General features: G+C 39.9%; 3 protein-coding genes, 1 non-coding gene and 3 pseudogenes across 4 annotated transcripts; 6 read left to right on the forward strand and 1 right to left on the reverse strand.

Moving 5' to 3' along the window:
• Positions 1–2,264: 2,264 nt before the first annotated feature.
• Positions 2,265–42,354, forward strand: FCRL3 (Fc receptor like 3). Its single transcript, XM_044004623.1, is given in 15 exon segments — positions 2,265–2,300; positions 2,302–2,386; positions 9,431–9,451; positions 10,364–10,603; positions 12,403–12,672; positions 13,004–13,288; positions 15,219–15,506; positions 16,390–16,668; positions 27,131–27,409; positions 30,002–30,118; positions 36,162–36,189; positions 37,228–37,292; positions 38,469–38,573; positions 41,837–41,868; positions 42,131–42,354. Coding segments are annotated over 15 exon segments (2,262 nt in total). The 3' UTR covers positions 42,263–42,354.
• LOC122726945 lies at positions 27,869–27,975 on the forward strand. Its single transcript, XR_006352936.1, has one exon. It is a non-coding gene; the product is annotated as a U6 spliceosomal RNA (small nuclear RNA).
• On the reverse strand, positions 28,128–28,526 carry LOC122755795 (annotated as a pseudogene).
• Positions 42,355–61,920: 19,566 nt separating the features above from the next.
• LOC122755793 lies at positions 61,921–62,712 on the forward strand (annotated as a pseudogene).
• A 237-nt stretch (positions 62,713–62,949) lies between these two features.
• On the forward strand, positions 62,950–70,906 carry LOC122754747 (SLAM family member 5-like). The gene is made up of 4 exons (XM_044003214.1): positions 62,950–63,091; positions 68,016–68,354; positions 69,767–70,096; positions 70,701–70,906. Exons 1-4 carry the CDS (start codon positions 62,950–62,952, stop codon positions 70,904–70,906), a joined length of 1,017 nt encoding a protein of 338 aa, XP_043859149.1.
• A 16,240-nt stretch (positions 70,907–87,146) lies between these two features.
• LOC122727149 lies at positions 87,147–87,265 on the forward strand (annotated as a pseudogene).
• Positions 87,266–87,959: 694 nt separating this feature from the next.
• LOC122755794 lies at positions 87,960–100,721 on the forward strand. Its single transcript, XM_044004630.1, has 7 exons — positions 87,960–88,256; positions 94,993–95,051; positions 95,545–95,762; positions 97,319–97,648; positions 98,685–98,810; positions 98,984–99,119; positions 100,144–100,721. Exons 3-7 carry the CDS (start codon positions 95,684–95,686, stop codon positions 100,151–100,153), a joined length of 681 nt encoding a protein of 226 aa, XP_043860565.1. The 5' UTR covers positions 87,960–88,256; positions 94,993–95,051; positions 95,545–95,683; the 3' UTR covers positions 100,154–100,721.
• Positions 100,722–144,179: the final 43,458 nt, after the last annotated feature.

A 144,179-nucleotide genomic window follows, 5' to 3' on the forward strand; every position in this document is an offset into this window, starting at 1 on the left:
CCACTGGAGATCATCTACTTTAGTTTCATCTAATCTATATTTCTCTATTCACAAGAATAATGTAAGATACTTTAATTAATGCTTTGCTCAAATTTTGGTAAATCATACCTAGATGTACTCCAAAGAGGTTTTAAAATGGAAAAGAATATATTTATACAAAAATATTTATAGCAGCTCTTTTTGTGGTAACTAAGAATCCAAAATCAATTAGGGAATGGCTGAACAAATTGTGGTGTATATGATTGTAGTGGAATATTATTGTGCTATAAAAAATGACAAGCATGATGATTTCAGAAAAACCTGGAAAGACTTTCATGAACTGATACAAAGTGAAGTTAGCAGAACCAGTAGAAGATTGAATACAGTAACAACAATATTGCACAATGATGAACTGTGAATAACTTAGCAGTTCTCAACAATACAATGAAATAAGACAATCCCAAAAGATTCATGATGAAAAATGCTCTCCTCCTCCAGAGAAAGAACTGAAATCTGAATACAAACTGAAGCATACTATTTTTTACTTTTTCATTCTTTCTCTCTTTCTTTCTGATCATCTTGTACAAAATTATTAATATGAAAATATTTTACATGATTGCACATGCATAGCCTATATCAGATTGCTTACCATCTATCTTAGGAGAGGGAAGGGACAGAGGGATAGAATTTGGAAATCAAAACTTAAGAAAAACCAAATGTTAAAAATTATTTTTACATGTAATTGGAAAAAATATTCTTTAAAAAATAATAAATTATATAGAGAGCATTCCATCTACCAATTTCGTGAGGCTAAGGGTATAATTAGATATATGGTTATGGGTAGAGTCTAGGGCTTCTTTCCTTTGAATCAATGTTTCTGTTCCCCTATATTGTCTGTTTCTCTGGAGAAATATTGATACTTTCAGTTTTCAAACTTCTTTTTTGTTTGTTTGTTTGTTTGTTTTTGTTTTTGCAGGCAATGTGGGTTAAGTGACTTTCCCAGAGTCGCACAGCTAGTAAGTGTCAAGTGTTTGAGGCCAGATTTGAACTCAGGTCCTCCTGAATTCAGGGCTTGTGCTTTATCCACTGCACCACCTAGCTGCCCCCAAGTTTTCAGACTTCTTAGGTCTTTTGCATAAAATAATCCTATGGGACTCTGCATCCCAAGGTCAGTGGCAGCTACTTTCTTGACAACACTGTGTGAGACCTTCCCTGTTCTCAAGTGTGCCTATGTCAGATATAGCAGGAACAGAACAGAAGGAACAGAACTCTTGCAGAAAGTAAAGGCTTAATAAAGGTTTGTTGAATTAAATCAGGCACCTGCTCTGAATTCCAACTTATTTTTTCTGCTTTCTATATCTTTTCCTCCTTAGTTGTCTCCTTGGAAGGAGACATCTTTTATCTCTGCCTTGCCCTTCCCTGCTCCCAAATTTACTGCATCTCTCTTACTTCTGATACAGCTTCTGGTTCTCCATAAAGTTGCAGATGCCTTAAAGCAGAAGTTTTCAAACTGTGAGGCACCTAAGTGGTAGAAAGGAAACTCCAACCCAGGTCTCTTGGGAGTCAATGATCTTTCCACTACTACACCCTGGGCTGGGTTTACTGTTCTCTGTGGTACCTTTAGGGTCTAATAATTCTTGACCTCATGAAGATGAAGACATGAGACAAGCAAAGATTTCTGACTAGGGATCTTTATTCAATGGAAGAAAACTTTCTGCCTTTTGGACTCCCCAACCCTCTATCCTTGACGTTAAATTGACCAGGTAATGTCTAAGCTATCCTTACCCCTTTGTTTTCATTACAACTAGAAGGCTTAATTTGTCTGGAGGTACATAAATGATTTTCCTATATCAGGACAGATGAGTTGTTTTAAGGGGAGGTGGGGTGAGAAGGAGTATTATACACTAAAGGCATCAAGTATTTGCATATGTGGAAATGAAGATCCCTTTAGTAATATAAAGCAAATTATATTAAATTTAACTGGACCCCAGTCCTGGTCTCAATTCTGGTATCAGAGAGAGTTGGAATAATGTTTTTTGAGAGACAACCCAAAGCTAGGAGAATATAACAAATAATGAGATGAAGAGATTATGGAAATCAAACTGTTTTCTTTTAGAAAAAGAAAAAGTAAAGAAGTGAAAGGTCAATCAAAAGAGGGGAAATGCTAATTAGCACCAAAGGAAATTTCCTTTACTTCCCCTTTTTTTTTCTTTTTTTACCGACTTTACTTTCCCTTTTTTAACTAAGGTTAACTTCTGAGAAGCTGCTTCCAAATCCTTGTCCTAATGTGCACATTTCTGTTTCAAGGACCAAAGCTGGACTTTGTTTGCTACTGAAAGAACATTCCCATCCCAATCTCCCATGGAATTTTTCCTCATACTCCTATGGGTGTCACTGCTGGTAATTGGTAAGTAGGATTTTCAGAGTGGGAAGGGTGGTATGACAAAAAACAAAGCCCTCTTCAAATTAAGACCTCTCAGTCAGTCTCAGAGAAGACAATTTGCTCTGGGCAGCCTGGGATAGTAACAATAATAGTTCATATTTCTTTTTATTTTTTATTAAAACAATTTTAACGACTATTGACTTTACATTAGAGGGATTTTTAGGAGAACTTTCCATTCCACACTCACCCTGCCACCTACAGATTGAACTCTCCTTTATTTAAAAAAAAATTAAGCAATAAATGATAAAAGACCAAATCTGACAATATATTCAACATTTTGCCCTTGTCCCCTGTATCTTGCCATAAGAAGAGTGATATGTTTTATGATCCATTTCTAGAACAATTATTGGATTTTTTTATTACTCCGGCTTCAGTTTCCTACTAGTAATATTTTCAACACACTGTATATCATTCTTTGGGCTCAATTTATTTCCCTCTGCATAAATTCATGCAAATCTTCCTGTTTCAATAGTTAACATTTATATAGCACCTACTGTATGCCAGATATAAGGCATATAGTAAGCATATATAGGCCAGGTATTATAGGGCAGCTATGTGGCACAAGGGATAGAGTGTTGGAACTGGCATCAGGATGACTCATCTTGGGGCAGCTAGATGGTGAAGTGGTAAAGCACCAGCCCTGGATTCAGGAGTACCTGAGTTCAAATACGGCCTCAGACACTTGATACTTACTAGCTGTGTGACCCTGGGCAAGTCACTTAACCCTCATTGCCCTGCAAAAAAAAAAAAAAAAAAAGGATGACTCATCTTCATGAGTTTAAAAGTGGCCTCCAATACTTCCTAGTTGTGCAACCCTGGGCAAGTTACTTAATCCTGTTTCTCTCAGTTTCCTCATCTGCAAAATGAGCTAGAGAAGGAAATGGAAAACCACTCCAGTATCTTTGCCAAGAAAACCCCAAATGGGGTAACGAAGAGTCAGACATAACTGAAATGACTGAACAATAACACTATATTCCAAGCACTCTGTTAAGCATTTTACAGTTACCTCATTTGACTTTCACTACAACCCTTGGAAGAAGGTGCTGCTATTATCCTTATTTTACAGTAGAGGAAACTGAAGCAAACAATGTTAAGTGATTGCTTAGGGTCACATAACTAGTAAGTGTCTGAGGTCACATTTGTACCCAAGTCTTCCTGACTCCAGGCCTAGTGTTCTATCCATTGCACCATCTTGTTCTAAACTCATATTCATCATTTCTTTTTTTTGTTACATTTTAATTTCCAAACTGTCTCCTTCACTCCCTACCCACCCTACACTAGAGAAGACAACCATTTAACACAGATATATAAATATATTTAAAATCATTCTATGCATACTTCTATTTATCATTTTTCCCCTAGATGTAGATAGCACCTTCCTTCATAAGTCCTTTGTAGAAGAAATTCATCATTTCTTAATGAATCATAATATTCCTTTACATTCATATCTCTGACCATAAACTGGAAGGGACTCTCAGGGGCCACCTAATCCCACCTCCTCATTTTATATATGCAGAAATTGAGACCCATTGAAGTGACTAGCCCAAAGTCACACAGATAATAAGTATCAGATATAGGCTTGGGATAGGATTCGAACCCAAGACCTCTGACTCCAGAGCCTGTGCTCTTTCCACTATACCTTGTTTCCTTATGGCATAATTTATTCCCTCCTTCCTTAATCAGTGGGCATTCACTTTGTTTCCTGTTCTTGGCCATTAATATTTTGGAATATATTTAGGGTATGTTTCTGTTTTTTTCCATCTTTAGAAAATATGCTCATAGTGAGATTTCTAGGTAAAAAAATATAAACAATGTAGTAACTTTTGGTGTATAATTTCCAAACCAATGTCCAGAATGGTTAGACAAAGTCACAGCTCCATCCACAGGCATGTGATCTTTTCTTCCCATAGAACCTCCAAAATTAATTTATTCATTTTTGTTACCTCTGCTACTCTGATGGGTGAAATGAAACCTCAGATAATTTCTTGATCTTCTTACTGTTAGAGATTTAAAGAATGTTTTGCTTTGTAATTTTTATCGTTTATTGTTTGCAATTCTTCTTTTGAGACCTTTTGGCCACTTATATATTGGGGAGTGACTTGATTTAATATACTTCTACCAATTCCCTATATAACTTTGAAGCGAAACTATTATGAGTGATATTTGATGCACGTATTTTCCCATTTGACAGTTCCTCTTCTTAATATATTTGTATTTTATTTGTGTAAAAACTTTAAAATTTTGTGTAATCAAAATTCTCTTTTTCGTCTTTTGTGATCACCTCCATCCCTTTTTTGGGGGGAGAAATCTGTCTTTAACAATTGATATGAAAAGAACCTCATCCTGTTAGCCACTATAACTTATGATATTACATTTCATATTAAGGCCACCTGTTCGTTTGGACCTTATTATGGTTTGTGACAAAAGATGATAATCTCTCTCTCTCTCTCTCTCTCTCTCTCTCTCTCTCTTTTTCTGGTGACCCCATTTGGTTTGTTTTTTTGGCAAAAATCCTAGAATGGCTTGCCATTTCCTTCTCTAGCTCATTTTACAGATAAAGAAACCAAGGCAAACAGAGTTAAATGCCTTGCCCAGGGTCACACAGCTAGCAAATGTCTGGAACTGGATTTTTTTTTTTTGCAAGGTAATCAGGGTTAAGTGACTTGCCAGGGTCACACACTAGCTGTGTCAGGTGCCTGAGGGTAGATTTGAACTCGGGTTCTCCTGACACCAGGCCAATGCTCTATCCATTGTGCTACCTAGTTGCCCTAGTCTAAATCTAATTTCTACCAAATTGTTTCAGTTTCTCAAATAGTTCAAATAAGGAATCCTTCCACCAGTAATTTTTATACTTGTGTATATAAAACACCAGCTATTGTTATCAATTGTTTCTGGTTTTTATCAAATCTATCCCATTGATATTGTTCTCTATTTTTTTAAAAATTTAGGATTAGTTTTAATGATTATTATCTTATAATATAGCTTGAAGTCTGATAAGTGACATCTTCCTTCATACTTTTTTCATCATTTCCCTTGAAATTCTAGACGCTTTTGTTCCTCCAAAGAATGTTGTTATTATTTTGTTTAGTTCAACAAAGTATATTCTCAGTACTTTGAAGAGTATAAATATTAAAACTGTAAATTCATTTAGGTATATTATAATTTCCATTATGTTAACCCTAATTTGGAAAAACTGTTCTCCCGAGTATTTAAATATCCTGTATCCTCAGCAGAGTACATCGGAAGACTTTCTGTCTCAGTCCCTTCCCAATTCTATGGCACCACTTCTTTATGCCATTCTTTTTTGTCAATGGGATGAAACACCCACTCCTCCTATGACATTCCTTTCCCTTCCCCAAAATTCTATCCCTACCTCTTCAAAGGCAGGAAGAAAAATCTAAAACTTCCCATTTACCTATCCATTAAAATGGGATAAGTCTTTTCCTAAAGGCCTCTGTCCCACCTTCCTCTCTCCTGCCCAAGAAAAATCTCTCCCATATTCAAACACCACTAATGAGAAGTGAGAAATTTTTGTCCCTGAAATATTGATCTACCTTTTTCCTACTCTCTTACTCATTTTTAACTATTCTCCTTCTCCTCCTAAGATTCTTTGATCTATTCATACTTTTTGCTTTCTCAATATCTCTCAAATATTGTAAAAGGTTTGTTCATTTTTTTTAAGGAAATCAAAAGATAACCACAAAAATTCTTCCATTCTACACCCATCACCTTAATTGGACCTAGTCTCATGAAAATAGGCATTTCTTTGTTAGGAGTCTTTAATCACTATCTAATTTGCTTAAGCTTTAGTTTCACTTTGGTCAGTTTGCATATAAAATACCTTGCTCACCTCTGGGGGTTTTTTTGTTTGTTTTTGTTTTTGTTTTTTGGTGAGGCAATTGGAGTTAAGTGACTTGCCCAGGATGTCTGAGGTTGGATTTGAACTCAAGTCCTCCTGAATCCAGGGCCAGTGGTTTTTATCCACTGTGCCACCTAGCTGCCCCTGTTTTGTTGTTGTTGTTGTTGGGGTTTTTTTAATAATGACTCAAATTGGGGGAGTGTGTGACCCTGGGCAAGTCACTTAGTCCTCATTGCCCCGCAAAAAAAAAAAAGAGAGAGAGAAAAAAAATGACTCAAAATTTTTCTTTTTGCTAAAAGATAGATATAGCTTAGCTTTTAAAGATGTTTTATTATTTTGAGAGTATTAACAAATCTTATTTGCTTTTGTAATATCATATTTCAAAATGTCCTTAAGATCAACTATGTGCTATTCTGATTCATTGGCCTTGGACATAAAAACGATTTTTTTTTCTTTCTCTGGAAGCCTGTAAAATTTATTGCTTAGTGTTGTATTTCTAAAAGTTGACTACAAAGTTTCTTGGTAAATTAAAATTGACATTTCTTTCTATTGGTATTCTGGAAATGCTCTCAATTGATACTTTCCCATTTGCTTTCAAAATTTCTGGGAAATCTTTCTATATGAATTTCTTGATTAGGGTATTAAGGTTTTCTTTTTTATCATTTCCCCCAAAAGATTTACAATCTTTTTATTAGTTGTTTACATTGTGTCTTCAAATTCAGTATTCTTATTTTGTATAATTCTTACATATTCTTCCAATCTAGAATCTTTTAGGGGGTTTTCAACTCATTTTCTTTACACCTCTGAATTTTTGCATTCCCATTCTGTCATTTCCTTTTTAAGACAATCCAATAATTTAGAGAGTCATCTCTGTCTTTTATTCTAAATTCTCTATTTTCTTGTTAAACTTTGATTTCTCCCTTGAGAACTCTAATCTCTTTCCTTATTTATTTTATTTTTTTATTTGATTCTTTGCTCTTCTGAACCATTTTGAAGGTTACTTACTGAATTAAAGAGCAGGTAATTAATGGCCACTGAGATGGTCTTCAGTTATTTCTTGTATGTGACTAAAACAGTGGAAGGATCTTAGTTTTCCCTCTTCCCATCATTGCTTGTTTGTTGTTGTTGTTGTTATATCATTGGGAATTTTTCTTGTGTATTTGAGGTAGTGAGGTGGGAGCTGAGCCCAAGATTATCTCTCACTCCACCTTCTACACAAGATTTTTCAATAATTAACATTTCTATATAGTTAATATTTGAATTAGATATAATTTAATAATTCATTTGGTTAAATATTACTTTAAATTTAATTAAATAACAATCATTTATATATAGTTAATATGTAGGCAGACTCTGTAAATATTATTATCATCCTCAGGGTGCAGATCAGGAAACTGAGCCTTAGACAAGTAAAGTGATTTGCCCCAAGTCACACAGCTAGTACATATCAGAGGCAGGAAATGTACCTAGATGTTGATTCCATAAGTCAGAACTTTCACTCTACTACATGACCCTGAGGGAGGTAGAATATTTGATTCAGGGGTATATTAGAGCCAGCTTGAACTGGCTTTCTAGAACCAACTATTTCATGTTTCTTTGAATAAAAATGAGCCTAAATTTTTAGTGTGAGTGAGCATTTACACCTCAGAATTTGACAAATATTACAAATCAGAGATTGACCCTTTTTTGGTTTTATTGCTTGTGTACACTTAGGAAAATGATGGGGGAAATGTTAATGATTCAAATTAAATTCAAAAGTTTGTGGGTGAGCATTTTTCCCCAGAGAGACAGTTGTTAAACATTTATCAGAACACTCCTGCTTTACATTTAAACCTCTCCTTTAAATTCAGGACCCATATGTGAATACACTATTGGTGAAGTTATCAATTGGTCCAACAATTCTATAAAATAATTTGGAATTATGCTAGAAAAATTACTAAACTGTTTATACCCTTTAATCCCACAATACTACTACTGTGCACATATTCCAAGGTGATCAAAGACACAAATGTCATATGTATCAAAATAGTTACAATAAAATATTTTTGTGATAGCTAAAATAAAAGCAAACACAAAAACAACCTAGAAACAGCTTGGAAAATGTCTATACCTTCAAAATTATAGTATATAATGCAATAGAATATTATTCTGTGTTGTGGAAATGGTATTTTGTTTATGTTGACTCTGTTGGTTTCCTCTTTTGGTGTGTGTGTGTGGGGGGGGGAATGTTCTAAGGATTTGATTGGTCCAGAAGACAAAGGCTTAAATGAATAGTGGGACTTCATTGCCACCTGAAGCAAAAAGAACAGTTAAGTAAAAACAATCCTGTGTGATTATATCTGCCTTCTCTAAGAATTTCATACTAGAAATCAATTGAAGTAAAAGAATTTTGGCCACCTACCAAGGATAAGGGGTTGTGCTCCCTTCATGCCATAGGGAGTAAGAGGCTGAATGAAGGAAACCCAAACACAGAAGTGATACAAGAGTCAGCCCAAGGATGTTTAAGCTAAGTGTCAAACTCCTGGTACAGGTAATAAATGCAAATAAAAATGGAGGTAAGCTATGTTCCATTTGGTTTGCAATAGTCAGAGAAGACTTTCTGGGTAAGGCAGGACTTGAACAGTGGATTGTGGAATGAGTAGGAATGTTTTAGATAGGCAAGAGGGTGAGAAGCATTCTAGGAATGTCACCTGGAGGTAGCCAGGTGGCACAATATACAGACTCCTGAACTGGAAGTCAAGAGTCCTGCCTCAGGTACCTCCTAGCTCAGTAAAATAGAGTTAATAAAATTTGCTACCTCCAAGGGTGGTGGTGAGAATCAAACAAGCTGACATATGGAAAGTGCTTTGCCAACCATAAAGTGTCATAAAATGTTAGCTACAGCAATGATGATGATAATGAAGACAATGATGACGAAGAGGAAACAGTGTGAACAATGGTCTCATAATTGAATTGTGCAAGGAAGAACATCTTTCTTTTCCCCCTCCTGGTGTTTCTGATCATTTTTGTCTTCCTTCTCTTCCTTTTCTTCTTCTACCTCCTCTTTTTCTTCTTCCTCTTCTTTTTCTTTGCCAGAACATGAGGCTTATTAATTGAAAAGTTGTAAGAATTCTACCCTGGATAATGTTTGTCTCTTGCCTCTCTTGCAGCTCCAGTATGTGGACAATCTGGTGAGTTACATTTTATTTTTCATGGTCTCCAAAGAACTCTTCATTGGCAAGTTCAGAATCACAGAGCCAGAAACCATAACATTAATTATTTTCCTCAGATCAACATTTCCCAGGATGTTACAAATATCCACTTTCTCTTTGCTTTCCTGAAAGAGATGTACATGGAAAAATACATTGGGCATGAGTGTATTAAACATGGGTTCTAAGCCCAACTCTGCCACTAACAACATACCAAGGATAGATGTTCTCTGATATCTCTTTTTTTCTGGAAATGGTGATGTTTGAGTCCCTTTCCTAGCAAGGTGACCATACACTTCTAATTGTGGAGTCAGAGAACCTTCATTCAAATCTGATACTTATCACCTATATGACCTTTGCCAAGTCACTTAACCTCTCTGTGCCTCAGTTCCCTCATCTGTAAAGTGAAGGGTTAGATTAACTTCTAAGGTCACTTCCTGCTCAGAACCTATGATGCTATGATACTACGTGGGAAGAATCTATCATTGTGAAGCAGGTGGGACAGAGGTGAGAGAAAACATAGTTCCTAACATCCTTCATGACAAGCCAGTTCCACTAACTCAGTCCTTTCACTTCCTTAATATTTTGTTCTTAGTTGGTCCTGTAGAGGGTACTTTCTTAAATGATCTTTCCTTGTTTGAAATACATTGACAGACTTCTACCAGTTGGTGAGCTGGTGTCTGCAGAGTGGGGGGGGCAACCTTTGAAAAGCAAGGACATCTGGTGGGGGTGGAGGGTGCTGGGTTTGGTGGAAGGAATACCCTGGGGATTCCTTTTATGAACCCCAAATGCATTGAAATACAGAGACAATCATCCTTCTGTATATCATATGCTAACAACCATACCTGTGGTTGTGAGTTCTTTCAACTGTCCTTTTTTTCTTCTTCACATCAGCTCCACTGAAACCAGTGATTTTCCTTGAGCCTCGATGGACCACTCACTTCAAAGGGGAATCAGTGCGTCTAAAATGCAATGGATTTCACTCCTATGTAACAGGGAAAACACAGTGGTACTTCAACATGGAACTACTTGAAGCAACTTTTAATGACATTAGGGTTGAAAATTCTGGACATTACGCATGCAGGACCCAGGATTCCCCCCTCAGCAACCCAGTATTCTTGTCTTTTTCAAATGGTAAGGGAGCAAGTTTGAGGACCCAAAAAGAGATAGTAAGAAGGTGCTTTCCTCTACTTCTTCGTGGAAATTGGAGTTTGTAGGTGTGAAATATTACTTGTAACATCAAGCTTTTTCAACATGTTGATTAGTTTTGCTAAATTAGTTTGTTCTTCCTCTTTAAATTTATAAATATAGGTAATGTAGAAATGACAAGTGCCAATAGAAATCTATTAAAAATCAGTTTCAGTTCATCTAGGGACTCAGTTTGCTCATCTCAGTCTTATTGAAGACTGGGGCTAAATCTCCATAACCTCCAGGTTTAGATTTTATATGTTAATATTTCCTGGACTAGGGACCGGTGATCAGTTAGAAGTCTTATAAGACAATAATGGAATATACCCATTTTCAGCACCTTCATTCCCCATACCTGTTCAGTCAAGCATCTGTCTTCTTCACTCCTTGCTTTGGTCTTCAGGGTGTTAATATGCTCTTCCAGTCGGTTGTAGGGTAACATTTTGGTACTCCACTATGAACAGTCACGCATAGAGAAAATCAGAACCTCTGTGTGTTAAAAAGACATTCCTCTAAGTAACATCATGGCAGGGGATGGGAATCATTTCTTGATTAAGAGTATGAGAGGGGGCAGCTAGGTGGCACAGTGGTTAGAGCACCAGCCCTGGATTCAGGAGGACCTGAGTTTAAATCCGGCCTCAGACACTTAACACTTACTAGCTGTGTGACTCTGGGCAAGTCACTTGACCCCAATTGCCTCGCTTAAATTTGGGGCAGCTAGATGGTGCAGTGGATAAAGCACTGGCCCTGGATTCAGGAGTACCTGAGTTCAAATCCGGCCTCAGACATTTGACACTGACTAGCTGTGTGACTCTGGGCAAGTCACTTAACCCTCATTGCCCTTCAAAAATACAAAAAACAAAAACACCCCCCCAAAAAAAAGAGTATGAGAAGGGGCAGCTAGGTGGCACGGTGGATAAAGCACCAGCCTTAACACTCATTGCCCTGTGCAGAGAGAGAGAGAGAGAGAGAAGAAAAGAAAGAGTATGAGAAATACCACAGTTATATACTGTACCGGACCTTCAATTCCCTGGCAAGGTCATTAAGTGATACTTTTAGAGAAGGATGGTTTTTCCTCCATAATCACAAGTTCAAATGATCACAGATCTATCCTGAAAACATCCTAGTTTTTCTTGGAAATAAAATTATGAATCCACTGCTCTAAACCTTCTTGAAACACTTAACAACCAGAGGAACTTTTCAGTCTGGGGGTAAACTGTTGAACTAGAGAGTCATAAGATAATCCATTTGAACCTGAAAGGTTAAAGGTCAGCAAATTCAACCTCTTATTTTTACAATCAGGAAAATAGACACTGAGAAGAGTGACTTACCCAAGTGGAAGGGCTAGGATTTCAACCCAGTTTCATCATGCAGACAAGCTGATCCTATGGACCCCACATCCTATGTTTGAAGGAGACTCCCTGGTTCTAAAGTGCCTGGAGAGGGAGGGAACAGAATTTATTGAAGTGATATATCATAAGGATGGAGGATTAGGAAAGATACACACTGCTTAACATGGTGCCTGACATAGTAGGCACTTAATGAGAGCTATTTGACTTAGCAACAAACCAACATGTATTCCCAGTATTTAGAATAGAATAATAAAAGACCATTGGACTTGGAATCAGAGAACCTGCATTCATATTCCAGGTCTGTAATTCTTTCCAGTAGATGAAAAACCAAAAGACCCAGGGGAGAGGTGTCAGAGGTAGGCTAAGTGACTGATGCCCCCTTCTCTCCCACAGATGAGCTCATTCTACAGACCTCATATCCTGTGTTTGAAGGAGACTCATTGGTTCTAAAATGCGTGGAAAAGAAGAAAACAAAATTAACTCAAGTCACATACTATAAGAATGGAGAAATTCTTGCCAGTTTTAATGAATACTCAGAAATGTTTCTTTCAAAAATAAATAAAAGTAATAGTGGTCAGTATCACTGCAGTGCAAAGAAGAAGTCAATTTGGAAATTTCTAATAGGCCCAGAAGAAGCAAAACCAGTAACTATCCAAGTCCAAGGTAAAGACTTTCAGCCCCACAGGGGATGGGTTGGAACAGAGTCTATGAGGGTGTGAGAGGAAGGGACTGGCAGAAGGGTAAGATGGGTAACCCTTAGATCTTGTGGGCTGACTGAGGATTGGAATTCTGGGGCATCACAGGTTTGACCCAATGAGGATACAGTTAAGTGTTACTTGGATGGAAGAAACTAAGAAGGAAAAATGTGACAAAAGATTATGTCCTTTGGTCTAACAATGGATTTGCCATTTGCTGTGCTGAAAATACAAGGCTTGCCTTCCCAGGATCTCTGAAGCTCACTCCCCTGGGAACTGTCTTTATCTTTTCTCTCTAGAGTTGTTTTCAACTCCCATACTGAGAAGCACAACTTTAGAGCCTTCGGAGGGGACCCCTGTAACTCTGAGCTGTGAGACCCAGCTCCCTCCAGAGAAAACAGATACCCAGTTGTATTTCTCCTTCTTCAGAAATAACAGAATCATCTCATCAAGCCAGGAAAGAAGCCCAAAACTTCAGCTCATCAAAGTCTGGAAGGATGACTCTGGGTCTTATCACTGTGAGGCAAAAACAGTGACATCCAGAGTCCAGAAAAAGAGTCAGCCAATTCAGATTAAAGTGAAGAGTAGGTGTCAGAGAGAGATCTAAAAGGTCTAGGGTTAAGAAGAGGGAGGCTGGGTGAATAACATCATGCATTTTGAGAATTCTTCTATACTACTCCATTAATAATAATAACAATAATAGCTAACATTTATATTGTACCTACTACATGCCAGGCATTGTGCTAAGCACTTACAAATATCATCTCATTTGATCCATCCAACAACCATGGGAGGTAGGTACTATTCTTATCCCTGTTTTACAGATGAGGAAACTGAGGCAAACAGAAGTCAAATGATTTGCCCAGAGTCACACAGCTAGTAAGTTTCTAAGACCAGATTTGAACTCAAATCTTCTAACTCCAAGCCCTGCACTCTACCCACCAGACCATTTTGCTGCTCCTACATTGCTGCACATTATCCCTGTGGTAATGGGTAATGACAGTATACCTGGGGGTTAGAGTGCAAGGAGTGAAGTCAGAATAAAAAAAAATGTTTAGGGGGCAGCTAGATGGTGCAGTGGATAAAGCACTGACCCTGGATGCAGGAGGACCTGAGTTCAAATCCAGCCTCAGACACATGACAGACACTAACTGTGTGACCTTGGGCAAGTCACTTAGCCCTCATTGCCCCACCAAAAAAAAAAAAGAGAGAATAAAGAAAAGCTGCAAGAAGCATTTCCCTTCCTACGACAAGGTCTCCAAGGCTTATGTTGTCCCATAGGCTTATCCTTCCCTGGCACATTATTACCTTGGCTAGGGCAGGGTATGAGGACATGAGGCTGAAGGAAGAAGAAAGTGGGAACTTGGCTAGAAAATTAGGTGATGACTTCTACTCAGAAGTATAGTCAAATTCCTAAGGTACAAGGTCACTGACCCCTTACAGTAAGACATCTAGAGATTCTGACATCTGGAAATGCAGAGATTTATCCATATAGTCTGTCACGAGGAGATGGAGCTCTGAGAACAGATGAACTTTGTTTGCATTTACTTTTTGTTCTTCCATATCCCTTTAAAACAGAATGAGCTGGGGCAGCTAGGTGGTGCAGTGGATAGAGCACTGGCCCTGGAGTCAGGAGGACCTGAATTCAAATTCGGCCTCAGATACTTGACAACTTACTAGCTGTGTGACCCTGGGCAAGTCACTTAACCCCAATTGCCTCACGAAAAACAAAAACAAAAACAAAACAGAATGAGCTGCTCATCAGGACTTCCAGAGAAATGTCCCAACGCTGCCCAAGAAGTAGTCTGCTCCTCTATTCCTGATGGTTGGGAAAAAGGTCAAGAAGAGCTGAGCCAGGGGCAGCTAGGTGGCGCAGTGGATAGAGCACCAGCCCTGGAGTCAGGAGTACCTGAGTTCAAATCCGGCCTCAGACACTTAATACTTACTAGCTGTGTGACCCTGGGCAAGTCACTTAACCCCAATTGCCTCACTTAAAAAAAAAAAAAAAAAGAAGAGCTGAGCCCCTGAAATGGGACACTGTTAGACTAGATAAAATTTGAAAGTTCATAGGTCAGAAATATATATTCTCCTAGGTCAGCAAAAAGTCAGTGTCTCAGGATTTAGAATTTTTAAGGGGCCCTAGAGATTATCCAGTCTAACCCCCTTAATTTAAAGATAAGGAAACTGAGGCCCAGATTAGAGACATGATTTGCCCTAAATATATATAAATAGCAAGTTGCAAAGCTACGGTTCCCATTCAGATACTTTGATTTCAAATTCAATGCTATTATATCCAGACCAGACTGTTTTTTCCCTTCAGTTTTTTAACTATTTACCTACATCCTAAGATCAAAGCTTGCAATGATCTATTTTCACTCAGTTGAATTCAAACATCATTTATTCTATAATCTCACAATAAGTAGCTACCTAATGGTGGCCTCATCTTCCACAGCCTCTCCAAATGGGTAGTCTCAGAGGTTCAGGCTCTTCATATGTTACTTCATTTTCACCCAGGAATCCCTGTCTCTGGAATCCATTTGGAGATCTATCCCCCTGGGGGGCAAGTGGCAGAAGGGCAAACGTTGGTCCTGGTCTGTTCAGTAGCTGGGGGCACAGGTGACATCACATTCTCTTGGAGCAAGCAGGGCACTGGAGCAATCTTGAAGAAGAAAACTCAGAGATTACTAGTGGCAGAGTTTAAAATATTGGCCATGAGAGAGAGTGAAGCTGGAGAATATTACTGTACGGCCAACAATACGAACAATCTGCTACATAGCAAACCAGTGAGCATCTCTGTGAAAAGTAAGTGTTTCATCCCTTTCTTCTGCTCCTTAGTAATAATACACGTTTACCTCATGGTCCAAGGTTTGCTTTCCTCACTATAGCCCTGTGACACAAGTAGAATTGTTACTATCCTTATTTTATAGATTGTTTATAAACCTAATTTTACAGATTAGGAAATCGAGATGTTAGAAGAGCAGGGTAAATTGCTGATGGTCATACAAGAGAATAAATATTGGCACTGAAATTTGAACCTAGGTCCCATGATGCCAAGAATAGGGCTCTTTATGTCAATTATATACCATGCTATTCATTCCCAATTAATGCTTTTTAATTGGTTTCTAGGACTGGTGTCCAAAGAGTTCACAGAAATCAGAGTTTTGGAGGGGGGAAAAAACTTTATTTAATGGTGTTATTGCCTCCTAAGAAATTGCAGTTTGTTGTAGAAGGATAGGAGATATGGGATAAAGAGGGAACATGGGAGACAAGTGTGGTAAAAAGGATAGTGGGAAAAATAGTAGGATAGGGGCAGCTAGGTGACACAGTGGATAGCTCTGGAGTCAGGAGGATATAAGTTCAAATCCAGTCTCAGACATTTGACACTTACTATCTGTGTGACCCTGGGCAAGTCACTTAACCCCAATTGCCTCACACACACACACCCCCAAAAAAATAGTAGGATGAAGATTGAGAAGGGCTCAGGCTGATGTCTGGATGATTGATGTTTGGAAATTGTCTTCTTAAATTTTGGAGAGAAGCCTCTGAGAGAGCTAGATGCAGAGCAAAGGAGATAGAAATCAGAACTGATGAGAGGACTCCTTCCCTGCCTCTGATGCCTGGGGTGAGAGGGTCATGTGTCACAGCAGCAGACACTCACCTTGACTCTTTCCTGTCTCTTTCTCAGTTCCAGTGTCTCCTCCTCTCCTCACCTTCAGCATCCCTGAGACACAGATGTTTGTGGGGAAGGTTGTGGAGCTTAAATGTAAAGTCCAGAGAGGATCAGCCCCAATCCTATATCGGTTTTATCATGAGGGTAAAATAATGAAGAACAGCTCAGCTCCTTTGGGAGATACAGCATCCTTCAACCTATCCCTGACCGAACAGCATGCTGGGAATTACATCTGCGAGGCTGATAATGGCATAGCTGCACAATTCAGTAAGACGCTAACACTCTCAGTCAGAGGTATGTTGTTCCTTCCTGGTGGGAAGCCACATCAAGGACAGATGGCACATTCCCCACTATTGAACATCACACCTATGGGGATCCAGGCTGTCCTCTGATGGGTGGTATGGTATTATAATAGGCTCCCTGATATCTCTGCCCCTCCCTAAGGATCTGAGGTCTCAGAAACTCAGATCCTGCTCCTAATTCTTTACTGGTCTGCTCATAGTAAGTCAGTGTAACAACAACTCAACAAAGCCAGGGTTTTGTTGTTATTATTATTGCTGTTCAGTTGTTTTCAGTCATGTCTGACTCTTTGTGACCCCATTTGGGGTTTTCTTGGCATAAATATTGAAGTGGCTTGCCATTTCTTTATCCAGTTAACTTTACAGATAAGGAAATTGAAGTAATATTCTGGAGTGCAATAAGAATTGCTTTATACCACAAATATGAACATTCCTCAGAATACAAATAGATGCAGTTGGGCAATTGTAGATTTATAGGTCCATAATTAGATTAAAAATTATAGCAATCATTCATTTCTATGACACTTTGAGGTTTAAAAAAAAGGTTTCATTTCTTCCCAACAATCCAGTAAAGTACAAAAGATATGTTTCATTTGCTCCATGTAATAGGTGAGGAAACTGAGGCTTATAAAATTATGTGATTTATCTGAGGTCATATAATTAATGTGCTGGAGGTATAAATCTGGCCCACATGTGGAAAGTAGCTAGTAGGGGGAAGGAAAAGCATGGGATTAAGAATCAAGAACCTTGGGAGCAGCTAGATGGTGCAGTGGATAAAGTACTGGCCCTGGATTCAGGAGGACCTGAGTTCAAATCCAGCCTCAGACACTTGACACTTACTAGCTATGTGACCCTGGGCAAGTCACTTAACCCTCATTGCCCCACAAAAATAATAATAATAATAAAGAATCAAGGACCTTGGTTCAAAACCTGGCTCTGACATTTACTACCTGTATCACTTTGGATAAGTCACTTAACTTTTCTATGTCTCAGTTTTTTCATTTGTAAAATGAAGAGATTGAACTAGATGACCTCAAAAGTACCTTATAGAATTAAATCTGATCCTGACTCCAAATATAGGGTTCTTTCCACTAGGTATCTTTGCTCAGAGACCCAGGTTGGAAAGTTCTGGTGATTTTATAATGTTGGTTCCCCCAGGAAACTTAACTTAGTTTTTCTTCCATTGTTTCAGTTGTATCCAAATCTTTGTGACCCCATTTGGGGTTTTCTTCACAAAGATGCCAGAGTGGTTTTCTATTTCCTCCTCCAGCTCATTTTACAGATGAGAAAACTGAGACAAATAGGGTTAAATGACTTGCCCAAGGTGACAGACACAGCTAGTAACTCTCTGAGGTTCACTTAGTAGGCATATTCAAAATGATGATTAGAAACCATGTTGCTTCTAAAGTATGCTAATGGGAGGTGGAGCCAAGATAGTAGAGAGAAGCCAGGAAGTTGTCTGAGTTCTTCCCAGTTTCTCACAGAAACAACATTAAATCAAGTCCCTAAAGAGATTCTGGAGCTACGGAACCTACAAAAAGATGGAGTGAAACAATCTTCCAGCTTAAGATAACTAGAAGACCTTCAGTAAATGTCTGTCTCACTTGGATAAAAAGGGAGTGCAGCCCAGTACAGAGGGTGTCTGGGCAAGCCAGTGTGAGGCTCTTACCCATAGCACAGATCAGCAACCAATGCTTCTCCATCCTGGCTCAACAAGCTAGTGGCACAGCAGGCCAGCTGTAAGGCCTCCAACCCCAGGGCAGCAGTTAAACTGACAGCCCAGGAACCCCACACATAACCAGCATGACTAGTCAGGACCATCCCAGCACAGTGAGCAAGTTGCAAGCTCCTGAAGGTTCAGGGCAGAAAACCAGTGATCAGACTCCTGTTCCCCAGATAAAAAGCTTGGGAAAGTGCCTCCTGTGCCCCAGGAGCACAGTTCAATTTTAAAAGTCACAGAATGGGATAAAATATGAGTAATAAACAGAAAAGAATCCTCACCATAGAAAGCTACTATGGCAACAGGGAAACCCAAAAAAGAAACTCAGAATAAAACAACACTGTCAAAATGCCTACATGTGAAGCCTCAAAGGGGAAAATGAATTGATCTCAAGACCAAAAAGCCTATTTGGAAAAGCTCAAAAAGGATTTAAAAATCAAATAGAAAAATTGTGAAAAGAAATGAGAGTTATGCAACAGAGAGTCAACAGCCTGGAAAAGGAAGGACAAAAATTTCCTGAAGAAAACAATTACTTAAAAGTACAACTGGCCAAATGGGAAAAATCTACTGATGGAAACAACTCCTTAAAAAAGTAGAACTGGCCAAAGAGAAAAGGAAATAGAAAAGCTAACTAAAGAAAATAAATTCTTACAAATTATAATTAGACAAGTAGAAGCTAATTGTTCTATAAGACATCAAGAGTCAGTCAAACAAAATCAGAAGAATGAAAAGATAGAAGAAAATGTAAAATAACCCATCAGAAAAACAACTGACCTGGAAAATAAATCCAGGAGAGATAATTTAAGAATTATTGGACTGGGGGCAGCTAGGTGGCGCAGTGGATAGAGCACCAGCCCTGGAGTCAGGAGTACCTGAGTTCAAATCCAGCCTCATACACTTAACACTTACTAGCTGTGTGACCCTGGGCAAGTCACTTAACCCCAATTGCCTCACTAAAAAAAAAAAAAAAATTTATTGGACTGCCTGAAAACTATGATAAAAAAAATAGAGCCTGGACAACATCTTTCAAGAAATTATCAAGAAAAACTACTTGGATATCCAGAACCAGAGGGGAAAATAGGTATTGAAAGAATCCACCAAGGGTGCAGCTAGGTGGCACAGTAGATAAAGTACCGACCGTGGATTCAGAAGGACCTGAGTTCAAATCCAGCCTCAGACATTTGACACTAGCTGTGTGACCCTGGGCAAGTCATTTAACCCTCATTGCCCTGAAAGAAACCCCCCCAAAAAAGCCAAAAAACAAAAAAAACTAAAGAATCCTCCAATCACCTCCTGAAAGAGATTCCAAAATGAAAACTCCAAGGAATATTGTAGCCAAATTCCAGAATTATCTGGTGAAGGAGAGTATACAGCAAGCAGCCAGATAGAAGCAATTCAAATATCAAAGAGTCACAGGCAGGATTACACAAGATTCAGCAACTTCAACATTAAAGGATCATGAGGCTTGGGATATGATATTCTAGAAGGCAAAGGAGCTTGGATTATAACCAAGAATTAACTACCCAGGAAAATTGAGTATTATCTTTCTGGAGAAAAGATGGACATCCAATGAAATTGGGAACTTTAAATTTTCCTGATGAAAAGACCAGAACTGAACAGAAAATGTGACCTTTGAATATAAGACTCAAGAGAAGCATAAAAAGGTAAACAGGATTAAAAAGAACATGGTATGCAATAAAGTTAAACTGTTTACATTCCTACACAGGAAGATGATACTTGTACTTTTTGATAACTGTATCTCTATTGGGCCAAATAGAAGGAGTATACATAGACAGATGATGTGGGTATAAATTGATTTTGAAGTGATGATATAAAAACATTAAGGGGTGGAAAAAAGGATTATATGGGGATAATAGCAAAGAGGTGGAATGGGGTAAATTACATCACATGAAGGGGCACTAAAGACCTATTACAATAGAGGGAAAGAAGGGAGGAGTGAGCATTGTTTCAACCTTACCCTCTTCAGATTTGGCTCAAAGAGGGAATAACATACACACTCATTTGGATAAAGAAATTCATCTTATGATATAAGGAAATAAAAGGGTAAGGGGAAAGGGGGAGCTCTGATAGAAGGGAGGACAGAAATAGAAGAGGAAAGGGGAAAGAAAAGGAGGGGCTCATGAAAGGGAGGACAGATTGAGGGAGGCAGTGGTCAGAAGCAAAACACTGGTGAGGAGGAACAGGGTGAAAGGAAAGAGAAAAGTATAAAAAAGGGGAAAAATAGGTTGTAGGGAAATGCAGTTAGTAATCATAAATGTGAGTGTGAATGGGATGAACTCTCCCATAAAACAGAAGTGAATAGCAGAGCGGATTAAAAACCAGAATCCTATAATATGTTATTCACATGAAACACAATTGAAGCAGAAAGATACATACAGAGTAAAGGTAAAAGGCAGGAATGGAATATACAGGGTGGGCCAAAGTCACAAATATTTATTAACTCCTTTATTTTTGTATTTAATTTATAACACCATCATATCATATACAGGGTACATAGGAATTGAATTTACATTATGTGTGAAAAATCAAAACTAATAGATAAAGAAAAATAATTTTTAAAAGTTAAAACATCAGATGCCTTTGTGGCTTTTGGCCCAACCTATAATATGCTTCGGCTGAAGTAAAAGAAAAAAAAAAGCAGGAATGGCAATGCTGGTCTCAGACAAAACAAAAGCAAAAAAAGATCTAATTAAAAGAGATAAAGAAGGAAAATACATTTTGCTTTTTAAAAAAGTATCATAGACAATAAAGTAATATCAATACTAAACATATGTGCACCAAGTGGTATAGCATCCAAATTCTTAGAGGAAAAGTTAAGTGAGTTATAGTAAGAAATAGACAGAAAAACTATGCTAGTGAATGACCTTGACCTTCTCTTCTCAGAAATAGATAAATCTAACCACAAAATAAATAAGAAAGAAGCTACGGAGGTGAATAAAATTTTAGAAAAGTTTGATATGATAGACCTCTGGAGAAAATTGAATGGGGATAGAAAGGAATATGCCTTTTCCTCAGTGGTACATGGTATCTACACAAAAATTCACCATGTATTAGGGCATTAAAAATCTCAAATCAAATGCAAAAAGACAGAAATGGTAAATGCATCCTTTTCAGATCATGATGTAATAAGAATTAAGTGTAATAAAAGGCCATGGAAAGATAGACTAAAAAATGAAAAATAAATAATCTTCTAAAGAATGAGTGGCTCAGGGGGCAGCTAGGTGACGCAGTGGGTAGAGCACTGGCCCTGGAGTCAGGAGTACCTGAGTTCAAATCCAGCCTCAGACACTTAACACTTACTAGCTGTGTGACCCTGGGCAAGTCACTTAACCCCAATTGCCTCACTAAAAAAAAAAAAAAAGAATGAGTGGCTCAAACAACAAATCACAGAAACATCAAAGAGAATGACAATAATGAGACAACATACCAAAACTTATGGGAAGCAGGAAAAGTAGTTCTTAGGGAAAATTTTATACCTCTAAATGCCTACATGAATAAAATAGAGGGAGCAACTATATGGCACAGTGGATAAAGCATTGGCCCTGGATTCAGGAGGACCTGAGATCAAATCTGACCTCAGACACTTAACACTTACTAGCTGTGTGACCCTGGACAAGTCACTTAACCCTTATTGCCCCACCAAACAAACAAACAAAAAAACTTTAGTGGAATAAAATAGAGAAAGAGGAGATCAATGAATTAGGCACATAACCAAAAAAGCTAGGAAAAGGACAAATTAAAAATCCCTAATTAAATACCAATTTAGAAATTCTGAAAATCAAAGCAGAGATTAATAAAGTTTAAAGTAAGAAAACTAATTAATAAATAAAATTAAGAGTTGGTGTGATGAAAGAAAATAAAATAAATAAACCTTTGATTCATTTGATTTAAAAAAGAAAGAAGAAAATAACCACATGCGGGTGGGGGTGGGAAGAGAAGTTGGAACAATTTTTTTTTTAATTGATGTTAAAATTTGTTTTTACATATATTTTGGAAAATAAAATTCTATTCAAAAAAAAAAGAAAGAAGAAAACCAAATTATCAGTATCAAAATGAAAAAACTGAATGAACCACCAATAAAGAGGAAATTAAAGCAATAGTTAGGAGCTTTTTTGCCCAAAAGTATGCCAATAAATCTAACAATCTAAGTGAAATGGATGCATATTTATAAAAATATAAATTTCCCAGATTAACAGAAGAAGAAATAAAATATTTATATATGCCCATTTTATTTTTTAAAATGAACAAGCTATTAATGAACTCCCTAAGAAAAAATCTCCAGGGACAGATGAATTTACAAATGAATTCTACCAAACATTTAAAGAACAATTAATTACAATACTATGTAAACTATTTGAAAAAAATAGGCAAAGAAGGAGTCCTGCCAAATTCCTTTTATGACACAAATATGGTGCTAATACCTAAACCAGGAAGAGCCAAAACAGAGAAAGAAAATTATAGACCAATTTCCCTAATGAATATTGATGCAAAAATTCTAAATAAAATATTGGCAAAGAGATTACAGCAATTTATCACCAGGATAATACATTATGATCAGGTGGGGTTTATAACAGGAATGCAGGGATGGTTCAATATTAGGGAAACTATCAGCATAATTTACAATAGCAGCAATAAAACTAACTGAAATCATGATTATCTCAATATATGCAAAGAAAGTTTTTGACAAAATATAGCACCCATTCCTATTTAAAAAAACACTGTAAAACATAGAAATAAGTGGAGTTTCCCTTAAAATAATAAGCAGTATCTCTATAAAACCATCAGCAAGCATTATATATAATGGGGATAAGTTAGAAGCATTCCCAAAAAGATCAGAGGTGAAACAAGGATGTCCATAATCACTATTATTATTCAATATTGTACTAGAAATGTTAGCTTTGGCAATAAGAAAAGGAAATTAAATAAATTAGCATAGGCAAGGAGGGAACAAAACTATCACCCTTTGCAGATAATATGAGGAAATACTGAAAGAATCCTAGAGAATCAACTGGAAAACTACTTCAAACAATTAACAACTTTGGCAAAGTTGCAGGGTATAAAATAAACCTACATAAATCATCAACATTTCTATATATTTTCAATAAAGCCCAGCAGCAAGAAGTAGAAAGAGAAATTCCATGTAAAACAGCTATAGATAATATAAAATAGTTGGGAGTCAAACTGGCAAGACAACCCCTGGAACTATATGAACACAAATAAAGTCAGATCTAAACAATTGGAAAGATATCAGTTGCTCATGGGTAGACCAATCTAATAAAAATGACAATTGTACCTAAATTAATTTACTTATTCAGTGACATACAAAACTACCAAAAATTATTTTATAGAGCTAGAAAAAATAATAACAAAATTCATCTGGAAGAACAAAAGGTCAAGAATATCAAGAGAATAAAAAATTTAAAATTAATGTTTTAAAAAAATATCAAGGGAATTAATGAAAAATGCAAAGGAAGGTGACCTAGTTGTTCTAGATGTCAAATTATATTGTAAGGCAACAATCATCAAAACTACTTGGTACTGGCTAAGAAATAGAGTTGTGGATCAGTGGAATAGATTAAGTACACAAGACACAGTAGTAAATTACTATAGTGATCTACTGTTTGATAAATCACTTCTCTCCCTGGCTTCCCAAGAAATTTCTGTTTTCTCCTTTTTTGCAAATTTTTCAACCTGTAGTCCAGGCTGAGGCTCTCTTATCTCTCCACCCAAACAGTAGTCTCTCTCTTCCAGGCCTCTATTTCTGCTCCTAGCAAAATTGTAACCCCTAACTCTTTATAGAACAAGAAATAAATTGATTTGTTTTTTTGACTTGATTTTGTTCCTTCCTCTGACCATTCAATGATGCCTTGAATAACTGAACTTTCTTCCCATTGATGCACTTTATCCCCATCATTCTGTTCATATACCTCTCCTAGAATATCTGCAGGGTGGTCCAAAAGTTACAAAGGGGTCTGATGTTTTAATAACCTTTCAAAAATTATTTTTTCTTTATTTTTTGCCATTTACAACATTTGATTATTCACACATAATGTAAATTCATTTCCTATATGTACTGTATATGATGCTATGGTATTATAAATTTAAAACAAAAAATAAAGGAGTTATTAAATATTTGTGACTTTTGACCCACCCTGTAGTTACATAATGAGGACTAGCACAGCATCACTGAGAGAATGCTAGACTGATAGAGAGGGAACATGGGCTCAGGTCCTGGTTCTATCACTTTTTCATCAAGGTGCCTTTCTCTGTCTATATCACCTCAATTTTAAAAGGGGTAGAAGGGTGGCCTCTAATAATAGATGACATTTCTGTGGTGTTTTACACAAATCACCCCCATTTAAACCTAAAAAAAACCCATGAGACAGATATTACTACCATAGCAGGTACAACCACACCACTACTACTACCACTACCACCACCATCATCACTACTATTACTACTACTTCTACTACACTACCACCACTTCTACCACCACTACTACTACCATACCACTACTACTATTGCTGCCATCACCATTACTATTATTACTACTACTGCTATACAACCACCATCACTACTACCACTACCACCACTACTACTACTACACTACCACCACCACCACCATTCCTACTATTACTTCTACTGCTACTACAGCACTACCACTACCACCACTGCTACTGCTACTGCTACTGCTATTATTTCAGAGATGAAAAACTTACTGGCAGGGGGCAGCTAGGTGGAGCAGTGGATAAAGCACCAGCCCTGAATTCAGAAGGACCTGAGTTCAAATTCAGCCTCAGACACTTGACACATACTAGCTGTGTGACCCTGGGAAAGTCACTTAACCCTCATTGCCCTGCAAAAAAAAAAAAAAATTTTTTTGATGAATTTAAAACTCATTGGCAGTGGTTTTATGTAGCACACAAAACTCCCTAGTGCAGCTATGATAGATTAAAATGAAATTGGGAGGGGCACCTAGGTGGCACACTGGATAAAGCACTGGCCCTGGATTCAGGATGACCTGAGTTCAAATCTGACCTCAGACACTTGACACTTACTAGCTGTGTGACCCTGGGTAAGTCATTTAACCCTCATTGCCCCACAAAAAAAATGTAATTGAGAAATGTTTAACAAAATAAATTGGTTTTCTAAATCAATGACTTGCCTGCAGAGATCTGTTTCTATTTGGGGTTAACACCTCTGCACTATATCATACTGTTGTGAGAGAAAGATCATTAAGTCCCTGCTATAATATTAATTTAGGGCAGCTAGGTGGTACAGTGGATAAAGCAACTGGGTCTGGAGACAAGAAGACATCTTCCTGAGTTCAAATCTGGCCTCAGATGCTTACTAGCTGTGTGACCCTAGGCAAGTCACTTAACCAAGTTTGCCTCAGTTTCCTCATCTATCAAATAAGCTCAAGAAGAAAATGGCAAATCATTGCAGTATCTTTGCCAAGAAAACCCCAAAAGGAGTCATGAAGAGTAGGACATGATTGAAACAACTAAACATTATTAATAATATAATAATAACAATAATGTGTAAGGGGCTAAAATTCTAGCTAGTCTGTCTACAATATGTAATGAGTGATCATCAATAAATTATAAGCTTTAGCAATAGTTTATACTTTTAAGCATTTATTAAGGAAAATAAGAATTTGGTGAAGAGAGAAAGACCTACATTCAGCTATCTATCAAAAGGAGAGCGCATTTTTAGCTCCACTATCCACTAGAGTCCTCACGAAAAAGAGCGAGAGCACCAGCCTCACCCCCTCCTCCTCCCACAAGCAAATGTCACTTCCTGATGCCAAAGAAAAGCCACATGTCTCAGGTGCCTTCTCCTCATGGTGGAGCTTTCCTACAGTAAATCTCCAGCAGGCAGTGTCATTCCAATCATTACAAATGGAATCATTGGAAAAAGAGAGATAATGGAGAAAAGCAGCTCAGGGGAGAGAGGAGCCCAGAGAATATGGGATGGCATTCTTACCATAGAACAATGGGATCTCAGAACTGGAAGGGATCTCAAAGGTCATCTAGTTTCCTGTATATTAGAAGGAAACATCGTCAACATATAGTCGTCTAGCCTCTGGCTTGAAGACCTCCTGAGTCAGAGACATCACAACTTTGAAAAACATAAAGAATCTTTGATATGATAGTCTCACCATTGTGATGGCTGGAAAATTTTTTCCCAGTTCTTTGTGGACAGGTTCTGAAATCTAGATCTGCATCCTAGAAGATATGGGAACTAAGAATGGTCTTGGAGGGTATCTCCATAGTTTTGTGGGGCAACTAGGTGGCACAGTGAATAGAATACTGGGCCTGGAGTCAGGAAGGCTTGAGTTAAAATCTAGCCTCAGATGCTTACTAGTTTATAACCCTGGGCAAATCACATAACCCTCTTTGTTTGCCTCAGTTTCCTCATCTGTAAAATGAGCTGGAGAAGGAAATGGCAAACCACACTAGTATCTTTGCCAACAAAATCCAAAATTGGGGTAATGAAGAGTCTGAAACAACTGAACAACAACCTTAGTTTTATTGATTGCATTTGCCCTTTCTCTACTTTTTTCTTTTTAAAAAAGAAAAAAGGGGGGAAATTTGGGTAATGTAGAAAGAAAAGATGGTTTTTTTAATTCAAGGGTATATGTCTGATAGAAGTTCTCAAAATAAAGGGCTCATGTTTCAGAAGCTGAGATGCTGATTTCCATTTTCTCCCTCAGTTCCAGTGTCCCGTCCTCACCTTACCATCAGTGTGCTCAAGCCTCATGCCACTGGAGGGGACATGGTGGAGTTTCGATGTGAAGCTGAAACAGGCACAACTCCCATCCTCTATCGGTTTTTTCGCCAGGGTACAATCCTGGGGAGTGGTTGGGCCCATTTAGGAGAAGCTGCATTTCTCAACCTCTCTCTGCCATCCGGGGATTCTGGGATCTACTCTTGTGAGGCTGACAATGGCTTCATTCCCCAGCTCAGTGAAGGGGTGAACCTCTCTGTCTCAGGTATATAAGGAAGACCAGATCTGATATCTCAAGGTTGAACATTTGACCAACCCCCAAAGAGGGTGGGCCATTTCTCATGATGCCATATCATGGTACAATGTTTCTGAGGATAGGTCATCTGAGGATGTGCAAGGTTGAGTCTTGGGTGATATCACTAGGTAGATGTTGGGGGAGAGATAGGTCAGCAGCTGACTGCATCTCTTTTCCCCAAGTCCCAAGGTCCCTTACCTCCATAATGTGATCACTTCCCTAAACATTGGACAGATATGCAAATACTGCTAGGAATGGTATAATCTTGGTCACATTCCATCCTGGCTTCACAATAAGTCATCATTTGTCAAACATAGTCTCAGGGCTCAGGTGCTCAAAGAAAGAAGGGATAGTTCCTGTATTCCTACATGTAAACTGAATCAGGTGTCCACCTTCCTAGCCTAAGCCCAATTCAAAAAGTCCTCCCATGTGCTTGTTTCAGTAGCACATATACTAAAACTAGAATGATAAAGAGAAGATTCGCATGTCCCCTGTGCAAGGATGATACACAAATTCATGAAGCATTCCATATTTTTTCTCCAAATACAAGACTCAAGGGAAATATAAAAAAGTAAACAGGAAAAAACACCCATGTTATTAAATAAGGTTAAACTGTTTGCATCCCAACATGGGAAGATAAAACTTGTAACTCTTTTTTTTTCCAAATCAGACCAAGGCTTTTATTTATTCATTTCTTGCATTTAAAATATTCTTCGATGACATCTTTGGCCTGAGATTCTTTGCCATAATGTTTAACAACAATGCAACTGCAGCCAACCACTTTTCAGGGTTTTCCCTCTCTGTCAATTTTACAAAGGCCTACCCATTCACCCAGCTTCTTGTTGTCATCAACCTTGATCAAGTTAATTTGGTGCTCAGCACACAAGGCTTCAACCAATTTTACATACATAGGTTCATCACAGTTGGAAGCAAGAACACAACAATGGGCTTGGCGTTTATCCAAGGCTTTAGGAGCTTCATGAATTCCATGAGCTAGGCCATTGTGGATGAGTGCAATCTTCAGCACTTCTTGTAGAGCAGTGTTAATGTCCATTACACCTCCAGAAGTAATGCCTTCCTTGGCCATGGCAGCAGTTCACAGTGAAGTTAAATCTTGAAAACACAAGGGAGCCTCTGCCTCCCACTCGATTCAGTGGTAACAGGGAAAGAGAAACCTTGTAACTCTTGAGAACAGTAATAACTCTATTTGGGCAGATAGAAGGTGTAGACATAGAGAGTATAGGTATATATTTACTTTGATGTGATGATATAAAAAAATTAAGGGGTGAAAAAAAGAATTATGCAGGGGCAGATATGGGAGGTGGAATATGGTAAATTACATCACATGAAAAGGCACAAAAGATGTATTACGACAGAGGGAAAGAAGGGAGGCGTGAGCATTGTTTCAACCTTACCCTCATCAGATTTGGCTCAAAGAGGGAATAACATACACACTCATTTGGATAAAGAAATTCATCTTATGATATAAGGAAATAAAAGGGTAAGGGGGAAAGGGTGGGACTCTGATAGAAGGGAGGACAGAAATAGAAGAGGAAAGGGGAAAGAAAGGGGAGGGGGCTTGATAAAAGGGAGGGCATATTGAGGAAGGCAGTGGTCAGAAGCAAAACACTGGTGAGGAGGAACAGGGTGAAAGGAGAGAGAAAAGTATAAAAAAGGGGGAAAATAAGATGGAGGGAAATACACAGTTAGTAATCATAACTGTGAATGTGAAAGGGATGAACTCCCCCATGAAAAGGAAGCAAATAGCAGAGTGGATTAAAAACCAAAATCCTGCAATATGTTGCTTACAAGAAACACATTTGAAGCATAGAGACACACAGAGTAAAGGTAAAAGGTTGGATCAGAATATATTATGCTTCAGCTGAAGGTAAAAAAGCAGGAGTAGCAATCCTGACCTCAGACAAAGCAAAAGCAAAAAGAGATCTAATTAAAAGAGATAAGGGGTCATCTATGTGGTGCAGTGGATAAAGCACCAGCCCTGGATTCAGGAGAACCTGAGTTCACATCTGGCCTCAGACACTTGACACTTACAAGTTGTGTGACCCTGGGCAACTCACTTAACCCTCATTGCCCCACAAAAGAAAAAAAGGTAAGCAACAAAACTACACCTTGCTAAAAGGTACTATAGACAATGAAGTAATATCAATACTAAACATATGCACCAAGTGGTATTGCATTCAAATTCTTAGAGGAGAAGTTGAGTTACAAGAAGAAATAGACAGAAAAAGTATTCTAGTGGGGGATCTCAAACTCCCCCTCTCAGAACTAGATAAATCTAACTGAAAAATGAATAAGAAAGAAGTTAAGGAGGTGAATAGAATGTTAGAAAAGTTAGCTATTATAGAACTCTGGAGAAAACTGAACGGGATAGAAAGGAATATACCATTTTCTCAGTGATACAGGACACCTACATAAAAATTTGCCATGTATTAGGGCACAAAAGTCCTCCCATGTTCCTAACCTTTAGGTCTATCTTCTCATGTTCTGAGCCATCATCCTGTTCTCCCCATCCTCACCTCATGCCAAACTTTCCTTTCTCAGTCCTTACAGGGAAGCAAAGGGGACGGCTTGCTGGAGAAGTCAGCTTGGGCTTGCTCGGGTTTCTGGGTCTCATTAGTGTTGGTCTTCTGTTGTATTTCAAGACCCAGAGGAGATCAGGTTTGTAGACCCTACTCATTAACCTTTACAGATCCCTGTCCCCAGTCTGCCTCCTGCCCAAAGTGACTATCAGCTTGAGGCTTCAGACTTTCACTGAAAAACTGGTGCAGTACCAAGTGAAGAACAGAACAGAGCAGAAGTATGCTGGTAAATGTTTAGCAACCAGACCTCTTGGTGTGCAGGGCACACTTTTAAATTTAATCTGTATTTTTAACATTTTCACCATCATTTTCTTGCTCGGACAATTAACGAAACAATAAATTGAGTCCTGATTTATGTTTGCAGATTTCTGAGGTATAAATATTCATACTAAAAATGTAATCATACTTCTCATTAAGAGCTGGCTCCAGCACATCAGCAGAAATGACATTTATTGAGCTTTTTTGTTTATTTCTTTGGAGGCCATTGGGGTTAAGTGACTTGCCCAGGATCAGACAGCTAATAAGTGTCTGATGTTACATTTGAACTCACCCTGACATCAGGGCCCATGTTCTATCCACTGCATCACTTAGATGCCCCCTGGTTTTCTAATATATGAAGACAGCTGAACCTTCTCATCCAGGCCTTTAATTCACTAGAAATCTAGGTATGTTTTTAAAGCATACAGGCCACCCTACAGGTTTATGAGTATCATAGGGACTTAAATCAGCCTCTAAATGTCCTTATGGTCCCCTACAATAATATCCTCCTTTCTTCCCCCCACCCCCTTCATGAATCACTCAAAAAAACTGATTAGTCTCAGAGCGCAGAATGAAAAACAATGCACAGAAATTACAAAGAGGCAGATTCCCACTTTTTATAAAGAAATTCCCTAAACAATTTGAACTGGCCAAAAGTGGAATAGGAAGTTGTGAATTCCCCATCAACAGTTAAAGTCAATAAACATTTATTAAGAACATATAAGTGTGGGGGCAGCTAGGTGGTACAGTGGATAGAGCACCGGCCCTGGATTCAGGAGTACCTGAGTCCAAATCCGGCCTCAGACACTTAACACTTATTAGCTGTGTGACCCTGGGCAAGTCACTTAACCCCCATTGCCTCACTTAAAAAAAAAAAAAAGAACATATAAGTGCCACGAACTGTGCTAAGCACCAGAGATACAAATAAGAAAAACAAGGAGAGTGCCTGCCTGCCCCTTCAAGTTACTTGAAGTCTTTGAGGAGAGGTTAAATAAGTATTTGTTGAGAGAATTCTGGCTCAGGTATGAATTAGGCTAGATGGAGTAGCGGATAGAACTCTGGACCCAGATTGGGGAAGATCTGAGTTACAAACCAACCTTGGATACTTCCAAGCTGTGTGACCCTAGACAACCTCTGCGTGCCTCAGCTTCTTCATCTATAAATGGGGATAATAAGAGTACCAACCTCCCAGGATTATTATAAGGATAAAATGAGGTATTTATAAAGTGCTTTATAAACTTTAAAGAACTATACAAAGGTCCCTTCCAGTTCTGATACTGTATGAATCTGTGATAGAGCAGTTATCTTAGGTCAGGCAAGATTCTGTGAATAATTACCAACTCACTTACTGTGGCCCTAAGTCTCCATTCAGTCACCGCTTGTCTCCATTGGCTGGCCCCCAGCCCCTCTCCCACAGCTGTATTCTCAGCAACCATTTTCTCAATAAACTTCAGTGTCTTCTTATCACCTTAAGCATCCAATATAAAGTCCTATGTCTGGCATTCAACCCTCTCCCTAGCTCAGTTCCTTTCTACCTTCCCAGTCTCCTCATACCTCACTCCCTTCCACACACTCTTTGATCCAGCTATTCTCACTTAATTGCTCTTCCTCACACATAGCACTCCATCTCCTGTCTTCAAGTTTCTGTACTGGCTGTTGTTCCCCAGGTCTGGAATGCTGTCCCTCCTCACGTTGTTGTTTCAGAGTCACCAGCTTCCTTCAAAACTCAGCTTAAATTCCACCTTCCCTGGTGTCCGCAATTACTAATAGCTTCCCCTGTGATATTACCTTCCATCTACTCTGTAAATATCTCCTATGCACCTAGTTGTCTCCCTTTTTAGAATGTGAGATCCTCAAGGATCAGATCTCTTTTTTGCATTTCTTTTTATCCCTAGGGTTTTTAATCCAATGTGCCTAGCAATCAATCAAACAACAAACTTTTATTAGACATCTACTTAGCCTTGGCACATAGTGGGTTCTTTTTTTTTTTTTTTTTTTTTAGTGAGGCAGTTGGGGTTAAGCGACTTGCCCAGAGTCACACAGCTAGTAAGTGTTATGTGTCTGAGGCCGGATTTGAACTCAGGTACTCCTGACTCCAGGGCCGGTGCTCTATCCACTGCGCCACCTAGCTGCCCCTCATAGTAGGTTCTTAATAAATGTTTCTTGACTGACTGACTTCTCTGGTAGTAAGTATATACCCTATTTCTCAGTATAAGAAAATGCCACGAGATGATTCTGACCCATATGCTGACATTCCCCACCCCAACACCATCCATCCCTAGGAGACTAGACTTATGAAAATGGGTAGAGAATCCTCTTTTTTTTTCTCCCCAAACCCTTCAACTCAGAATCCAGCATATGGAGCTGGCCTTGGGGTGACTCTGAATCTCTAAATACAGTCCCTCGAGGTCACATGTGTTGATTCCTCACAGATCTCCACCCTGAGCCAGGAACTCCCTTGCTCTTGACTTTACATGAAACTAATCAGGAAAGAAATGGGTCCTTGGTAGAAGATGCACCTAAGGACAGCCAGGTCGTGCAGTGGATAGAATGCTGAACCCGGAGTCAGGAAGACTCATCTTCCTGAGCTTAAGTACAGTCTAAGACACTTACTATGTGACCCAGGGCAAATCACTTTGCCTCAGTTTCCTCATCTATAAAATGGGCTGGAAGAGGAAATGGCAAGTCACTCCAGTATCTTTGCCAAGAAAATCCCAAATGGGGCAATGAAGAGTTGGACATGACCAAAAACAACTGAATAAAAATCACAAAAGATCAAGCCACAGTCCCTGGACTTAGTTTCAAATGACCAAGATTTTATCCCTGTCCCCAACAAGAGGATAACAAATATCTACTCCCTTCTTTTCTGGTAGATGACAACCTGGAGAAAATATTTGTGTTCTCTGGGCCCACTAAAAGAAGGAGTAGAGCAAGGAAGAGGGGTCAAGTTTAGGGAGCCCTAGGTGCAAACAGTGCAAACTTCCAAGCCAAATACCAGCTTTAGACTATCACATATTTTGGAAACCACCATGTAATCCATGGTTCAGAACCAAATCTTTGATTATACATGGGCGAAGTTCAGTCTTTGGGATTCTCTGTGATCATTCCCTTGGGCTTTCCCGCACTTGGATTTTTACCTAAAAACATCAGAATTGGGTTTGTATTTAGGATTTCACAACAAAAGTTCTTGGTTGTAGTATTGGCCAACCCATATTTCTATATGAAGTCCACAACAATAGCATAATCTTAGCTAATGATAAGAATAATGACTAACATTTTATTATACTGCTTTAAGATTTACAAAGTTGGGAGGGCAGCTAGGTGGTGCAGTGGATAGAGCACTGGCCCTGGATTCAGGAGGACCTGAGTTCAAATACAGCCTCAGACACTTGACACTTACTAGCTGTGTGACCCTGGGCAAGTCACTTAACCCTATTTGCCTCAGTTTTACATAATCTATAAAATGAGCTGGAGAAGGAAATAGCAACCTGCTATACCATCTTTGCCAAGAAAACTCCAAATTGGGGTCACAAAGAGTTGGACACAAGTGAAACTGAACAACATTTATCAATCTAATCTATCAACAAATATATGTATATGTATAACTTTGTAAATCTTTCTTTTTTACGCAGGGCAATGAGGAGTTTTCTTGGCAAAGATGGTATAGCAGTTTGCTATTTCCTTCTCCAGCTCATTTTATAGATTATGTAAAACTGAGGCAAAGAGGGTTAAGTGACTTGCCCAGGGTCACACAGACAATAAATGTTTGAGGCCAGATTTGAACTCAGGAAGATGAATCTTCCTGATTCCAAGCCCAGTGCCCTATCCATTGAACCACCTAGCTGCCCCAAGATTTTATAGACATATATATGTATGTATAAATATAAACACACATATATAAAATCATTATATATACATGCACATATGTATATACATATATATCATTTGATCCTTGCAACACACTTACAGGGGAAGTATTATTTTTAACCTTATTTTTACAGATGAGGAAACTGAGGCTGAAAGAAGTTAAGTAAGTTACCAGGGTCCCACAGCTAGCAAGTGTCTGAGATAAGATCTGAACTCAGGTCCATTTCTGGCTCTAAGCCCAGCATCGCTGTGCCAACTAGTTACCTCATGGATATCACCTGCCTTTTTGAATTCATCAAAAATAATGATAGCATTCTTTCTTTCTACAAATCAAGTACCACATCATAAAAGGAAATAAGCTTACTCAAGGATGACTTCTTCCATACAGCCTCTTACAGCATGTGATCAGTTTCCTTTCTGTAGATTTCCACTAACTACATACCTTTAATAATATATTCTTGATTTTGCCAAGAATAGAGGTTAGGGTCCCTGGTTTTTTATTTTCGAACATTCCCTTTTTTTGAAAATAGTTGCCTCCCCAAGCCACTGCTGAAGTCCCCCTTCCATTCTTCAGCTCTTTCAAAGATCACTGATAGTAGTTCAGAGTGTACACCTTCCAGTTCTTTCACTAACCAAAGATGTAATTCATCTGGTCTACAGCCCAGGTAGGTGAGCTGACAGTGAATCAATCATTTTAATTGTGACATTAAAGAGGCAGGGATGATATTCAGGGCCAGATGAATTCTTACTTTATCAAAAAGTTAACTTTGTTAAGGTAATTTAACATCTCATTAAGGAGAAATCACAGAGATTCAGGAGAGCTATACCAAGCATTTCTTGGGTGCATCCTTTACAATAGAGAGGACTAGGAAGGTATAATGAAAGGGACCTCAGTTCTGAGGTTAAAGAACCAATGTTTCATTAGGGGGCAGCTAGGTGGAGCAGTGGATAAAACACTGGCCCTGGATTCAGGAGGACCTGAGTTCAAATCCAGGCTCAGACACTTGACACTTACTAGCTGTGTGACCCTGGGCAAGTCACTTAACCCTCATTGCCCCACCCCCCCAAAAAAAAACCTATTGCTTCTATAACTATTTGAATGGCCTTGCACAAGTCAGATGATGATGATAATTATAATAGCTAACATTCGTAAAGTGCATATTATGTGCCAAGCACTGTGCTAAGTGCTCTACAATTATTATTTCATATGAGCCTCACAACAGTCCTGAGAGGTTGGTGCTATCATTGTCCCCATTTTACATATGAGAATACTGAGGCAAACAGAGGTTAAGTGACTTGCCAAGAGTCAAACAGCTAGGAAGTTTAAAGATTTCAAAGAGCTTTACATATATTAACTTATTTGATAATAGGTGATATTATTTTCTCTACAGAGAGAAGTTAAGTGACTTTCACAAGGCCACACAGCCCATTAGGTATCCATAGCAGGATTCCAGCTCAGGTCTTGATTCCAAGGCCAGTGCTTTCCTCATCTGTAAGATTAGGGAACTGGACTAGTTGGCCTCCCTTCCAGATCTAAATCTATAAATCCATGATGTTATGAACTTGCCAAGCTCCCTGAGTGCAGAGACCACCTCTGTATTTCCTGCCAGGGTTTATCACAGGGCTTTGTGGATTGGATCTGAATTTGGTCTGTCAGAATTGTAGCCATCTCAGGGTACAATGGTGAAGTCCACAGTCACATCTAAGGGATTCCTTTAAATTCCAAGCTTCTAGCAGGTGAGAGTCATGCCTTTCACTTCCTCTGTGTCACATTTGTTTAACCTAGCACAAGAGAGGACACAGGTCTCTGTTTTCAACCTCCTATAGTGCCACACTCCCTCTACTGACACCCCCCAATAGAGTGCAAACTCCTTGAGGGCAAGGTGTTTAGACTCTTATTTTTGTCTTCACATTCCCAGTATCTAAAACAGTGCCCAAGTCATTGTAGACACTTAATGCTTTCTGCTTAATGATGTTAATCTTCTTTTTCTTTGCAGGAGAAAGCTTTGCTTTTGGACTCTCCAGGCAAGTGCTTAGTTCTTTCAGTGACTCACTTCTTGTCATTTGCTAGAAGTCCACAATCCAGGAACATGGAAAATGCTGTTTATCCCTGGGGCCATACCTATCCATTTCCTGATTTCACATGCTTTGAACTGTTGCTGTCGTTGAGTCGTTTTCAGTCATGTCCGACTCATTGGGGGTTTTCTTGGCAGAGATACTGGAGTGCTTTGCCATTTCCTTCTCCTGCTCATTTTATAGATGAGGAAACTGAGGTGAACAGGATTAAGTAATTTGCCCAGGGTCACATTGCTAGTAAGCGTCTGAGGCCAGCTTTAAAATCAAGAGGAGTTTTCCTGATTCCAGAACCAGTGCTCTGCACCACCTAACTGTCCTGTATGCTTTGGGATACCTAAAGGAAAGTTACTCACCAACTAGGATATGCAGTAACCATTCTGCTTATCCCTAGCACTGATGTTATTGATTTCCTTACTTAACTAAAACTTTGCTTGTCCACTTGATTAAATCTTTGCATAGCAGCATCTTGGCCACTAGGGGCTGATACTACACTCATCTAACTGGGTCTTTATATTGCCAACCTAAGTACTAATGTATGCCTTTCACAGAGAAGGAGGAGGAGGGAGGAAGAGGAGAGAGGAGAGAGGAGGAGGGGGAGGACAACAACATTGCCTGGTGAAGTGGTCCATTAGAGTGGCCACCATGTCAGTAGGACAAAGTAGTACTTTGTGACTAAATGACCACCCTCTGGCTCTGTCCCCAGGCTGTCCACCCAGCTTCCCTAGCTTTGGCCATCATTGGTTTATCCTGCTACTTACTTGCTGCTCCTAAAAAGCCCATTACAAACTACCTATGCACAGATTCATGAGAGTTAAAACCCCATGAATCACACCAAACTTTCTATGCCTTTTTGGTTGCTGATTTCCCTGAAACTTAGTGTCACCACAATTGCCACTTCCTGAATGGCTCTCTCCTTGATGGTTTCATTAATGTATAATTACTGTTGTTATTATGCCAAGAAATATGATGTATGTGTGCATCTCACAGGTCCCCTGCCATCCCAGAATCCCAAGAACCTACCCAAGTGGAGCTAGAGCCAACATATGTCAATGGTAAGGATCTCTCCATTGTACAAGGGCAATTAGTAAGGGGATAGGAGAAGGGAACACCAACTATCTTGTTTTTTTAGCCTATCAGCTATTCCAGGTTTTGCTAAGCCTCAGAGAACAGGACCTCTTGAGCACAATTTTTGAGGTAGCTGAGTTTAATGGAAAGCATGATACATTTGGAATCAGGAGAGATCTGAGTTTGACTTCCACTTCTGACACTTGCTAGTTATGTGACCATGGGCAAGTTAGTTACCCTTTCTGAGCTTCAGTTTGCTCCTCTGTAAAATGGGGTTTTTTTAATACCTATAATACCTACCTCACAAGGTTACAAGGATCAAAAGAAATAATGTATATAAATTAATTTTAACTTTAAAGCACCATATCAATGTCAGCTATCATTATCATTTTATCACAATTACAATAATAAATCATATTTATCTACCACTTTAGGTTCCTTATCTAAAAAATTAGTCGATCACACCTCTACCACCTACTTCCCAGGGTTGTTGTAGGAAAGTGATTTAATCAGCATCTTGGCCACTAGCAGGCAGATACTACATTCAGCTAACCCTTTGTGTATCATAGGTCCCTGTGGCATCTCTTTATAGCACCATATAAATGTGAACTATTTTATGTAAAGTGAATTGTATGACTTTTATGGCATGTAGGGCTGGAAGGGTCCTCATGGTTTAGATAGGGCAATCCTCCTATTTTACAAATAAGGATATTTTTTGTTTGTTTGTTTTGTGGGGCAACAGGGGTTAAGTGACTTGCCCAGGGTCACACAGTTAGTAAGTGTCAAGTGTCTGAGGTCGGGATTTTAACTCAGGTCTTCCTGAATCCAGGGCCAGTGCTCTATCCACTGAGCCACCTAGCCGCCCTACAAATAAGGATATTAAAGGTCAGATAATTTCAAAGTTTTGTCCATAGCCACATAGCTAAGTGTCAATGATAGAATTGTCTTCTGATAGCAACTTTGCACTGCTTCTCAATAAATATGAGATTTTCCTGGAATACCCAGCTGGGGATAAGAAAGGATTCCTAGAAAGAAGAATCAGAGTGGGTGGGTGGAAGGACTTCATCTTCTGCTATAATGTAACAAATATAAATATTTCACTTCTGGCACATCCATCTGACCCTGCCTATAAAGCCCTATTCTCACCTCTGGCCCATCTACAGACCCAGGCCAGCAGTCTGAAACACACAGCCAAGTCTTTGCTGACCCAGGACTTCCAGTGATATATTCTGAGTTCCGATGGTTACAGCAAAAAGAAGAAGATGCAGGTGAGAGAATGGGATCTGGTTCTTAGACTGAGTTGTGTCCTGTCCTATTGCATGTGGCCCATTCCAAATCACATTAGCCCCTTCCCACTGGCCTAAGGGTTTCTTGGCCAACCTGCTGTTTTCCCTTCACTGCAGACAACCTGCTCAGCAGAAGTGCCCAAGTGTTCTCCTTCAGAGACTATTCATCTTTTTTGTCTTTGCATCCTCTGCTCTTAGCACAGTTCTTGACACATAGTACTTAATAAATGCTTGTTGACTAACTGATGTCCCTATGAATGGACTGGTGGATTGGCTGCATGATAGACTCTCATTGCTGTTGACCTGTAACAAAATGTCCAGGACAATGAAGAAAATGTCTTGCAGATGAATGGCAGAGCTTTTACCACCAAAGAGATTCTCTACTTAATCTCTGACTGCTACCAACAAGATGTAGCCAACCCCCTAGCTTTCTAGGCCCTGTGTTGGCAAATCTTTCCCTTAATTAAACTAAAACAAGATGTGTTTAACAAAAGTCTCCACTGGGGAGAGTTAAAGGCAGAGAGAGGTGAGAAGGAAATTCAATTTTTCCAAATTCTATTTGCATTCCACATTTCTTACCTTTCATCAAGGCTCAAAATGGGATTTTTAGAGCCTCTGCGGTACAGTACCCTTCCTAGGGGATAAGCTGGATGGAATCTTAGAGGTCATCTAGGCAAGCCCCCCCCTCCTCATTTTTGGATGAAGAAAACGAGATGAAGTTAAGTACTTCACCAATGAAAAGGAACCCAAAAAATGCTTAGTTAGGCAGCATGAAATCAAGGGAAATTGGGTACCTTTTTTATCACCCATGAGCTCCTTAATAATGGTCTAGGAAACAATCATACCAATCACAGAACAACAGAATGCCAGCGCTGAAAAGGCGCTTGGAGGGCATCTACTCCAACCATTTTGTTTTAGGGACAAGAAATCTAAGGTCAAGTGAGGTCAAATTAACTATCTTAAAGCCATATCCAAGGCCAAGTTCATATCAGAGCTAGGGGAGATATTAATTCTTAGCTAAACATCTAGATCTTTAAATGCCCAAGGAACAAATGGTACTACCATATTCTGGAATGTCTAGTCACTGTTTCACTGTCATCCTTTTGTTCCTGGATTGAAGAAACAATGGATTATGTCAATGACCCAAGGAAGCATTCCCTAAGGGATACTTACTAGCTGTGTGACCCTAAGCAAGTCACTTGGCCTGTCTGCCTCAGTTTCCACATATGTTACTGTGAGGATCGAAGGAGAAATGTGTAAATCACTTAACACAATGCCAGGCACATAAATGTTTGTTCACTTCCTCTTCTCTCTAGGACAAGGGTCCTTAACATAGGATCCATGACCTCCCAAGGGGTCCATGGCTAGATTTTAGGTGGTTTGTGAAGTTTTTAACCTATATTGATAAGTTCATTTCACTTTGATGGGTTTCTTTTGTAATCTTACATATTGTATTTTACCCATTTAAAAACATGATTCTGAGAAAGGATCCATAGACTTCACCAAACTTTGCCCAAGGGGCCCATAACAAACTAAAGGTGAAGAGCCCTGGCCCTAGGGGGCTTGGTCCAGGAACTGGTTATTTTCCAGGATTTCCTCCACTATGTCCAGCAGTCTTTCTCCTGGAATTCTTTGATTTGTCTGAGGGGTACTTAATTGATCTATTCCCTCCCTCTCTCTCTTGCTGCTCTCATGCTTGGACATGTTTCTACAACTCCCAGACTAGACCAGGAATTCCTAGCCCATAGGCCACTGACTCGGCCTGCTACCGTTTGTGGGGCCTTATGGTTCACATCTCACAAGACCAGGTTCTTTGAAGAAGACTCATTCCAATGAACCAAGTCTGAATCTCAGGATACAGCCCTTCTATCTGTGTTTCTTATCTCTGGTTCTCCCCAGCTCCCATGGCTCCCCTTTTAAAAGACTTAGTCCAAGGATATAACCCATGTTCTCTAAAAAGGGTCGATAATCAGTTAACCATTTGTAATGTAATATAAATGGGTCAGTGCATACCAAGGCAAGGGAAGTTAACTGCCCATCAAGAGACAACTAGGTCGGGGTAGCTAGGTGGCACAGTGGATAGAGCACTGGCCCTGGAGTCAGGAGGACCTGAGTTCAAATCCAGCCTCAGACACTTAACACTTACTAGTTGTGTGACCCTGGTCAAGTCACTTAACCCCAATTGCCTCACCAAAAAAGAGAGAGAGAGAGAGAGAGAGAGAGAGAGAGAGAGAGAGACAACTAGGTGGTACACTAGACAGAGTGATGAACCTGGAGTCAGGAAAAACTGAATTCAAATACTGCCTCAGACACTTATTAGCTATGTGACTCTGGGCAAGTCACTTAACTGATATCTTCCTCAGTTTCCTCAATTGTAATATGGAAATAATAGTAGCAACCACCTCCCAGGGTGGTTGTGAGAATCAAAAACAATAACATGTGTACAACACTTTATTGTTGTTGTTTGGTTGTTTCATTCATTTCCAACTGTTTATTATCCCATTTGGGGTTTCCTTGGCAGAGATACTAGAGTGCCTTGCCATTCCCTTCTCAGTTTATTTTACAGATGAGGAAACTGAGGCAAACAGGGTGAAGTGACTTGTCCAGGATCTCATATCTAGTAAGTGTCTGAGGAAGGTGTCTTCCATTGTGCCACCTAGCTGTCCAGTACAATACTTAGCAAACCCTAAAGTGTTGTATAAATGCTAGCAATGATTAAGAAGGTATAGATACCAGAACAAATGCCTAAATTAACAAGAAGTTAACCTTGACCAAGCTATTCTTGGACACACTCTCACAATAACAACAAGCATTTATTGAGCACCCAATGTGTACAGAGCAGTATGTTAGGGTGTTGCAGAGAGACTGTGACACTTTAATATCATTGAGGGCAAGAACTTTTTCATTTCTTTATTTTTTAGGTCCAGCACCCAGCATAATTCCTGGTACATAATAACCTCCTAATAAATATTGAATTCAATTGAATTGAACTGTGGGCATATGAGGTAATAAATTCTCCATTACTAGAAGTTTTCAAGCAGTCTTGAGAAATAATCATTAGGAGGTTGTAGAAAGGACTCCTATTCAGGTACAACTTGGACCAATTCACTTTTCAACTCAGATTATGTGGAACATAATGAAGATAGAAATTAACTGATGATTCAGGGTTCTGAGGTTTACAACTCAGGGGGTGGGCTTTAAAAAGAACAATTGCCTAGAGCTAAATATTTGTTCTACTCCTACAGATGGCTTCACATCAATGCTACCACCCACCCAAGTGAGTCAGTCAATTACTTCAGATGCTTGTTTGTCTCCCCAACTCCTACCTTTCTCTCTCTCTCACTCTCTCTCTGTCTCTCTCTGTCTCTCTCTGTCTCTCTCTCTCTCTCTCTCTCTCTCTCAGTCTTTCTCTTCTCTGTCTCTTTTTTCTCTGTGTGACTCTGTCTCTAGCTCTCTCTCTCTCTCTGTCTCTCTCTTCTTTGTCTCTCCCCCTCTCCCTCCTGGACCTTCATTCATGATCCATGTGCTTTCTCTGTCAGGATTTCTCTGTCGTGTACACCGAAGTGAAGGCAGAACAACCTCTGGAGGAGACAGTCGGGGTGACTGAGGCTACAGATGGGACACAGGAAGATGACACAGGCAACTATGAGAATGTCCAACTTCATTCCTGAGCCTGACTGTGTCTGCTCCCTAAGGAAGAAAAAGTTTCTCATCTCTCTGTAATGCCATGGAAATGGAAGGAAAGACAGTAGGGCAAGAAGACTTTGGGACTCCTGAGAGATAAGGGGCCAAGTTAGAGGAGTTTTTCCTCCCAAACATCAGCTATCACCCAAACAACACTGAGCTTCCTCACCTCACTTTGATGAAACAAAACAGAAGGTCTAGTGTTCTCACTCTTTGTGTTTATTTTTTTTTATCACTTATTGCCAAAAATAATCATTCACATTTTTATAGAACTTCAAGATTTTACTTCTCCTCATAATAGCCTTGAGTTAGATTATTCATTCATTGTTAGCCCTATTTTTCAGAGAGCTCAGAACTAGGATTCAGACCCAGATCTCCAGGTGGTTTTCTTTTTGTTTTTCAATAATAACTAGAATTTATATAGTTCTTTAAGATTTTTGTAATGCTTTAAACGTCATCTCATTTGGTCCTCACAACAACTCTAGGAGGTAGGTGCTATTATTGCCCCCATCTTACAGATGAAGAAACTGAGAGCTAGGAGAGATCCTTCTCCAGTGTGTCCCCATTTTACAGATAATGAAATGAGGCAAAAAGGGGTTAAATGACTTGCCGTGGGGTCACACACCTAGTGTCTGAGGCCATATTTGAACTCAGATTTTTGTGATTGTAACCATTGTACCTCCTGGTTCCACATTTATACCATAGTTATTTTCTAATGTCAATCCCAAAAATTTACTGTCTTCCCTGGTAATTAAGAAATGCTGTAGGGGGCAGCCAGGTGGTGCAGTGAATAAAGCACAATCCCTGGATTCAGGAGGACCTGAGTTCAAATCCGGCCTCAAACATTTGACACTTACTAGCTATGTGACCCTGGGCAAGTCATTTAACCTTCATTGCCCTGCAAAAAGAAAAAGAAAAGAAAAGAAAGAAAGAAAGAAAGAAGAAAAAGAAAAAACTGCTGTTCAGAAAAACCGATGATAATATCTGACAGTTAATACAATGCCTCACCAAAAAAAAAAAAAATACAATGTCTCACCTCAAATTCCCCTCCCACCTCCAACTAAAAGAGAGGTGTGTTCGATCATATGACCTATGGATCCAAGATTAGCTACGGAATTTAATCCACATTCAGCTTCCTTTCATTATGTAAACCTGGCCTCAAAGCCCATTTACATAGGACTCTCTATATTAGTGAAGACTGATTATTCAACACTCTGTGCCTACCTGAGAAGAGACTTCCTGGCTTTAGACTTCTCTCTTCAAAACAGAAGACATGTAGTTCCAGACTCTCCCCAAGGAGAGGTCCCTGAAGGGAGAGAAAGACTCTGAGAAGAACATAACTTGTAGAAGACATGTTACCTTGATTATGTCTCTGTCTTCAGCTTACACCACTGGAGACTTTAGGAACTTTCACCTTAGATGAGATCTGGGACTCTGACTCTGTCTCTCTGTATTTCTCTCTGTCTCTGTCTGTCTTTCTCTATCTCTGTCTCTGTCTCTGTCTCTCTCTGTCTCTGTCTCTCCTCATACAATCTGAGATTTTTCACTCTCAATGGGAGAGTTCATTCACTCTCGTGTGTTGCTGGTATATATTTTCATACATATGCTTTCTTTGATTTCTGTTGCCCATCAGTTTGGATAAATGGATTTCTTTGCTAATTGTTATGTGTGTTCTTTGTGGAACTGATATTTGGTGGGGAGGGAATCAAGCTTTGAATTTATAGCTGGGTATATAAAAGGGCACACATTTCCCATCAAGGGATAGTGATCAGGAGCTCAGATTGAATTTTAAAATTATTTCCCCTAAACTAACAATATTTAGGAGGTGGGGGAAGATAGATATAATACTAGCCCAGTACCATTTCTCAATGGAGAAGAGTGGTCAGCCTCTGGCACCAATCTCTTACTTTCCCTCTTGAAAGGAAGGAGTCTCTCTTAGAGAAGGATATGGTGGAAACTCGAGATAGAGATAGAGATAGAGATAGAGATAGAGATAGAGATAGAGATAGAGATAGAGATAGAGATAGAGATAGAGATAGAGATAGAGATAGAGATAGAGATAGAGATAGAGATAGAGATAGAGATAGAGATAGAGATAGAGATAAAAGTATAGATATATAGATATTTATATCTCCCTTCAAACCATATCTAGAAAACTTGTATACACACATGTCAAACCACACAACACACACATACATACATACATACACACACTACATTTATAATAGAACAATGTGATTGTTTTTTAAAGTTTTACTTATGTCTTTTGTTTTTACAAGTCATTTCTAGATATAACCTTCCCCTCCCCAACCCCTAGCATTCAAATTCCCTTTATACAAGGAAAAATAGTTAAACAAAACCAGTAGATTCACTATATATGATTTTATACCCAACAGTCTGTACCCAAAGTCCCCCAGCTCTGTGAAAGGGGGGATATAGGTTTCATTATCTGTTCTCAGGGACCAATTAGTCCTTAAAATTAACTACAGTCTGGTTTCCTTTTCATTGTCTTTTCACTAACTTTATTATAGTATTATGTATGGGGTTACCATGGTTCACCTTACTTCACCCTGCATTAGTTCTTATTCATCTTTCCATGAATCTCTAAATCTTTCACATTCATTCCTTCTCATAATACTGCATTATATTCATATACCAAGAGTTATTCAGTCATTCTCCAATCAACAAGTGTTGACTTTGTCTCCAACTCTTACTACCACAATAAATAGTGTTATGATTACTCTGGTTTATATAAGGGAGCTTTCATTCTACTTTTTGACCTCCTATGGTATGCAAATGTAATATGGTTTTTTGTTTTGTTTTGTTTTGTTTGGGGCAGGGCAATGGGGGTTAAGTGACTTGCCCAGGGTCACACAGCTAGTGTCAAGTGTCTGAGGCCGGATTTGAACTCAGGTACTCCTGAATCCAGGACCAGTGTTTTATCCACTGTGCCACCTAGCCACCCCCAGCAAATGAAATACGTAAAGCGCCTTAGAGATCATCCTCCCAGTCCCTTTTAATATATTTGAAGAAATTGAGACTAGGAGAGACAGATGCAATATCCATTGCAGGGGTAGAATTGAAAGAACTTGTAAATTATAGCCACTTTATTGTAACAGGTATAATGAGGACTCAATGAATTCAAGGAATTTAAAAATGAAAAAGGAATAATCAATTTCTCCTACCCATTTCAATTCATCATTTGGAGGCAAATACCTCTCCAAAATACTAATTATGTGGAAATTTTGCATCCAAATTTCTAGGAAAGGGGAAGGAAAACTACGTGCATAGGTTTACATGAACAAAGAATATTAATGAAAGAAAACTGTTTCTAGCAGGCTGGAGATGGAAGTGGGAAGCTCCAGAACTCCAAATCAGTATCCAGCTTAGGGAAATAGGGGGGCACCTCCAAAGGTAGCTGCCCAGGTTTCTCTTTTTGTATTAGAAAAGGTCTCATCTCTAATGTGTCAAAGATGCTTCCTCCTCTTCAGAGGTTCTAGGAGAGTGACTGGTGTGGAGTAAGAGGTTACCTGTGGGAGCTAGGTGGTGCAGTGGATAAAGCACCGGCCCTGGAGTCAGGAGGACCTGAGTTCAAATCTGGCCTCAGACACTTGACACTTAGTAGCTGAGTGACCCTGGGCAAGTCACTTAACCCCCATTATCCACCCAAAAAAAAAAAAAAAAAGAGGTTATCTGCTATCTCCACTTCCAACTTTAGGACCTTTATTTTGAGATCTTCCAGCATAATAACTTGTCAAAGCGGATAAGATTACCGAATTGGAATGTTCCCTGATTTATACAAGGTTAGCTAAGGAGAGAGATATTATGAGTCTTATCTAGATTCCAGGTACTCTGGGGATATCTGAGCTTAGATGGAAATTCTATCCATATAGTTATCATGAAAAGAGGGAGCAGGCCAGATTTGTGCTATAAGAAATTATCAAAGAAATGGTTTTAAAGAAACCTGGGAAGACTTATATGAACTAATACAGAGAAAAGTGAACAGAAACAGGAAAAAGGAAGGGAATGAGCATTTATACAACATCTATTTATGTGCCAGACCCTGTGGTAGCCACTTTACAATTTTCTCATTTAATCTTTTTTTTTTGGGGGGGGGGGGACAATGAGGGCTAAGTGACTTGCCCAGGGTCACACAGCTAGTACGTTTCAGGTGTCTGAGGCTGCATTTGAACTCAGGTTCTCCTGAATCCTGAGCTGGTGCTTTATCCACTGCACCACCTAGCTGCCCCTTCTCATTTAATCTTTACAACAATCCTGCAAGATAGGTGCTATTATTATCCCCATTTTACAGTTAAAGAAACTAAGGCAAATAAAGATTAAGTGACTTGCCCAGAGTAACATAGCTTGTAAATGTCTAAGGCAGGGTTTAAATTCAGATCTTCCTGACTCCAGGCCAATCACTTTGTCTACTGCACCACTTAATTTCCTCTAAAAATAACATAAAATAACAACATGGTAAAGACAAGCAACTTTGAAAGACTAACTCTGATCAATGTGATAACTAACCACACCACTTCAGAGAACTGATGGTAAAAGATACTGCCCATTTGCTAACAGAAAGTAATGGACTCAGGCAGCAGATTGAGACTTTTTATGAAGACATGAAATTGGGTGAATTTGTTATGTTTGACTATGTATGTCTCTTATAAGACTTTGGTTTGGTTAAGGTAAGAGGGAGAGAAAATAAATTTGTGTTCACTAAAAAAATAATTTAACTTTAAAAAAGAAGTGGCTAATTTCTCCACTCGTGTTAGGGGATAGAGCAAAAGAACAAATGCCAACTGACATTCGCAGATCACAAGGCAATTATTTGGCAAGTGCCAGGAGACTAGTCTTGAGTTTTTCTCTCAAGTGAGGAATTCAAGGACTCACAGAGGTGTTTATATTTGGTTTTGGGTTTTTATTTTGAGTTTTTACATGCAACATTCTGTGAGATTTAAAATTGGATATTAGATCATAAATCTCCCCTACTTAACCTTTCCCTTAATTTATCTCCCAAACTAGTAAATGGAAGCAGCTTTTGGTTTTCTAGATAGACCTTTTTATTTATAGTTATGATAGTCACAAGGTGATGTTGATTAGAAGGATAGGAAAGTAGAAACACAATACAAATCGTCTTAAGTCTAAGCTTAGTCTATATTCCTTATAAAAACTCACCAAACCGAAAAAGGCCACCTTTGGAGAGAGAGTCTGTGCCGCGCCGTCAGGAGTCCCGCCAAGCAGGCAAAAGCCTACTCTCGTTCTCTCCACCCCGGAAGTCAAAAACCCGGCAGGCCGTCTGACATGCGCAGCAAGCGGACTGTACCCGGCAGGCAGTCTGACATGCGCAGCAGGTAGACTGTTCATCTCCTCCCCAAAAGGGTGGTCCTTGAAAAACTGGCGTCTTTCAGTTATCCTAACCGACTGTTAAAAACTTTCATATTTTACCACAATTCTAAGATTACATAGTAGAAGAGTATAAACTCCCAATATACAAAGATCTAATGAAGGGATAAAGGCCTTACTAATTTATGAAGCTATGTACAAATTGTATATGCACATATGGAATAGTTAGTAGTCAGTACTGATTCATCAACACTTTTCAGGGTGATGAAAGATAGCACTTGCAGCTACAAAATGCTAAAAAGCAAAACCATGTATATATATGTAAAATAAAAAGAGGTATAGAAGTACAGAGATCAGACATTGAGAAAAGCATTTCAGAAGGTAAAGATCTGACACCTCTGCCATAACTGATTATATATGAGAAGTAATAGAGGTGAAGATTTTTTAAAAGTTCCAAACATGGAAGCTTGGGTGAGTGGTAATACCAGAAAGAAATAGTGAAATCGGGAAAGAAAGGGAAACTTTATGGGTAAATTATATTTCAAATCACTTTTTAAGTTTTTTAAATTTGCAAAGTGTGTTTCACACTAAAAAAGTATTATCTCCATTTTACCAATGAAGACAGTGAGACTCCTAGAGGGGAAATGATTTAGGTCACATGGCTATTGCGTCAAAGCTGAGGTCAAGCTCAAATCTCTAGACCACAAGTCCACTTCTTTTTCCACGAAAACAGTCTCAATCAGTAAACTCAGCTCTGAACATGTGAGCAAGCTCAGTTTGAGGTGCTCCTGGGGAGATGTCCTGTAAGCAGGTGGAGATACAGGTCTGGAACACCCAAGAGTAGTCTGGACCGTCCAAAAAGATCTGAGAGTTCTGTGTAGGAGTTTGACTTTGGAGCATGAAAGTGAATTTGATTCTATGGGGAGAGACTAGCCAAGGATGGAACATTGGAGGATCACCATCTTAAGAAGGGAAGGAAAAAGGTTAAGATAGGGAAGTGGTCAGAACAAAAAGAAGAGAAAGAAACAAGTGTGGCACCTCTAAAGTCAAGAGAGGGGAAATGGTTGATGAGAATGGATGATCAACAAAGAATGTGGACCCCAAAATAAAAGAAAATTGATTTTTTTTAATTGCCAAATAATGCATAGAAGTCAAGGAAGAAGATAAGTAGGAAAGAAAGGTCATTGGATTTTGTGATTAGAAGCTCACTGGTGCTATTTGAAAGGGCATGGTGGCATGGAAATGGCACTGGACCTCCAATCTGGCAAACTGGATTCAGATCTCAGCCCTGCCACTTCCCAGATGTGTGACCCTGGACAAAATTACTTAATATCCCTGAGCCTCAGGTTTCCAATCTGAAAAAAAAAGTAGGGAAGAGATATCACAGGTGTGTCCTGAGGAAAGCATTTTGTAAACCCTTAAAATGTGATATTACTATATTTTGGAGCCCTGAGCTGAGTCCAATCTCAGAGGCTCCCCCCTAAATCATTGTATCCTTGGTTTACATAGTTCATATCTAAGTTTACATAGAAGTGTAGAGGAAAGGCTCTCAGATCTGGTATAAATACTCAAAGTAAAGTATGGACTTCATAGGTACAAGACTCTCTTTATTTCATCCTGCAGAAAATGCAAAGGACTCACAGTATTCCATAAAAATCAAAAAAATTCTCCTACCTCTTAAAGTTGTGAATTTCTCTCAAGATCCAAAAGTCCTCCAGATTTCATGCCACCCTATAGTTCAGATTCCCTTTAGAAAGGAACTATACTTGGACCTATCAGATAGGGATTATCATATGACACCTTGGCTCACCACCATTCCCTTGAGATGATAATAGTAATGCTTACTACGTACCAGGCACTGTGCTAAGTAGTTTAGAATTATTGTCTCATTTGATCTTCACGATAACCCTGGGAGATGGGTGCAATTATTATACCCATTTTAAAGTGAGGAAATTGATTCAAACAAAGGCTAAGTGACATGCCCAGGGTCATACAGCTAGTAAATGTCTGAGGCCAAATTTGAACTCAGGTCTTCCTGACCCCAGGCCCAGCATTCTGTCCATTGCACCACCTACCTGCCCTTACAGAACTACTCTGGGGACTTAGACTCCCCTAGAGAGGAAATTTATTTGGGCAAGCTCATTTGAAGCTGCTAGACAATCTACTCCTCTTCCCATTGGACCCCTCACTGTCTGAACAACTCATCATAAAAACATAATTTAAAAACCAAATTTTTACTAGATCATGTTTTGGCTTTATTCCTTTGCCACAGTTCCCCTCAACACTAAGGGTCAAGTACATGATGCTCCTCTTGCTAAGAGGCACGTAAATAGATATCTAGAGAAATAGATAAAGCATTTATTTATTAAACACTTACTAGCCAGGCTCTGTGCTAAGAGCTAGAAAAACAAGTATAAGCAGAAAGAAAAATAAGCCCTCCAGGAGCTTAGGTTCTAAGAGAAAAGACTACACACAAAAGGGAGTTAAAAAGCAGGGTGAGGAGAGAACTTACCTATCTGGGAGCAAGGTGGAGAAGCCTGAGGGGTCAAGAGCAGAGCAGAAAGAGAAGTGAGCATGACCTGCTCGATCATTCCCTCCAATGCAGGCTCTGGGGAAGAACTCAACAACCAAACGCGAGGGGTGGAGGCATCTTCCAGCATGAGAAGGCTGCTGGTGTAGAGGCTGAGATGTCACATGGCTCTGAATTCTGTGAAGACCCAAGTCCTGATCCGAAGCTAAGGCCTTTCTGTGAGATACCTTGCTGCTAGCTCATGATGATTAACCCAATCCTCTCTTCTCACTAAGTCATAGCCAGGCAGGCCAACCAACAACTCAAATCATTTGTCCAACCACCCAAAATGGTTCTGAGGTTCAACATTCTTCAGCTTTCACTTCCAAGTTCTTCTGTTGGTCATAGGAAAATTAGATACTGGAAAACTGGACGCTAACTAAAAATTGAACTATTTTTAATCTAATTATTTTGTTTCCATGGCCTGCTTTCTTAATGCTTCTTATATATGTAAGTCTCCTATTTGTTTTTGTCTTCGCAATTAATGAAATTGTTGAAATGTGAACAGAGCACCCCATGTACATATAGACCAGCATAAAGGGGTGTCTGCTCCTATAAGTGTACATCCTCTCTACAATCCAAGTCAACCAATTTATCTTGGAAATAGTCTCTCCTCTCTTCCTTCCTTCCGTCAATTATTGAAATTTCTCTTCTAAGAGGTACCAGGGGTGGTTTCATTCCAACCAATTCACCCGGAGAAATCCTTAATCACTGATATTTAATCTAAGTCATCTTTTTTTCTCTCAACATGGTACCAATAGGTCCATACCTTCCTTAGGGAGATGCTTTTTAAAGTGCCCAAATCACCACTTTATAAGGTCATCAAGTTGATCTAGCAATTCACAAGATCAAAATCTACATAATTAGTGACTGAAGCTCAAATTGGCTTTCCCTAGTGAGAGAGATATTGGGAAAGCAGAGGCATAGCATGACCTACTTATAAACCTAGAGCAAAAGAGAAATGTGGGGATAACCATGATTGACAAAGTAAGTACAAAGTAAATTCAGGGAAGCAGCTATATGTCTTGTCACTTTGCAGTCTAAATTCTGTTTAACTTTGTCTTTTTATCTACTTTTTCCTCTATTTTAGGTAAAGGTTGTATTGTGTTCTAACTTGCCCTATATGATTAGACCAGAGGGTGTGGAAATGGTAAACTGCTCAATGCCCTGAGAGCCTGGGAAAGTCCCAGATACCTCAGGTTTGAGCTGGTAGCAACCAAGATATGATTCTGAACCTTAAGAGTTTAGGGGATTCTATATCCTTTTGGATATTTAATAAAAAATTATTGAGAACTATAAGATGTTTGCTTAAATAATGAGGCTTGGAATATAGATTGTTTAAAAATTGTTTTTATCTCTAGTTACTCAGTATTTGTGAGATTGAAGTTTAACTATTTTTATATCTATCTGCTACCAAATTTTTTATTTAGAACTTATCAATAAAGTTTCATATGGCTCTCCATTTGATTTTGGATTCTCTTTCTAAATGTTTAAATTTAATAGCTCTAACAATATTCTTTGTAAAGACTAGAATTAAGTTTTATACCCAAGGAAATTTTTAATTAAACATTTTTTGTTACCTTTGATTTCAGTAATGACACATTTTTTAAATGCTTCATAGAGGGAAAAGGTCTTACAGTTGGTGGTATTGGTCCTTTTGGTGAACAGACAGGGCTGAGAGAGGATCAAGGAGGAAAGAGAAGGTAGAATTGTTTAGAGCGATAGTCTACTTTATTTTACACAGAAAAATCTCAACAAAAGCAAGTCAGTCCCTTATAATATACCATTATACCAATCTGTTTATAATATAATTTCCTTAAAACAAGCCAATATTACAAATATTATCGTCTCTATTTTACAGAGAGTTCAAGTACTTTGTCCTTTGACATATGGTAGCTTCCTCTGGTGAGAGGGTTATCCCATAGAAAGAGGATTTCTCTCTAGTCATGGAGCTCTGAAAGGTTCCCAGTTATAAGCTAAAATGTCTCAAAAATGTCCAAATGTAGAAAAGAATTATTCGGTAGGTACTGAGTTCCCTTTCTCCAAATGTGTTTGAGCAACATCTAAATGGTCCGCTATTAGATATATCACAGAGGGGATTTTTGTTTAAGCATGAATAGGACAAGTAACCTCTTATGTCCTTTCTATTTATGAGATTCTATGAAGTTGGAGGAAGTGGTTGTAGAAACACATCTCACATTTTCTGTAGTTCTGGGGAGATGTGGCATTTTCTTCTACCCTGAACTGACCAACAAAACTCTTGCATTTCCTGTCTTATCATTTATTTCCTCTTTAGCCTATGTACCCAATCAGCCTAGAGCTCCTATAATCCCAATTATATCAAGTGGGAAGAAGTACCCAGTTATCAGGATGAGGAGAATTCTCCAACTTCTGCTTTTGTTTCTTCAATCCCAAAAAGGTGAGTAAATCAGCCCAATCTAGGATTTTTCCTTACCCAGGTCCTTAGGCCCCAAGTGTCTCATCTTCTTGTGTCCTGTTCTGATTTAGAACAATGGGAAGAGATACTTCTGGTCAAGGAGAAAGAGAATTTAAAAAGCAATCACTAAATTTGACAATTATTCTGAATCTGACTTTGAAGAGGCAAGTTGTGTCAAGTGGTAGAAAGAGAAACTGGACTATAAGGTGTTGCAGAAGAGAGGAAGGAGTGGAGAATCAGTAGAAGACAGACATTCTGTTATGGCAACATTTTATTGACCTTCAGCAAAGATATGATAAAGTTGGGGCAGGAAATGGATAGCCTAGAAAGATCAAGAGAAGGCTTCTTTTGTTGTTGTTTTTTAAATTGAAAAGATCAGAGTATGTGGTGTAGTGGGTAGAGCTCCAGGCCTGGAGTCAGCAACACTCATCTTCCTGAATTCAAATCTTGTCTCAGTCACTTAGTAGCTGTGTGACCCTGAGCAAGGCACTTAATCCTATTTGCCTCAGTTTCCTCATCTGTAAAATGAGTTGGAGAAGGAAATGGCAAATCACTCCAATATCTTTGCCAAGAAAATCCCAAATGGCATCACAAAGAGTCTGACACAACTGAAAAACAACTCAACAACAACAAAAGGAAGGAAAAGAAGAGGCGGAAAATGTGTGTGTACACACACACACACACACACACACACACACACATATATATATATAACATACACACATATATGACAGTAAACAAAATCTATAAGCTCTTAGGATCTAGAGTTAGCAGGTCTTTAAGGTTCATCTACTCCTGTCTCCTTAATGAAGAAATTAATTTGACAAGAGAATAAAATAAGTGGCCCAAGGTCATAGAAGTGATAATTGAAGGCATGGAGACTTCAGGTCCTCTAACTCCAAATCCTGTGTTCTTTTTTTTTTTTTTGATGAGGCAATTGGGGTTAAGTGACTTGGCCAGGGTCACACAGCTAGTAAGTATTAAGTGTCTGAGGCCGGATTTGAACTCAGGTCCTCCTGAATCCCGGGCCGGTCCTCCATCCACTGTGCCACCTAGCAGCCCCTCTTGTGTTCTTTTAATCACATTGTACCAACTTCAGTCATCCATCTGCTTCTCTTGCCAGATAGAACAGCATCCCTCATCTTTCCTAGGTACAAATACCCTTCTCTCTTCTCCTTTTCCTCTTCTGCCTTCCTCCTTTTCCCTTCCATCATTTTCCTTTCCCTTTCTCTCTTCCTCCTTCTTCTTCCCCTCTATTTCTTCTTGGAGCATTCTCTTTATTCTGCAACCTATCCTGAGACTTAGGGGACAAAAGGAGTCATTTAAGAGAGCTCAGAACTCTCAGCCTACAATGTATTTTATCTTTCCTGTCAGTCTACCTCTTCTGATTCCACTGCCGGGACTGTCGGGCTGGCAATAAGAATAGTGGGACAGGCTGGGTAGGTGAACACATGGCATATCTGATGAGCCCCAGCACCCAGGCTCAGCTTGTAGGGCTGCCATCCCAAAAAGTCTGGTTCTTCCATTTTTACTGGGATACACTGGGAAGAAAATGACTGTAACATATATACTATGCAGTATCAGCTGTGCATAAAGCCATGCTTGAACTAAATATCTGAAGAGGGATCTGAACTCAAGTTTTCCTGACACTAGACCCAGTGCTCCAACCACTGAGCCACCTAGTTACCTCGATGCTTAAATTAGGCATAGAAAAATTACTTACAATACTCAACACAGCAGAATGGGCTCTTCTGGGATGAACTTTGTGCTGCGTATTTTTTTAAAAGGGGGGGGGAGAGGGGTGTTCATGGAATCTTTACAAAGACTGACCACATATTACAGTCAATAATACAAAATAAAAAATTTTGTGGTTAAAAACAGAAAAATTAAATGTATACTTTTCAGATCACAATGCAATAAAAATTATTTTTAATAAGGGAACATAGAAACATAGAACAAAAATTAATTGGAAACTAACCAACCTAATCTTTTTTTCCAAACCAACCTAATCTTAAAGAATGAGTGGATTAAAAAACACATCATAGAAATAATCAATAATTTCATTAACAGAATGACAATACTGAGACAGACAACATAATAAAACCTATGCAAAAGCAATAGTAAGAGAAAAAATATATCTCTAAAATATATCAATAAAATAGAGAAAAGAGCAAAACAATGAATTGGGTATGCAATTTAAAAAACTAGAAAAAGAACAAACTGAAAATCCCCAATGATACACTAAGTTGGAAATCCTAAAAATTCAAGGTAAGATTAGTAAAATTGAGTGTAAGAAAACCATTGAATTAATAAATAAAACTAGAAGTTGTTTTTACCAAAAAAAAATAAATGTTTTTTTAAAAGAGAGAAGAAAACCAAATCACTAGTATTAAAAATGAAAAGGGTGAATATATCATTACCAAAGATGAAATCAAAGCAATTACAAGGAGTCATTTTCCCCAGTTATATACCAATAAATGGAAGAACCAGACCTTTTGGGATGGCAGCCCTACAAGCTGAGCCTGGGTGCTGGGGCTCATCAGATATGCCATGTGTTCACCTACCCAGCCTGTCCCACTATTCTTATTGCCAGCCCGACAGTCCCGGCAGTGGAATCAGAAGAGGTAGACTGACAGGAAAGATAAAATACATTGTAGGCTGAGAGTTCTGAGCTCTCTTAAATGACTCCTTTTGTCCCCTAAGTCTCAGGATAGGTTGCAGTTTAAGTGAAATGAAAGAATATTTACAAAAATATAAAATGCCTAGATTAGCAGAAGAGGAAATAGAATATCTAAATAGATCGATTGTAGAAAAAGAAATTGAACAAAATGAACTTCCTAAAATAAAGCACCAGGACCAGAAATATTTACAAATAAATTCAATTAAACATTTAAAGACCAACTAATTCCAATATTAAATAAATTATTTAGAATAATAGGCAAAGAAAGGGTCTTACCAAACTCCTTTAATGAAACAAATATGATACTGATACCTAAACCAATGAGAGTAAAAACAGAGAAAGAAAATTATAGATCAATTTCATTAATGAATATGGATACAAAAATCCTAAATAAAATACTAGCTAGGAGATTCCAACAATATATTACAAAGATTATACATTGTGAATGAGCAGGATTTATACCAGGAATGCAGGGATGGTTTAACATAAGGAAAACTTTCAACATAACTCATAATATCAACAGTAAAAGTAACAAAAATCATAAGATTTTATCGAGATGCAAAAAGCCTTTTTGATAAAGTACAACACTCATTTTTATTAAAAACACTTGAAATTATAGGAATAAATGGATTTTTCCTTAAATCAATAAAAAGTATTTACCTTAAACCATCAGCAAGCATTATTTGTAATAGAGATATGCTGGGGGCAGCTTGGTGGCTCAGTGGATAGAGCATCAGCCCTGGATTCAGGAGGACCTGAGTTCAAATCTGGCCTCAGACACTTGACACTTGCTAGCTGTGTGACCCTGGGCAATCACTTAACCCTAATTGCCCTGACCAAAAAAAAAAAAAAAATTAAATAAAAAAAAATAGAGATATGCTAAGGAGCAGCTAGGTGGTACAGTGGATAAAGCACCGACCCTGGATTCAGGAGGACCTGAGTTCAAATCCAGCCTCAGACAATTGACACATATTAGCTGTGTGACCCTGGAAAAGTCATTTGACCCTTATTGCCTGCACCAGAAAAAACAACAACAACAAACAAACAAAAAAGAAAAAAATAGAGATATGCTAGAAGCCTTCCCAGTAAGATCAGATGTGAAACAAGTATAACCATTGTCATCAATATTATTTAAAGTATATTAAGTATTAGTAAACATAGAGAGCACATGACTCAGAGAGATCAGAAGCCCTACATACCTAGTATAGAGGAGAGAGAGAGAGCAGCATAGGAGAGGAAAGAGAGTGCCAAGAGTGTCACCAATATTATTTAATATTGTATTGTGTGGTAAAAAAATATGAAAGTTTTTTTAACAGTCGGTTAGGATAACTGAAAGACGCCGGTTTTTCTTTAAGGACCACCCTTTTGGGGAGGAGACCAATGGCATGAGCTATGCACGTCAGTGCGCCTGCTGCGCATGTCAGACTGCCTGCTATGCACTCGACTTCCAGGGTGTGAGCTGAAAAGGCAAAGAGAGAACGGAAGTGGGGCTTTTTCCTGCTCCGCTGGTCTCCTGGCTGCGCTGCACAGACAGATGCAGACTGGAGTTTGATTCGGCCTGGCTCTCGGTTAACAGCACGCGCTTGAGTCGGTCTCTCTCCCCAAAAGTGGCCTTGGGTTTTGGTGAGTTTTATACAGAATATAGACTAAGCCTAGACTTAAGACGATTTGTATTGTATTTCTACTTTCCTATCCTTCTAATCAACATCACCTTGTGACTACCATACAATAAAGGCTCTATCTAGAAAACCAGAAGCTTCTTCCATTTACTAGTCTGGGAGATAAATTAAGGGAAAGGTTAAGTAGGGGAGATTTATGATCTAATATCCAATTTTAATCTCACAGTTTGGCGACCCCTGAAGGGATCTTAAGGACCCTCCCACCCTCCCTAGTTTGGCCATGAGTCACCTAATTTAGTGGACTTTCTCTTAAATACCCCCACTGACTTTGCCTCATTTGCCTAATCTCCCTTGCTTTAAGCCTCTAAAAGTCTTGCTTTAAACAGAAAAGCCAGCCCAGTTTAAAGGGCAAGATGCTCGAATATTCTACTATCCCTTTGATTTTTCTCATCGGAATGTATTGGGACAGCATAACGTCCCGACTTAGAGGAATAGTTTACTCAATGGTCCTTCATAACATTATTGGTTTTTTCCTCATTCAGGCAGCAAAAAGTTTTTTGTATAATAATATAAGTGTGAATCTTTGGGAAAATACGTTTAATATAAGTAGAAATTTTATGCCTGCAATTGAAATGCCTTTTAATACCACATCCATAGTTCATATGACTAAGGATTTTATTTTTGCTATTATCATTGTTATAATATGGGGGAAATTGTCACATATGGAGAGAGTCCTCAAGATGGCTCTTTCTACTAGAGACGATCCAAGTTTAGAATCAGATCAGCAGAAACTGCTCCCCCTGCAGGAAACTATAGAACATACCAAAAAAAGGAGCACCAATTCAAGACAGAAAATATAGCCCCTTTAAACCAAGTGACTTGAGCGCATGGAAATCAATCATCCCTAGTTTTGAGAAAAATCTAAACACTGTATTTCACAGTTAAGGACTATATTTAATATATATCAACCCACTTGGGCTGATGTTACTTGCCTTATGGAAACTTTACTGTCCCCAACTGAGATTACAGATATTATCTCAGCAGGAAATGCCCTTGTTGCGAAGGGTAAGGCCGATGTGGAATGGCCTCTAAAGGATCCAGAGTGGAATTATAATAATGATAGGGATTTCCAAAGATTAAAAGATGCTAGAGAAACACTTCTGAAGGGAATGGAATCTTGCTCTAGAAAACCAGAAAACTGGCAGAAATTTTTAAGCCTACCTCAGGAGGCTAATGAAAGACCAAACAGATTTTATGATAGACTTTGTGAGGCCGCTAGACAGTACACCAGATTGGATCCAGTAGATTTAAGAGATTCCTATATCGTTCTCAACACATTTGTTTATAATTCACTGCCAGAAATATGCAGGTACTTTCTGAAACAATGTCCAGACTGGAGAAATCTCACAGTAGATAGGATTAAGGAACTTGCAAATTATGTCTTTGACTCATGTGAGGAAGGTCAAGCGCGTGCTGTTAACCGAGAGCCGGGCCGAGTCAAACTCCAGTCCGTGTCTGTCTGTGCAGCGCAGCCAGGAGACCAGAGGAGCAGGAAAAAGCCCCACTTTCATTCTCTCCTTGCCTTTTCAGCTTGCACCCCGGAAGTCGAGTGCATAGCAGGCAGTCTGACATGTACAGCAGGCGCACTGGCGTGCGTAGCTCATGCCATTGGTCTCCTCCCCAAAAGGGTGGTCCTTAAAGAAAAACTGGTGTCTTTCAGTTATCCTAACCGACTGTTAAAAAACTTTCATATTTTTTTACCACAATTGGAAATCCTAGAAATAGCAATAAAAAAAGAAAAGGAAATAGAAGGAATCAAAATGAAAAATGTGGTAATAAAGCTATCTCTTTTGCAGATGATATGAAGACATACTTGGAAAATCCCAAAGACTTAACTGAAAAGTTAGTTGAAACAATAATTTTAGTAAAGTTATTAGTATATAAAATAAATCCACATAAATCATCAGCATTCCTATAAATTGCCAACAAAACCCTGCAAGAAAAGATAATAAGAGATGCTCCATTTAAAACAACTCTAGACAGTATAAATACCTGGGAGTACACCTGCCAAAATAAACCCATAAATTATATGAACAAAATTATAAAAAACATTTTACATAAATAAAATCATATTTAAATAACTAGAAAAATGTTAATTGTTCATGAGTAGGAAGGATCAATATAATTAAAATGATAATTTTACATAAACTATATAATCAATGCCAATCCAATAAAATTACCAAAAAAGCCTTTTACTGTTAGAAAAATAATAACAAAATTCATTTGGAATAACAAAAGGTCAAGAATATCAAAGGAGATAATGGGGGTGGAGTAAAGAATGGAAGTTTAGCAGTAGAAGATCTTAAACTATATTCTAAGGCAGTAATTATCAAAACTATCTGATACTGGCTAAGAAACAGAAAGGTAGATCAGAGGAACAGAATAAACATACAATTTACAGCAGCAAATGACCATCCTTTGACTTGTGTACTTGTGACTTGTGTATAGCGGCAAATGATATGTTTGACAAGTATAAAGATTTAAGTTTAGTGTTTAAGAATACATATTTGGTTAAAAAAATTGTTGGGAAAACTGGAAAGCAGTCTGGCAGAAATTGGGCATAGACCATTATCTTACACTATTTACCAAGATAAGGTCAGAATGGATAAATGACCTAGACAAAAAGAATTATTACAAGAAAATTTGAAGAACATGGAATATATTACCAATAAGACTTATGGCTAAGCAATTTATGAATAAAGAAGAGATAGAAAGAAGTTTGAGATGTAAAATAGATAATTTCATTTACATTAAATTAAAAAGATTTTCTACAAATAAAACCAGTGTAGCCAAGATTAGAAGGGAAGTAGAAAATTAGGGGGAAATTTTTATAGACAACTTCTAAGATAAAGGTCTCATATCTCAAATATTTAGAGAATTTTGTCAAATCTATAAGAATACAAGTTAAAAAAAAAGAAGACAGGTCATTCATTCCCCCATTGATAAATGGACAAAGGATGTAGACAGGCAGATTTTTGATGAAAAAGTCAAAACAATTTATAGTCACATGAAAAAATGCTTCAAATAAGTATTGATTAGAGAAATGCAAATTAAAACAACCTTGAAATATCATTCTATACCTATCACATTGGCTAAAATGATTGAAGGGGAAAATGGCACGTGTTGTAGGGGATGTGGAAAAATTGGGACACTAATTCACTAATGCTAAGACTGTGAACTAATCTAAACATTTTGGAGAGTAATATGGAATTATGTCCAAAGAGTTATTAAACTTCCTTTACCCTTTAACCCAGCAATACCACTACTAGCTCTGTCTCCAAAGATGCCTAAGGAAAAAGGGAAAGAATCTCTATGTTTATAGCAGTTCTCTTTGTGATGGCAAAGAACTTGAAATTGCAGGGATGCCCATCAATTCTGGAATAGCTAAACAAGTTGTGGTATATGAGCATGGTGAAATACTACTGTGCTGTGAGAAATGATGAGCTTTATGATCTTGGAAAAACATGGATAAACTTACACAAAATAATGAAGAGTGAAATGAACAGAACCAAGAGAATGTTGTGTACTGTACTGCAATAACGTTGTAAGAACACTTTGAGCAACTGTCATTTTGACTGTTATAAATACTCAAACTAACTACAAAGAACCTATGAAGAAGCCTGCTGCATCCAGAGAAAGAACTGATAACTGATAAACAAGTATATATAGAATGGTTTTACATATGTATATGTACACACACATATATGTGTATGTGTATATGTGTGTGTATATATATATATATATATATATATATGTGTGTGTGTCTAATGGTAGCCATCTCTAGGGCATGGTGAAGGGAAGGAAAAAAGTTATATAACTTTATTATATAGATATAGATATAGATAGATAGTAATAGCAAGATGTACATAATAGATTTGTAGTTTCATGAGCAATCGTCTTTTTTCTATTGTACTATGTTTTAAAGATGTTTGTTTTATTTCTTAAGTTCAGAATAAAAAATGAAAATAAAAAAATGGCAGAGAAAAGAAGGAAGAGAGAAAACTCATCCTATATTTAGAAATGAAACAACACTGGCACAAATCCCATATATAACTGAGACAAATTTCTTAATTTCTCTAAACCACTGGTTCCTAATCTGTAAAATGGAAATTTAAAAAATACTTCCTGATGGGTGTCAGTGAAACCTAAGAGTTGTTTTAATTTTAATTTCTTTGGGAAATTGTCTTTTTAGAAATTTTGTGTTGAAGCATTCTTATATATAGATATTGGTAAATTGCATTTCTTCTTCTGAAAACTATTCACACATCCTTTGACTACTTATCTATTTGAAAATGGATCGGGTGGCTAGGTGGCGCAGTGGTTAAAGCACAGGCCCTGGATTCAGGAGTACCTGAGTTCAAATCCGGCCTCAGACACTTAACACTTACTAGCTGTGTGACCCTAGGCAAGTCCCTTAACCCCCACAAAAAGCCCCACAAAAAAAAGAAAAAAAGAAAAAAGAAAATGGATCTTGTTTATACAAATGTATATTAATTCCCTATACATGTTCCAAATCAAACCTCTATCAAGTTGTTTGGGTTTTTTTGGTTTTGGTTTTTTTTGCAGGGCAATTGGGGTTAAGTGACTTGCCCAGGGTCACACAGCTAGTAAGTGTTAAGTGTCTGAGGCCGGATTTGAACTCAGGTACTCCTGAATCCAGGGCCAGTGCTCTATCCACTGTGCCATCTAGCTGCCCCTCAAGTTGTTTTTGAAAGCTAATATAACTTTGTTGTTCAGTTGTTTCAGTTGTATCTGACTCTTTGTGACCTGGTTTGGGGTTTTCTTGGCAAAAAGACTAGAGTGGTTTGCCATTTCCTTCTTCAACTCATTTTTACAGATGAGGAAACTGAAGCAAACAATGTCTAGTGACTTTCCCAGGGTCACAAAGCTAGTATTCTATGCTTTGAGCCACTTTTCCCTGGCTAGTTGCAGCTATGGCTTGTGGACCCAAGAAATACCTTAAGTGTGTTGTCATCCCCCAAGCACTGGGTGCTGGACAAGCTGACTAGAGTGTTTGCTGACAGACCATCCACAGGCCCGCACAAACTGAGAGAGTGCATCCCTCTCATCATCTTTCTCCATAACTGTCACAAGTATGCCCTGACAGGAAATGAGATTAAGACCTACATGCAGTGGTTTATTAAGATTGATGCCAAGGTTTGCACAGACATGACCTACCCTGTTGGTTTCATGGATGTCATTAGCATTAACAAGACTGGTGAGCATTTGCATCTGGTTTATGACACCAAGGGCTACTTTGCTGTTCATCACATCACAGCATAAGAGGCAAAGTATATAAACTATGCAAAGTGATAAAGATCTTTGTGGGCACCAAGGCCATTCCCCATCTGGTGACCCATGATGCCCTTACCATCCACTATCCAGATCCCCTCATCAAAGAGAATAATACCATTCAGATTGATCTGGAGAAAGGCAAGATCACAGATATCATCAAGTTTGATACTGGGAATCTGTGTGTGGTGACTAGAAGAGCTAACTTGGACCAAACTGGTGTGATCACCAACAAGGAGAGGACTCCAGGCTCCTCTGATGTGGTCTACATGAAGGATGTCAATGGCAACAGCTTTGCCACTAGGCTTTCCAACATTTTCGTTATTGCCAAAGGTAACAAGCCTTTGATTCCTCTGCCCCAAGGCAAGGGCATCTGCCTCATCATTGCCAAAGGGAGAAACAAGAGGATAGCAGCCAAACAGTGCAATGGGTGAATGTTGACACATTATTACATTTTCTATGGCCAAATAAAGACCTTAATAAAGCATTTTAAAAAAATAAATAGAAGGCAGGGCACTTAGTTGGTGCAGTGGATAATACAGTGGACCTGGAATCGGGAGGACCTAAGTTCAAATCTAGTCTCAGACACTTGACACTTACTAGCTGTGTGACTCTGAGCAAATCATTTAACCCCAATTGCCTTGCAAAAAAACTAAAACAAAACAAAAACCATGACTCTCACTTTCCACTACATCACTACACATACTCCTCCTATACAATGGAAGGCACTAGGGGAAAGACAAGAACTGTGGACACCTGGGGATGAAGAAATGCTTCTGCAGCCCCTTGATCAGGGGTTGAGAAAGATGAGAGGTAAAAAGGGAGTGGTATAGGCAATAAGGCTGAAGGCAGGAAGGTGCCCTGGGTGGGCAGCCCAGTTGGCACTAACTCTGCTAGGGTCCTTCCATGTGCTCCATGGGCTCTGGGCCTAGGGTGGGAGCAGAGAGTTCTGCCCCTTCTTTAGCACCAGCCCTGAGTTTCAGGAGCAAGTAGTATTTTAGGAATATCGGCCTGAGAATGGTAATGATGTGAGATCACAGGACATAAATCTAAACCCTAAAAGGGACCTTAGAGAACATTTAATACAACTTCCACATGTTACTGACAAGGAAACTGAAACTCCAAGAGGTTAAGGGATTCATCCATGGTCCCAGAGAAATAAATGGGCTAGTGATCCATGGACCCCAGGGCCAGCTGCTCTTTCCACTGTTTCATGATGCTTCCCAATGAATTGGAGAGGGATGAATGTAAAGCCAGAATGACCAATGAAGAGGCCATGAAATAATTCAGGGAAGAGGTCATTAATTTGAAGTTAAAAAACCAACAGCAGCAGCAAAATATAATAGAGTGAATCACAGAGACATTTCAAAGAACTGGGGAATGACCTTTCCTTAGAAAAATTTGTTGGGGGCAGCTAGGTGGCGCAGTGGATAAAGCACTGGCCCTGGATTCAGGAGTACCTGAGTTCAAATCCGGTTTCAGACACTTGACACTTACTAGCTGTGTGACCCTGGGCAAGTCACTTAACCCCCCTTGCCCCACAAAAAAAAAAAAAGAAAAAGGAAAAAAAAAAGAAAAATTTGTTAATCTGAGCAACCAAAATTAAAGTATTCAGAATAAGAAGGGAAGCAACTGGGGGGGAGAGAGAAATCTTTATAGCACATTAATCAGAAAAGGATTTGGTATCCAAGATATAGAAACAATTAACAGATAGCAATAAATAATAGATTATATGTGTACATGTTTGTATGTGTATATGTTGTTTGTTATTGTTGTTTAATCCTGTCACTTGACATGACCCCAGGCATGGAGCTTTCTTAGCAAAGAAACTGGAGTGGTTTGGCATTTCTTTTTCCTGTGTGTTCCCATTTTACAGATGAGAAACTGAGGTAAATAGGGGTTAAGTGACTTGTTAGTAAGTGTTTGAGACCAAATTTAAACTCAGATCTTCATGACTCCAAGGCAGTAGCTCCACAGCACCACCTAGCTGCCTATGTATCTTTGTGTGTGTGTGTGTATATATATATATATATATATATATATATATATATATATATATATATATATATATATATATATGTACATGTGTGTATATATTTTATATACATGTGTATATCTGTGTATAGACATGTATATATGTATATATTTATGCGCGTGCTCATGTGTGTACAAATATATATGTATATCTAATATCTATGTACATTCATGTATATTGTGTATGAGTACAGGCATACATATATACAAAAGCCATTCCCTAATAGATTAGTGATCTATTCTCAAAAGAAAAATTGCAAAGTATTAACAGCCACAAGAAAGAATGATCCAAATCACTAATAGTAAGAGAAATGCAAATCAAAATAATAATAGCATTAATGTGCCATTTAAGGCAGCTACACATTTGAGTTCAGATGTATACCAAAGTGCTTAGAGTAGTGCTGACACATGCTAAGATTTAATAAATACTTGTCCCTGTCCCTTCTTAAGGTTTGCAAAGCATTTTACAAGTATTATCTCATTTTATCCTTACAATAACACTGGGAGGCAGGTACTATTATTGTTCCCATTTTAAGATGGGCAAACTAAGGCAGAGAAATGTTAAAGTAACTTACCCGAGGCCACAGGCCAGAGTTTAACTCGACTGCCTGGACTTAGAGTCCTGATGTTTCACCTCACACCCAGTAAATTGAGAAAAAAATGACAAAACATAGGACTAGTCAATAGGCACACTAGTGCATGATTGGTGGAGCTGAAAATAGTACAACCATTCTGAAAAGCAACTTGGAACTATGTAAAAAGAGTGACTAAAATGTCCATATGTATTTGACCCAAAGTATAGGAAAAATCTCCATATAAACCATAATATTTATAGCAACACTTTTGAAATACCCTCTGCCCCAAAAATTGGAAGTGAAATAAATGACCATTGATTGGGGAATAGCTAAACAAGTTATGGTTGTTGCTGCTGCTGCTGTTATTGTTAAGGGGCAACTAGGCAGCACATTGAATAGAGTGCCAGACCTGGAATCTGGAAGACTCATCTTCCTGAGTTCAAATCTGGCTTCAGACACTTATTATCTGTATGGTTCTGGTCAAGTCACTTATCCTGTTTGCCTCAATTTCTTCATCTCTAAAATGAGAAGGAAACAGCAAATCACCTTTGCAAGTTACAATCTAAGATGCCTGGGGCACTCGGCAATTAAGTGATTTGTTCAAGGCCAAATACCCAGCATATGTCTGAGGCAGGACATAAGCTTCCTGATTCCAAGGCTAGCTATTGACCTCGACAAGCTGCTTCAATTTCCCTTTGGTTGTTGCAGAAAAGTGTGGCATAAGAGGCATGATGGAAGAGACATCTTTTATCAACAATACAGCTGGTCTCCAAACTCTTAGAAAACCTTTACATTATACAGTGTCCCAAAAGCCTTAATTCAATTTTTAACTATGGAAGCTTTAAATTGATATTTTTCTTATTTATTGTTTTATTATTGCTTTTATTGGTTGCTTTGTTATGGTTTTACAGTTTTTAGCTATTAAAGCTTAAAACTGTATATCCCAAAGACGTCCCAAGAAAGAGAAAAAGACCTACTTATACAAAAATATTTAAACCAGATCTTTTTGCAGTGGCTAAGAATTGGAAATCAAAGGAATGTCCATTAATTGGGGAATGGATAAACAAGTTGTGGTATATGATGGTGATGGAATAATATTGTGCTATAAGAAATGACATAGGGTAGCTAGGTGGTGCAGTGGATAAAGCACTGGGCCTGGATTCAGGAGGACCTGAGTTCAAATCCAGCTTCAGACACTCAATACTTACTAACTGCAAGTCACTTAACCCTCACTGCCCCACAAAAAAAAAAAAAAAAAGAAAGAAAAAAGAAAAGAAAAAGACAAGCTGGATGATTTCAGAAAAGCCTGGCAAGATTTTTATGAACTGAAGTATAGTGAAGTGAACAGAACCAAGAGACCAGTGTGAAACAGCAATATTGTTTGATGAAGAACTCTGAATGACTTAACTATCTCAGCAATACAATGATCCAAGACAATCCTAAAAGACTAATGATGAAGCATATTATCTACTTCCAAAGAAAGAATTGATATTGACTGCACACAAAATGAAGCATGATATTTTTCACTTTTCCATTTTTCTTTTATTCAAATTTTTATACAAAAATGGTAATGTTTTACATAATTGCACATGTATGGCCCATATCTGATTGATTGCTGCCTCAGGGAGTAGGGAAGGGAGAGAGGGAAGGAGAGATAAAATTTGAAACTAAAAACTATAAATAAAAATGTTTATTATTTTTTTAAAAAGAAAGAAAAGAAAGGAATTGGAGAAAAGGAATTGAGCTGAGCTCCCTTGACTATTTGTGCCAAGAAGGAGAACTGAGAACATAAATCTCTGGAATAGAATCATATGGCAGAAAGTGCCTAACATGAGGCTTATTTGATTGTAATAAACAGTAATAATCCTCATTAGGACAAAAAGAAATATAAATAAAATTTCTCCCCCAGTGTTCAAAAATTTTAAAAATAAAGCTTAAAACTTCACTAAGTCTTTTGGTACACTGTATACCAACAGTTCTGACTTGGGTACCAAAAAAGGGTAATAAAGGAACTGAATGGCTGGGAAAAGAGGAGGCCCAGGTATCTATCAAAAGTAATTTTGAGCCTGAACATGTACTGGCAGAAGATCAAAAGATCTACCAGACTTTGGGTGTGTTGAGTGTGGAGGATTGATGGGAGGACATGGTCAAGAATCAGGCAACCAAGTGGCACAACTGATAGAGTGCCAGGTTTAGAGTCAAGAAGACTCATCTTTCTGAGTTCAAATCTGGCCTCAGATACTTACTAGCTGCGTGACCCTAAGCAAGTCACTTAACCCGGTTTTCTTCAGTTTCCTCATATGCAAAATTAGCTAGAGAAGGAAACATCAAACCACCCTAGTATCTTGGCCAAGAATACCATAAAGAGTCTTAAACCACTGACAAACAACTGAGAAAATAGGCCCTGGTGTCTAAAGCAATGGTGTCCCTATACAAGAAAGCCTCTATCGATGAGGTCATTCAATTACTGACATCTTAAGCTTTGAGAGTGGGCTGGCATGTAGAGGAAGGAGTTCAACTGGGTTCAACTCTCAACTCTGATACTATTCTGTGACTTCAGGCAAGTGAGTTCTCCTCTCCAGGCCTATTTCCTCACCCACAGAACAAGAAAAACATTCACTAAGTCTTCTTGCAGCTCTAAATCTGGGATCTTGTGATACTGCAATTTAAATAAATTATGCTCCTATGTGTCATGTCCTCTAGGCATCTAGATGGTTTAGTGCATAGTGTTGAAGTCAGGAAATCTTGCTAGAGTTTAAATCCTGCTTCAGACACTTACTAGCTGTGTGATGCTGGACAAGTCACCTCACCTCTCTGTGACTCAGTTTCTTCAGCTGCAAAATTTTGCTAATATTGCACCTACCTCCCAGGATTATTATGAAGATAAAATGGAATAATTTGGGCAAAGTCCTTTGCAAGCCTTAAAGCTCTATACAAATGTTAGCTATTATTACTATAAATGATAGCTGTCTTCTAGGTGATAAGCTCCCTGAGGTCAGGAGCCATGGTTTGTTTAGCTTTTTAGATTCTCCAGGGCCAAGTACCTGCTTTGCACATAATAAAAGCTTTATTAAATGGTTGTTGAATGAATGAATCCCTTCTGAATGATCTCTTATCTTCTAACACAGGCACTCAGAAGAAAGAAGCTGGGAACTCTTACCGCACAGTGGATGGGATTGTTGGGAGAGATGTCCTGTTCCCACTGAATGTCTCCCTAGGAGAAGAAATCCAAGAGATTGAATGGAGGTTTACTTCTGAAAAGCTTCAGCTGCTCTCCCTTGGGCCTGGGAACCAATCTTTTCTTTGGTACAGCCCCTTGGACAGATATAAAAAGAGGCTGGATGCCCTGGAGTATGCCTCCCTCATCATTAGGAATCTGACTCTCAAGGACAGTGGATTATATCAAGCTCGGATCATATTCACTTCTGGAAATTTCAATGTTCACTCCTTCGCCCTCTCTGTCTATGGTAAATATGGCTCCAATGGCTAGGGAGCCTAGAATCATGGAAGCCCAGAGCTGGAAGGGACCTCAGTGGTCATCTAGTCCAGCCTCTAATCTGAGGGAATTCCTTCTAGAGCATCCCAGACAAACAGTCATTCAGCTTCTGCTGGGAGACTTCCCTCACCATAGAACTCAGGACCATGTCCTGACTCACCCCAAGGTAGCCCATGCTTTGTTCAGACACTTCTATTGAAAAGTAGCTCAGAGGCTATCTAGTCCAACCCCTCCCCCATTTTACAAATGAGGCAACTGAGGGCTGGGGAAATTGACTTGCCCAAGGTCACACAGGTGGTAAAAACAAACTTGGTGGGTTTTTGTCATTGCTATTGTTTTGTTTTGTTTTAGGTAATAGTGCATAAAATTCTGTACTTGGGAGTCAGAGAGATCTGAGTTCAAATCTGGCCTCAGACATTTTCCAGCTGTGTGACCCTGCTGATGCTGCTATGACTTATTGTTCTTCCCCTCACCTCTCCTCTTCCTCCTCCTCTTCTCCTTCTTTTTCATCTGCTTCTTTTTTTCTGCTGCCTTCACTGCCCCTTCTCCCCTACCCCCTTCCCTCCTCAAGGGAGCACTGTACTGCAGCCAACAAATTCAGTTGCCCTCTTCACCTTCAAAAAATGAGCTCTTCTCTGTACCTCTTTTCTTTCCAAAGTCCATCATCCAAGTCAAAGTCTGTGAAAGGGAGTCCAGAGAAAGTAGAGAAGTATTCACTCTGGAGCATAGCTCCCAAGATCCTCCACATCACAGGATTCTTCCTATTCCCCATTAACTCAATGTCACCTATAAACTGCCCCATGTGCCCTAATCCCAAAACAATTACCAAAAAAATCAGTTCCTCACTACATATCTTAACCCAGTCTTTAGCACCAAAAGAGGGAAAGCAGGGACTAAGATACAGAACTTTTAGATACTCTTGGCCAGTGAAATGAATCTCTTCTCTTCCTTGGCCCTTACCTTCTCCTTCAGAAAAATGGGATAGTGTTTATCAGAGCTCCAACTAGGATAAAATACCCAGGCATTTGCTTCAGAGCACCAAAAATGTAATCCATGGGCTCCTTCAGAAACATAGAAGCCAATTTAATAACTAGATCTGCTACATATTCAGCTGAATTTCCCATAATTACATATACTTTTTCACAACATGAATTCTAATTCTGATTGGAAGGTCCAGTTGGTGATTCTCTTCACTGGGCCCAAATCATCCTCACAGGTTCTGGTGACTCTTCTATACCTGTGAGTACTGTAAAGGACTTCCTATAGAAGAGTTCCTTCTGTGGGCATGGCATCCTATGAAAGATGGCTGGCAATACAAGGAGTGAAGACTTCTGATATTCCATGCCCCCTGCCCTAATTTCTCTTCTTTGCCTTCGACCCTAGAACCTATCCCTGTCCCTCAGATCCATATCCAGTCACAGTGCCTCACACCACTCTGGTGCAACATTACCCTGGAATGCCAAGTCTCAGGGCCTGGGAAAGCTGTGACAGTGACCTGGAGGATGTGGAACCGGCTGAGTTGGCTGAAGCAATCAGAAATGTCAGAGGTGTCTCCCAACTCCAGGACCCTGAGTCTGTCCTTACCTGTGGGTCCATCTAACTCCTCACTCACCTGCTTGGCCAGCAATCCTGTGGATCAGAGAAATATCACCATAGACATGAAGGATATCTGCTCTCCCAGGGACATCTATACTTCAGACAGGGTCCCACGGGGTAGGTGTGATGGATTTCAGATGAGGGAAGGAGTTGGGGGAAGAGGGATTTTAGGGTTCAGTGGGAAAGATGGGTAATTCATACCACAAAAAAATGGTAGAAGTAGGAATGTCACCCAGCTATCCAGTCATGCCCTTTCTTTGCAACTAAGGGAGACAGGCTCTTGCCCCATATCCTTGTTCCCTCCCCTAGGGAGGCTTTTGGGGGCCTCTCCAGTGAAATGGGAGCCATCTGACCTTTCTGTGCTTCCCTAGGAGTGGAGGGTGAGGGATGGGGTTTGGGGAGCAGCAGGGGATAACCTTGGCATCAGGGGAATATTTCTGACCTACTTTGGAATGGGCCTACCCCCAGACCTCACCTTTCACCACTGAAGGTAGTACAGAGAAGGAAGCATGGTTTTACCTTAACCCTAGTCCTGCCCCTCAAGTGACATCAATGCTCTGACCCTACTTCCACTTAAAAGCTCCCCTGAGTGCTCTGGCATCCTGGGAATCTGCCCAGTCTCTTGGGAGAAGGTTATCCAGATTAATTCTCACCCATCATCCCAACCAACCTCAATTGTTTCTTATTCTATGTGGCCTATTTCCTGTTTCTCATCCAATAGAGCCTGTGAATGTGTATTCCTGCCCCTTGAAGTGGATTCTTCTGTGGAAAGGGCTTCTCCTCCTTGGGATCATTTTGTGGACACTGGGCATCAGGTTCATCCTGGACAAAGGGCAAAGTGAAGAGGGCCGAGGTAAAAAGCACCAGGTCAACAAGCCCCAGCCACGTCCGGTAGTAAAAGACATGTCATTGGTTGACAAACAATGATGAAACCCCCACCACATCCCTCATGTTCCTCAGCCACTGTTGGAAAAGAAATTAACATTCTGAAATGAACCAGGACCTTCTATCTATAATTTGCATGTTTAATCAAGGGATAGAGCCGCCCTTTCTCCTCCCTCTACCCATGCCAGAGCTAACAGAAGAAAGGCTGAGAGACCCTCCTCTCCCTGATGTAGCAGATTGCAGAGATAACACTGTTAGAATAATTAATGAATTATCCTCTAGGTTTCTGAGACCTCAGGGTCAGTGAGGGAAGTCATAAGAAGAGGCTGGTGAGAAGAGTAAAGTCAAAGCTGACTTTTTCCTCCACTAGAACATAGTGTAGATAGACATGAACCTTCTATTTTATACATGATTTCCCTTCTTGGTGTCACAGGGCCTTTTTTATATGCCCAAGTCACCAAATTCTATTTTGTGTCTATGTATTGTTTGCACAGTTCCATCCATGTCCCTGTTTTATTCCCCTAGATCTTTCCAGTAGTTACCTTACAGCTCTCTGTTTCTCTGAGCAGGAGTCAACTTCATAGGACTGACTATACCTGCATGTCTCTGAGACAGTGGCAGATAATTCCATGAAGTCTTCCTAGCAGCCTTCCATTATTAAGCTATTAATTCTATGATGGCAGGAATCCTATATTTTCCAATCTTTGTATATTGCCAAGCACTCACCACAACGCTTTGTGCTTAGTAGGCACTTAATAAAAGTTGATTGACTAACCTCTCTGGATGGAATCTCTTGTTTCTCTTGTTGTTGTTCAGGCATAGTCACATCAAACTCTTTGTGACCCCTTCTGGGGTTTTCTTGGCAAACATACTGGAGTAGTTTGCCATTTCCTTTTCCAGCTCATTTTATGGAAGAGGAACTGAGACAAATAGGGTTAAGTTCCTTTACCAGCATCACATAGCTACTGTCTGAGGCTGGATTTGAACTCAGGAAAATTAATTCCCTGACTTCAGGCCTGGCACTCTAGATGCTGTGCTACCTAGCTGCCCCTCCTGGCTTACTATTCAGTTATGGCAAGGCTAATTTTCTATCTGAGGTGCAAATAAATCAAACAATCCCACACCATTTAAAATAAGTGTGAAGGTGCTGAACCCTGTTATATTTATCAGATGAGAAAATATCCTGATTCTCCCCTAGCTGTGAAGAAGGCTTAGATACCCCCCTAGGTGTGACAGAACATCTATTTGGACAGATGGTGGCACTTGATCACATCCTCTGGGACATATGTAAAATGACAGAGCTTGTTGGAATCGAGGGTTGAAATGTCTAGCTGCAGAGAATAGAGAAGCACTTCTGAGGAGAAATCACTTGTGGAGCACCCTTGATCTCAGCCTAGGTATGCCTTCCACCCTGATCAAAGGAGGATCCTTTGAAGCTCAAGGATTTTATACTTCCCCATCTTCTCATTACTTTCCATCTTCCCATAAGCATCCTAGCAGAGTTCTTGCAACAGCTGAAGGCAATGTCTGAATTGGGAGCCAAGGACAAACCCTATATAGATTCAAGGCTTTTTAAAAAACACAGAAGAAGAAGTAAAAAATCACACATAAACATACACACAAACATATACATTCCACATACCTAAGGGAACTATCTGAAGGAGTATAGCATAAATATTTGCAAGAGCTGTGAGATACTTCTTTATTGAGTATGCTCTCTAAACTTAAATCCACTTTCCCCTGACTCAGTATGTATTTGTGGGAGAGCTATCCACAGATATTTGTACCAATTATTCTTATCATACTACCTTAATAAAAATCCTTTTCTAAAAACTAATTAAGCCTGTCAGGCTAATTGATAAAAAGTAATAATAATAGTGAGAAGCCCACTGGTGGGAGCTCATGAGAAGTCATTCTAAAGACAGTTCCATTACAGATAAAACTCGATGATGGTTTTAGATATATGTAATGAGGATAAGCTAGAAGCCTTCCTAATACAATCCAGCATGAAGCAAGGATGTCCTTTATCACCTCTATTATTTAATATTGTATTAGAAATTTTAGCTACAGCAATAAGAGAAGAAAAAGAAATTAAAGGAATTAGCATAGGGAATGAGGAAACAAAACTATCACTCTTTACAGATGACATGTTGTACTTAGAAAATCCTGGAGAATCAACTAAAAAATTACTTGAAATTATTAACAACTTTAGCAATGTTGTAGGATACAAAATAAACCCACATAAATCATCAGCATTTCTATGTATTAACAACAAAGTCCAGTAACAACAGATAAAGAAATTCCATTTAAAGTAACTGTAGACAATATAAAATATTTGGGAGTCTATCTACCAAGACAAACCCAGGAACTATATGAACAGAACTACAAAACACTTTTCACACAAATAAAGTCATTTCTAAACAAGTAGAAAAACATTCATTGCTCATGGGTAGGCTAAGCCAATATAATAAAAATGACAGTCCTACTTGTTAATTTATTTTAGTGCCATACCAATCAAAATATCCAAAAAACATTTTATAGATCTAAAAAAATAATAACAAAATTGATCTGGAAAGACAAAAACTCAAAGATATCAAAAGAATCAATGAAAAATGCAAAAGAAGGTGGTCTAGGAGTACCAGATCTCAAATTGTATTATAAAGCAGTAATTATCAAAACAATCTTCTAGCTAAGAAATAGAGGGGTGGATCAGTGGATTAAAATAGGTACAAATTATACTATAGTAAATGACTATAGTAATCTAGTATATGATAAACCCCAAAATCCAAACTTTTGGAACAAAAACTCATTATTTGACAAAAACTGCTGAGGAAACTGGAAAACTGTATGGCCAAATCCAGATATAGACCAACATCTCACACTGTGTACTAAAAATCAAAATGGGTACACGATTCTCACATAAAGGGTGTTTCCATCAGCAAATTAAGAGAGCATGGAATAAGTCTATCTGTCAGATTTATGGACAGAGAAAGAATTTAGGTCCAAAGGAGATAGAGAAAAACAAAATAGAAAATAGATAACTTTGATTACATGGAATTAAAATATTTTTGCACAAACAAAACTAATATAATCCAGATTACAAGGAAAGCAGAAAACCGGGAGGGAATCTTTCTTCAGTATTTTTTGTGTCTCCTTTACCAAGATGTTGACCTTTTTTTCCCATTATTTTCTTGCACACTCTCATTTTTCTTTCAATTTTTCCCTCTATTTCTCTTATTTTATTTTCAAAATCCTTTTTGAGCACTTCTATGGCCTGAGACCAATTCATATTTTTCTTGGAAGCTTTGTATGTAGGAGGTTTGACTTTTTTATCTTCTGAGGGTATATTTTGATCTTCCTTATCACCACAGAAACTTTCTATGATCAGAATTTTTTCTGCTTGCTCACTTTCCTAGCCTATTTCTTGACTTTTAACTCTTTGTTAAAGTGAGGCACTGCTTCCAGGGTTTAGAATGCATTGTCCCAAGCTTCAGGGGGTTGGTGTAGCTGTTCAGAGATGCTTCTAGGGATTTGTAAGTTTTAGTTCTTACATGGTAGTATGATTTAAGGAGAGGTATGCTTACTACTCTCCTGGCCTGTGCTCTGGTCTGCAAGCAATCACAGACCTGCTTTTCTACCCTGAAACTATGAACAGAGTCCCACTCGACTGTGGCCACAAGCTCCAGTATGCTTTTATTCCTCCCTGGGCTGGGATCACCACCCAAAACTGTGACCTGGGTGGGAATGTGGGCAAAACCACAGAGTACTGCCTTGGTGTTAGGAAAGAGATCCCTGTAATCTCCTTCTGGCCAACTTTTCAACCCCCTTACCATCTGTGGGCTAAGAGTTCCAAAAGCATTTGCTGCTTATACTGATTAAGAGGCTCCCAAGGCTTGCTCCTGGTTTGCTGGGGCTGGTGCTGGTGCCTGCACTGGACTGTAGTCCACTCACTCCATTACAACAGACCTTTCCTGACGACCTTCTAAATTGTCTTTGGCTGGAAAATTATTTCACCCTATCTTTTTGTGGGTTCTGCTGCTTCAGGAATTGTCTTGTGGCATTATCTGAAGGGATTTGAAGAGGCCTTGAGGAGAGCTCAAGCAAGTCACTTCCTTTCCTCTGCCAGGTTGGCTCTGCCCTTTGGGAAAAGATCTTTGAAACAAGTATCTCTGATAAAGGCATCAAAGGATATGAACAGGCAGTTTTCAGCTAAAGAAATCAAAGTTACCTATAATCATATGAAAAAATGCTCTAAGTCACTATTGATCAGAGAAATGTAAATTAAAACAACTCTGAGGTACAATCACACCTATTGAGTGGCAAATATAACAAAAAAGGAAAATATTGGATGTTGGAAGGGATGTGGGGAAACTGGGATGGTAATCCACCACTGGTGGAATTGTGAACTGATCCAACCATTCTGGAGAGCAAATTTAACACTGCTAGGTTTATACCCCAAAGACATCCCCCCCCAAAAAAAGAAAAACACCTATTTATATAAAAATATTTATAGCAGCTCTTTAAAAATTGGAAATCAAAGGAATGCACATCAATTGAGGAATGACTAAACAAGCTAAGGTATATTAGAATATTATTGTGCTATAAGAAATAACAAGCAGGATGATTTCAGAAAAGCCTGAAAAGACTTATGCGAACTGATGTATAGTGAAGTGAGCAGAAACAGAATATTTTGTACAGAAACAGGTTATACATGTGCAATTAGGTAAAACTTTATTATATCAATAATTTTGTATAAGAAAACTTGAATAAAAGAAAAAAATGAAAGAAAGTAGAAAATAACAGGCTTCAGTCTGTGTTCAATCAATATCAGTTCTTTCTTTGGAAGTGGATAGTATGCTTCATCATTAATCCTTTGAGATTGTCTTGGATCATTGTATTGCTGACCAGAATTCAAATCCTACCTCAGCTACTTATTATTTAGGTGACCTAAGGCAAGTCACAACCTTTCTATTTCTGTTTCCTAAAATGAGAGGAATAGATTAAATGATCCATGAGCTAGCTCTGCATCTATGACCTTTACTCAGGTACATTTAGTCAACCTTTTCTCCCTCACACAGCCACAATCCTGGTGCAAGCCTTTGTCACACCATACCCAGACCATTGCCAGAGCCTTCTGGTTGGTCTCTCTGCCTCAAGTCTTTCTCATTACTCCAGTCCATCAGCCACACAATTGCCAAAGTGATTTTCCTAAAGGGAAAACCTGATGATGTCATCCCCCTACTCAGTAAATTGCAGTGTTCTGTATTACCACCAAGATCATGCATCAGTTTCTCTGATTGGTTTTTAAAGGCCTTCACAACCTGACCCCCTTTCTAGTCTTCCTATGCTTTGCTCCACTCTGAGTACTCTATGATCCAGTATCCTTGGCCTCATTCTTGCACACAATGTTCCCTCCTGTCTTTTTTTTTATTTCAGGTGGTCCCCCATACCTGGAATGTTTTCCCTTTTCACATCTATCTCCTTGCTTCTCTGATATCCTTCAGTTCTCAGATCAAATACCACTTTGTGCGTGCACACACACACACACACACACACACACACACACACACACATCCTACTTTTAGAGACTTCCCTCTGAAATTACCTTTCATTTCTACAGTATACATCTAAAAGTTCATCCACAGGGTATCCTCTTGGACCACTGCCCCACAGCCAGCTAGCTACATTGACTCCTTAGGATCCTAGAGGTTATCCCCCAAGAGTTAGGGCTATTAACCTTTGGCTTTCTATGAGCTGGAACCCCATGGGTTTTCTTTCCTCTCATACTGTTAACCACTAGGGATTAATGCCTCGGTTTCTTTTAACCATTTAACATCAATTAGCTTTTACAAACAAATATTTACTTTAAAGATAGAGCAAGGTGAAAAAGGATAAACATTTCTCCCATATACCTTTGGGGCACAATCACCCCAATACTAGTCTATAGTAAGTGTGAGCTGAGGCTCAGAACAATTTCTAAACAGCATTGGTCCCATGAAGTTCACACCCCAATTCACCTAACTCTGGCTGGGTCACAAAGATCCTGAAGATTGCTCCTTATTGCCAGCTGCAAGACTAGCATCAACACAACTCCAAAACCATCAAATGGTTACTCTCATTATGTTTTGAAACTCACAGGATTGTCACCTCTAGAAGGAAAGAACAAATACCAAGGCAATCAAAAAACTGAGGCCTATGTTCACAGGGCCATATTTTGGCCTCAAGAGAAAAGGGTAGAGGGTTCTCTCCTTACAATATTATCTTTCACCAGATGTCATCAGTGAAGGGGTCCAATCAAGAGAAGCCCCTCAACCAAGAGAGATGAAAGGAGGGCAACCACAGCCTATCAAAGGACTTCATGGGGGGCAGCTAGGTGGTGCGGTGGATAGAGCACCAGCCCTAGATTCAGGAGGACCTGAGTTCAAATCTGGCCTCAGACACTTACTGGCTGTGTGACCCTAGGCAAGTCACTTAACCCTCATTGCCCCACAAAAAAAAAAAAAGGACTTCATGGTTAGTTGACCAGAACTAGTTACAGGATATTTCCAAATGCTCACAAATCTCTCCAATATACTTCCATTACATGCCATTATGGCACTTCTAGAAGTAGTCTTCCAAGTCTCTTTCCTGTGGGGAATTGCATTTAGCAGCACTCAGCAGACCTTTAGCAACTGGGCACATTGAACAGTCCTTCATTATAGACTGTCATTTCTATGTTGTCTCTTTTATTAGAAGATGAGAGGAGGAAGAGCCAAGATGACTGAGAGAAGCCAGAAAGTTGCCTGAGCTCTCCCAAATTTCCCTTAGAAACAGCATTAAATCAAGCCTCTAAATGGATTCTGGAGCTATAGAACCTACAAAATATGACTTAAAACCATCTTCCAGCTTAAGATAACTTAGAAGTACTTCATAAAAGGTTTGTCTCACTTGGGTAAAAGGGGAGTGCAACACAGCACATAAGATGTCTGGGCAAGCCAGCAGGAGGCTCTTATCCATAGTACAAATCAGCAACTGAGGCACCTCAGTCCTAGCTCAGCAAGTTAAGGGCACAGCAGGACAGTTGTGAGGCCCCCAGTCCCAATGCAGAAGACAATCTGCCAGCTGGGGTATACACTACACAATAGGCATAACTAGGCTGGGTCACCCTGAAAGCTATAAGCCACAGAGGCCTCAGAGCAGAAAATCAATGATCAGATCTCTGGCCTCCAGAAAAAGAAGCTTGGAACAGTGACCCCTGTGTGCCAGGAGCAGAGCTCAACTTTAAAAGGCACAAAATAGGCTAAACTATGAGTAAGAAAAAGAAAAGAACCCTTATCATAGAGGGCTACTGTGGCAATAGTGAAGACCAAAACACAAACTTAGAAAAGGACAACAATGACAAAATACCTACAATGCCTCAAAGGGGAAGACGAATTGCTCTCAAGACCAAAAAGCCTTCTTGGAAGAGCTCAAAAAGGTCTTATAAATCATAGGTGTGGAAGAAAAATTGGGAAAAGAAATGAGAATTATGCAAGAGAGAGGCAATAGCTTGGGAAAAGAAAGAAAAAACTGAATGAGGAAAGCATTCCTTAAGAAATACAATTGGCCGGGGCAGCTAGATGGCGCAGTGGTTAAAGCACCGACCCTGGACTCAGGAGTACCTGAGTTCAAATCCGGTCTCAGACACTTGACACTTACTAGCTGTGTGACCGTGAGCAAGTCACTTAACCCCCATTGCCTAAAACAAAACAAAACAAAACAAAACAAAAACCAACAAAGAAATACAATTGGCCAAATGGAAAAGGAGGTGCAAAAACTGATTGAAGAAAAAAATTCCTTAAAAATCAGAATTGGGCAGAAGGAAGTTAATGGCTCTGTGAGACATCAGGAATCTGTCAAACAGAAGAGAAAAAACAGACCATAAAACATTAAATACTTCATTAGAAAATCAATAGGTCTGGAAAATAGACCCAGGAGGGTTGATTGTAATGAAATATTATTGTGCTATAAGAAATGACAGGGGCAGCTAGGTGGCACAGTAGATAGAGCACCGGCCCTGGATTCAGGAGGACCCGAGTTCAAAATCCAGCCTCAGACACTTGACACTTACTAGCTGTGTGACCCTGGGCAAGTCACTTAACCCCAATTGCCTCACCAAAAAAAAAAAAAAAAAAAAAAAAGAAATGACAAGCAGGATGATTTCAGAAAGGCCTGTAAAAACTTATATGAACTGAGGTATAGTGAAGTGAGAAGAACCGGGAGATCATTGTTCACAAAGATAGCAATATTGTTTCATGAAGAACTATGAATGACAACCATTCTCAGTAATGTAATGATCCATGTCAATTCTAAAGGACAAATGATAATACATACTATCCATCTTCAAAGAAAGTACTGTTACTGATTGAACACAGACTAAAGCATGCTATTTTTTCTTTTATTCAGGTTTTCTTATATAAAATGACTAATATGGTGATGTTTTCCATAATTTTACATATATAACCTATATCTGATTGCTTTCTGCCTTAGGGAAAGGGGAGGGGAGAGAGGGAAGAAAGGATAAAATTTGGAACTCAAATCTTCAAATAAAAATGTTTATTAAAAAAAGAATTATTGAATTACTTGATAGCCATGATCAGAAAAAAAAAGAACCTGGACAGGATATTTCAGGAAATTAACAAGGCAAACTTCGCCAATATACTAGAACTAGAGGGTAAAACAGTCATTGAAAGAGACCACTTATCACCTGTTGAAAGAAACCTCCAAAAGGAAAACTCCAAGGAATATTACAGCCAAATTCCAGAATTATCAGGTGAAAGAGAAAGTACTGCAAGCAGCCAGAAACAAACAATTTAAATACCAAGGAACCACAATCAGGATTACAGAGGACCTGGCAGCTTCAACATTAAAGGATCAGAAGACTTGGAATATGATATTCTGGAAGGCAAAAGATCTTGGATTGCAACCCAGAATCACTTACCCAGCAAAACTGAACATAGTCTTTTGGGGGAAAAGATGGATATTCAATGAAATAGAAGAGTTTAAAACATTCCACCATGTTATTCAATAAGATTAAAAAGTTTACATCCTGGGGCAGCTAGGTGGCGCAGTGGATAAAGCACCGGCCCTGGAGTCAGGAGTACCTGAGTTCAAATCCAGCCTCAGACACTTAACACTAGCTGTGTGACCCTGGGCAAGTCACTTAACCCCAATTGCCTCACTAAAAAAAAAAAAAAAAAAAGTTTACATCCATATATGGGAAGATGATACTTATAACTCTTGGAAACTGTATCTCTATTAGGGTAGAATGAAGGAATATACATAGACAGTGGATGTGGATATAAGTTGATTTTGATGTGATGATATAAAAAAATTAAGGTGTGGGGAAAAAAAGCATTGTACTGGTAGAAGGAGAAAGGGGAGTCAAATGAGGTAAACTACATTACATGAAGAGGTGCAAAAGACCTATTACAGTAGAGGGAAAGAAAGGAGGGGGGTGAGCAGTGTTTCAACCTTATTCTCATTAGATTGGGTTCAAAGAGAGAATAAAATACACATTCAGTAGGATATAGAAATTCATCTTGCCCTATAGGGAAGTAGAAGGGGAAAGGGGAAAGAAAAGTGGATGGCACTGAGAGAATGAAAGGCAGAAGTCGGAGGGGAAAGCAGAAAGAAAATGGAGGGGAGACTAATATGGTAATGTTTTACATAATTGCACATGTATAACCTATATCTGGTTGCTTGCCGCCTCAAGGGGCAGGGGAGAGAGGGAGGGAATAAGAGAGGGATAGAATTTGGAATTCAGAACTTTAAATAAATAAACAAACAAGAAAATGGAGGGGAGACTGATAGAAGGGAGGGCAGATTGAGAGAGGCAGTGGTGAGAAGCAAAACACCAGTGAGGAAGAACAGGGTGAAAGGAGAGAGAAAAGTATAAACAAGGGGGAAAATAGAATGGAAGGAAATACATACTTAGTAAACAGGACTGTGAATGTGAATGGGATGAACTCTCCCCAAAAATGGAAGCAAATAGCAGAGTGGATTAAAAATCAGAATCCTATAATGTATTGTTTATAAGACATTCAAAACAGAGAAATACACACATAGTAAAGGTAAAAGGCTAGAACAGAGTATTATGCTTCAAGTGAAGTAAAAAAATTAAAAAGCAGAAGTAGCGATTCTTATCTCAGACACAACAAAAGCAAAAATAGATCTAACTATAACAGATAGGGAAGAAAACTAAATCTTGCTAAATGGTACCATAGACAATGAAGTAATATCAGTACTAAACATATATGAACCAAGTGGTATAGCATCCAAATTCTTAGAGAAGTTAAGTGTGTTACAGGAAGAAATTGACTTTACTAGTGAGAGACCTTGATTTTCTCTTTTCAGAACTAGATAAATCTAATCACAAAATAAATAAGAACAACGTTAAGGGGGCAGCTAGGAGGCACAGTGGATAAAGCACTGGCCCTGGATTCAGGAGGACCTGAGTTCAAATCCAGCCTCAGACACTTAACACTTACTAGCTGTGTGACCCTAGGCAAATCACTTAACCCCAATGGCCTCACCAAAAAACAAAACAAAACCAAAAAAACCAAGACATTAAGGAGGTGAATAGAATTATAGAAAAGTAAGATATGATAGACCTTTGGAAAAAAACTGTAAAAAAGAATATACCTTTTTCTCAGCAGCACATGGCACCTACACAATAATTGACCATGCATAAAACCCTGACAGTTAAATGCTGATAGGCAGAAATAGTAAATGCATCCTTTTCACATCACGATGAAATAGAAACTGCATTGTATGGCATGAGCCATAGAAAGATACAATAAAGATTAATTGGAAACTAAATAATCTTCTTCTAAAGAATGAGTGGGTCAAACAACAAATCACAGAAATAATCAATAATTTCACCAAAGAGATTAACAATAATAAGACTGCATACCAAAACCTAGGGGATGCAGCCAAAGCAGTCCTTAGGGAAAATTTTATATCTCTAAATGCCTACACGAATAAAATAGAGAAAGAGGAGACCGATGCATTGGGCAAGCAACTAAAAAAGCTAGAAAAAGAACAAATTCAAAAACCCCAATTAAATAGCAAATAGAAATTTGGAAAATCAAAGGAAAGATTAATAAAATTGAAAGAAAACTATTGAATTACTAAATAAACCTAAGAGCTGGTTTTATGGGGGGAAAAAACATTAAATAGATAAGCCTTTGGCTAATTTGATTTTTAAAAAGAAAGAACAAAAACAAATTACCAGTATCAAAAATGAAAAAGGTGAACTCACTACCAACAAAGAGGAAACTAAAATAATAATTAGGAACTATTTTGCCCAACTGTGTGCCAATAATTTTGACAATCCAAATGAAATGGATGAATATTTACAATAATATAAATTTCCCAGATTAACACCTAAGGAAATAAAATCCTTAAATATGCACATTTTAGAAAAAGAAATTGAACAAGCCATCAATGAACTCCCTAAGAAAAGATCTCCAGGGCAAGATGAATTCACAATTCTACCAAACCTTTAAAGAACGATTAATTTCAATACTAAAAAACTATTTGGCAAAGAAGGAGTTCTACCAAACTCCTTTTATGACACAGAGATGGTGCTGATACCTAAACCAGGTAGAGCCAAAACAGAGAAAGAAAATGATAGACCAATTTCCTTAATGAATATTGAAGCATATATTTTAAATAAAATGTTAGCAAAGAGATTATAGCAATTTATCACCAGGATAATACACTATGACTAGGTGAGATTTTTACCAGGAATGCAGGGATGGTTCAATATTAAGAAAACTTATCAACATAATCCACCACATCAATAACAAAACTAGCCAAAATTATATGATTATCTCAATAGATGCAGAGAGAAAATATAGCACCTATTAATATTAAAAACAGTAGAAGGGGCAGCTAGGTGGCAGAGTGGGTAAAGCACTGGCCTTGGATTCAGGAGGACCTGAGTTCAAATCTGGCCTCAGACATTTGACACTTACTAGCTATGTGACCCTGGGCAAGTCACTTAACCCCAATTGCCTCATCAAAAATAAAATAAAATAAAAAACAGTAGAGAGCATAGAAATAAATGGAGCTTTCCTTAAAATGCTAAGCAGTATCTATCTAAAACCATTGGCAAGCATTATATGTGACCAACATAGTCCAGCAGCAAGAGACAGAAAGAGGAATTTTATTTAAAATAACTATAGATAATATAAAATATTTGGGAGTTTACCTGCCAAGACAAACCCCAGAACTATTTGAACACAATTACAAAACACTTTACACAAAAATAAAATTGGAAATAGTTGTGGTATATGGATGTGATGGAATACTACTGTGCTATGAGAAATAATGAACAGGCAAATTTCAGAAAGACTTACATGAACTGATGCTTAGTGAAGTAAGTAGAACCAGAACATTGTACACAATAACAGCAACATTAATATGATGATCAACTATGATAGAATTAGCTCTCCTCCACAATACAATGATCCGACATAATTCCAAGACTCATGATGCAAAATGCTCTCCACATCCAGAAAAAGAATTATGAAGTCTGAATGCAAATCAAAGCATAATATTTTCACATTTTGTTGAGAGTTTTTTGGTTTCTTTTTTCCTACAATTTTTCCCTTTTGTTTTAATTCTTCTATCACAACATCATGACTAATGTGGAAATATATTTAACATGATTGTACTGTATGACATATATCAGATTTCTTGTCATTTTGGAAAGGGGAAAGGAAAGGGAGAGAGAGAAAAATTTGGAACTCAAAATCTTTTTTAAAAGTGAATGTTGGGGGCAGCTAGGTATGTCAGTGGATAAAGCACTGGCCCTAGATTCAGGAGGACCTGAGTTCAAATCCGGCCTCAGACACTTGACATTAGCTGAGTGACCCTGGACACGTCACTTAACCCTCATTGCCTTGCCCAAAAAAAAAAGTGAATGTTAAAAACTATCTTTATATGTAATTGGAAAAAACAAAATGCAATTTAAAAAAAAAAAGATGAGTTCCTTTAGGCCAAGGACCATATCTTTGCCTTTCTTTGTAATACCAGTGCTCAGCACAGTACCTGGATGCTGACTGACTGACTGAGTGGCAAGAGTAATTTCAGTTGAAGGATGAAGTCAGAAGTCAGAGTCCAGAGAAGAGGTACTGTATATAGATGGTTTTTTCCAGGAGTTTAGCCAAGAAGGAGAGGAGACATATCAGAAAATAATTCTTAAAGGAACTATGGGTGTTGGGAGAAGTCTTTGTTTTTTATTTTTAATATATAGGAGACTTGAGTATGTTCTGTTACAGCACGAAAGAAGTCAGTAGAAAAAGACTAAAAATTAGAGATAAAGTGGGAATAATAGTAAGGACAATGTACTAAAGAAGGGTGGAATCAAAGGTTCATGTAGAGGGATTGACTTTAGGAAGGAAAAAGGCCCCCACTTTATAAAAAACTTTAATGAAGGAGAAGATAGCAGGTGATATCAGAGGGATGTGAGATGAGGAGAATGGTAGAAGAAGGCAGCTATCTCTTGGCAAAAGGCCTCAATTTTTCCAGGGAAGTATATGTCATAGTCTTCAACTAAAAGGGCAGGGATTGGGAGTCCCAGGAGAGACTGGAGGAGAAAAGAGAGAGTCTGAAACAGCCATCATGGAGGGTGACAGATAAATAGAATTGTTAAGGGAGGAGTAAAAGTATTGACTTGCTACAGTGTTCAATTTGTAGTAGTCCAATGAGGCTGGCTTTGTAACTTCCTCCAGCTCTATTCACCAGCCCATAAGTAGGAATGGAGAGAAGACAGATGGTGGGAGTAATCCAGGTTTAGGATTTGGTCAGGTTTGATGATAGATAGGATAAAGGAACAAGGGATTCAAGAACTGAAGATGGTGTAGAGATGAACTGTTTGTTGAGTGGGGGTCAAAATGAGGAAGAGAAAATATTGTCAGAATATGGAGATAAAAATAAGGAATTAAATTAAGTGGTAAGTGTTCTTGACACATTTATCAAGTGGCTACTTCTCATGCCCCCAAAGCAGAGTTAGTACTCTGAATAGTACCAGTTCCCTGTTGAATCCTTCCTGAGTCTCTAATCCAGAAGAAAAAAGGGACACAGATTAGTTAGGCCTTCCACATCATGGGGATAGGGGTTCAGTGCCCCTGCAATCTGGAAAATCCACCCAAAATTGTTTGACCCTACCTTCCCACCAGAGAAGTCTGAATTTTTCCTTGTTCTTCTATGTGATGTCTACAGTACTTTATTATAAAATCTGGGTCGATTTTATACAATACTATACAGATACTTGATCCACTTCTCAGTTTCTAAACTTTTTGCGTGTTATCTACTTGCCTTCACATATTGCCTGGGATTCCACTAGCCCTCCCCAGCAAAAACCCCTCACATTTCATTTCTTTTGCTAAACTCATTACCTTTCTTCTAAAATCCACCCTCTTCCTATTTTCTGTTACTGTCAAGGATACCATCTTCATTCTAGTCACCCAGGGGGCAATCTGCATGTCATCCTCCACCCATGACTCTCACTCATGCAAAAATCTAATCATTTGTCAAATCTTGTCAGATCTCTGCAACCTCTACCACCTTTTCTCCAATCATACCACTGTTCCTCCAGTTCAGGCCCTCATCACCTCTTGTCTGGACTTGTTTAGTAGCTTCCTAATTGGTCTCCCTGTGTCCAGCCTCTCATTACTCCAATCTATCTTCCAAACTTGCCAAAGTGATTTTCCTAAAGTCCAGGACTGACACTTTTTTTGTTCTTCAGTCATTTTTCAGTCATGGCCAACCCTTCATGGCACACCATTTGGGGTTTTCTTAGCAAAAATAATGGAATGGTTTTTCCATTCCCTTCTCCAGCTCATTTTGCAGATGAGGAAACTAAGGAAAATAGGGTACAGTGACTTGTCCAGGGACACACAGCTAGTGGGTGTCTGAGGCCAGATTTGAACTCAGGAAGATGAGTCTTGCTGACTCCAGGCCTGGTGCTCTATCCACTGTGCCACCTAGCTGTCCTCAAGCTGAGCTTATGACCCCTCTAATTCATAAACTCCATTAGGTTCCTCATTACATCTAGAATTAAATATAAATGCCTGTGTTTAGCATTTTAAACCCTTCAGAACCTCATCTCAATCTACCTTTCCAGGCTCCTTCTACATCTCTACCCTCCCACACACATACTCTGGAGTCCAGTCTAATCAACCTTCTTACTGCTGCTCATGTGTCTCCATGCCATTACATCTGTTCCCCATATACCTGGAATACTCTCTGTCTTCATTCTCCCTCCTTCAATCTCTAGTATCCTTCATGACTCTGCTTCAATGTAACCTTCTCCATTATCGATCACCCTTCCAGCTACCAGAGCCTTCCCGACCAAAACAACCTTATAGTTATTTTCTGTGTTTTCCATACACACATATAAAGCACACAAAACAGCATGTAGTTTGTCTCATATGACAGAATAAGGGCAGGGACTGTTTCAGTTTCAGCCTACTACATTGCCTGGCATATAGCAAGCAAGTTTAGTAAATGTTTGTAAATGGATTGATTATATAATCGCCTCCACTGGACACCCAACCTGGAAGAGTTAATGAGAAAGCTGTGTGTGCCCAAAGTCACTGTCAAAATCCAGCCAGGATATTGGAGTGGAGGAATATCAGATCATGTCTTTGTTCTCTGTCTCTGTGAGTGTCTGTCTGTCTGTCTGTCTCTATCTTTGTCTCTCTCTCTCTCTCTGTCTCTATCTGTCTCTGTTTCTCTTTTCTCTCGGGCCCTGAGTCTCGAGGGAATTTTCCGGCTTGTGAGGTGGAAGTCGGTTTAGTAATAGTCCGCCGTGAGGTGACAAGGCGGATTGGTGGTGGTCAGTCTCCCTGCACAGTGTCCTCTAGAAAAACTCATGGTTTTGCTGGAAGCCTGGAAATGAGACAGGGCGGAGCAGGGGGAGGAGAACGAATTTGAGCCTCCAGGAGCAGGCTGAAGCTGAGAGTTTTTCGGGGAGTTTCCGGGAATTGTCAGGTGCATGAGCCGGCAGTGGGATGATGGTGGTCAGTGACTGCGCGTGGTGTCACACCGGGAGGTGGGCAGGAGAGGAGGAGCCGGCTTTGCCGTCGGGTTGGCAGAGGGATTTGCCAGGCTCAGCAGCTGCTAGCCGCTTGCTGCCAGGATAAGGCTCCGGACTAGGCAGAAGCGGCAAAGGCGGCAGAGGAGGCAGAGGAGGCAGAGGTAGAGGCGGCGGCGGCGGCTCGAGCTTTTGGGGCGTCTCGGAGTTCTTGTAGTCTTCGGTCATACCCCCCTGAACGCTCCTGATCCCGTCTGATCTCGGAAGCTAAGCCCAGTCGGGCCTGGTTAGTACTTGGATGGGGGACTGCTTGGGAATATTGGGTGCTGTAGGTTTCTCACCCCCCCCCTTTTCCTGGACCCCCACTCACGCCCGCCCTCCCCAACAGAGACAAACCAAAAAGTAGAAATAGTATGGTTCCGCGCAGGCGCGCGCACCCACACACGCCCCGCACACACACCCCTCCGCAAAAGAGGAACGGAGAGATGGGCCAAGGTCTTTATCTCCGTCTCTTCCTCCCTCCTTCGCTCCGTTCATTCATTCATTCAGTGTTGGGTTTTCTTTGGGCTAGAGTTTCCCCCGTTTGGGAAGACTGGCAGTGAAGCTTCTCTGGAAAGGCAGGCTAAAAGAAAGGGCCACCCAATTGCTTGCTGCCTCAGGGGAGGGAGGGAAAGAGGGATAAAAATTGGAACCCAAAACTATAAATAGAAATGTTCATTTAAAAAACTAAAAAAGAAAAAAAAAGGGGCCAGGACCGTCCCTGGAGAGCGGGAGTCCCCAAGAGAAGGCAGCACGCGACAGGCTGTTTGTAGGGACGCAGACACTGTAGGGACAGGCTGAAAAGAACGCACAAGAGACGAAAGCACAAGACCCTGTGATGAAGAGGGATGGGCAGAGGCTTCCTGGAGAGGAAGGTGCTTGGGGGTCAGCTGGCACCTGAAGGAGGCCGGATCAGGAAGCAGGCTCCGGGGGCAGAACGGCTCTGGAAACCGCCCCACGACTGGGAAGCGGTAGTAGCTGTGGCCGGGACTAAGGCGGTGGACGAGGCTAGGTTGGAGGCTGGGGGAGCTCCTGGCTGACCTCGGCAGGGCGGTGCCCCAGACAGGAAAGAACCCGGAGAAGGACCCTGCTTTCCCTTTGGGTTGGGGGAGGGATTGCCCCGGCGCAGCAGTGGTGAGCAAACCACAGAGTTGATGAGCAACTTCTGGTCTGGTGGGAGGGGAACATAGCCAGAAGGTGCGGGAGCTCTTGGGGTGGCCAGGAGAAGCTCCGGGCGTTTACCACCCTAGCCCACTGAACTCGCCGGATCCCCTCTGATCTAAGAAGGTAAGCAGGGTTGGGCCTGGTTAGTTGTGAGGTGAGAGATCGCCTGGGATCACCTGGTGCCGTAGGCTTCCCCCCACCAAACACCCCTTTCCCCTGAGGTGCAGTCACAACCGCCCTCCCCACAGAGACACACGCTTACACTAACAGCACCCACAGGACATGCAGACGCACCCACAAACACCCACGCGCTGTACTGAAGGACAGACACTGTACTGATGCTTTGGATGGACTTTCTCACCCTTTCTCCCTCTCTTCCTTCCCATCCTCCGTTAGTCCGTTCATTGTTGTGTTTTCTTGGGGCTAGAGTTTTCCCCATTTGGGCGGACCGGAAGTGGAAGCTTCTCTGGAAAGCGCAGGCTAAAAGGGACCAGCCGATTGCTTGCTCCTCCCTCAGGGAGGGTTAGGGGAGAGAGGGAAAGAGGGAGAAAATTGGAACCCAAAACTACAAATCGAAATGTTTAAGAAAAAGGAAAAGAAAGGGCCAGGACCGGCCCTGGGGAGCCAGAGCCCCCAAGAGAAGGCAGGCACGCAACAGGCTGAGTGTAGGGATGCAGACACTCCAGGGACAGGCTGAAGAACCCACAAGAGATGGGAGGACCTGGGATGAAGAGGGATGGGCACAGGCTTCCTGGTGAGGAAGGTGCTTGGGTGTCAGCCGGCACCTGAAGGAGGCCAGATCAGGCAGGAGGCTCCAAGGGCAAAAGGGCACTGGAAAATCTTCCCAGAGTGGGAGGTGAGTGGGAATGCCAGACCAGGATGGGGGGCAAGGCCACAGATGGCAGGGAATCTAGAGAAGGACCCCGCTTTTCCATTTCATTGGGGGAGAGAGTGGCCTGGTGCAGCAGTGGTGAGCAAACCAGGGAAAGGGACAGTAGCCTTGTGGGGCATTTTAGGGGCTGGAGGCAACCTGAGTGAGCTCTTTCGGTGACCAGGACAATTTCTAGCTGCCTATAGCCATAAGCAACCTAAATTCCCCTATCTTGGAACCTATGCACAGTCTGCCCAGTTAATCCTTGGGTGGGAGATTTGGGAATAAACTGGGGAATTTCTGCCCCCCCCACAGAACAGGGCAGGACCTAGAGACTGAAAGACCTGGGAGAAGTGGGTCAGGGAGCCAACACCCCCTTCTGGGACACCTGCCCTTCCACTCTAAGTGCTGAGTCTGGGACTCTGGGAGGCCCTGTAGCAGTACTAGGGCAGTTTAGAAGGAGGAGCAGCCTCTCAGGCCGTTGCTATGCTTCCCCAGAGAGAGGCCTGCATGCTTCTGCCCCCTCCTCCATAGATAAAGTCCAAAAGCAGTGAAACTGGTGGAAAATGAGGAGCAAAATTGTGCTGAGCTTGATCTTTTTGTTTGTTTGATTGTTTTGTGGGGCAATGAGGGTTAAATGACTTGCCCAGGGTAACACAGCTAGTAAGTGTCTGAGGCTGGATTTGAACTCAGGTCTTCCTGAATCCAGGGCCGGTGCTTTATCCACTGCACCACCTAGCTGCCCCCTGAGCTTGATCTTTAAATCGAGGCCCTGGAGCCCATTGCCAGCCCTACCCTCCAGTCCAGGAAAAAAAACAGTGGAGAAAGCAGTGACTTCAATCCTTGAAGAAGCCTTCCTATTATGGAAATTTATTTTGATTTGGGGACCCTACCTTTAGGCTGAGATTAGAAAGCCTTCAGCCCTCAGGGTCTCTTCTGTGTAGGAGGTGCTAGTGCCCCTTCTCCTCAGCTTCATCTGAGTCAAAAAGCCCCGTGGGCTGTACAAGACACCAGGTCAGACAGCTGGGGGGAAAAGGCCCCCAGCTCCCTCTGACCTGAGCGGAGGTATCTGAAAGATGTGGGGCTCTGGCATAGCCTGTGCTGAGGCACGTGAAGCTGGAGCGCACCCCACACACACACACACACACACCAGCGGCAGCTCTGGCTGGCAGATTAGCTTGGTCTGTGGGGGCGCAGGAAGCCCCAAGATTTGAGTGGAGAGAAGAAAAGGTATATATAGACCTGGGAGTTAGACAGAAGGGGGGCGGACAAAGACGGAGTGGTTCGTACGAGACAAGGCGGGGAAGAGGTCAAGTGGCAGACACTAGGAGCAGAGAAAAGAGAGGCCAAAGGGCAGACTGACAGAGCAGACAGACAGAAGGTCGGTGAGAGAGAAACAGGTGAGAGAGAAACACGGGTTCAGCAGTGGCAGTAAGGAGAGGAAAGTTAGAAGCAGGGGGATTTACAAAGTGAAAGGGGCTCAGAGTTAGAATAAAGGACCTGAGTGCCCTAAGGCCTCTTGCGGCTGAGGCCCTTATTGTATTCAAGAAGTTCAAAGTGCAGCAGGTGGGAAAAAGACACAGTGGAAAGAGACCGCAGGAAAGCAGTCAGGTTGTACATTTTATTTCCCTGTATTCTTAATTTTAAATAGTATCTCATAAATAAACTCTGCTTTGATTATTTAGATAAGAGCCTTCTTAATATTTTGCTTATCAATTTGGGAGTGGAGCAGTGTGGTGGAACTTTATAAACGGCCCAAATTAAATTAAACACAGTCAATTAGCCAGTTAGTCAACAGTCCCAGATTAAGTACCCCACTCAGCTTTAGCCCCCCCAAATCAGGCCCAGTCAATTCAAAATATTTTCACATTTTAATGGCGATCATGAAGGGACTTACGGCCCAATTATAATTTCTCTAAACTTATCATTTTTCATATAATCATAATTTTCATAAGTCCATTTATTATAATTTTTTCCAGGTTAGTTATAGTTAATAACTATTTTTTTTTTACACTATTAGGTTTGCTCGTCCTTGGAGAAGTTTTCCCCCAATTCCCTTTCCCAACTCTCTGGGGGAAATGAGATGGAGCAATTCACTACCCTCCAAGCAGAGCAGAGTCATTTTCTAATAACATAGCCAAAAGCAATGTGTTCTACTCCAGGGAAATCAAATGTCCAGTGACAAGGAATTACTATCTGCTCAAGCACAAAAGTTAGCAGCTCTTGGTGGCCCACATAGCCCAGCAGTTCCTTCAAGGGAGGTTTGAAATTCCTGGTTTTCCAGGTGCAAAAGGCTTTCTAGTCATATTCTAGTCATTTCCCAACTTTTCCCTTCATCATTAGGGAAACTGCATGGGCTGTTGGAGAAAGCACTAAATATGAAAACCAGACAGTTTGATACTTAAAGCTTTAGGCAAGTCACTTTATCTCTCAGGGCCTCAGTTTCCTCATTATGAAATGATGGGGTTTGACCAGATTGCCCAATGGGCTCTAAATCTACAACCCCCATAATTAATGTCTAGCCTAAAGACCACAAAACTCAGGGAAGACATAATAAGAACTGTTGGGGGCCCTAGCTAGGGATAGTTTGAAAGGGAGAAACAGGAGAGGAAAAAGGACTTTGGGTCTGCTTTGCTATAAGTAAGGGCTGAGAGCTGATTGGACAGTGCAGCATCCTGGTGAAAGAAAAGGTGGCTGGGCATGTCTTCACTGCCCAGAGAACCAACATGAGGGATTCTGCTCTAAGTCAGGTGGAAAGAAAACTGGGTGGAAGAAAACTCCCGTTGCTAAGAGAGAGAAGCAAGGATGGGCAAAGCTACAATTTATGACCTCCTCAAAATGACAGACAAAATTCCACAAGATACTTCTAATGATCAGGGTAAAGAGCAAGTAACATTTTGTTCCATGAAACTGAACAATAATCATTTAATTTTGGGCACACTCTTGGAGAATCATTTTCCTAAAACTATTCAATCCCTCTTTGACCACTTCTAAGTTTTATTGATGTCCTTTATTTTTACATTACAAATATTTACACATTACTCCATTTTCATGAGAGGTCTCTTGAAACAAATTTTAAAAGTTAAATAAAACCAATACCACATTCACCTCATCTGCAAGTGTGAGGACATTTCATATCTTTTTCAGTGAGCATGTATGTGCTAACACATGCACATAGACACATGTCTCTATTTTTAAAAAATTAATAGCAATCAATTTTCCCTCTCACCCCACTGGGAAAAAGAGAAAAAAAATTCTTGGGACAAATATGTATAGTTAAGCAACATATTTCCTCCATTGTTTTTATAACTATATATGTACACACACACACACACACCTCATTCTCTGTAATGGATAGCATGTTTCATCATCAGTATTGGAATCAAATTCTTCTAGTGGTTCTGTCCCTTTCATTCACCATCATTTTATAAAATTCCTCAAAATTGCTAATTTTACTAATATTGATGCAATAGTATAAATGATGTTTCTGCTTACTTTACTCTGCATCAGTTCATGTACATCTATGTCTTTTATTTCCTCATGTTATAGAGCACAATAATATGGGGTGTTCAAGGAGGACTAGCATCTTTGGCATGAGGGTATACTAAGCCCTTTTTAGGGCTGCTCACTACTTTTGGTGTCTCCTTGGCACTCAGCTCTCACCTACCACCCCAAGAAGCTGTAGCATGACAGCAACCATCTCAGAAGACAGGCTAAACAAGGCTGAGGGTAACCAAGAGGTCTCAGACAGTATGGCGAGTAGGACCAACAACATTCCATAACACAACTTTTCCTAACAATCCTGATTATTGGACATCTTTTTTTGGTTATCATTTTCTTTTAGTATTCTCTTTCCATATGATCAGAGGGACTTCCAAGAAATGAAGTAATTAAAGGGTTCTTTCTCTTCCTCTGGTCATCACCCAGTTTCCTGAGAACAACAAAGAAAGAAAGTGTTGCTCTTGGGTGGATCATTCAAGGTCCCTTGCCCTAATCCAATCACCATCCTAATTACTAAGGGAATGAGTCTTTCCTGGGTTGATCAGAAGAGAGAAGAGTAGTACTGTGCAATGTTTCAAAATGGTTAGCTAAAGAAAGACCTATAGATTTTATCTTCCCTATCACTCCCCATGGCACTAACATTCAATCTAAACACCCAAGTTTACCCCTTGGTGTCATCGTCTTTCTCAGTAATCCTGCATACTCAATCAGTTGTCAAATCTTGTCATTACTTTCTCCACATCTCCTGCTAATGGTATCCCATTGTCTCCATTCACTCAGTGACCACCCTAGATCAGACTCTCACCTAAACTGTAACTGCATTCCTGTTTGTATCCCTGCCTGTCTCTCCCCATTCCAAACCATCTTCACTTGACTTCCAGAGTGACCTTAAAGGGGGAAATCTGACCATGTCACCCCAAATGCCATCACCTCTGATCCAACTTAGTAAATTTCATCAGTTCCCTGTTGCCTATCCTTTTGTTTTTAGCAAGTAAAGTTCTTCCCAACTTCACCTTTTCCTCTCTTTTCAGTTGTCTCACACGTTACTCCTATACACTCAACAATCCAGGCTCACAGGCCTGCTTTCTTTGAACTTGAAACTCTAGCTCCTGTCTCTATCCCTTTTCACTGGTGTGCCCCCCTGCTTCCTCTTTACCCCTAAATCCTGGCTTCTTTCAAGGCACCTCACATGCCACCTTGCAAAGGAGGCCTTTCCCAGGTCCTGCAGATGCTAATAATGCCTTTCCCTCTAAGGTCCCTTCCAAGTGCACTATGTGTACTTGTATGTGCTTTACTATACATGTTGTCTCCCCCAAAAGCATAGATGCTCCTAGTAGGCTAGGACTGCATTTGCTTTTTCTTTGTACCCTGATTGCTTAACATAGAGCCTTGTATATAGTAATCATTTAATAAATACTTAAAAGATGATTGATTGATTGATAAAAGGGATTCTCACTGAATGAGAGATGATCTCTATGCTCTCTCCCAGACATTCCAATTATGAGATTCTGTCTAAGGCTTTGAATGACCGAATGAAAAAGCTTTTATTGTAAAATAGATAATTGACTATATAAAATTCAAAACCTTTGCACAAACAAAACCAATGTAACCCAATATTATAAGGGAAGCAGAAATATTATTGTGTTATAAGAAATGATTAGCAGGAAGATTTCAGAAAGGCCTTGAAATACTGATATGAGTTGATGTACAGTGAAGTGAGCAGAACCAGGAGACTGTTGTGCACAGTGACAGCAATATTGTTTGATGAAAAAGTGAGAATGACTTACTTAACTCTTCTCAGCAATACAATGATCTAAGACAATCCCAAAGGACTAATGATGAAGCATACTATCCACCTCCAAAGAAAGAACTGATATTGATGGAATACAGACTGAGACATGCTATTTTTCACTTTCTTTCATTTTTTTCTTTCAAGTTTTCTTATACCAAATGATTAATATGGTAAAGTTTTACATAATTGCACGTGTATAACCTATATCTGATTGCTTACCCTCTCATGGAGGGAGAGAGCAGGGAGGGAAAGAGGGATAGAATTTGGAACTCAAAACATTAAATAGACATGTTTGTTACCCCCAAAAAACCCCACACAAGCCTTTATCAAGTACCTACTATGTGCCAAGCATTGTGCCAGGCACTGATGATCCATGTAGAACAGTGAGATACAGTTCTTCCTCTCAAGAATCCTATATTTTAAAGGAGGAGATAACATTTGGTAGTGAGTGGCCATGGAAGACAGATTTGTCTGGAGAATCACAGACATGGTAAGGGGAAATCTAGAACAGTAGACAGCCATGCCCTCTCCCATAGCAAGAGAATTATTAGTTGTTTATTGTCTCCTGGACAGTGGATAAGAAAAGGACAGGAAAGGAAGGAAACAAGCATCTATTAAGTACCTGCTGTATGCCAGCTGCTTTAAAACAAATCTGGGAGATAGGTGCTAATTACTATCCCCATTTTACTATTTAGGAAACTGAGGCCAACATAGGTTAAGTGACTTGCCCAGGATCACACAACTGGAATCTGAGGTAGGATAAAACTCCAGTCTTCCTCTCTCCAGACTCAATGTTCCATTCCATGGCTCTAGCAGTAGGGATGGAGGGAGAGGGAGGGAGGGAGGAACATTACTAGTATGGCTACAGAGAAGATGGGATGCCAGGGTAGGTGCTGGTTGGTGGCTGGAATGTGAATCAGGAGGCTGACTAGATAGAGAGAATTAGTTGAGTTTACCCTCACTCATCTGCCTGCCATCTGGACAGTTCAGGTCCAAGGCTGAGTTCTGAAACCGAGCAGATCCAGCTGGGAAGAAAAGGCAGGTTAGGAACAAGGTCTCTGGTGAGAAGGGGGAAGAGTTGTAGGAAGAGGGAGAGTCCACTGTCAGAGCAATTAACAGGATGTCCCTGCCTTCTAGTGGATTTCTAGGTTGGATGTAAAGCATGGGCTGGGCCTAGGGGAGATAGCACTCACTATGTAGTATGGAGTGTGACTGAATGAGTATGTAATGTATGTTTGCAAATGCAGGGATCACCGATGCAGGAGGCTGTGACTGTCCTAAGCAGGCACAAAGGTTGGCCAGACCAGTTGGAACCAAGATAAAAGGCCATCACAGGAGAAGCCTGAACCATTTACTGAGGTTTCCCAGAGCACATCAGATGGAACAATGCTTAATTTCATGAACCAGAAATGGACCCTGCCCCTTTTTTTCTCGGTTCTGCTCTGTGCTCTCAATTTTGTCATAGGTGAGTGATCACACCCAACTGGTCCTGCCCATACTTTTTCCCATCTCAGGAAATACTCCTCCACCCTATCCTAGGCTGCTGACTAGGATCTTAGACCTGAAACTGGAAGGGACCTTAGAGGTCATCTAGTTCACTCATTCTAGAAATAAGGGGAATACTAGAAAAGGAAAGTGACTTGTCCACAGTCACAGAGTAAGACAGGAGCAGAGCAGGAACTAGAACATGGTGTTGGCACAGAGATCTCACTTTACCCTACTGCCATCCCACTGAGAATTGCATCCTGATACCCTGGTACCAAACGAATGCTCTGACTCCAATTTAACTCCATTTCCTAATAATACACCATAACACCCACCGCATGAGCTGAGACTGGAAGGAGAGTAAGCATTCAGATAGGACAGCTAGGTGGCGCCATAGTACACAGAGTGGAAAGTCTGAAGCTCTCTTCCTGAGTTAAAATCCTGGCTCAGATACTGTAAAATGAACTGGAGAAGGAAATGGCAAACCACTCCTGTATCTCTGCCAAGAAAACCCCAAAGGGGGTCACAAAGAGTCAGACGTGACTGAAATAAATGAACAACAACAAAACATTCAGATAGTTGCAAGGAAGGTGTGCTGTTTGACCTGGGTAAAGACATGGGAATGGAAATAAATAAAAACTCATCAGGGGGGCAGCTAAGTGATGCAGTGGATAAAGCACCAGCCCTGGATTCAGGAGAACCCGAGTTCAAATCCGGCGGCCTTAGGCACTTGACACTAGCTATGTGACCCTGGGCAAGTCACTTAACCCTCATTGCCCCACAAGCAAACAAACAAATGAATGAATAAAAAATAAATAGGCAAATAATTAAATAGGTAAATAAATAAACAAGTAAATAAATAAAAGATGTGGGAATGGGAAATGGAATGCAGCCTTTGGGGAACAGCTAGTTCTCAAGTTTGTCTAGAATGAGAAATGCATAAAGGAAAAGAAAGAACACAGGAAGGCTGTAAAGGGAGCAGATTGTGGAGGCTCAAGAGTTTGTGTTCTCATCCTGGAGGCAACAAAATCTCTCCATGGAGATTTTTGAGCCATGTTGCAGAAGGGTCTGGGCAGTGCCTCAAGAAGATTATTTTGGCAACTGTGAAGAATCCATTAGATAAAGAGGAGAGAATAGAAACAGGGAGATGAATTAGGAGGCTACCAGGTAAGAGCTGGTGAGAGCCTGGCCAAGGGTGGTCATGCGAGCAAAAGGAATGGATTAAATAGGAGAGGGGGTAAAGAAGGAGAAGAGACAAAACCAATTGGCTATGGAGAGCAGGAAAGGAAATGTCAGGACTGAATCTAAGGCTCCAGACCCTGGGGACTGGGATCATAGTGGGGTCCTCAACAGAAGGAGGGAAATCTGGAGAAGGGTCAGATTTGGAGAGAAAGACAACAAAGGACTTTTATTTTATAAAACATCTGAGAGGCCTATGGTCTTTCTTTGGGACCTTTCTGCATTTTTTATTCCCTCAGGTAAGTAAGGGGCCACTTTTCCTGTGCCCTAATGAGTCGTGTTTCCATCCTGTCACAGGCAACTGCATCTCAGAAGTGGGGTCCTCTCTGACCAGGACCCAGGGAAACGATGTTCTTTTCCGTCTAGACCGAAAAATAGGAAATGAGACCCGGCAGATTAGATGGTATTCGGAATCTAAGAAGCTGCTCCTATTTACTGCCTATCCAGGGAAGAGCAGTCAAAGCCAGATCACTCCCCAGAAAGCATATGTGGGGAGACTGTCTGCCCCTGATGATAATTCTCTGAAGTTAATTAATCTGACCTCTGAAGACAGTGGATGTTATAAAAGTGAAGTAACATCAGTCTTAGGAGAGACACATACCCAGCAGTTCAATTTAACAGTCATTGGTAAGTGAACCACTTGCCCCCATTTGGACCCCACCCTGCTATCACACTTGTTCACTTTTTTTTTTTTTTGCAAAGGGCAGTGAGGGTTAAGTGACTTGCCCAAGGTCACACAGCTAGTAAGTGTCAAGTGTCTGAGGCTGGATTTGAACTCAGGTCCTCCTGAATCCAGGGCTGGTACTTTATCTACTGCACCACCTAGCTGCCCCACTTGTTCACTTTTAAAAGCTTCCTTTCCCTCTCCCACCTTCAGACCTTTCCAAAACCTGTCTTCCCCTCCAACTTTGCCCTCTAGAAAGGGGAGGAAGGGCAGAGCTGCTCTTTCCTTACATAAGGGAAAAGTTGGGGATAAAAAGTGAAGCTGGAAGGAGGTCCCAAGGTCACACACCCAAAGTCAGCCCAAAGGAATGAATAGGATGGACTGAATTGCAGACCTACCTTCCCTGGAGAACCATGTGAAAGTCACTCAGTCCTTCCTCAGCCCTCTCCCTGGGAATTTCTCTGCATTGAAGAATCCCTGAAGGCTCAATGGGCCCCTGAAATAGTGAAGTAGGAACAATGTCCCTTTCTTCTGGATGTGTCCATGCTGATGGGAGAGAGAGGTGTAGGGGTAAGGAAGGGTCCTAAAGGAAGAAGACTGGTGCACACTGGGAGAGCAGGAAGGCTTTCTGGGGAGCAGTTTGGGGAGAACTGAAGGAGTTTAGTAAATACTGGTGCTCTAGAAGAGACATACTCCAGATACTGCCTACTGCCATATTTTATTCCTAGCTTGTCTGGTCATCTCTGTACTCTGCCCTCTGATCAAATCATCTAGGACCTTTCTTCTATTACCCTTCTGTCCATACTTCCTCACCCCCACTTTCCTAGTCCTTCTTTACCCAGATCTGCAAGGAGTAGAATCTCTGCTAGTCCCCCTTTCCTATTTATTCCCTTCTCCTTTCCACTCCCCCTTGCTTCCTTCCCATATTCTGCTCCCCAGGCCTCTATCCTGCTTCTCAGTGACAGACTGATCCTGTACAATTCTCACTTATTGTTTCAGGGACTGTGAGTACAGTATCTAACATGAACCTATGGATTTGGACAGGCATAGTCCTAGGATCATTGGCGGTCCTAATTCTAGTTGCCTACTATCTACGAAAACTATGGAACTGTTACAAAACTCAAGGTAACCTGAAGATAAGAGAGATTATGACAGTGTTGGGGCAGTGAGGCTTGGGCAGAGACTTGCCCTGGTTTTACTTTTTGGAGGGGGTGGGAGGAGATGGGCCCTGAGTCCTGCGTATTCTTATCAGTGGCCTAGCTTCATGCAAAGGATGTGAGCAGCCTGTTCTTTCACAGCCACTCCAGGCAATGACAGAGGAAGAAACATGCCACCAGTACCAAACCATATGGAGGACAGAAGACTAGAGGAAGGATTTGCACTTGTCCAGATGACTTCCCTACAGACTGGGGAACACAGACCAAGGACACATGGGTAAGACAGCTACTTGCTACCACATATATGTAGCAAAGGCAAGAATGAGGCCTGTCAGAGGTAGGCAGGGAAAAGAATAAAATCATGCTTCTTGGTCTTAGTTTTATTCATTTGTTTTTCCTCCTGTAACTCATTTGCATAAGTTTGTGGCTTGAAAAACTGAGGGTGCCCTCCCCCTGAGAGCCCTTGACAGTTTTCTAGAGGGGTATCCTCTAAAGGGACAGTGATGAGTGCACTTCAGCAACCAGAAACTAAGCAGCCTGGCCCAAGAAAGTCTCATCCTAAGTACAAGAGGCCTCTGATAAAGACCTTGCCCCTGGTGACCAAGAAATCAATGCAAAGGAATGGAATTCAGTCTAAAGAACTAGGTGGAATGCATAACTCTGTTTCAAAGTGATTGGCACCTGAGTCAAGACATCTCCTTCTGGAGAGGAAATGCCCATTCTAGCCCAGGCTGGAAGAGCAGATAGATTCCACCCTATTGGGGAAAATCCTCTAGAGTTTTTTTCCTCTAGTGTCATGATTAGGTGTCTTGGGGCTCTCTTGCCTTTTAAAAGAGCTGTCCTGTGGTAAAAGGTTTCTGGGTTTAAAGCTAAAGGAGCAATGGTGGCAGAATCCAGTCCTCATCCTGTGAGAAAGAGGGAGCAGCTCAGCTGAAGATCTCAGCTTGAGCCTGGAGAGGACAGTGAGTGGAAGCACCAGAGCCCAAAGCACAACTTCTGGTAAAAATGCAGAAATAACAGGCCACCTTAGCAGCACCTTTGAAATCTTTTAAAGCAAAGTGTGTAGTTTTCTGACAGGTGTATGATTTGTGATTAATGGTTGGACAGAATAGAAAGGTCATTTATATAGAACTTCCTGTCCAGGAGAGCCTCGGTGGCTTTGTTGTTGTTGTTGTTGTTGTTCACTCTTCATTCCAGAAGAGGACCAATGACAGCAGCAGGGTGATGTCTTGACTTGCAAGTGAACTGGGTTTCAGTGAAGCAGAGCTTTGCAAAGTCATCATCTTTACCCTCTCCTCCAGAGACATCTGAGTCCAGCATGAAGACATAGATCAGGACAACTTGGGAACCACACAAGACAATGAAGGAGGAATGCTGGATAGAGCCTGCACACCCCAGGAGAGCAGTGGAGAGCAGCAGAGACAGGAGTAGTCCAAGCACATCAACCAAAGACATTTTCCTCCCTGCACTCTTAGAAGTCTGAGTAAATTTGTCCAGGCCTGTGGCCTGGGCACTGATGTCTTCTATGTATATGCTTCTCTATAAGTGTTAACCTGCAGGTATTTGTGCTTCCCACTGAGGGTGTATATTGGTGGCAAGCTCTGTCTTGGGTTTCTAGGGGAAATGTCCTTGCTTCTCTTTTTACTGACCTCTGGAATAGAATTCTGCCATTTGTCCTCATTCCTCCCTCCCCTACCAGAACTCCATTTTCTCAATGTTGATCTCTGACAAGTGAGCTCCCCCCCCCCTTTTTTTTTGTCTAGAAACACTTCTGACCAGCTCTACACCAGGCCATTCCAATTCTCCTTCATGTATTGTCTTCTGCCATTCACATGTGAGCTCGCTGAGGGTAGTAGGAATATGGAGAAACACAATGGCATCAGGAAGACCTTAGTTCAAATCCCACCTTAGACACTTTATAGCTGTGTGACCCTGAGCAAATCACCTAGCCTCATTTTCCTCACATGTAAAATGGGATTAATAATAGAACCTACCTCTCAGAGTTTGAGAAACTGGGGTATTTATTTTTTCAACTAATATTATCCCCATGTTACTTTTTAAAGCACTTTAACCTTTGGTTTTTTAAATCTTGAATTCCAAACTCTATCCTTCCCTCCCTTCCCAGGGAGGGCTGGGCAGGTAATCAAGCTTTCTTCTCCAGAAGGAAAGCCTTGTCAATCCCTGAAAAAGTCTTCGGTTTGAGTGGTTTTTAGATGGACACCGTAATGTCTATAGCATTCCTAGAATGTGAGGAAGGAAGGAAGGGGAGGAAGAGAGGAAATAAGGAAGGAAGGGAGGGAAGAGGGAAGGAGGCACAGAGGAGGGAGAGAAGAAAGAAAATAAACTTCTTTATGGAAAGTTCATTGACATGGGGCTAAATTAGGATATTAGGATAAATTAGGACATTAGGATAACTCAGAAGAAGTTTCTCCTTCGAGAAGCAAAATCAAAGGTGACCAGACATATAGACATATAGAGGAATTAAGAGTCTAGGACTGAAGGGGGCGGAGCCAAGATGGCGGAGAGGAAACAGCAAGCTGCCTGAGCTCTCCTTCTGTTCCCTCAAAAAGAACATTAAATCAAGCCTCTGGACGGATTCTGAAACTACAGAACCTGCAAAGGGACAGAGAGACACAGTCTTCCAACCAGAGATAATTTAGAAGACTTCAGGAAAAGGTTGGTCTGACTCGGGCAAAAGGGAGGCCCAGCGCAGGGCAGCAACCCAGCGCCAAGGGGGTCAGAGTAAGTCAGCAGGAGCTGCGGGCCACAGCCGAACAACTGAGGCCCCTGGAACCTGGTTCAAAAATCTGGTGGCCAAGAAGGACAGTGGAAAAATCTACCTGCACCAGCCGGGAGGGCCACGAACGGGTCAGGCAGGATCAGATGCCAAGATCGGGTGCCTGGCTGGCGGAGCGCAATCAGACAGGAAGTGCAGGGCGGGGGATCTCCACACACCATAAAGGCCTCAGAGTAAAAAGCCGGTCACATAGCACCTATACCCCTGCACAAGAAGCCCAAAACAGGGACCCTGGTGCCCCCAGAGCAGACCTCAACTTAAAAAATAAATAAATAAGATGCAATAATGAGTAAGAAGCAAAAAAGAGCCCTCTCCATTGAGAGCTTCTGTATCAATAGGGAAGAAGCCAACACAAACTCAGATGAGGACAATACCCTCAAATTGCCTACATGTGAAGCCTCATGAGGGAAGGTGAATTGGTCGAAAGAACAAAAAGCCTTCCTGGAAAAGCTCAAAAAGGATTTTAAAAATCATTTGAGAGAGGTAGAAGAAAAAATGGGGAGAGAAATGAAAGCAAAACAAGAAAACTATGAAAAAAGAATCAGCAGCTTGGAAAAGGAAGCACATAATTTCACTGAAGAAAACAAAGCCTTAAAAAATTCATTTGGCCAAATGGAAAAAAGGTGCATAATCTCACTGAAGAAAACAATACCTTAAAAAATTCATCTGGCCAAATGGAAAAAAAGGTGCATAATCTCATTGAAGAAAACAGTGCCTTAAAAAATTCACTTGGCCAAATGGAAAAAAAAAGGTGCATAATCTCACTGAAGAAAACAATGCCTTAAAAATTAAAATGGGACAGTTGGAAGATAAGGAATCCATGAAACACCGGGAATCAGTCAAGCAGAATCAAAAAAATGAAAAAATAGAAGAAAATGTGAAATACCTCATTGGAAAGACAACTGATCTGGAAAACAGATCGAGGAGAGACAATTTGAGAATCACTGGACTGCCTGAAAGCCATGACCAGAAAAAGAATCTAAACACCATATTCCAGGAAATTATTAAGGAGAACTGCCCTGATATCATAGAATCAGAGGATAAAATCATCATTGAAAGAATCCACCGATCACCACCTGAAAGAGATCCCAAAAGGAAAACTCCAAGGAATATTGTAGCCAAATTCCAGAATTATCAGGTGAAGGAGAAAATACTGCAAGCAGCCAGAAAGAAGCAATTTAAATATCATGGAGCCACAGTCAGGATTGCTCAGCACCTGGCAGCTTCAACATTAAAGGACCGCAAGGCTTGGAATACGATATTCCAGAAGGCAAAGGAACTTGGATTGCAGCCAGGAATCTATTACCCAGCAAAAATTATCATTCTCTTTCAGGGGAAAAGATGGACATTTAATGACATTGGAGACTTTCAGAATTTCCTGGTGAAAAGACCAGAACTGAATAGAAAATTCGATCTCAACATACAAGACTCAAAAGAAGTTTAAAAAGGTAAACAGAGGGGGGGAAAAAAGCTTACCCTAATAGGGTAAACTGTTTATATCCCTACACAGGAAGATAATACTCATAACTCTTAAGAATTGTAAATGTATTTGGGCAGAGAGAAGGACTTTACATAGAGGGTATAAATATAAATTGTTTTTGATGTGATGATACAAAAAAGAATTAAGGGGTTAAAAAGGGAGTCTATGGGGAGGAGAGGAAAGGGGAGGTGGAATGGGATGAATTATATCATATGAAGAGGTGAAAAAAAAACCTATTACAATAGAGGGAAAGAAAGGAGGGGGGAACATTGTTTCAACCCTATTCTCATTAGATTTGATTCAAAGAGGGAATAACATATACGTTCATTGGGATAAACTTAACTCATTCTTTAGGGAAGCAAAAGGGGAAGGGAAGGGGGGGGCTGATAGAAGGGAGGACAAAAGCAAGGGAGAAAAGGGTAAAGAAAAGAGAGGGGGTGATTAAAAGGGAGGGCAGATCAGGGGAGGCAGGGGTAAGAAGTAAAATGTCGGTAAGGAGGAATAGGGTGAAAGAAGGGGGGAAATGTACAAAGGGGGTAAATAGAATGGAGGGGAATAGACAGTCAGTAATAATAACTGTGAATGTGAATGGGATGAACTCTGCTATAAAATGGAAGCGAATTGCAGAGTGAATTAAAAAACAGAATCCTACAATATGCTGTTTACAAGAAACACATTTGAAGCAGAGAGATACACACAGAGTAAAGGTAAAAGGCTGGAGCAGAATATATTATGCCTCAGCTAAAGCAAAAAATAGCAGGGTTAACAATCCTTAGACAAAGTGCAGGCAAAAATAGATCTCATTAAAAGAGATAAGGAAGGAAATTACATCTTGCTAAAAGGTACTATAGATAATGAAGTAATATCAATATTAAATATGTATTCACCAAGTGGTATAGCATCCAAGTTCTTAGAGGAGAAGTTAAATGACTTACAAGAGGAATTAGACAGTAATACTATACTAGCGCGGGATCTGAATCTCCCCCTCTCAGAATTAGATAAATCTAGCCAAAAAATAAATAAGAAAGAAGTGAAAGAGGTGAATAGATTACTAGAAAAGTTAGATATGATAGATGTCTGGAAAAAATTGAATGGGGATAGAAAGGAATATACCTTTTTCTCAGCAGTACATGGCACATTTTCAAAAACTGACCATGTATTAGGGCACAAAAACATCATAGTCAAATGTAGAAAGGCAGAAATAGTAAATGCATCCTTTTCAGATCATGATGCAATAAAAATTACATGTAAGAAAGAGCCAGGGAAAAGTAGAATGAAAATCAATTGGAAACTAAATAATTTCATTCTAAAGAATGAATGGGCCAAACAAGAAATCATAGAAACAATCAATAACTATATCCAAGAGAATGACAATAATGAGACAACATACCAAAATCTATGGGATGCAGCCAAAGCAGTGCTTAGGGGAAAAATTATAGCTCTAAATGCTTACATGAATAAAAAAGAGAAAGAGGAGATTAATGAATTGGGCATGCAACTTAAAAAGCTAGAAAAAGAACAAATTAGAAATCCCCAATTAGACACTAAATTAGAGATCCTGAAAATTAAAGGAGAAATTAATAAGATTGAAAGCAAAAAAACTATAGAATTAATCAATAAAACTAAGAGCTGGTTTTATGAAAAAGCCAATAAAATAGATAAAATATTGGTTAATTTGATTAAAAAAAGAAAGAAGAAAACCAAATTACCAGTATCAAAAATGAAAAGGGTGATGTTACCACCAATGAAGTGGAAATTAAATCAATAATTAGGAATTATTTTGCCCAACTGTATGCCAATAAATTTGACAATCTAAATGAAATGGATGAATATTTACAAAAATACAAACTGCCCGGGTTAACTGAAGAAGAAATAAAATCCTTAAATAAGCCCATATAATAAAAAGAAATTGAACAAGCCATTAATGAACTCCCTAAGAAAAAATCCCCAGGGCCAGATGGGTTTACAGGTGAATTTTACCAAACATTTAAAGAACAATTAATTCCAATATTATACAAATTATTTGGAAAAATAGGTGAAGAAGGAGTTCTACCAAATTCCATTTATGACACAAATATGGTGGTGATACCAAAACCAGGCAGAGCAAAAACAGAGAAAGAAAATTATAGACCCTAATGATTTTTGATGCTAAAATCTTAAATAAGATATTAGCAAGGAGATTACAGCAAGTGATCACCAGGATAATACACTATGACCAGGTGGGATTTATACCAGGAATGCAGGGCTGGTTCATCAGGAAAACTATTAACATAATCAACCACATCAATAAGAAAACCAACCAAAATCATATGATTATCTCAATAGATGCAGAGAAAGCTTTTGACAAAATACAACACCCATTCCTAATAAAAACACTAGAGAGTTTAGAAATTGGTGGAGCTTTCCTTAGAATAATAAACAGTATCTACCTAAAGCCATCAGCAAGTATTATATGCAATGGAGATAAATTAGAGGCCTTCCCAATAAGATCAGGGGTGAAACAGGGATGTCCATTATCATCCCTATTATTTAATATTTAATATTATATTATTATTATATTATTAATATTATAATAATATTTAATATTGTCCTAGAAATGTTAGCTTTAGCAATCAGAGGAGAGAAAGGAATTAAAGGAATTAGAATAGTCAAGGAGGAAACAAAACTATCACTCTTTGCAGATGAAATGATGGTATACTTAAGGAATCCTCGAGAATCAACTCAAAAATTACTTGAAACAATTAACAACTTTAGCAAAGTAGCAGGATATAAAATAAATCCACATAAATCATCAGCATTTCTATACATGACCAACAAAGTCCAGCAGCAAGAGATAGAAAGAGAAATTCCATTTAAAGTAACAGTAGATAATATAAAATACTTGGGAGTCTACTTGCCAAGACAAACCCAGGAACTCTATGAACACAACTACCAAACACTCTTCACACAAATCAAATCAGATCTAAATAATTGGAAAGATATCAATTGCTCATGGATAGGCAGAGCTAATATAGTAAAAATGACAATACTGCCTAAATTAATTTACTTATTCAGTGCCATACCAATCAGACTACTGTGATGAAATAATGGGATTTAGCAGATACTCAAAGACTCACCTGGAGATTAATCTATACTGATTGAATCAAGTGAGAGTGATTGACTGCTAATTAAGCCTACTTCAAGTTAATTGGATTGTAATCACACCTGGCTATCCCTTAAGAAGGTATTGTTCTCAGAAACTAGACTGTGAACTCAACTTGAGAACACCTTCAAAGACAATGAATTTGGATGATGCCAACCAATCACCTTGAAGCAGTGTGTAAGGACTGCCTCTGTTCCAGATGTATAAAAAAGCTTCCACAAACAGCTTGCAAAAGGAGTTCCTGATTAAAGCAGGCTCCTGGAGGAGGACTTTAGTAAGAACCCAACCAGGCTGGAACTCTAGACTAGACTGGAGCTGAAGCTTCTGATTTAAGGCGACCACAATTTAGATTTTAAACATCACACTACCTAAAAATTATTTTATAGAGCTAGAAAAAATAATAACAAAATTCATCTGGAAAAACAAAAAATCAAGAATATCCAGGGAAATAATGAAAAAAATGCACAGGAAGGTGGGTTAGCGGTACCAAACCTGGAGCTTTACTATAAAGCGGCAGTCATCAAAACTATCTGGTACTGGCTAAAAAATTGGTAGATCAGTGGAATAGGCTAGGCTCAGGAAATGCAGTAGTAAATGACACTAGTAATGTAGTGTTTGATAAACCCAAAGACTCCAGCTTCTGGGATAGGAACTCAGTATTTGACAAAAACTGCTGGGAAAACTGGAAGACAGTATGGCAGAAATTAGGCATAGACCAACATCTGACACCTTATATTAAAATAAGGTCAAAATGGATACATGATTTAGACATAAGAGGTGATACCATAGGTAAATTAGGAGAGAAAGGAATAGTCTACCTATCAGATCTTTGGAAAGGAAAACAGTTTATGACCAAACAAGAGATAGAGTATACTATAAAATGCAAAATGGATGATTTTGATTATATTAAATTTAAAATTTTTTGTACAAACAGAAGCAATGCATCCAAAATTAGAAGGGAGGCAGAAAGCTGGGAAACAATTTTTGAGGCCAGTACTTCTGATAAAGGCCTCATCTCTAAAATATATAGGGAACTAAATCAAATTTATGAGAATCCAAGTCATTCCCCAATTGAGAAATGGTCAAAAGATATGAACAGGCAGTTTTCTGATGAAGAAACCAAAGCTATCCATTCCCATATGAAAAAATGCTCTAAATCTCTAATGATTAGAGAGATGCAAATTAAAACAACTCTGAGGTACCACCTGACACCTATCAGATTGGCTAAAATGACAAAAAAGGAAAATAATAAATGTTGGAGAAGCTGTGGGAAAATTGGAACACTAATTCATTGTTGGTGGAGCTATGAACTGATCCAACCATTCTGGAGAGCAATTTGGAATTATGCCCAAAGGGCGATAAAGCTGTGCATACCCTTTGACCCAGCAATACCACTTTTAGGTCTTTTTCCCAAAGAAATCATGGAAAGAGGAAAGGGACCCACATGTACAAAAATATTTATAGCTGCTCTTTATGTGGTGGCAAAGAATTGGAAGTTGAGGGGGTGCCCATCAATTGGGGAATGGCTGGACAAGTTGTGGTATATGAATACAATGGAATACTATTGTGCTGTAAGAAATGATGAGCAGGAGGAGTTCAGAGAAACCTGGAGGGTCTTGCATAGGCTGATGATGAGTGAGATGAGCAGAACCAGAAGAACGTTGTACACAGTATCATCAACATTGAGTGTTGATCTACTGTGATGGACTATATTCTTCTCACCAATGCAATGGTACAGAAGAGTTCCAGGGAACTCATGATAGAAGAGGATCTCCAAATCCAAGAAAAAAAAAAAAAAAGAACTGTGGAGTATAGATGCTGAATGAACCATACTATTTCTTTTGTTTTTGGTGCTGTTGTTTTTTTTTCTATTTTGAGGTTTTTCATCATTGCTCTGATTTTTTCTCTTATAACAGGACTAATGCAGAAATAGGATTAATGTTATTATGTGTATAGATATATATCTATATCTATATAGATATATAGATATAACCTATATCAGATTACCTGCTGTCTAGGGGAGGGGGGAGGGAGGGGAGGGAGGGAGAAAAATCTGAAATTGTAAAGCTTGTATAAACAAAAGTTGAGAACTATCTTTACATGTAATGGAAAAAATAAAATACCTTATATGTTAAAAAAAAAAGAGTCTAGGACTGACACAATCTAAGAAATAAGGGAAGATAAAATTCTATAGCAGGAAAGTCAATTAGGCATGGCTACTACCTGACCCAAGCTAGGAGACAGAGATAACTCTAGGTTAGGACTATCATTCCTAAAAATTAATCCCCCTCAACTCTCAGGAATGACAAGCATCTAAGCTTTCCCCACCCCACCCCCAAAAAGAACTTTCCACTTTCAGGTTGTAACAATTGGAATGACGCCACCTGCTGGAGACTTACTGTAGGAAAGCTCCAACATGAGGAGAGGACCTCTGAGGGCAGGACCATGCATCTTTTCTTTGGTGTCAGGAAGTGACATTTGCTGGTGGGAGGAAGAAGGGGGAGGCTGGTGCACTGGCTCACACTTTTTCATGTGGACTCTGGCGGAGAGCAGAGCTAGGAATGCTCTCTCCCTTTAATAGACAGATGAATCAGGCCTTTCTCTCTCTCTTTACCAAATTCTTATTCTCCTTAATAAATGCTTAAATGTCTAACTCTTGCTAAAGCTTATAATTTATTGGTGACCACTCATTAGATATTTTAGACAATATAGCTAGAATTTTAGCCCTTACAAGGTGGACACCTCACCTATCCTCTATAAAAGCTTTGCCTTCCTTCTGTTCTGAGAGGAGAATGTTTCTAAGCCATCTCCTTCCCTTGAGGCTGTCTTTGATTTCCCTCTTTCTGTAGCACCCAATAAAGAACAATTTTAATTCTAAGTGAATTGTGTACAAGTGTGTAATTCTTTTCAGAGGAATACCTAAGGACCCCTACCACCTCTCCCCCCCACCCCCACACCGGAACAATCATGAAGCTTTTATAAACACACCAAATTAACCAAATGCATATGTAACGGGGGACTAGCCGATGAGAGCCCAGTCTTGTCAGTATGTAGATCTTTGCTGAGCCTTAGGCTCATAATATAGCTTTTTACTTTGGGGGAGAGAGGAGAGGGGCCTTGAGCCCTGAATATTCTGGTCAGTGGTCTCACTTCATTGAAGGGATGTGTTTAGCCTGTTCTTGTCTAGGAAATCAAAGAAGAAACATACAATACTAAACCATGGAGATGACAAAAGACTAGAAGAGCCTGGACAACTAGTCCAGATGTCTAACCTTCTGACTCAGAAAAATAAGTCTAGGGACACCTAAGTGTAAGTCATCTCCTTGGCGGATACACACACACACACACACACACACACACACACACACACACACACACACATAGAGACAAATGCATGCATACATGCACATAGGTACACACATGTGCTTGTACACAAAACTAAACTCAAGGGTCTTCATTTCTACATATCCTCTAAGTGGCTGTATCATAGATAGATAGATAGATAGATAGATAGATAGATAGATAGATAGATAGATAGATAGATAGATAGATAGATAGATAGATAGATATAGTATAATAACTATAATATTGTAACCATAATCATAGTATGTGACTGTATTAATTATCTTAACTAAATTAATCATATTTATATTAAAATGTAATTATTTGCCCCCATTGATTTGAAAAGGGACTCCCCTTGTTGTGAACACCTGCTGGAAGAATAAATTTACATAGTAGCTGGGTTTTTGTTTTTTACTACTAGACAGGGACCAAGAAAACCATAAATAACTGTGAATTCTGTATCTCCAGTTCTTAGATTGGCCTGGCTGAACTATAGACTCCACCTTTGTTTCTTTTTTTTTTTTTCATAAAAGTATTTTATTATTTTCCAGTTACATGTAGAGATAGTTTTCAACATTTCTTTTTTTCTTTCTTTCTTTTTTTTTTTTGGTGAGGCAATTGGGGTTAAGTGACTTGCCTAGGGTCACACAGCTAGTAAGTGTTAAGTGTCTGAGGCCAGATCCGAACTCAGGTCCTCCTGACTCCAGGGCTGGTGTTCTATCCACTGTGCCATCTAACTGCCCCTCAACATTTTTTTTTTTATTTCTAGTTTCACATTTTTCTCCCTTCCCTCCCCCCTCCCCAAGACAGCAAGCAATCTGATATAGGTTATATATGTACCATCACATTAAACATATTTCTGCATCAGTCATGCTGTGAAAGAAGAATCAGAAAAAAGGAAAAAGCTCAAAAAAGAAAAACAAAAAAATATTTCTCTTAATAAAAGTTGGTTCTTTGCCCAGAGAGGCTTCCCAGTCTCTCTTTCACACAAGTCAGTGCCTGAGGTGTTCCCCTATGTGCACATGCCCTCAGTGAAACTACAGTTCTGCTAGAAGCCACCAGGTGTCACCAACTTCCCTATTGATTCAGTTCCTGTTTGGGTACCTGGGTTCACAAGTTTACACCTAGAAGATTTCTTAGAGATCATCTAGATCTCATTTTATAGATGAGGAAATGGAAGCCTAGAGAGATGAAACAAGTTTGCCAGGTCCCCACAAGGATTAAGTGGTAGAATGAGGATTGCGGTGTGTCTGCCATCAGTTCCAGTGTTCATCCCATAGTGCCATGCCACCTTACACAAGCTTGGGGGGGAACTGGGCTGCAGGGTCCATCCCAAGTCTGGTGGAGACTGGGGCAGGAGGCAAAGGCATTCAATTTGATTTCTTTCTTCCCAGGCTCCTTCTGTTTTATTTTTAGGTCGTATGTAACTGGTGTCTGTTGTTAAGTCATTTCAGTAATGTCTAACTCTTTGCAACCCCATTCTGGGTTTTCTTGGCAAAGATACTGGAGTGGTTTGCCATTTCCTTTTCCAACTCATTTTATAGATAAGAAAACAGACAACAGGGGTGAGTGACTTGCCCAGGATCACAGAGCTACTAAGTTTCTGAGGCCAAATTTGAATTCTTCCTGACTCCAGGCTTAGCACTGTATTCACTGGGCCACCTAGTTAGTTGTGCCTAGCCTTGGCCTAAGTCCTAATTGAATACAGCTCTTGCTCCCTGTCTTGTAATAAACTCTAGGCCTAATCTGTATCACCTGCACTGACCATGAATGTCTCAGAATCATCCCATGTTCTGAATCCAACCTGTTGCTTCTCTTCTCTCACAGAAATGTAACTAGCTTGGGGCCAATGGGGTTTTTCCCCAGATGCTGATACCTGAGGGGAGGGGAAGTTTGTTTTTATCTGGGACAAAAGCCATTCCCACACCTCTCCTCAGTACTAGGAAGTACTGCTGTGTGGTGCAGCCTCCTCCAGACTTCTCCCCCAGCCTTACCTTGGAGCACCATCCCCCAGACACCCATGGAGCAAGGGTTGGACCACCTATCTCCCAGCATAATTGCACCCATGGTTAATTTACCCTCTGTATTGTACCTCTACCTCTACCCCAATTGTTTATGCTCCAGGTGAAAATATGCCTAGATAAGGCTCTGTTTTATTAGGATTCAAGTGTGTGGGGGGAGGGGGAGAACACGTGTATTTAGATACACTTAGAACTAAAGGATGCATTTTCCTAGAATTGCCTGGAGCCCCTTTCACAAAGAAGCATCTTATGCAAAGATCAGGAGTTAGGGATCATTCTGGTGACCACAGAGAAGAGAGATCAACTCCCACCATCTTAGTCCTTTTTCTCATATTATCTACCAAAAAATATGGTTGCTTTTTAAGAAAACTTGTGTCCCAGTAACCTGACTGCCCCTCACCCCCACCCCAGCATTTTCACCAAATTGGCAAGCCCAGGGCCAGGCAGTGACCTCTCAAACTGTGATCCCTATGGCACTAAGTGACACTCAGCTATCATATATCCTTTGACACAGAAATTCCACTTCAAGGCACATACTCTAAAGAGATTCTTGACAAAAATGAAGGTCCCATTCATAGTAGCATTTTTTATTTGTAGTAGCAAAAGAACTACAAAAAAGAGAGACCCAGCAATTACAGGAAAATCCAAGTACCAGGCAGGCTGGCTAGAACCGCTTGGAGTTGTCTTTCCTCCTGTGTGGGCATTGATGACCTTGTCAATACAGAGAATCAACCAAGGACAGTGCTTGATTCCCATCCTGCAGGCATCAGCCATGAGTAGGGCAGTGGACATGGCAGCTCTGCCATAACAGTGTCTGGAAAAGGACATGGACTAGGAAAGGGACCAGTGACTGCCCACTTGGCAATGTGTGAGCCTCAGCATGAGGGGACAACAGCAATAGACAGGCAAGGCAGAGAGGTCAGGGTGAGGGTCCTAGAAGAGGGGAGCAAAAGCAGACTGGCTCACAAGAGGCAAGAGTAGCATCTAGGATCCCAGTGGAGTACACTGTATTGGGGTCCTGATAGAGCAGGTTGTAGTCTGGACCTCAGCAAAAGAGGCAGCAATTCAAGTCCCAGGGGAGTAGACAGTGACAGGGACATTAGAGCAAGCAGGCACATTGGGCCCCTTTGTTTACTGTGTAATCCCAGTCCCAAAGCCCATTGGTATGAGGACAGGATGTTCCTCTCCCTCAACAAGGAGAGAGTCTCATACCAGTGGGCTTTAGGACTTGGGTTACAGCTGTATTCTGGAACTGATAAGGACCCACTATATTGCTGCCAAAACAGTTTTCAGTGATAAATAGACAATTTCTTACCACCGAACACCTGGGAGACCAAGGGGTGGGATTGTTGGTTGGTGCCATACCTTCTAATGTTAGGAAAAAGGTAAAACTGTCTTTGTATAATGGGGTAGTCCTCTATCAGAGACCTCTAAAGGGGCAAAGATTTACTAGGAGCCACTAATGAGGGGGCTATTTGTGTCTGATAAAATAATAAAAATGCCTATTTGTGTCGAATGTTGGCCATCTTTACAGTGGGGAATGGGAGAGGGAAAAAAGGAAATTTACACGATAATTTTGTTGTTTATTTGAAAGGAATAGCAAGTTATGCGTGGTAGATTCGTACTTTCATTTACGATGATCTTTTTTTATAATACTATGTTATGGCAATGCTTGTTTTATTCCATAAAAAGTACAATCAAATACAAATATGGAAATAGAGGCAAAGAAAGTTGAAGTGGCTTTGCCAAGATTCCAATATACATTTTTAAATTAAATTTTATCCGATGTTCTTTTAATGGTACCATGATACTTCATACAACTTTGAATAGGGGAACTACCTTAGAGATCTATTCTGATACTGGTACAAACTAGGAGAGGAGAAAGTGAGCTCCAGGTTCTCTGGAAACAGATTTCTGCCTTGACCAGGGTGTCAGAACCCTAAGAGTAAGACTCTGATGGTCCTGCTAGAAAAAGGAGTGCTGTTTGGTCTTGGGCTCTGTCCTGAGTATACTTGATTAAAGCTCAGGTAGGAAAATGTGACCTTTATTTTCTACCTAAGACTAAGCTCTGGGGGAAGGCAAACTTGGATAGGATATCACCTGCATTGACCATGAATTTCCTAGAATCATTTCAGCTGATTCTTAATCCTAGTTATTGATGCTCTGCAAATACAACCAGCTTGGAGCACGTTAGGCTTTGGTCTAAGGTACTGATGCCCCAAGGGTGTGTTAAGTATTTCTCCCTAATAACAGCCAGTACAAACTGAAATTGACATTGCAGTCTTCCCATAGACACAAGGGCCCCCTTACTATGGTGCCCTTTTTGTGGGGCCTGTCTTACTCAAACTTCAATTCAAGTTAAGGGTCAATATGCCCCTTCTCATAGTGCATCTCCACCCCATCAGATTGTCTTCTGTCCTACAAAAACCCCTGCTCAGTCCTCCAGGGATATTTTTTTGCCCCAAGTCAAAATATTCCTAATTATACCTTTCTTCTTATAGAAGACTTCTTAGGAGAGGGTATATAAGGCATCTAGGTGGGGCAATGAACAGAATACTGAGCCTGGAGTCAGGAATCAGGAAGACTCATCTTCCTGAGTTAAAATCTGTCCCCAGACACTTATTAGCTGTGTGACCTTGGGCAGGTCACTTAACTCTGTTTGTCTCAGTTTCCTCATCTATAAAATGTGCTGGAGAAGGAAATGGCAAACTGCTCTGGTATCTTTGCCAAGAAAACCTCAAATGGGGTCATGAAGAGTCAGGCATGACTGTATTGATTCCACAACAACAGAAACATACGGCTTTCAAAAAAACTTGCAGCCCAGAGCCACTGTGTTAATATCCTGGGAAATCCTTCCCACAGAGAATACAGTTTAGGACTGTGGAAATTTATTTTGATTTGGGGACCCTACCTTTAGGCTGAGATTAGAAAGCCTTAGGCCCGCAAGGTCTCTCCCCCTCCTCCTCAGCTGAAGCTGAGGAGAAAAAGCCCTGTGGGCTATACAAAACACCAGGTCAGACAGCTGGGGAAAATAAAAAGCCCCCAGCTCCCTAAGCGGAGCTATCTGAAAGATAGCCTGTGAGGCATGAGGCTCGAGAGCACACACATACCTCCCCGCCCCCCCCCCAACACACACACCAGCTGCAGCTCTGGCTGGTGGATTAGCTTGGTCTGTGGGGGCGAAGGAAGCCCCGAGATTTGAGTGGAGAGAAGAAAAGGTGTATATATAGACCTGGGAGTGAGACCAGAGGAGGATGGACTAGAAAAGAGGAGGAGCAAGGAGGGACTGACAAGATTAGGGAGACGGACTAGGAAAAAGAAGACTTGAGGATGGACTAGAGAGAGGGACTAGAGGGGAGCGCAGACAAGGACGGAGGAGAAGACAGACTGACCAGGAGGCAGCGGAGAGCACAGAAGCAGGTCAGCACAGGGTACAGGTTGGAGAAAGTGAAGATTAAGAGGAGTTAGAAGAAAATAGCTGAGCAGGGAAAGTGTATCGTCCCCTGAGGCCTCAGGCAGCTAAGGCCCTTATTTTATTCAAGAAGTTCAAGGCGCAGGAGGTGGGAAAGAGACGCAGTGGAAAGAGACCGCAGGAAAACAGTCAGGTTGTACACTTTATTTCCCTGTATTCCTAATTTGAAATAGTATCTCATAAATAAAGTCTACTTTGATTATTTGGTTAAGAGGCTTCTTAATCTTTAGTCTATCAGTTTTGGAGTGGAGCAGTGTGGTGGAACTTCATAAACGGCCCACATTAAATTAACGAAGTCAGATAGCCAAATAGTCAAAAGTCACCGGTTTAGTCCTCCAGTCAGCTTCAGCCCCCAAATTAGGCCCAGTCATTTAAAAATATTTCAACAGGACTTAATCTAGCGGTCACAGTGGGCAGTTAAGTGGCTCAGTGGATAGAGTGCCAGACCTGGAGTCAGGAGGACTCATCTTCATGAGTTCCAATCCAGCCTCAGACACTTAGTAAGCTATATGACCCTGGGTAAGTCACTTAACCCTGTTTGTCTCAGTTCCTCATCTGCAAATTAAGCTGGAGAAGGAAATGGCAAACCATTTCAGGATGTAGCTTTGCCAAGAAAATCCCAAATGAGATTACAATCGGACATGACTGAAAAATGACTAAACAACAAGATTGGTTATCTGGGAGTAAAATACGGTCACTTTTAAAGAAAAGTTATTTCAGCCCAACATCCACACTGAATTTGCAAGTCCAGGTATTTATGTCTCAAACTGTTACCAGGCAAATCTAGGTGGTGTCTTGTCCTGAAATAAGTCAAACTCATAAGTCAAGGAAAGTAGATAGAGTGCTAGGCTTGGAGTTAGGAAGATTCTTCTTTGTTAGTTCAAATCTGGCTTCAGACACTACTAGCTGTGTGACCCTGGGCAAGTCACTGAACCCCATTTGCCTCAGTTTCCTCATCTATAAAATGAGCTGGAGAAGAAAATGGCAAACCACTACAGCATCTTTGCCAAGAAAACCCCAAATAGGGTCATGCAGAGTGCAACATGGTGAAAATGTCCTAATGAAACCTGGCTACCTGAGACATTACTTAGCTTTGGACACAGAAGTAAGAGTGAGAGAGTCCAGGAAAATGAACTCACGAAACCATAACACTAATAACTTGTGTTTTTTCCCAACTACAACCACAACAACCAACAGATTAGTGAAAGTGTTCTTATCTCTATATTACAGATGGGAAAACAGAGGCTCTGAGAAAGTGATTTGCCCATAGTCATACAACTAGTATGGTCAAAATCCCAACCTTGAGTCCTGTTAATTCAAGAAATCTGAAGTTGGTGAGGCTGAGAAGAGGAAGAAACAGGGAGTCAAAGAAAATAAGGGGAAGAAATTTCCAAATCCACAAGAAGGTAAATTTATGCAAATGTGAGAAAACTTTGAAGTTTTCTATTCCAATTCTCTGCTGCATGCAAGAATGAATGAAAAGGGGCAGCTAGGTGGTGCAGTGGATAAAGCACCAGCCCTGCATTCAGGAGGACATGAGTTCAAATCCAGCCTCAGACATTTGATTACTAGCTGTGTGACCCTGGGCAAGTCACTTAACCCTTATTGCCCCATAGATAGATAGATGGATAGATAGATGAATTAATAAATAAATGAATGAATGAATGAACAGGGGAAGCTAGGTGTGGTGCAGTGGATAAAGCACCAGCCATGGATTTGGGAAGACCTGTTCAAATACGGCCTCAGACACTTAACACTTATTAGATGTGTGACCCTGGGCAAGTCACTTGACCCTTATTGCCCCACAAAAAAAAGAATAATGAATGAACAAAACATAATATATTGAGTGCTTACTTAGAAGCACTATGCTAAGAGCTGGGGTTGCAAATACAAAAGCAAAGACAAGAATCTCCTCTGTAATGTACCTGAACCAGCACTGACAGAACTGGTTGGAGAAGGAATTCTGTATAAAAAATAAAACTAATATGTGAAGCTCAGAAGACTGAACCCTCAACCACGAAGTGTGGTCAGTATTCCAGAGGGACTCGATATTTGCTCAGCACTTCAAGATCCCTTCCAATTCACAGATGAGCACCTCCAGACAAGCTACATGACTCTAGGAACCTTTTGTTCAAAACTATAGCTCACAAGCCCATGAACATTTTTATTTTGATCAATCAGACAACACAAGAGTTCAAAGAAAAGACATTTAGTGAAAAATAATGGTAAGAAAAGTAGAAATAATTATGCCCCTCCTCCCCATAAGCTTGGGACACCCTCACAGATATACAAACTATCAGTACAAAGAGTCGATATGTATCCACTAGAGAATGGATGGAGAATGAGCAGATATGTATCTGTTCATGCCTGGGAAATGCATAGGAAACATATGTTGCCAGGGTAAACATGTGGAGGGTTAACTCATACTTCAAACCCTACACATTTGTCAGTGTCTTCTGATGATATCACAGCATGAAAACCAATGGGCATGTCTCCTTCCCACCACTGGTCTGGTATGGTATATGATCTCTGCCCAGAGTGTTGTCACTACTAGAGATTAGAACCTGTCATCAAGTACTCTCTGCTGAGCATTTTTCCCTGCTAATCTCACATGGCTGTTGCTTGGCAGTGTCCTGGTGGTCTCCTGCTGAATGCCAGTCATGGTTCCATTGGGCATGAGGTTATGGTGTTTTCTTCTCCTTCTACTTTATAGCTTAAATTACTGTCCTCAGCTGAAGTGTTGAGAGAGGAAGTGGGGGGGGGGGGAGTAGAATATCTCAGAGATGCCTGTTATCACAGACTCTCAGATAAATTGACAATGCAGGGTTTCCTAGAGCAGATCACAGAAACAATAAGTAAACAAAAAAGAGATATTTATATTGATGCCCAAGATGCCCAAGACAAAAACCTAGAAGAGAAGGGAAGAATAATTTCAAAAAGCAAGCAAAGCCTCAAAGAAAAACACAGCTTGCCCACAAGATCAATTAGAATTTCTAAGAGAAAAGATGCAAGAGTTCTTTAAAAGAGTTTTTAAAATATATTATATTTAGCATATTTTTTTTGGTGAGGCAATTGGGGTTAAGTGACTTGCCCAGGGTCACACAGCTAGTAAGTGTTAAGTGTCTGAGCCTGGATTTGAACTCAGGTCCTCCTGAATCCAGGGCCAGTGCCTTATCCACTGAATCATCTAGCTGCCCCCTCCTCACAGAGTCCTGTTTGTTTGTTTGTTTGTTTGTTTTTGGTTTGGGGGGGGGGGTTGTTGTTTTTTTTGGTTGGGCAATGAGGGTTAAGTGATTTGCCCAGGGTCACACAGCTAGTAAGTGTCAAGTGTCTGAAGCCAGATTTGAACTCAGGTCCTCCTGACTCCAGGGCTGGTGCTCTATCCACTGCGCCACCTAGCTTCCCCCTCCACATAGAGTCTTAACACAGTTCCCCTTAAGTTCAATGTCTCTCCTAGACAAGTTGCTCAGCTGGGTTCTCAGAATCTACTCTTTTCTACATTGCCCCAGCTAACTACTTGAAGCTGCTTTCTCCTATATCTATGTCTCTCTGCAGGATGTGTCTCTTCTTAACAGAACTGGGTTAAAGAGGAAATAACATGTACATTTAGAAAAGTATAAAAGTCCTTCTTTGACCACTTTTGGTTTATTTTTTTTTAAAGTTTTATTGGTGTGTTTTATTTTTACATTACAAGCATTTACACATTATTCCTTTTTCATGAGAGGTCTCCTGAAACAACACAGTTAAATAAAATTAATACCCCTGTGGCAATTAGAAAGGTTCAAGGCATAATTTCTGGGTAACTTAATCATTTTATTAATAATGTCAGTATTTTAGGAATTATAATGTTTCTAGTGGCCAGGAAGGAAGTCATATCCCCTTTGACTAGCTAGGTGGTGCAGTGGATAAAGCACCAGCCCTGGATTGAGGAGGACCTGAGTTCAAATGCGGCCTCAGACACTTAACACTTACTAGCTGTGTGACCCTGGGCAAGTCGCTTAACCCTCATTGCCCTGCAAAAAAATAATAATAATGTCAGTATTTTAATAAAAGGATGGTTCACTGGATGTTTCTGTCTTTGACCAAACACAATCATGGCATGGTAGTGAATTGAAAGAGGGGGTGTTCCTGAAGGTGGCAATCAACTCTGATTGGTTAAGAATTAAGGAGATAATGAATATTATCATGAGAGGTTGGTCCTGAACCTTGATATGTTATTTACTTCTAAGTTACCCCCAAGATTGAGCAATCTATTCAAAGAATTTATCCTCCACCCAAGCCTGAAGAGAAGGAAGTTTCTCCTAAGATTAAAGGTTTGATATATGGTAATGTTTTGCATAATTGCACATGTATAACCCATATGTGATTGCTTACAGTCTCAGGGAGGAGGGAGGGAAGAGAGGGAAAGAAGAATTAAATTTGGAACTCAAAACTATAAATTAAAATGTTTATTATTAACAACAACAAAAGTCCAGTCTAGTTGGGTAGCAATACCCAGAATAAGAAGAATGTTAATCCTGTCTTCCATCAGCCCTGTCCTTGAGAGATTGGATAAGGAAATAGGACGGGGGGGGGGGGGGGGGGGGGGAGGGAGGAGGAAACGACTGGGGTATTCACAATTTTAATAACTGGCTGTTAGTATGAGAGAGAAATAATAATTTCTCTCAATCCATTCACCTCATCTGAAAGTATATGAACATTTCACATTTGTTACAGGTGATCCATAAAATGTGCATACACACACACTTTTTTTTTAGTTAATAGAAATCAATTTTCAGTCTCACTCTATTTGAAAAAAAGAAATGATGAACAAATTTCTTAGAACAGATATGTATAATTATGTATAATTTTTAAAATTATAGTTCATGAAGCTTTCAAAATTTTGTTTCTATGGTCTTGTTATATAAACTCTTCTACTTCTGCTCCTTTCATTCTTTATCAATTTATAAAAGTACTCAAAATTCATAATTTTTATAAAATTGATGCTATAGTATAAATTATTCTTCTGGTTCTGGTTATGTTACTCTATATTAGTTCATCTACCTCTTTCTATCGTGATTATTAAAAAGATGCAAGAAACATAATTTCTGTTAATTTGATAATTTTATTAATAAGCTGAAGACATTATCAATAAAAGGATGGTCATTTGGCTATCTCTCTTAAAGACCCTTAATGGAGCTGGGCTCACATTCTAAATGTCCTTAGAAGACTAGGTGTTTCTGAGGTGTGGCAATCAACTCAGAACATAGGTTATGTTGAAATGAGTGGCTGAGAGTGACACTATGTAATCCTTTGACACTAATCTCTATATGCAGACCATCCCCAACATTGGGTCATGTATTCAAAGAATGGATGTCCTATCTAAGCCTAAGCAGGAGACAATGGCTGTACCACCAGGGTGGGGTCTTAGTCCAACACATTATCAGCAATGTCCTTCAAGAGACTGAACTTTTAATTAGGACTTGAGAGAAAGAAGGGAACTCTGGATCTCCTCAAATCATTGGTTATTAATAATCATTTCTCTCCCTATTTATTTAAAATTATCTATCTCAGGGGCAGCTAGGTGGCACAGTGGATAAAGCACCGGCCCTGGATTCAGGAGGACCTGAGTTCAAATCCAGTCTCAGACACTTAACACTTACTAGCTGTGTGACCCTGGGCAAGTCACTTAACCCCAGTTGCCTCACAAAAAAAAAAATCATCTGTTTCTTCCTTTCAAGTATTCTGTGAATACTTTCTCTATCCACCCCTTGATGGGATATGTGATATTCAGAGTAACTTGTATACCAATTGTGAGGTGTAAGGGGCTAAAATTCTAGCTATGATATCTAAAATCTAATGAGTGGTCACCCCAAATTAGAAGCTTTAGCAAGAGTTTAGACTTTTAAGAATTTATTAAAGTGCAATCAGAAGTTGGTAAGGAGAGAGAGAGATAAAAATCTAACTATCTCTAAGAAAGCCCAGCATCCGACCTGCCATACTAAGGACAGGAAACCAAGAGAGGCCAACCTTCTGGGGATTCTCCCAGAAGCCTCTTGTGAAACAGGAAAAAGGGCCACACACACACACACACACACACACACACACACACACACACACACACACACACACACACCTCCATGCTAATTGGTTAGTAGCACTGATTGACACAACTAACAGGCAGTAACTTCAGGATGCTAAAGTCACATGGTTTCTTTATCACATGCTTTTTCCTCATTGTGGAGCTTCCCTGCAATATCTCTCCAGCAGGGGGTGCCATTCCAACTCTCACAGAGGGGCTCTACTAGCTATGTCAAAATGTTTACTGCCAAAATTTGCTTGAGTTTCAGTGCACAATTTGCCAATCATACTCTTAAGTTCTTTATTCATATGTTCCACCTGGCCTGAACTTTGTGGGTGGTAGGGTCTATGGAATTTTGGAGTAACTCCCAAGAAAGAGTAAATTTGGGATAAAACAGAATCAGTAAAATGTGTGCCTTTGTCAGAATCAATGCGGGCTGGTGGGCCAAAGTGAGGGACTATTTCTTTAAGGAGGGTTTTGGCAACAAAGGCAGCTGCGGCTCAGGAATATGGAAAAGCTTCTACCCATCCAGTGAGTTGATCAACTATAACAAGACAAAACTTATAACTTCCTGCCTTAGGCATTGTGATATAATCAATTTGTAGATGCTCAAAAGGTGTTTGTGCTAAAGGACATCCTCCATAAGCTTTAGCCCAGAAAACATGTTGATTATAAGTCTGAAAAACTGAACAAGAGGCACAAACCCTAGAGGCCACATTAGTGACTCCAGGGGCAATCCAAACCCTTTTTACTGAGTCCACAATTCCTTGTGTGCCAAAATGGCCTTTTCTGTGAATAGATAGGCATACCTGACAATAGAAGCTCCAGGGGAAAAGTGGCTTCCCCTCTGGAGTCACCCAGGCCCTATTGACTTATTTAGTCTTGAATTTGTTTTTCCACTTCTCTACTTCAAACTTATCATAAGTAAGAGTAATAGAAACATCATCATCAGAAGAAAGATTAAATACGTGTTCAGGGGCTCTCAGGATCTGGAAGGGTAAAGTCTTCAGATTCTACTGTCCTTTCTCCGCCCCTACACCATCAGTCCTTTATATCTCTATGATCTATACCCCTTTGAGAGGGTCTGTAACTGTTCTCATTTTGTTCCTCTATATCTCTCTGAAAAGGCCTATAACTGTTTTGACTCCACCTCTCTGTATCCCCCTGAAAAGATCTATATCTATTTTGATTCTGTCTCTCTGTATCCCTCTGAGAGGGATTATATCTATTTTCATTTATTTCTCATTTCAAAATCCCACAAAATCATATAAAATGTCCTTGTTTATGGAAGTACTGGCAAAATTTAGGGGATTGATATTGATTATGGGATTGGTAGTGATTCTCAACCATTCAGCTTCACTGCCTCATTATTTCCTGTACTGGAGCTAAAATGACTTGTCTGTTCTTTTCCTCCCTCTCATTTCCTTCATAAATATATGGTGCTATTTCTTTAAGTCTGTCAGGACTCAAACTATTCCAGTCTGGACACTGCCTTTCAAAATATTTCTGAATTTCTGGTAAGGACTAGTGTACAAAATGAAAGCAGATAATATGGGTATCTCTAGGGTCTAATGGGTCTAGTCTAACATATTGCCTGGCATGCTTACACAACTTGTCATAGAATCTGTTAGGTCTCTCATCAGGTCCCTGAACTGTATCTATAAATTTTTGCCAGTTATCAGTCCTTCTAACACAGGATTCCATTGCCTTCAGCAATGTTTCTGTTACATCTTTCAACATATCAAAATGCCTAGCATTATTGGGGTCCCAGTCGGGGTCTTGAATAGGCCACCCAATATCAACCTTTCCCATGGCTTCCAGAGCGTTTGCTGCAGTTATTATATCAGCTCTTTCCCCTGGGGATAATATTGTTTCCATAAGATCATTAACATCATTCCAAGTGGATTGATATCCTCTGAAAATTGTCCTAAAGTGGCTGATAACTGCTGTGGGGTCCTCATCAAATTTAGGAATTTCTCATTTCCATATACCTATGGGGCCAAAAGGTATATACCATCTAAGATTTACTACAACACCCCTTTTATCATGGGAGGGGATCTCTTGAAGGGGGGGGGATTTTTATCCTCTCTGTCTCCTCTACACGTGAATTTTCTCTTTTCTCCTTTTTTATTTCCTTGATTGATGTTTCAGCCTGAGAGACAGATATACATTCACACTCGGGCTCAGAGTCCTCCTCTTTTTCTCCCTTTTTGGTTAATTCCTTACTTGCTACATTCCAGAGGTTCCAATAAGTTAAATCTTTGGGGGACTCAAAGTGAAGGATCATTTGTCAGTGTTAAGTGGTCAAAAGATCCATTCTCTAACAATTTGTTTTCCAGTAAGCTAGAATATTTTTTATACCACATAAAACAGTTTGATAAGCCTTGGTTTTGTCATGGCTGGCTGAATTGGCAGCTTATAAGAGACCCATGCTGCAATTATTTTCTCAAGGGGGGAGCCTCAAATGATATGAAATGTACTATTATCCACTCCCTTTCTGTAATTCATAAATTTCCTCACCATAACACAAAGAAAAGTAAGAATAAAAACAAAAATAGAAATGGAACATTCAAATTCATAAGGACTGAGCTTAAGCAACAGGTCCATCTTTGCCTGGGTGAATAACCAAGAAAGGACACTTAGAATGCTAAAACCCCAGAGGCTTTTTTGATCCCAGAGGCCCAAATCCATTGTGAAACTTAAAAGGGAGCAACACTTGGAAATAGGAGGCTAAAATTTAGAAAAAGGTACTTAAGAGTATATACTTAATGGCCAATTTAAAACTTAAAGAGACAAGCACATGGGAAATAGGGGAAAATCCTTACCCAACTGGAAGATCAGAAGATCACAGGGTTCAGCATTCTCCTACCGCAGTCGCCATCTGTAAGGGGCTAAAATTCTAGCTATGATGTCTAAAATCTAATGAGTGGTCACCCCAAATTAGAAGCTTTAGCAAGAGTTTAGACTTTTAAGAATTTGTTAAAGTGCAATCAGAAGTTGGTGACAAGAGAGAGAGAGGTAAAAATCTAACTGTCTCTAAGAGACCCCAGCATCTGACCCACCATACCGAGATCAGGAACCCAAGAGAGGCCAACCTTCTGGGGCTTCTCCCAGAAGCCTCTTGTGAAATAGAAAAAAGGGCCATACACACACACACACACACACACACACACACACACACACACACACACACACAGAGCTCCATGCTAATTGGTTGGTAGCACTGATTGACACAACTAACAGGCGGTAACTTCAGGATGCTAAAGTCACATGGTTTCTTTATCACATGCTTTCTCCTCATGGTGGAGCTTCCCTGCAATATCTCTCTAGCAGGGGGTGCCATTCCAATTTTCACAGAGGGGCTCCACTAGCTATATCAAAATGTATACTGCCAAAATTTGCTATATATATATATATATATATATATATATATAAAGAATTGATTGCAATTTGGGACCCCATCTTTGGCAAAAATTAGAAAGCCTCGAGCACACCTCGCACAGCTTCCTCAGCACAGCGGGGGTACACACAGAAAACCTGAGCCCCGGCTTGCCTTGGGCACCACTCCTAGGGGTGCCAACGAATTAGCTAGGGGTGTGTGGGTGGTTGGCCCAGGTTTCCTGTGAGAGAAGGGTTTTTTAATTCTGGAGCAGGGGTAGAGAAGGGGGATCGAGTGAGAGAAGGGAGCAAGCGACGGAGGAGATGGGAGGAGGAGAGTTCATGGTGGCAGGCGAGAGACACACAGGGGGATAGAGAAGCAGCTGAGTCTGGTGGTGAGTCTACAGGCCATATCCTGCTTTTCTTTGTCCTTATCTCTAAGTTTGTTCCACATCAATAGACCCTGGTTTTTTGCTTTTTTTGAAAGAAGGCTTTTTAATATTGTTTCTTATCAGTCTGGGAGAAACAGTTGAGAAGGGGGCAGGCCCTAACAGATTGGTGGCCTGTACAGGGTTTAACAGACCTGGGGGATCTTTTTAAAAATCCCTTACAATATATATGTGTGTATGTATGTATGTGTGTGTATGTATGTATGTATGGTCATTTTAAACTTAAATACAAAATTAGAAAAGAAAAGAGCATTGGCAATGTATACAACAGAACATGAAGATTCAATATAAAATATTACATTTCCATTTCAAGAAAACCTATGTGATAAATGCTACATATTATTTTCAAAGCTACCCAGATTTTCTTTGCTTCCTTTTACTTTGTTCTGTTGTGCAGTAATTAGTTTACTTTTTTCTCCGTCCTGCCCCCGCCATTTCCCCCCCAAGAAAGCTACAATTAAATATATATATATATAAATATATATATATTCATATACACATATATACACACACACATATATACATATTGTGAGTGGCTGAAGTTGGCCTCGGGTGCCCAAGCGGGCCACCCCTCCCCCAACACAACTGCAGGGATGAGCTCGAAGGGCCTTAGGCATGCGACAGCTTCCTCTGCCCAGCTCCCAGCTCCCAGCTCAAAATAAGAGCTTGGACATCATCTTCCAGGAAAAAATTGAAGCAGAGGCAAGAACAGTGTAAGATAAGGATGGTAATGATGATGGTACTTTCTGGGCTATTGTGAAGAAATTTCTTTGTCAGGTATAAAGTACTATATAAATGTTAGCTATTATTATCGTTGCAATAACCTCAGGGGTGTTTTGTAAGGAAATCTCCCTTTAAAGTACTATATAGATGTAGTTTGCTATTTAAAAAAAAAAAAGATGAGCTGGATGCTATCAGAAAAACCTGGAAAGCTTTCCATGAGCTCATGCAAAGTGAAATGTACTGTATACAAAATAACAGCAATATTGTAAGATGATCTGCTGCTAATGACTTGGCTATTCTCAGCAATGCAGTGATCTAAGACAACTCTGAAGGACTTATGAAAAAATGCAATTCATCTACAGAGAAAGAACTGATGTACCTGAATATAGATGGAAGTATATTTTGTTTTTGTCTTAGTTCCTTTTTCTAAAGGTTTTTTATCTGATATGTTTTGCACAACTGCACATGTATAACTTATATTGAGTTGCTTGAGTTCTTAAGGGGGGGGTAGGGAGGGAGGAAGAGAATTTGGAACACAAAGTTTTAAAAATTGATTTTACACTTTGTTTTTAATGTAAGGTGGGGGCAAATTCTAAATGCATACATATATACATACATACATACACACACACACACACACACACACATATATATTAGGAAAATGAGGGTTAAGTGACTTGCCAAGGGTCACACAGCTAGTAAGTATCAAGTGTCTGAGGCTGGATTTGAATTCAGGTCCTCCTGAATCCAGGGCCAGTGCTTTATCCACTGTACCACCTAGCTTCCCCATGAATAAATTTTTTAAAAATTAAAACATAGATAGATTTCTACACCCAACTGAGTGTGTATGTTATTCCCTATTTGAACCTATTCTGATAACAATAAGGTTCACCTGCTCCTGTCCCACTTCCCTTTTTCCCCCTCCATTGTAAAATCTCTCATATGAGATAGTTTACCCATTCTACCTCTCCCTTTTTCCTTCTTCCAGTGCATTCTTCTTTCTCACCACTTAATTTTATTTTTTCAGAAAATCATCCCATCATATTTAACTCACACATGTGTGCTCTGTCTATATATACTCCTTCTAACTGCCCTATTAATGGGAACATTTTTAGGAATTACAGGTATCATTTTCCCATGTAGGGATGTAATCAGTTTAACCTTATTGAATCCCTTATGATTTTTCTTTCCTGTTTGACTTTTTATACTTCTCCAGAGTCTTGTATTTGAAAGTGAAATTTTCTATCCAGTTCCATATAACTGATAGCAAGATTTCCCATTTCAAGGTACACATGCCAATTCAAAGAGTTATATTTACATTAATCAGTACTTAACTTTTATTTGTGGGATTCCCTAAGTATCAAACTAGATATTCCAATCAACCACAATGAAACTGTATGCCCTGATACAAAAACTCTTCCCTTTTTCATGAGCCAGGAAAGGGTTAAATGCCAGTCCTATTCCAAAGTGCAAGCCTTGAGACTTTCACTGAAACAGCCCCCAAACCTCTCCCTCTCCCTCCTTTCTTCCCCCCATATGTGTGTATGCATGCATGTATGTATGTATGTATGTATACATATCAGTGAAATGACCTGCCTCTCTAGCTGTAAAACAATAAGCCAGTCATGGGGATGGTGAGGGGAAAGGGGAGTGAGGTTATGGAAAGAACTTGACCAAAGTTAAAAATTGAGAAGAAAAAGAACAGAATCTTTCTAAACACTTAAATTAGCTAACAAGACACAGAGACACATATAAACACAGATACAAGAAACACAAAGAGAACAGGCTTTAGATCTACAAATCAAGTTAAAATACATATTTTTGCCAATCACATAGCTACCTGAAGGTTTCAGGGTCATATAACTATAAAATTTGGCCCTCTGCAGTCCCCTTAGGGGAAGCAAACCTATCTTTGGATCCTTTAGTGCCCACAGATAGAAATTTTTAAAAAGTAAACAACTCCCCCAATTTTATATTCCCAATTTCATACATATACATATCTATATATTCTCTTTTATCTTATGGGTCAGACACCCAGAAGAACCAGGGCTCAAAATTTATCAAACACTCCTTGACCACACCTCTGCCAGCACCCTGGACAAGAGCCAAAAAACCAGTTCCCTTCATCCACCCAAAAGGCCAGATAACCTGTAAACAGAGCTTCTCCCAAAGGTCTCATCTACAATCTTCCAGTTAGTGTCAACTAAATCCAATCCTGTCCTATCTAGGATAACATTTATTATCATTCAGCCTACTTATCTAGTTCATGATGTCAAATCCATTTCAGCTGGGATACCCCTAAAAAAGCCAAAGCCTTACCTTTTTCCTCTTCACCAAGGACAAGATCATTTCTCTTGTAATAAGAAACTCAAGTCAAAGAGAGGGGAGTCTGAGATATGAATGGAGAAGTGAAATTCCCCAAAGCAGAGATCTGATAGAGGTGAGGGGGAAAAAAACATGCTCGTATTGAGTCCTGCATCTGGCCAGTCTGACTTACTTTCTCTCAATCATTTCCCACTGCTTCCACCATTCCTCAACAGGCAATCACAACTTCATGAAACTTATGTGAAAACTAGGTTTATAACATTCAATTGGAACCCAAAGAGTTCATAATCCATACAGAAGGTGCATATTAATGACAGCAGGATGAAAGGAGATACCAGATATCTCCACTGAAAGGGGCATGACATGAAAGGGGTAAATGTCCAGTAAAGGGGGGGGAGGACAAAACCACTCCAGAAGGGGAGGAGCAAGGTGATGCCAAAAGCAGCATTCTTTTCCCTTGGGAGCTGCTAGAGCATGAAGATATGATCTGCTTATCAACAAGAGCCCAGCTACACAAGCCTAGTGCATACTATCTGGTGCCTGTCTTGACTCCCAAGGATATACAGGGAGTCCAGTTTGAGATGCAAACAACAAATTACATCAACTTGTGAAAAGGGGAGGAGTTGTTCTTGGCATCTTTAGGACCTCCTGCATGCTCTGGGTCCAATGTTTCTGGAAAATATGGTAACTCAAAAAGACAATTTCAGGGGACCCTTTAACAGTCCTTAACACAACTCGGGTCCTCCTGATTCTGTGACCTCTACACTGCACCACCTAGCTGCCCATGGCCCATTCCTACCAGTCCTCTTATACATTTAATCCTTTCCACTCACTATGTTTCAGCCATACCAGCCATCTTTGTGCGTTTGAATGAAGAGCAATCCACAATGACAACAGCTGTAAGTAGGAACTGAAAGCTGACTGGACAATGCAGCATCCTGGTGAAAGAAGAGCTGGCTGGGCATATCTGCATTGCCCAGAGAGCCAGTATGAGTGGTTGTGCTCTAAGTCAAACTCTGCTGGGTGGAAGAAAGCTGCTGCTGAGAGAGAGAACTAAGGATGGACAGTTACCCTTCGGTTCTGAAAATCTCTAACAAGGTTTTATTGTTGTTGTTGTTTTTGTGGGGCAATGAGGGTTAAGTGACTTGCCCAGGGTCACACAGCTAGTAAGTGTCAAGTGTCTGAGGCTGTATTTGAACTCAGGTCCTCCTGAATCCAGGGCCTGTGCTTTATCCACTGCGCCACCTAGCTGCCCACAAGCTATTTTTAAGTTACAATTTATGACATTCTCAAAATGACAAGCAAAATTCCACAAGAAATTTAGTATGATCAGGGTAAATATCAAGTAACATTTTGCTACACGAAATTGAACAATAATCTTTTAATTTTTGACACATTCTTGAGAATGATTTTCCTAACACTATTCAATTCCTTTTTTACCACTTTTGTTTTTTAAAGTTTTATTGATGGGGCAGCTAGGTGGCGCAGTGAGTAGAGCACTGGCCCTGGAGTCAGGAGGACCTGAGTTCAAATTTGACCTCAGACACTTAACACTTACTAGCTGTGTGACCCTAGGCAAGTCACTTAACCCCGATTGCCTCACCAAAAATAAAATAAAAAGTTTTTTTAAAAAGTTTTATTGATGTGTTTTATTTTTACATTACAAACATTTACATGTTTTTCATGAGAAATTTCTTGAAGTAAATTAAAACAGTTAAAACTAATACCACATTGACCTCATCTGACAGTGCAGGAACAGTTCATGTCTGTTATAGGTGATCCATAGCATGCTGCTGAACACTCATACATACACATCTTTTTTTTTTTCTTAATGGAAATCAATTTTCCCTCTCACCCTGTAGGGAGAAAAGAAAAAGAAAATTTCTTGGAATAAATATGTATAGTTAAGCAAAGCAAATTCCTTCCATTGTTTTATACAAAGTACATAGACCTCATTTTGCACTCTAAATCTCACATTTCTGTAATGACAATATGTTTCATCAATGGTCCTGGGATTATGCATGGTCAAGGAATTGATCATAGTTCATGAGGCTTTTAAGGTTGTTTGTTTTTATGATTTTATTATTGTATAAACTCTTTTCCTGGGTGTGCTCCTTTCATTCTTCATCATTTTATAAAAAGACCTTGAAATTCCTAATTTTTATAGTATTGATGCTATGGTATAAATTATTCTTCTGGTTCTCCTTATGTTACCTTGCATCAGTTGATCTACATTTTCTATGACTTTGAAATCATCTATTTCCTCATTTCCCAGAACCCAATAGTATTCCATCATACTCATATACTACAATTTATTCAGCCATTCCCTTGCCCTAATTCAATCAGTACCCTAATGACTATGGGAATGAGTCTTTCCTGGGCTGATCAGAAGAGAAAAGAGCAGTACTGTGCATTGTTTCAAAATGGTTAGCTAAAGAAAGACCTATAGATTTTATCTTCCCTATCACTCCCCATGGCAAATTCAATCTAAACACCCAAGTTTACCCCTCAGTGTCTTCCTCCACTCCTCTTTCTCAGTAACCCTGGATACCCAATCAGTTGTAACATATTGTAGTTTCTTTCTCCACATCTCCTACTGATAGCATCCCTTTGTCTCCATTCACTCAGTGACCACCCTAGATCAGGCTCTCACCTGAACTGTAGGACCTTCCAGTTTGTAATCCTGCCCAAGTCTCTGTGCATTCCAAACCTTCCTCACACAACTGCCAGAGTGATCTTAAAGGAGGAAATGTGATTGTCACCTCAGCTACCATCACCTCTGGTCCCACCCAGTAAAGTTCAGCAGCCCCCCGTTACCCTCTTGGGGGGGGGGTTGTCATGCACAGCTCTTCCCAGCTTAGCCCTTTCCTCTCTTTTCAGTTGTCTCCCACATTACTCCTATACACTCAACAATCCAGGCACACAGGCCTGCTTTGTTTGAACATGAAACTCCATCTCCAGTCTCCATCTCTTTCCACTGAAGTCCCCACCCCTGCTAGGAATGTGCTTCCCCCTTCGCCCTGCCTCCTGGCTTCTCTGGCTCCCTCCAAGATCCCTCACGTGCCACCTTGCATAGGAAGCCTTTCCCAGGCCCCCCAGAGGCCTTTCCCTCTAAGATCCCTTCCACCTACGCTATGTAGACCTTGTAAGTTCTTGATTATACATGTTGTCTCCCCCAACAGCATGGACACTCTTGATAGGTTAGGACTGCATTTGCTTTTTCTTTGTACCCCAATGGTACACATAGAGCCTCATATGTTGTAATCATTCAATAAACGTTTATGATTGATAGAAGCAATTTTCACTGAGCTAGAGGTGATCTCTATGCTCTCTCCCAGCCATTCCAATGATGAGATTCTCTGTAAGGCCTTGAATGACAAAATGAAAAAGGTTTTATGGTGTACCTCCTATGTGCCAGGCACTGTGTAGGCTCTGATGATTCATCACAAAAGTGAGATCTAGTTCCTCCTCTCAAGGATCTTACATTTTAAAGGAGGGTAGTGGTGGCCATGGAAGATAGATTTGTCTGGAGAATCACAGAGATGGTAAGGGGAACCCTAGGACAGTAAACTGTCATGCCCTTTCCCATAACAAGAGTATTATTAGTTGTTTACTGTCTCCTGAGCAATAGATACAAAGGATTGGAAGGGAAAGAAACAAGCATCTATTAAGTACCTGCTGTATGCCAGTTGCTTACCAAGAAACCTGGCTAATTACTAGCCCCATTTTACTGTTTAGGAAACTGAGGCTGACATAGGTTAAATGACTTGCTCAGGATCATACAGTAAGTAGGTGTCAGAGGCAGGATTTGAAATCTAGTTAAACTCCTCTTTTTCATTCGAGACTCAATGCTCCATTCCATGGGTCTAGCAACTGGGATGGGGGTGGAGGAGAGAGGAGCTTGACTAGTGTGGCTACCAGCTAGATGGGGCAGCTAGATAGTGCAGTTGATAAATTAGGTAAATGTGTACTTGCTCTACACTATACAGAAAATCATTCATGCCCTATGCCAAGCACTTTACAATTATGTGATCCTCATCACCCTGGGAGATAAGCTCTATCATCAGCTCCTTATAGAAAAGTAAACTGATACAGATAGAACTTATTTGGAGCCATACAGCTAGTAGATTTCTTAGTGCTAAATAACAAATCTTTTCAATGTTAGGTCCTAATTACCATAATAATCCTAATAGCAGAGCACACATTCAGGCCATATTATTTCCTTTGGGGCAAATTTGGCTTAAATCAAATCAACTGTGGGTTTATAATAGCTAATGGTAACATTTTAATGTTTACAGCCTAGTACTCTATTGTAAAATAATAATATTATCACTCATAAATTCATATAATACCTTTGTTAAGGGCATGTGGTGATAATTTCTCATTTATGTATAAATTTGTTTCCTACTTTCTCAATGAGCTAAAACCTCCTGCTCTCCACCTTTGAAACTTAGAACAAGCTGAGGTTCATTCAAAATGTACTCAGCCAGCAGCTTTTCTTCTAGCCCAGACAAAGGGACTTAAGGAATTTGGCTTACTGTTGACTGACAGGGTGTGGCTGTTTCCACAGAAGACACTTTGGAGTTAATTAAACACACGTGACTCACAGGAGTTAATTAAATGACTCAATTGAATAGTACAAGGAAACATTGAAGATCTTATGGGGCTGCTAGGTGATGCAATGGATAAAGCACTGTCCTTGGAGTCAAAAGGCCCTTAGTTCAAATCTCCCCTCAGACACTTACTAACTGGGGAAGTCACTTAACCCCAATTGCCATCTCCAGTCATCCTGATAATATATCTTATCTTGAGTGAGGCTGGTGGCTCGCTCTCTTTGAGAATGAAGGACAAACAACAAACTTCTTGCTGGGTAAGAGTGCTGGTTGGTGGCTGAAATGTGAAGCAGGGGAGCTGGTTAGATAAAGTGGGTTATCATCACCCACCAATCTGTACACGTGAGTTCTAAAACTGAACAGATTAACTTGGCGGGAAGAGGGATATTAGGAACAGTCTCTGGGGAAAATCGGGGAGAGGGAGGGAGGGAGGAGGAAGAGCTAATTGTCAGAGCACTTTAGTGGAATATAAAACAATGGGAGTTTGACTGAATTCCCGCCCACATGGAAAAAGCCTGACCTAATTGTAAGTCACAGGCTGATATATATATATATATAGAGAGAGAGAGAGAGAGAGAGAGAGTAAGCACTAGAGCAGTGACTCCCTAGGATAGACCCTGCTTCTATTCCTTCTCAGTTACAGCACAGGTGAGTGATCGAACACTCTGGGAACACTGGCATTCCCAAAGGTGCAGGCATTGGGGAGGGAGGGAGGGGAGGGGAGGGGGAGGGGGTACGGAGGAGGGGGAAGGGGGGGGGGAAATAGTGAAGACAGCACAGGAAAAAGAAGGGGGGCCCTTGTTGGATACAGGATGGGGAAGTTGCTGGGCCCCCTCACTCTCTTCATAGGTGAGACTAAGACCTGCAGATAGCTGGAGGAGGATCTACTATCTCAAACACAAGTCCTGTGCCCTTTTTTGGCCCTCTTGTTGGGAAGAGTCTGGGCTGGAGCAGCCCCAAAGAGAGCAATGGCCTTTCAATGTGCCTACATCTGATGACTTTCATTCCTTTAATGTAGCACATCAACCATAATTGAAAAGAAAAAGATCAATAATCAATGCCTTGAGTACTTTGCTCTGTATTGCCTTGCTAATCTTTTATCAGCTATAATCATTAGGATGAGAAATAACTATGATTTATAGTAAGAGCATAGTCCCAGGTTAAAAAAATAAACCTATGCGTAACCAAAGTATGATGTAGTCCCAGGGAAATTCCTGTTTCTTAACCTTAAAAGTGTAACTAATTCATTACAAAGTGTATATGACCAGGCTAATCATACCTATATATTAATCTTTATTGTTGTTGTTTGTCCTTCATTCTCAAAGAGGACCATGGCATCTGGAGGTGATGTTTACTTGCAGTAAATTGGATTTAAGTGAAGGAGGGCTGTGCAAATTTCCCAGCTTCATTCTTTCCTCCAGAGCCATCTGGGTCTAGTGACAAGATGTATATCAGGATGACTGGAGATGGCCCCAGATGTTTAAGGCAATTGGGGTTGACTTGCCCAGTGTCACACAGCTAGTAAGTATCTAAGTTGAGGTTTGAAGTCAGGTCCTTCCAACTTCAGGGCCAGTGGTCTATCCACTGCACCACCTATCTGCTTTGTTAATCTTTATGTTAAAATGATAAAGGGAGTCCTGTAAAAGGTCGATTGAGACATCAGTATAAAATTAAGACATCACAAAGTTAGGACATAGTGACCTGTAAAATGCAAGGTTGCATGAATCAGCTTCTAGAGGACATTGTTTTTCTAGACATGAATGAAGACCTATAAATAATTGTGAATTCTATTATCTCAGGGTCTCCGATCTACTGGGCAGACTATAGACCCCCACCTTTGTTTTTCTTAACAAAGTTTGGTTTCTTTACCTAGAGAGCCTTCCCAATGTCTTTTTTACAACTTAGCACCTCTACAGGACAGAAGAAAATCATGACTCCAGTATTCTGAGAAGTTCAGGGGAGACACCCGGCTCCTTTCCCAAAGGATATTGCACTCCCCTTCCTCTCTGGGCTCAGGCAAGCCTCAGACCTTAGGAGGATCCTGTTTTTCTTTTCTATTTCTCTTGCTAACTTGTTTCATCTTAATCTCTCTCTGGTTTCTATTTAAAGAGAAAGCTAAAAGTATGTGGAGAAAGATTTTGAGCATCAGAAACCAGGCAACTATAACTTTTGTAACTTTTTTTTTCCAGAAATTAAGACTAGGGCATGTCCATTGCTCCTTAAAGAGCCTGTTCATGTAAGTGTCTGTCTGTGCTTGTGTCCCTTAAGCCCTTTCTTTTGGCTTGATCAACCAAAAAGAAACAGGCTGTAAAAAATAGATTTTCAAAAAAGTCTTCATAGAAGACAAATGTCTTTAATCTCTCTGTCTCCAATGCTGGCCATGTTGAAAGTTGTAGAGAAAAGGACAGATAATAAATAATTTGAGATTAAAATTGTGATTGGAGATTCTAAAACCATGGTTTGACTATAATGTACTTAAGCCTTTCCTTTTGGCTTTCAAAAAGGAAAAGAAAATCTTAAAACAGGAAACTAAGATATAAAATTGATTAAAAACTAAATTTCCCAAAAAGAAAAATAATTGAATGTTTCATTCTTTGTTCTGTGTTTGTCTGTTTTATCTGGCAGATATCAGATTTTTATGTTTTAAATTTCTAGAATTTAGAGTAGGAATCTGGAGTAAGTCCTGTTAGGAAAGAAATCTGATTGGTCTATATAAGAGTCAGACATGGGGAAATTAGCTTGAGTCTGTGTGGAGAACACTACACAAATAGACTGTTGAGGGTGGGTTAGTCTCCAACCCAAGAAATAAGCTGCCAGGACCCATACTTAAAAGGTCTCAATATTACAATATTACAAGATGCCTGGTCTTACCTCTGGTTACTAATTGGTATGGGTAAGTAAACATTGAAGCCAGGAAATTTTAGTTTAGAAATTTAGTTAGGACTCTCTTTGCTCTAGGCCAGAGGTATAACAGGGAGGTTGGGTGGAGCAAACAGCCAGACTCTAAGTTTACAGCAGTAGTTAGTTGATGCTGTGGATTGAAAAGTAGTTGCAATTCCATATGGAAACTGAGACATAAAGTAAGGGGATTGGAGAATTGCTTGATGGCACTGAAACTAGTATAGGTAGGAATCCACTTCCTCAGGCTAGGCAGACAACAATAATTTAGATAGAGTATTATTTAATAGGTTTTTTTCCTTAAAAAAAAAAACCAACACTATGGGGATTTACTCTTCTTTGCTGTGTGACATGCAGGCAAAGTCATAGCTGATCTGATAGAGGATTGTGTAAGCAGCTAGAAAAATCTCACACAGGGCTTAACAGATCCTTGTTTAATTGCTTATACTATATATGTATTATCTTAATGTGTTGTTCTGATCAGAATTCTTGTTAATACTTATATTTTATTCTTTGTTTTGGGGGGGTGGGTGAGGCAATTGGGGTTAAGTGACTTGCCCAGGGTCATACAGCTAGTAAGTGTCAAGTGTCTCAGGTCAAATTTGAATTCAGGTCCTCCTGAATCCAGGGCCAGTGCTCTATCCACTGCACCACCTAGCTGCCCTTCTGTTTTATTCTTTAACCAGCTATTCCAATCACAAATTGTTTTTTTAAAAAAGGAATAGCTGGTGAACTTACTTTCTCTTCTCAATTCTTTGTGTTCACACTTTGTTCATTAAGAAACTTTTTAGAATAGTTGTTCAAGTCAATCATATGTTAGAACTAGTTATTTATTTTTACTGAGAAACAGGATTAGTTACTTAAGTGATAATTATTTTTAAACTGCCTTGTTCATATCTTTTGGCCAGTTTCCAATTTGGGAATGATTTGTATTATAGATTTGACGAAGTTCTTTACATATTTGAGATATGAGACTTTTATCTGAGAAACTGTCTATGAAATGTTTACCCAATTTTCTGCTTTCCTTCTGATCTTGGCAACATTGTTTTTATTAATTTAATATAAATTAATAGAATTAATTTAACAGAATCGTTAATTTAATAGAATTAATTTCATTTTTAATGTAATTTGGTATAATGTAATTAACATAATATAATTAATTTAATGTAGTTGATTATTAATTTAATATAAATGATCCATTTCATACCTAACTTTGCTCTCTATCTCTTGTAATTCATGAATTGTCTATCTACAAGTTTGATAAGTCTATGTTCCATGTTCTTTGAATTTTCTTATAATATCACCTTTTATATCTAGGTCATTTACCTATTTTGACCTTATCTTAGTAAATGGTACAAGATATCTGCCCAATTTCTGCCACACTGCTTTCCAGCTTTCCCAACATTTTTTTAACCAAATAATGAATTCTTATCCCCAAAACTTAAGTCTTTACATTTGTCAAATACAAGGTTATTATGTTTATTTGCTGCTGTAAATTGTATGTCTACTCTTTTCCACTGACCTATCTATTTTTTTAGCCAATACCAGAAAGTTTTGATAATTACTGCCTTATAATATACTTTAAGAGCTGATACTGCTAAACATTCTTGCTTTATACTTTTTCATTAATTCCTTTTGTGAAAATATTTTAAATTGACTAGCCTAATTTTGGGGGGACTAATTTGATTGGGGTACTTAATCTGGGACTGTTGACTCACTGACTATCTGACTGCTATTAATTTAATGTGGGCCGTTTATAAAGTTCCACCACACTATTTCACTCCCAAATTGATAAGCAAAATATTAAGAAGCCTCTTAACTAAATAATCAAAGCAGAGTTTATTTATGAGATACTATTTAAAATTAAGAGTACAGGGAAATAAAATGTACAACCTGACTGCATTGCGGTGTGTCTCTTTCCACTGCATCTCTTTCCCACCTGCTACAGCCTCGAACTTCTTTAATACAGTAAGGGCCTTAGCCGCCTTAGGGCACTCAGGTCCTTTATTCTAACTCTGAGCCCCTTTCACTTTGTAAATCCCCCTGCTTCTAACTTTCCTCTCCTTACTGCCACCACTGAACCCCTGTGTTTCTCTCTCACCAACCTTCTGTCTGTCTGCTCCGTCAGTCTGCCCTTCGGCCTTTGCCGCCCCTCTAATCTTGTCCACCTCTCCGTCCTCCTGAGTCTCACCCCCAGGTCTATATATACCTTTTCTTCTCTCCACTCAAATCTCGGGGCTTCTTGCACCCACACACCAAGCTAATCCGCCAGCCAGGGCTGCGGCTTGGGCGGGGGGGGGGGGGGGGGGGGGGGGGGGGGTGCGCTTCAGGTCGGAGGGAGCTGGGGGCTTCCCCACCCCCCACCCCTGCTGTCTGACCTGGCATCTTATACAACCCATGGGGCTTTTTGGCTCAGCTGAAGCTGAGGAGGAGGGGCACCAACACCTCCCACACAGAAGAGACCCTGAGGGCCTAAGGCTTTCTAATCTCAGCCCAAAGGTAGGGTCCCCAAATCAAAATAAATTTCCACACTTTGATATTCTTAACTGTTCTTCTAGATGACTCTATTATTATTTTTTCTAGCTCAATAAAACAACTTATTGATAATTTAATTGGGATAGCATTGAAAATTTAGGTAAAATTATCACTTTTATATTAGCCCTGTCTGCTAATGAATGATTAATATTTCTCCAATTATTTAAATCTGATTTTATTTCTATAAACCATTTTTTATAATTCTATTCATATAGTTTCTGGGTTTGTTTTGATAGGTACACTCCCAGGTATTTTATACTGTCTGGAGTTATTTAAATGAGGTATCACTTACTATTTTTTCTTACAGGGTTTTATTGGTGATATATATGAATGCTGATATTTATGTGAGTTTACTTTATATCCTATGAACTTTGCTAAAATTATTGTTTCAACTAACTTTTTAGTTGAGCCTTTAGGATTTTCCAAATGTACTATCATATTTTATACAAAAAGATATATTTTATTACTTCATTGCCCATTCTAATTCCTTCTATTTCTCCTCTCTTGTTGCTATTGCTAGGATTTCAAATACAATATTTAATAATATTGGTGACAGTGGGCATCCTTGTTTCACACCTGATCTTACTGTGAAGGTGTCTAGTTTATACCCATTACAAATGTAAGTGACTGGGCCCAGTCCTGCCTGAGCACACAGGTTGGCAAGACCAGTTGGAAGCAAAATAAAAGGCATCACAGGAAAAAACTATTTACCAAGTAAGTACCCCAATGTACACGGGAAAAAGCAGTGTCTGATTTCAAGGGTCAGAGATGAACCCAGTCACAATTCCTGTTTCTCTGGTTTCTGCTATGTGCTCCTTAATCCCATCACAGGTGAGTGATCATGCCCCACTGGTCCTACCTATGCTCTGAGCCTCTCAGCTGGAGTTCCAAAGGGGTGGGGCAGGGGAAGAGGGGCAGAAGGGAGTACCCTCACTCTCCTCACAGATTGGAGTCCAACTCTGGAGATCTGAGGACCTAAGAGCTAAGGATAGCTGGAGGAGGATCAGACAGGACTGGGTGGGACTCCGCTGAGCTATGTCACCTGCACTGCTTAACAGAAACTGTTTACTTCCAACAGAGATGCCTTCTTAGTGTGGATTTCTCAAACACAAATCCTGTGTCTTTTTTTGGCCCCTCTTGTTAGGCTGAGGCAGGGCTGGAACGGGCCCAGAGAGAGTGATGGCCTTTCATTGTGCCTGCATCTGGTGACTTGCCTCCCTTTAAAGTAGCTCATCAAGGGGCAGCTAGATGGTGCAGTGGATAAAGCACCGGCCCTGGATTCAGGAGTACCTGAGTTCAAATCTGGCCTCAGACACTTAACACTTACTAGCTGTGTGACCCTGGGCAAGTCACTTAGCCCCAATTGCCTCACCAAAAAAAAAAAAACAAACCATAAAGTAGCTCATCAGCTACACTGAAATGATGACCCTCTAAAGCAGGCTTGGCCCTCTGTACTTTGGTCTTGAAGACTTGGAAATTGGTTTGATAATGGGGCCTAAGGGGGAGGGACTTGGTAAGGATGAGGGAGAGGGAAAAAAAACTGAGGGTTGAGAGATGGAAGTAACCTTAGAAGCCATTGAATCCAACCCAAAGAAATCCTGCTATGATAGACCTGACCACTTATCCATCTAGCCTTTGCTTAAAAGCCTACAGTGAGAAGGAGCCCACTCCTGCCTCCTGAGATGACCCATTCTACAAGTGGTTAGAGCTAATAGGACATTTTTTTCATTACATAAAGCCTGGATTTGGTCTTCCCCCCATCCATCCATCACTCTTGGTTCACGCATCTAGGGCCAATAATAACAAGCCCTCCTACACATTATATTGTGGGGAATTTTATATTTATATCTATAAAGATAGATATGTCTGTGTGGGTATTATCCAATATACCATCAATATGTATGTATGTATGGGGTGTCCCCAAAACTGCACTAATAGCATATTAGAAATGCATGTGGGGGCAGCTAGGTGGATAAAGCACCAGCCCTGGATTCAGGAGTACCTGAGTTCAAATCTGGCCTCAGACACTTGACACTTACTAGCTGTGTGACCCTGGGCAACTCACTTAACCCTCATTGCCCCACAAAAAGAAAGAAAGAAAGAAAGAAAGAAAGAAAGAGAAAGAAAGAAAGAAATGTGTATGTTTTATATACACAAATATATTTACATACACATGTTAATTATCAGGCAATCTAAGGTGAGAGAAAAACTACTAATGGGGAGGGGGGAGGGAAGGTTGAAAGAGGAAGAGTTAAAAATAACTCTGAGTTTGGGTTACTGGGCAGGATATTTGTATCTTTGGGGAAGGAGAAGGTTGCTAATTAGCTTTCTCCTGGGCAGACTGAGTTTGAGAAAGAGAAAGACCATGCAGGCTTTCTCCAAACCTACATTTCCTTTTTCCATCCTAGGTAAGTAAAGTGTTATTTGTTCTTCTCCCTGGCTCAGTCATGGCTGCCAATGGCACAAGTACTTATAGACCTGGAAATAAGGGGTTCAGCCTGAACAGAATGTGAGGAGCTTCCATATAGGTACAAACTTAGGAACTAAAATGTAAGCGACTGACAAAAGGACTCGACTTAGAGTCACGGGACCTGAGTTCAAATCCTCTCTCCTATGCTTATGACTTATAAGACCTCTTTGGGTCTCCAGTTCCTCAGCTATAAAATGAGGAGATTGGACTAGATAACCTCTATTATCTCTTCTAGATGTAAATGAATGACGCCATGGCCTGGCCTTTTAAGTCACTATTTTTTTTCCATTACTAAGATATTATGCCAGTTTAACCTATGCTATCATGTCAATGTAACCTTACTTCTGAAACAAACATTTATTAAGCACCTACTATGGGACAAGCACTATGCTAAATGCTTTACAAATAATATTTCACTTGATCCTCCCAACAAGCCCTAGAGGTAGGTGCTCTTATGATCCCCATTCTGAAGCTGAGGAAACAGGTAGGTAGAGATTAAGTGACTTGCCCAGGGTCACATACCCAGGGAGTGTCTAAAGCTAGATTTGAACTCAGGTCTTCCTGACTCTCCATCTACATTGTTTGGGTGACACTGAACAAGTCACCTACCTCTCAGTGTTCTCCCCTCCCTATCTTACCCCAGGAAATATTCCTCTACCGTGTTCTAGGCTACTGCCTAAGATTCTAGATGTGGAGCTGGAAGGGGTCTTAGAGGTTATCTAGTTCAGGGCTTCTTAAAGCTTCTTTTTCCACTCATAACCCCTTTTTGCCCCCCAAAATTTTACATGACCCCAAGTAATAAAATATATTATAAAATAGGTATGCAAATCAAACATTTACTGGAAAATTTTTCACAATCCCATATGGAGTCACAGCCAACAGTTTAAGAAGCTGGGATCTAATTCACTTACCTCTTTTTAGAAATAAGAAAGGGGAGTCCTAGAAAGGGAAAATGACTTGTCCACAGTCACAGAGCAAGACAGGAACAGAACTAGAACTAGATACTAGAACAGAGCACAGAGATCTCCTAGCACAGAGACCTCATTTTACCCTACTGCCATCCCACTCAGAATGGCGTCCTGATTCCCAGGTACCAAACTAATGTTCTGACTCCAATTCCCCTTTATTTTCTAATACACCATAACACCCACCACATGAGCTGAGACTGGAAGGAAAGTAAGCATCTGGATGGGGCCGCTAGGTGGCGCCATAGTAATGGAGTCCTGGGTCTGACAAGACAAACTCTTGCCTCCGACACTTACTAGCTCTGTGATCCTGGACACGTCACTTAACCCTGTTTGCCTCAGTTTCCTCATCTGTAAAATGAACTGTAGAAGCAAATGGCAAACCATTTCAGTGTCTCTGCCAAGAAAACCCCAAATGGGGTCGCAAAGCCACGACTGAAACAAATGAACCCCAACAAAACATTCAGAGAGATGCAAGGAAGGTGTGCTGTCTGACCTGGGTAAAAACATGGGAATGGGAAATGGAATGCAGCCTCTGGGGAGCAGCTAATTGTCAAGTTTGTCTAGAATGAGAAATGCATAAAGGGAAAGAAAGAACACGGGGAGGCTGTAAAGGGAGCAGATTGTTTTGGCTCAGGGGTTTGTGTTCTTGTCCTGGAGGCAACAAAATCTCTCCATGGAGGTTTTTGAGCCATGGAGTGGAAGAGTCAGGGCAGTGCCTTAGGAAGATTACTTTGGCAACTGTGAAGGATTGATTGGAGAAAGAGAGAATAGAAACAGGGAGATGAATTAGGAGGCTGCCAGGTAAAAGGTGGTGAGAACCTGACCAAGGATGGCCATGTGAGCAGAAGGAATGGATTATATAGGAGAGGGGGTAAAGAGGGAGAAGAGCCAATACCTGATGACCAATTGGTTATGGAGAGCAGGAGAGGGAATGTCAAGACTCAAGACCTGGGAGATAGGAATCATGGTGGGGCCCTCAATGGAAGGAGGGAAGTCTGGAGAAGGGTCAGGTTTGGTTTTACCCATACTAAAGATAGAGAGGAGATGTAGAATGTAAGGATATATACTAGAAAATGGCATCTAGGTGGCGCAGTGGATCAAGCACCAGCCCTGGATTCAAGAGGACCTGAGTTCAAATTTGATCTCAGACACTTGACACTATCTATGTGACCCTGGGCAAGTCACTGAACCCTCATTGCCCTAAAAAAAAAAAAAAAAAAAGAGATATACTAGAGGAAGAGGATTAGTGCATAGGGGGGGTGGGGAGAAAGAAGGTTTTCTAGGGAGAAATTAGTCACAAAACAGCCCACCACAATACCCAAGCTGTCTAAATGGAGAACTACACACCTCCCTACACTCCATGTTGGGGGCGGGGGGAGGGAGACACACTTGTATACAGGAGTCAAGAAAATATTGGAAGGGACAAAAGAAAAGCAAGAATTTACTGTGTCAGCTTCTAGGACATTTCTGCAAGAATTAGAGCCAATATGCATGCCCTCTCACCCTCTCAGCTAAGGAACTATAAGATCTACAAGAAAGAGGTTTTGTCTTCTTTCCTAATCCTATTAAGCCTACCAGTCTTGACAAAACATGAAAGGCCAACTTTTATCATGCCTAGGAGCTTTACAAATATATCATTTGATCCTCACAACAACCCTCTGAGTTATGTGCATTACTATTCTCGTTTTGCAGTTGATGAAACTGAGGCAAGTAAAAGTTAAGCAGAGATTTAAATGATTTGCCCAGTATCACAGAGGTAATAAGTGTCTGAGCCAGATTTCAACTCAGGTCTTCCTGAATTCAGGCCTAGGGCAGTAAATGTTGAAGAAAAGAAAGAAGAATTGAGAAGACTGGAGGAATGAAAGATGTGAGGAGTTAGCCCTCAATCAGAAGCATTTGTTAAGTCCTTAATTTTACTAAGCAGTGTGCTAAGAGCTAGAGATACAAAGAGAAGCAAAAACATGCTTTCTACACTCACAGACCACACACCCAAATAGGAAAGACAATATATGAACAACTACTTTGTTATATTGGGAAAACTGAAGATAATCTCAGAGGAAAGGCACAGCATTAAGGAGGAGTGGGGAAGACTTCTTATACAGAAAGTAGGATTTTGAAGTAAAGATTACAACTTTATTTTCATTAACTACTCACTGAAAATTAGCACTTCCTTTAATTATTATTTTTTTTAAAAAATCACTCTGAGAAGGGGTCCATAGATTTCTCCAGTCTGTCCATGGAGTCCTTGGCACAAAAAAAAAGTTAAGAACTCATGGGACCAGAGAGAGAAGACAGGGGTGTACGAGAGAGATACACAGCCCTGAGCTATCCCCACATCAATGGGCTGTTAGCTGAGAACAAAATATCCTAAATTGAAATCATTTTAGAAAGAAGTTTATTAAGTCATGGCGGGTGGGGGGGGGACCAAAAAGAGGGTGGCCCATTCCCCACTCCCCACCCCACAAGTGTCTTTGTTACACTTTATAGAATTCAAACAAAGAAGCGAAGAACAGCAGCTGTTGAAGCAGTTTCCAGATAAGGCACAGGGGTTGTCTGCTGTGTATAAGGGGAGAAAACACATTCCTTACATCAGTCTTCAGATCTGCTGGTGTTTCTGGTCAGCACAACCTAAGTCATCTTTTCTAGAAGCAAATCTGGTGAGA

This window comes from Dromiciops gliroides, chromosome 4 (assembly GCF_019393635.1).
Source record: "Dromiciops gliroides isolate mDroGli1 chromosome 4, mDroGli1.pri, whole genome shotgun sequence".
Taxonomy (NCBI): Eukaryota; Metazoa; Chordata; class Mammalia; order Microbiotheria; family Microbiotheriidae; genus Dromiciops; species Dromiciops gliroides.

Bases quoted from the DNA above. Each gene is read 5' to 3' on its own strand.
- LOC122754747 (XM_044003214.1), top strand. From the start codon at position 62,950: ATGACTCTCACTTTCCACTACATCACTACACATACTCCTCCTATACAA. The intron at 63,092-68,015 runs GTAAAAAGGGAG...CTTCTAACACAG, and splicing joins GGGGTTGAGAAAGATGAGAG to GCACTCAGAAGAAAGAAGCT. The intron at 68,355-69,766 runs GTAAATATGGCT...CTTCGACCCTAG, and splicing joins CTTCGCCCTCTCTGTCTATG to AACCTATCCCTGTCCCTCAG.
- LOC122755794 (XM_044004630.1), top strand. From the start codon at position 95,684: ATGCTTAATTTCATGAACCAGAAATGGACCCTGCCCCTTTTTTTCTCG. The intron at 95,763-97,318 runs GTGAGTGATCAC...ATCCTGTCACAG, and splicing joins TGCTCTCAATTTTGTCATAG to GCAACTGCATCTCAGAAGTG. The intron at 98,811-98,983 runs GTAACCTGAAGA...GTTCTTTCACAG, and splicing joins GAACTGTTACAAAACTCAAG to CCACTCCAGGCAATGACAGA.